At 45.1% G+C, this 143,761-nt stretch overlaps 4 protein-coding genes, 1 non-coding gene and 1 pseudogene across 7 annotated transcripts; 4 read left to right on the top strand and 2 right to left on the bottom strand.

The window, feature by feature from the left end:
• The first annotated feature begins 14,389 nt into the window (after positions 1 to 14,389).
• LOC119822074 lies at positions 14,390 to 14,520 on the top strand. The gene has a single exon (XR_005286680.1). It is a non-coding gene; the product is annotated as a small nucleolar RNA SNORA44 (small nucleolar RNA).
• A 6,776-nt stretch (positions 14,521 to 21,296) lies between these two features.
• On the top strand, positions 21,297 to 31,834 carry LOC119821758 (T-cell-interacting, activating receptor on myeloid cells protein 1-like). Its single transcript, XM_038340879.1, has 5 exons — positions 21,297 to 21,330; positions 23,669 to 23,704; positions 26,255 to 26,542; positions 27,040 to 27,336; positions 31,662 to 31,834. The coding sequence occupies exons 1-5, from the start codon at positions 21,297 to 21,299 to the stop codon at positions 31,832 to 31,834; spliced, it is 828 nt and encodes a 275-aa protein (XP_038196807.1).
• A 5,878-nt stretch (positions 31,835 to 37,712) lies between these two features.
• LOC119821757 (T-cell-interacting, activating receptor on myeloid cells protein 1) lies at positions 37,713 to 57,422 on the top strand. Its single transcript, XM_042055573.1, has 7 exons — positions 37,713 to 37,746; positions 43,929 to 43,964; positions 45,758 to 46,042; positions 47,464 to 47,516; positions 50,628 to 50,762; positions 54,765 to 54,859; positions 57,305 to 57,422. The coding sequence occupies exons 1-7, from the start codon at positions 37,713 to 37,715 to the stop codon at positions 57,420 to 57,422; spliced, it is 756 nt and encodes a 251-aa protein (XP_041911507.1).
• A 27,563-nt stretch (positions 57,423 to 84,985) lies between these two features.
• On the bottom strand, positions 84,986 to 98,194 carry Cacng6 (calcium voltage-gated channel auxiliary subunit gamma 6). 3 transcript variants are annotated; one of them, XM_038341107.1, is made up of 4 exons: positions 97,864 to 98,194; positions 92,471 to 92,545; positions 90,597 to 90,734; positions 84,986 to 85,224 (listed from the first exon to the last, which is right to left on the bottom strand). In XM_038341107.1, exons 1-4 carry the CDS (start codon positions 98,192 to 98,194, stop codon positions 84,986 to 84,988), a joined length of 783 nt encoding a protein of 260 aa, XP_038197035.1. The 3 variants fall into 3 exon arrangements, with proteins under 3 accessions (XP_038197035.1, XP_038197036.1, XP_038197037.1); XM_038341108.1 differs by lacking the exon at positions 90,597 to 90,734; XM_038341109.1 differs by lacking the exons at positions 90,597 to 90,734; positions 92,471 to 92,545.
• On the top strand, positions 89,304 to 89,475 carry LOC119822107 (annotated as a pseudogene).
• Positions 98,195 to 107,108: 8,914 nt separating the features above from the next.
• On the bottom strand, positions 107,109 to 130,805 carry Cacng8 (calcium voltage-gated channel auxiliary subunit gamma 8). The gene is made up of 4 exons (XM_038340392.1): positions 130,532 to 130,805; positions 111,458 to 111,541; positions 110,493 to 110,633; positions 107,109 to 107,869 (listed from the first exon to the last, which is right to left on the bottom strand). Exons 1-4 carry the CDS (start codon positions 130,707 to 130,709, stop codon positions 107,109 to 107,111), a joined length of 1,164 nt encoding a protein of 387 aa, XP_038196320.1. The 5' UTR covers positions 130,710 to 130,805.
• Between the last annotated feature and the right edge of the window lie 12,956 nt (positions 130,806 to 143,761).

Genomic DNA, 143,761 nt, shown 5'->3' with positions numbered 1-143,761 from the left:
GGAAGAACACACAAGAGACCTGGGTCATTCCAAAGGAGATCAACAGAATGCCGTTTATTCAAGCTTAGGAAAAATCCATATATACCTAGCTGCTGCACAATGGAATAGCCCCCAGGAAATTACCATGCCCAAGGTGGAGTAAACAAGGCCCTATAGCTAACCACCAGGCGAGGCAGAGGGAGCACAGGAACGAACAGGATGTTTTAGCTGGCTGACCAGAAACTTTCCTCAAGATGAAATCCAGGAGCAGGGGTAGACCCATGGGCCTTACAGAGATCTTTTGTCCTTCTTTCTCTGTTATGTTCTCTTGTTCCCTCCCCACCCTCCTATCCCTATCCTGTCATGGGCCCTCTTCTACATCCATGATATGTGTGTATGTTTGTGTTGTTATGCCAAATTACTGGGCCCCAAATGTATTTACAGGGCCCAATTTCCAATGCAACTTACATGAGGGTCTTTAATATACAAGCCCAAGTTTGGAACTCCCCTTTCCAGCGCCCCAGCATAGTGGGTAAGGAGAGCATGGCAGCAAGCCCAGGGAGGAGAGAACTTTTAGAGGGGAAAAAAAGTCCTATCGTCTTGGAATTGGGTAAGTTTCTGAAACCCCTGGTCAGTTTGGGGGTGCAAAAACCCTAACAAAGACCTATAAATTACTGACAAGGTATCTTCAAGGACAGGATGCTTCTCAGAAACATGTGGACCTTGCTATATTTTATGGCCCTGCTCCTTAATTGGTGATTTCTTAGAGTATGCGTTCAAATTCCACTATTGCAGCACATTTTTGGATCTGAGATCAGTCCCCTCTCATTACATGGCTTAAGAGGAAAGCCCTATTTTAAAATGGAGTTTGCAAAGTCAGGACCTCACAGTGTGTGTGTGTGTGTGTGTGTGTGTGTGTGTGTGTGTGTGTGTGTATGTATTAGTAACTCGCTAGTATCACAAGATACAACAAAAGCAACATAAGAAAGGAAGGTTATTTTGGCGCACAGTTTGAGGATCTAGTCATAGTGGGAAGTTATATTGTAATGGTTTATGGCAGCTGGTTATGTTGCATGCATAGCCAGAATGGTAAATGTTAGTGCTCAGGACCAGGCAATGGTATGATATTGCCCACAGTTAAGGTGGGTTTTTCCACCTCAATTTACCTAATCTAGATAATCCAATCCCTCACAGGCATCATCAAAGACTTTTTGCCAAGGTCATTCTAGATCCTTTCAAGTTAACAGTATTAGTAATATACATTTATGTATAAATAGTTCTATAAATATAGTGATATATAAAACTCTGTGTGTGTGTGTGTAAAACTCTGTGTGTGTGTGTGTGTGTGGTGTGTGTGTGTGTGTGTGTGTGTGTGTGTGTGTGTGTGTGTTTATGTGTGTTTTCCAGGGATGTAGCTCTGGTTGCCAGGCTTACCTACCTAGCAAGTGACTTTACTTACACCTGAGCCATATTGCCAGCACTAAATAATCCTTATGTTCTTGGTTTGGTGCCTGCCACCTAGTACATGTTAGACATACATATTGGGCAGTGACTATCCACATCTGGCTCATTTTCTTCCTTTCTGGGTAGACATGCTTTTATAAACCAGTGGCTCTTAACCAGGATTGGTCATGGTTTCAACGTTGCTGGCTCCATCCAAGGAAGATGTGCTGGTGACATCTAGAGAACAAAGGCCAGTACTGCTACTGGCTGCCCTAGAATGCAGTTAGATTCCACAGTGCAGAGTTACCTGGACCCAGATATCAATATCAACTGTTGAGGATGAGGCTTCATTGTATAAGTATTCAAGTGTATCCACCCTTACCAACCAGACGTCTACAGCTGTATAGGTTTATTTATGAATTGTCTATTACATTCCATTGGTCTTTGAGTTGTGTGTGCATGTGCACACGTACACACACACACATACGGTCTCTATTTGAGTTGCGCACGCACACACACACACACACACCACAGCACATCTGTGGAGGTCAGAGGATAACTTTAACGAATAAGTTTATTCTTTCTACCATATGAATCCCAAGGATTGAACTCAGATCATCAGACTCAGCAGCAAGCGCCTTTATTCATTGAGTCATCTCTCTGGCCTTGCTATAAGTTAGCAGATGTAATGATTCTTCTGGTAGAATCTTTAGGTTCTTCTAAGTAATACAATAGATCTTGCCCTGGAGAGTTTCAAAAAGAGCACTCACCCTAGACATAAGTTTAGCCACTGAGAGCCGTGTTGCTGCCCTCTTCTGATTTCCATTAACACTGCATGAATGGTATGTAGCTAGAAGAACTGACTGGCAGGTGGGAAGAGACTGAACTCATGGTATTACACAGTTTGCAGCATGTATTATCGTGTTACAGCATCCTTTGGAAATGGACATGCAGGTTGATACTGTTGGCAATGGCAAACGTGTTCTCAGGAAAGGGATGGGCTGTTAGTGAGCAGGAAACATACCAGAGTCCAGTGTGGGAAGCAGAGACATGCCTGGATAAGTGAAGTCAGAGTATGAGCCCAGCAGTGGATGCTTGGGATCGGGAGGGGTGGTCGGGGAGCTCCGGGCAGTCACTGTGATCATGAGTTGTTCTCTTGCAGGGCTATGTGTTGGGCATACAGATATAAGTGCAGCGGGTAAGTATCTCTTCAATCAAGCCCTGCCCCCCTGATCCTTCATCCCAAGTGTTGAAATGGCTTCATCCCCTGTTTTAAATGGTTTCCAGGGAGAAGGATAATATGTTATATGCAAATCTGAGTTATATTTTCTTTCAGAGCCCTTACTCAAGCCCATCCTCAGTGTTTGGCCCAGCTCTGTGGTTCCCAACAAGAGCAATGTGACACTGGAATGCATGAATTTTGTAGAAGATACAGTGTGTGATATTATAAGGGAAGGTACTGATTTGGATCCCAGGACACCACTTAGGTTAGCAAAAAGGGCATTTAAATCCCATTTAATTATGGAATTTCTTCATAGTTATAAATTCTATCTCATTGAATTGGAGCAGAGTGATGCTGGACACTACATTTGCGAATGTTTTAGAAGTGATATTCCTGATGTGCTGTTGCTGTACAGTAATGCAATTCTAATACTGGTCACAGGTGAGCAGGGGCTTCTCAGCATGTATCCATCTATCAAAGGGAGAAAGGGAGGGAGAAAAGACTGATCATCTTAAGGGCAGTTTAGGAGAGGACGGAGTGATAGTGACAGAAAGGAATGCTGTCATTTATTGTTTACATTTTATATGGGTGTGTTGTACATGTGTGTATGCATGTTACATATCTATAGGCACATATGGGTGTGGATATGTGTGTGTGCGTATGTGTGCACGCATATGGAATCTAGAGGTCATCAATTGTTCTTTCACTGTATTCAGCAAAGTAGACCCTTGCAGTCAAACCGTAGTTCACTGATCTAGTACCTTTTGGTAGGCAGCTTGCTCCAGGACATGTCCTGCCTTGGCTTTCAGAAGCTGCAGTTATGGGCAGGCTACTCCCCCACAAATGACGTGGCTTATTGTGTGATCTAGACTGGTTGTTACGCCTGGGTAACTAAAGACTTAAGATTGTAGGAAGGAATCAAAAAGGAGAATTTACACAACCTCAAACAGCTAGTGGAGGCTTTATTTAATGCCAGAGAGGTGCTGTCTCTACTTCTTACCATGCCATGATCAGGACATAGGATCCAGCACCACAAAGATGAAAATCCAAGAGAACATAGATAATAGGCTTTAAGCTGAGGTTTTGGTAGCCAGGGATAGAGAAGTGGGGAAGTAGGGTTTCTTAGGACAGCTCTGTGAGTGTGGTGATCCACCTGTAACTCCAGGCTCAGAAGAGAGACAGGGGATCTCCAGGGCAGGTTGGCTAATGAGAGTAACTATATTCAGGAGCTATGATTTATTTGGTTTGTGAGGTTCCCCTCGGCGAATAAGGTGGAAGAGCAATTGAGAATGAGAACATCACTCTACAGATTCCATATGCATCTTCAACCTTAATACCTTAGTTTTACCGGAGAGTTGAAAGAAGCGGGGGAGGGGAGAATCTCCATTTTTCAACAGGGTTTGATCTGGCTCATATCTTTGATCCCCAATACTGAGGAAGTAGAGACAGTGGATCTCTGTGAGTACTAGGCCAGCCAGGTCTAGTGAGTTCCAGGACTGCCAGAGATGCACAGTGAGATCAGATACACAGAGGCAGAGATCAGGCATCATGAGAACAAGGGTGGGAGTGTAAGCCAGGCCTTCCTCACCATGATCACAGGATTCTTCTCTCTCAGGACATTTACCTAAACCTTCCCTCCAAGCTCACCAACCGAAGAGACACGTGGCAGCAGGAGAGAACGTGACTCTGCAGTGTCGGAAGCCACATAACATGACTGAGTACAAAATGCTCCTGCTTCTGAAGGAAGGAGTTTCATCACCTGTACAGGTTCAGAGATCAGAAAGCAACAGAGCAGACTTTTCACTTCATGATGTGACCCTTGAGGACACAGGAAACTACAGCTGCGTCTACCACCAGATAGGAGCCCCTTTCTGGGCCTCACACCCTAGTGATCTCCTTGAAATCTTGGTGTTAGGTAAGTTTTAAATGTTTTCCTTAAAATTACTTTCATAATTCCTGTAGTGAGAAAGGATGTTGTTTAGGGGCTGGAATTAAACGCACTTACTGTTCTTGCAGAGAACCAGAGTTCTGTTCTCAGTACTCACTGCATGCAGTTCACAACCGCCTGTGACTCCAGCTCCCCATGGGATCTGAAAAGTCTGCTCTGTTCCTTTCTTAAACAATGAGCCATTTCTCTAGCACCCTGTCTTGTTGTCATGGTTGTTACCATTGTTGTTACCACCCACTAAGTCTAATTAGTGATTTCCCTATGTACAGGGGTGTTGTGCCATCCAGTAGATCATGGGAAACTTACAATGGTCACATCCTTAAAAAAGATTGGCATCCCCCACTCTTGGCAAATATTAACCACCAATAACTGCTCAATAAGAGGTGGGGCCTAGAGATCTTCTACACACCTATGCCAAGATTGGTGGTGATGGTGGTGATGATGGTGGTGGTGGCAGCAGCAGAAGTGGTGGTGATGGTGATAGTGATGGTGGTGATGGTGGTGGTGATGGTGATGGTGGTAGTGATGGTGATTGTGGTGGCGATGGTGGTGGTGGCGGCAGCAGTGGTGGTGATAGTGGTGATGATGGTGGTGATGGCGATGGTAGTGGCAGTGGCGGCAGCAGCAGTGGTGGCGATGGTGATGGCGGCGGCAGTGGCGGCAGCAGCAGTGGTGGCGATGGTGATGGCGGTGGCGGTGGCATGGATGCCACTCTTACTCTCAGCACTCTCATCAGCTCTGCATGTCACCAGTGAAAGGTGCCCACTGCAAAAAGAAACTTCTTGGTCAAAGTTACATTATAATCTCTTCAATGATTTCTACTTCCCTTGTATTATATGTACATGGGTTTTTGCATGCATGTATGTTTGTATATGACGTGCATGCCTAGTGCCTGCAGAGGCCAGAAGGGGATATTACATCCACTAAAGCAAGAATTACATGTGGTTGTTAGCCATCATGTGAGCACTCGGCAGTCAGTGAATTTAACTCCTGAGCCAGCTTACCAGTCCATCTTTATTATTTCTAATGCTCTTCCTCTTTCACTTTTTGGGTTAAAGCTGAGTCTTTGAAACTTGACTCGTCTTATTTCTGGTGGCATTCATCTAATCCTCCATCATACCTTAGAAATATCTATCGTAATCTAAAGTACCAACCAGCCATTACTAGGAGGGTTACCTTGTTCATAGAGATTTCAGGGGACTCCTAGGCATATTGGAGGAATTTCTATAATCAGTAAGAAGGTGGACTCATACTCAGCTTTTAGGAATTCCTCCAGGGTTCTGCATAGCTTTTTCTATCCCTGGAGTGCATGTCATAACCCAGACCCTGAAATCAAGGCTCTAACAGAAGTGGTAAAAATAAGTAAAATTTGGGGATAGAATGGTGTGAGAATGGAAGGAGTCGTGGGATTTCAGTAAACTAGGAAGCAATGAAGTATTAGGACTGGAAGCAGAGAAGCAGCAGAGCAGAGTCTCAGGGGGCAAAGAAGTGCCGAATTGGCCTAAACCCAGAGGCTAGGAGTTGTGGGAGTATGCAAACCCTGAATATGTGAACCTGGGGACTGTGTTCAGCTGGAATCTCTGGGGTGCACCTCAGAACCAAGGATAGTAATGAGGTGGCTGTCAGCAGGCACTTGTACACCATTCGTGACTGTTTTGCAGATCTGAATGTTGGCTACACAGAGTTGGTAAGTGACTCAACCACACCCATCCTAGGCTCTTTCATCACACATGTTCTCTGTTCCTTTCTGGGAGCAGGTGGATGTGCCCGATCCAGAGAGATTTTTGTTTCCTCCAGATTTCCTTCCCAAACCCAGCCTCAGTGCTTGGCCAAACTCAGTGACTCCAGAGAACAGCAGCGTGACACTGCAATGTGTGAGTCCCATGCCGGACATACAACTCGTTCTCAGAAAGGGAGATAGCATATTGGATTCCAGGCCTCCACATCATATGACAGAGGGGACAGCTGAGTTCCGTCTGACTAACCTTCATCTGAGGCATGCTGGATATTATACCTGTGAATACTATAGAAAGGAATCGCCCAATAAAAGTTCACCTTCCAGTGATGTCCTCTTATTATTGGTCACAGGTAAATAGAACCTGTCACCACGGGAATATAGGTAGGGACAAAAGGGGAATCACAGGGGCTGGTGAAATAGCTCAGTTGGTAGAAGCTTGCTCTCATGTCTGCCAACCTAAGTTTGACCCCAGAGACACACATGGTGGAAGGAGAGACATCTGCATGTTGTCCTTCGGCCTTCACACTCACTCATGTCCTGGCATGTGCCCTGTCCAATAAGTAAATAAAAATATAATAGAAAAGAACTGCACCTCCAGAGCAGTTAAAGAGGACATGAGGTAACGAGGACAAACTTGAATCCCTCATCTTTCCTCAGATCTGTAGGAGTGGGAAAAAAAAAAATCTTATCTTCGACACCGGTCACATACAGGAATGGCCCCATCAACAGAAAGTCAAGGGAGGGAAAGGGCTTATGGAGCCCTACTCTTTATGAGTAAACTACCGGCTATGGGTAGACTCTGGGAGAAAGGGACCACTGTTTTTAATTTTGTACCCTCTGCTGAGCCCACTGGGCTCCAACAGGTATTTTCAAACTAGTGATCACACAAATGGCACCGGTTAGTCTGAGGGGGTCCCCAGACAAAATGAATAGAAATAAATTACAGACAAATTCATGGGGATGAGGAAGGTGTTAAGGAGGTGGGTTGAAAATGGCCAGTATGCCCTGTGCACATGTGTGAAATTATCTACAAACAAATTTAATTACTGAAAATATGTCTGACGGGGTCAGGATAGACTGTGGGAAAAGTTTTAGCATCATGTGGACCCTTGCAGGACAGAAAGGATGAATGGAGGACCCTGGACTTGACTCTTCCCCTTGGATCTTGTTTCTCTTACAGGATACCTGCCTAAGCCTTCCCTCCGTGTCCAGCACTTGGGTGAGGTGACAGGAGAGAAGGTGAAGCTACAATGTCAGAAGCCACACAATTTCACTCAGTATAAAATGTTTGCTCTGCTAAAGGAGGGAACTTCATCCCCCATACAGCTTCTAAATTCAGAAAAAGACACGGTGGAATTCACCCTTGAGGATGTGACAGTCCATGATGCAGTAAGGTACAGCTGTATGTACCTGCAGGCAGAAGCCCCTTTCAGGGCCTCACATAAAAGTGATCATCTTGATATCTCAGTGGCAAGTAAGGATTTTATGATATTAGGGGTGTTTTTCTTCTAATAAGACATAGCTTACTCCATAATTTTGTTGCTTTGTCACTTGAACTCTTTCTTCTCTCTTTTAAAACAGACCTATTTTGTTTTTGAAAATTGTGTGTATGTGTGTATCTGCGCATGGGTATACACACACGAGTGCTGTGCACACAGAGGTCGGAAGGGGGCATTGTTTCCCCTGGAGCTGCAGTTACAGGTGATTGTTAGTTGTCTGATGTGGATGCTGGGAACTGAAATCAGTTATTTCCCAATACCTATGTATTTAAATATCTTCTTCTAATAATTTCAGTTTCAGTTCTTTGATCAAATCAAAAACAGCAAAGTCTTTGATTCTCTTGAAGTTGATTTTGTGTGGTGTGAGATAGAGGGATCTAGTTTCATTCTGTGGGTGGGAGTCCAAGGCTCCCAGCTCTTGGTGAGAAGACCAACTTTTCTTCAATGTGAACTTTTGGCATCTTTGTCAAAAAAGTGTCTACAGTCACGTGAGTTTCCCTTTGAGTTGTATATTGTGTTCCACTGATTTACATGCCTGTTTGGTGTTGTTGCCATACTACAATAGTCCCTCTTGAGAGCAGCTGACAATCACGATGTTGCTGGGGCTCAAATGCCGGGTGAAGCTCCGCTATACTCTAATCCCATGTGGCATGATGTGGTCTGAGGAGAGATGCTGTTCTTCTTTGGATTTCTGGGTTCTGTGTTCTCTTTCGTCTTTGTTTTGCTTATAAATCTAAGCATTAAAGTATCAAAGGGGAAGGGGGAAAAAGAAGCAGTTGAAAGTAAAAATATGTGATAAAGAAGCCTAGTGCTGGTGGCACACCTTTTTTTTTTTTTTAGTAATGTTTATTTTATAAATGTGGGTGCCCTTGTATTTGAGGCATGGATGTTCAGAATTGAGACTTCATCTTGATGGATTTTTACAGTGATAAATATGAAATATCCTTCATCTCTTAATAATTTTAGGTTGATGCCTATTTTGTTCTTTTTTTTTTTTTTTTTTTTTTGGTTTTTTCGAGACAGGGTTTCTCTGTGGCTTTGGAGCCTGTCCTGGAACTAGCTCTTGTAGACCAGGCTGGTCTCGAACTCACAGAGATCCGCCTGCCTCTGCCTCCCGAGTGCTGGGATTAAAGGCGTGCGCCACCACCGCCCGGCGCCTATTTTGTTCTATATTGGGATAGCTATACCAGCTTTTCTCTTAGGTCCATTTGATTAGAAAATCTTTTCCCAACCCTTTACTCTGAGGCAATATCTGTCTTTGAAGTTGAGGTGTGTTTCCCGTATGCAGCAGAAGTATGGATCCTGTTTCCATATCCATTCTATAACCCTATGTCTTTTTATAGGTGAATTGAGACTGTTGATATTAAGATATTAATGATCAGTGGTTGTTAGTACCTGTTATTTTTGGTTTTCGTAGTGGTGGTGGTAGAGTATATATGTTTCCCTTCTGATTTGTTTATGTGGGATTAACTATTGCCTGTGTTTTTGTGGGTTGAGCTAGTTTCCTTGAGTTGGAGTTTTTCTTCTAGTACTTTCTGAAGGGCTGGATTTGTGGATAGGTATTGTTTAAATCTGGTTTTGATATGGAATATCTTGTTTTCTCTGCCTATGGTTATTGAAAGCTTTGCTGGGCATAGTAATCTGGGCTGGAATCCATGGTCTCTTAATGTCTGCAGATCATCTATTCAGGACCTTCTAGTTTTCAGAGTTTCCATTGAGAAGTCAGGTGTAATTCTGATAAGTTCACCTTTATATATATTACTTGGCCTTTTCCCTTCTTTCTTTATTCTGTATGTTTAGTGTTTTGATTATTATGTGGCAAGGGGACATTTTTGGCCCAGTCTATTTAGTGTTCTATAAGCTTCTTGTATTTTCATAGGCATGTCCTTCTTTAATTTGTTAAAGTTTTCTTCTGTAATTTTGTTGAATATACTTTCTATGACTTTAAACTGGACTTCTTCTCCTTCTTCTATCCATATATTATTTAAATCACTGCTTGACCCATTATCTCTAGCTTCTTATTGGCTAACTCTTACATCTTAACCCATCTCCGTTAATCTGTGTATCACCATGTGGCTGTGGCTTACTGGCTAAAGTTCTGCCATCTGTCTCCAGTGGGGCTACATGGCTTCTTCTTGACTCTTCTTTCTTTCTCCCAGCATTCAGTTTAGTTTTCCCTACCTACCTAAGTTCTGCCCTCTCAACAGGCCAAGGTAGTTTCTTTATTCATCAATGGTATTCATAACATACAGAGGGGAATCCCACACCATGTTTGGTCTTTTCATGGTGTCCCAGATTTTTCTGGATATTTTGTGTTAAGAGTTGGTTGAATTTAAATTTTTCTTTGAATGATGAATCTATTTTCTCTCTTGTATATTTGACATCTGAGATTCTCTCTTCCATCTCTTGTATCCTGATGGTTATGCTTGCATCTGTAGCTCCTAATCATTTATTCAGATTTTCCATGTATAGAATTCCTTCAGTTTGTATTTTCTTTATTGCCTCTATTTCAGATTTTAAATCTAAAACCATTTCCTTCACCTGTTTAATTGGTTTTTTTCTTGGCTTTCTTTGCTTTCTTTAAGGGACTTGTTGATTTCTTCCAATTTTTTGTTTGACTTTTCCTCCATTTCTTTAATAGAATTTTTCATTTACTCTTTAAAGGCCTCTATCATCTTCATAAAGTTATTTTTAAGGTTGTTTTCTTATGCCTCATCTGCGTTGGGATGTTCAGGTCTGGCAGTAGTTTCTGGTGGTGCCACATTGCTCTTTATGTTGTTGAATGTGTTCTTACACTGCCATCTGCCTATTACTTCTTCCATTAGGTAAAGGTGAGGTCTGTATTTCAGGGCACCCCTCTTCCTCCATTTGGTGCAAGTGGGGTCTGTGGCTTAAATAATCTCTCCTCCTCAGGTGCATATAGTCCATGCCTCTAATGGATGCTGGTATGACTCTGACACTCCCCCAGGTGTAAGAAGGACCAAGGCTCTGGTGGTTGTAGATGTTATGGGGGGTGGTTAGGGAATTGGGGAGGCTGGTGAGTGAGGGTAGGTCATGGGATGTGCCTCCGGGGACTATGGCCTAGAGAGTAGAACCCACCAGCCAGTGGGGGCCAAGTCTCTGGTGTTTGCAGATGCTGTGGGGGTGCTGGAGTATGGTATCCGAGGTATTCCCAGGTATCTGGGGCCCTGGTGGATGGGTGGGGCAAGGAATGTGCCTCCAGGGACTATGGCCTAGAGAATAGGTCCCTCCAACCTGTGAGTCAGATAATCAACTCTCCAGGTGGGGTCAGTACTCTGAGACACCATCTTATACCAGGCAGAATGGCTAATATAAAAAAAAACAGTAATGACAGCTTATGCTGGAGAGGATACAGAGTAAGGAAAACACTCCTCCATTGCTGGTGGGAGTGCAAATTTGTACAGCCACTCTGGAAATGAATATAGTGGTTTCTCAAAAAATTGGAAATCAATCTACCTCAAGACCCAGCAACACCACTCTTGGGCATATACCCAAAGAATGCACGCTCATAACACAAGAACATTTACTTAACTATGCTCTTAGCAACATTATTCGTAATAGGCAGAACCTGGAAACAATATAGAAACCCCTCAACCGAAAAATGGATAAAGAAAATGTGGTACGTTTACACAATGGAGTACTACTCGGCAGCAAAAAGAAAAAAGAAAAAAGAAAGAAAATCACATCTTGAAATTTGCAGGCAAACGGATAGAACAAAAAAAAAAAAAAAACCTAAGTGACGTAACCCAGACCCAGAAATACAAACATAGTATGTACTCACTCATAATTGGATATTAGATGTAAAACAAAGGATAATCAGCCTATAGTTCATGACCCTAGAGAAGCTAGGTGACAAGGAGGACCCTAAGAGAGACATACATGGATCTCCCTGGGACGGGAAAATAGCCAAGAAAATTGGGAGTGTTGGAGGGGGACAAGGGAAGGGAGAAGAACATGAGGAACAGGATGGCTGAGACAGGGAAAGGACAGAGAGGGAGAGCAAAGGAAGAGATGTCTTGATAGAGAGAGCCACTATGGGGCTAGCAAGAAACCTGGCACTAGAGAAATTCCCAGGAATCCACAAGGATGACCCCAGCTAAGACTCTAAGCAATAGTGAAGAAGATAGCTGAACTGGCCTTCTACTGTACTCGGATTGATGACTACTTTAATTGTCATCATAGAACCTTCATCCAGCAACTGATGGAAGCAGATGCAGAGATCCACAGCTAAGCACTGGGCCAAGCATCCAGAGTCCAGTCGAATAGAGGGAGGAGCAGTAATATGAACAAAGGGGTTAAGATCACAATGGGTAAACCCACAGAAACAGCTGACCTAAGCTAGTGGGGGCTCACTGACCCTGGACTGACAGCTGGGGAACCTGCATAGAACCAAACTATGAATGTTGGTGGCAGTTATATGGCTTGGGCAGTCTGTAGGACCACTGACAGTGGGACTAGGACTTATCCTTAGTGTTTGAACAGACTATTTGGAAGCCATTCTTTCTGAAGGGATACCTTGCTCAACCTTGATATAGTGGGGAGGGCCTTGTCCCACCTCAAAGTTTTGTGCCAGACTTTGTTGATTCCCCATGGAAAGCCTTACCCTCTCTGAAGAGTGGATGGTGGGTGGGGTGGTGGCTGGGTGGGAGGGGGGGATGAGGGAATAGGAAGAGGGGAGGGAGTGGGAATTGAGATTGGTATGTAAAATAAAAGCAGCTAAGCAGGAAATAGAGCAAGGCTAAGAGCAAGCTGGAATGCAGTGTTTCTTTTTTTGTTTTAAAGACTTATTTATTTTCTCTGTATGAGTGTTTTATTCATATAATATCTACACACCATATTTCCACTAGGTACTCAGGTAATATGAAGAGGGTGTCAGAGTCCCGGTCATTGGAACTGTGGATGGTTGTGAGTTGCATGTGGGTGCTGAGAAACTAACCCAGGTCCTCTAGAAGTGTAGTCAATGCTTTTAACCATTGAGCCATTTCTTATAGTGGCATTTCAATTGTAATTTAATAAATAAAGACTGCCTGAAGATCTGAGAGTAAAACAGTCCCATTGGTCAGCCTTACAGGCCAGGTTATGGTAACACACACCTTTAATCCCAGTAGCCACACTAGTTGCAATAGAAATAGGGTAGTGCATGCCTTTAATTCCAGCAAAGAAAGATATATAAGACAGTGGGGACTTAGCTCTCAGATATAGTCTCTTCTGAGATTCCTGGAAACAGGATTGCCATTTCAGACTGAGGCTGAGGTAAGAGCCAGTGGCTGACTGTTTTTCAGGTTGAACCCAGATTTCTCTCTCTGAGTTTTTATTAATCATGCTTCAATTTCTCCAGCTATTCTCCACAATTTCTACTTTCAGTCCCTTGACAATGGAGGGTAACCTGTATGATGAAATAAACACTTTCCTCCACAAAGTTGCTTTTGTTTGAAATATATTTAACATGTCAACAAAAAATACAAAGTAGAAGATACAGAATGAATATACAGAAAATAAGATTTTTAAAAAATGTCAATTCATTATAACTCTCTTTAAAACCTGCATTGTATGTTCAGGGGTTAAAATTGCAAAGAATGGACAGCTTCCCACCAGCCAATGTCTGAGTGGATTGAAGAAAGTCAGATCTGGTGGATCCTTTTAGGGAGAAAGAATGCTCCTTACAAACAGTGTTAATCATCTTCTCTCTTTCAGTTTCCCTAAGGGCCTTATCACAATGTAACACCAAGATTAATCTCATCAGGCTGGGAATGTCTGCCATGTTTATGGTGCTTATGGCAGTCTTCCTGGCTGAAGCCTGGTACAGCCAGAGGGTGTCACCAAGCAGACCCAGGTAAAAATAACTGAGGTTTTTCCCTATTTCATGACCGTTGGGTAGTTATGAGTTGTGCAACCTTAAATTAACGGAGCTATAACAGAGAAATAAAAAATGGCCAGGTGTCATGGTGAATGCCGTTAATCCCAGCCTTCAGGGTCAGAGACAAGTGGATCTCTGAGTTCCAGATCAGCATGGTCTACATAGAGAGTTACAGACCAGTCAAGGCTACATTGTGAGACCTTGTCATCAAAACCAAAAACAAATAACACATAATAAAAACAATAGAAAAAGAAATAACAAATGATTTTATGTTTAGTTTCTGTTAATTATACATTAATCAATTTGGGAAAAAGAACAAAATAATTAGTTTTATATTAAGCAGTTGCACTAATAATTAAATGCTTAGCACAAAGGAGCTAATAAACTTACTTATGAAAAGTTTACCTTTTTATAGAAAATTTCCATTATCTATTGAAGTTTCCACATTGTAGTTTCTATCACTGTGGGGAACTATCTGAACATCGGGATTAGTGTAGAGAATTCTCATAATCTTCCACAGTGGCACTGATGTCATTTTATGTGCAGTAGATTTTTTTTACCATGTTGCATTGTCCGGTTTACTTAGACATAAGCATATTTAACATATCTAGATTAGTAAGCAGTACAATATCTATTCCCATTAAATGTCTGCTGAGGCCTCAAATTTGTGAAAAAGAAAATTCCCCATGGAGAGATGGCTCAGTGGTTAAGAGAGTCCTGCTTTTCTCTAACTGCATGCCAGAGTAACTGGAGAGACTTTGACTACCCAGGCCAGCACAGTGCCTACAGCTGCCACTCGACTTTCCTATACATGTAAAAATAAATAAATAAAAATTAATTAATTAATTAATTAAAAAATTAAAAAAGAGAGAGAGAGTCCTGCTTTGCTTTTTGAGAAGAGATGAGTTTAGTTTCCAGAGTCAGCAAAGGCTAGTTCACAACCACATGTGACATCAGCCCTAAGAGACCTAATGCAGTCCCCCACCCAACATGCACATACCTGCTCCACCCACACACATTTTTTAAAACATGAAACCTATCTTATTTAAAAGCACCTTCTACTGGCTGGAAAGATGGCTCAGTGGTCAAGAGCACTGACTGCTCTTCCCAAGGTCCTGAGTTCAATTCTCAGCAACCACATGGTGGCTCACAACATCTGTAGTGAGGTATGGTGCCCTCTTTTGGCCTGCAAAAGCACATGCAGGCAGAATACTGTATATATAATAAATAATTTTTTTAAAGCACCTTCTACCTATTACAGCTTTCAGTCACCTCAAGTTTGGAGTGATGGGAAGTGGGGAAGGGGACACCCAGAGTAGAGCCCATGTTTTCAGACCATACATAGTTAATAATTTTGGAGCAGTTGATGTGACTTAGTAGCTAAAGGCGCTTGTTGCTGAGCCTGACAATTTGAGTTTTAGAATCCACATAGTAGAAGGAGAGAGCCAAGTCCCACAAGTTATCCCCTAACCTCCCCACACCTAATGTGGCACCCACATGTGGCCACACACATACACACACACACATGCACATGAAACAAATAAAATATAACAAAATAATTAATGTTTCTCAACTAAATTCAGGTCTAATCTTCTTTCTCCACAGTCCCTGAAGGACCTCAGGTCCACCATGAATCCTTGGTCAAGGTGGACAAGCAGCTCTTCAGGTTTCTATGAAGGCTGCACTGACAAGTCTCTGAGAGTTATCCAGGGATGGGATGGCAACTCTGTCTCTTCATCCCTTTCACGGCACAGAGGACAGAACTTGGCACAGGTGCACATTGGATACTTTGTTGATTTACAATTATTACACTGAAACTACAATCCTAGTTCTCCTTATGGATAGGGCACGCTGCCTAGAACATGGATCTGTTTCTGTGTACAAGATTATGTCAGTACATGATCTATAAGGCTTTATTCTTCATTTCTTTAGATGTGTTTTGTTCACCTTCTCAGGTATCCTTGGCTCTGTGTATGTAGTATGCAAATTATGTACATGTACCTTTATGGCATATGCATTACATGTATCTTATATACAATAAATTTTAATGCTTCTGATAAGTTATTGGGTTGTTTTGTGTATGTGCACATGTGTGTGCTTGTGCATGCATGTGTGCATGTGGAGGCCAGTATTATGTGTCTTTCCTTTATCACTACATCATGTTTTAAAAGATTTTTTTAATTTATTTATTGTGTGACATATGTGCAGATGCCCACTGCGACCATAGAGTATCATCAGATCCCCTGGAGTTAGAATTACAGGCAGCTGTGAGCTCTCTGATAATGGGTCCTGGAAACTGAACCTGGGTCTTCTGGAAAAGCAATAAGTACTCTCACCCACTAAGCCATATCTCTCTTACTCTCCATCCCTCCATCCTGGTTTTGAGGTAGGGTCTCTCACTGAATCTGGAGTTCACTGATTTGCCTAGACAAAGCCCCAGAGATCTTCCTGTCTCCTTCTTCCCAGTAGGCGATTACTGGGACATGTTGGTAGATCTGACTTCTTACGTGAGTACTAGGGATAACAACTCAGGTCCTCACCACAGTCAAAGGAGAGAGAACTCAAATTGAAGATTTCCACTGGGTTCCTCCACTTCAAACTCTAGGAATCCAGCAGAAGAGGGAGGAGGAATTGTGGGATCCAGAGGGGTCATGAACACCATGACAGTATGCCCTGCAGAATCAACGGAGCAGGGCTCACAAAGACCAAAGCAACAATCTCTGAGTCTGCATGGATCTGTGCTAAGTCCTCTGCATATGTGTTATGGTTGTTGTCTTGGTGTTTTGGGGAGAATCCTGACAGGGGAAGTCGGGGTGTTGCTGGCTGTTATCTGCTCTTAGGACCCTTTTTCTCCTACTGGGTTGCCTTGCCCAAGGTTTGTGTCTACTCTTATTGGATGTTGTGTCTCTGGGAGGCCTGCTATTTTCTGAAGGAAGATGGGGAGTGGAGTGGTTCTGCAGCAGATGAGACGGGGGTGGGGGGGTGGGAAGCAGTGATTGGAATGTCCTCCATGAGAGAAGAATAAAATTAAAATTAAAAAATTAAGGTCCTCATACTTAAATAGTAAATATTTTACTGGCTCTGCCATATTCTTAGCCCCCTTTTAGCTATTTTATTTACTTTTTTTTTTACTTTGAGTTATAGGTAAATCAGAGGGCTTTAAACAGAAAGCCATATGTAGGGACTGGAGAGATGGTTTATTTCTTTGAGCAATGTTGTTCTTTCATAGGACCCAGGTTTTGTTTCCAGTATACAAACGCTGGCTCTGAACCATTTATAACTTCAGTTCCAAGAGATCTAACAACATCTCTGATATCCACAGGTACCAGGCATACACATGATGTACAGACATACATGTAGGAACTCCCTGTCCATGCCAGACATTATAAGTAGCTTGATCTTGTGCAGGTCGCCATAGGTGCTGTAAGTCTATGCATACATGGAACAGCCCAGAAGGCAGCACTTGACAGGTCTCCTTCCATCCACAGGCACTGCATTTACGTCTTCTCTGCCCCTCCTCCTTGATGTTGCCTGTGTCCCATCTTGATCTCCAGTTCTGGCACTGTCATGCATCTACAGTCCTCACAGTCAAATACTCCTGGACATGATACTGTTACTTGCTTACCTTAAGGATGAAGAACCCCAGGCCTCAAGCTGAAGAAGCCCATGGAGTGACTTAAGTATGCTCAATGGAACACCAGAGCTATGAGTGAGAACACTCTCATCACACCAACCAGTCTCACGACACATAAGTCTGCTCAGTTCTGAAGTAGAGGAAGAGCTCAAGCCTGAAGGAAGGCATCAGATGATGAAACAGAGATGGCACAGAAGCCACACTGGGGTTCCCTTTCTTGAAATCTCCAATGAAGATGCATTTCCTTCTTGCAAAAAAAAAAAATATTTATTGGGCTAGAGAGATGGCTCAGAGGTTAATAGCACTGGCTATTTTCCGGAGATCCTGAGTTCAAGTCCCAGCAACCAGGTGGTAGCTCACACCATCTATAATGAGATTTGGTGCCCTCTTCTGGTGTGCAGGCATACATGCAGGTAGAACACTATATATAATAAATCAAAAAGTCATAAAAATTTAGAAAAATTATTTACTTACCTACTTGCATTTTCTTTTATTTTTACTTATCTTTTAAAGAAAGATTTTTATTTTTAAGTATGTGTTGTACAGGGCTAGTCTTTGAGCTGAACAGCTGCTATCTTTATGAGTTCAACAAAAAAAATCACATCTGGACTTGGTGACTGTTGACTTCTGCCATAGAAAGGGAGGTCAGAGGATCATGTCACTCTCGCTTGATCATGCAGCCATTCCCGAAACTAGTTTTTATGCAATTCTGTCTTAATTGCATGTGACTTTAGCGGGGTCTAGGAGTATATAGGTTATGAGACATTATTGAGGAGCCCAATCTCTGCAGCTATCAAGGAGTCATCACCATGCTGGGTGAAAACCTCATCGTGTGGCTGCTTTAAAGTTACCCATGTTCCTGTCCGTACCTCCTCACCCATTGCTCTGTAAACTTAACAAACACATTGGCTCCCCATGATCAGTGGTTCTCAACCTTCCTCATTCTGAGACCCTTTAATACAGTCTTTCATGTCATGGTTACTCCCAACCACAAAGTTATTTTTGTTTCTACTTCACACCTGTAATTTCGCTACTTTTGCGACTGTTATTTAATATCCGATATGTGAGATATCTGACCTGTGACCCACTAACGGTGTCTGGAACTACACGTTGAGAACCACTGCCTTAGCGTGAACTGTGATGGAACAGTACTTCAGTAAGTCGTTGAGTGCTGAAGACGAGAGGTACATATTGTTTACATCTTTCCCAGAGAAGGAATTTTAGCAACAATCTGTATGTGTATGCGACTGTGTGTAGGTACGTGCGCGAGTGTAGGTGTGCACAGCTGCTAGAAAAGGGTAGCACATCCCCTAGACCTGGAGTTTAAGATTTTAAGCCACTCTAGGTATGTGCTAGGAACTGGATTCAGCTCCTCTCCGAGAGCCTTGGGTGCCTTTAATGGCTAAGTAAAAATTATGGGATTACTACCATGGTCATATTATGCTGGGAAGTAAACCTAGGGCATTGTGCTTTCTAGGCAAGCACTCTACCTTCTAAGCACTCTACAGTCACACCCTAAATTTTTTTAATTAGTGGTATCATTTACAAAGTACAACACACAAATCTTAGGATACACTTTAGGGACCTCATAGCTCTCTAGCTAGCTTGCCATGTTTGTCAGTTGGCTTTTTGTTCCTATAATAAATGCTCAAGATAAATCAACTTTTGTTTTCAAATTCATGTTTTTTTGAGATTTCAGTCTGATGTAACCCCGCCGGCAGGGTCAGCTATTCAGGGTCCTCTGAAGGGGCGCTAACCTGCAAGACATGGGCTGAAGAAGAGGAATGGAGACCAAGCAAGATTCTATTGTCAAGGTCTCCGTTTATTGGGGTGAAAGTTACAGCTTATAAACCCTTGAATGGGGTGGTGGTAGGGGTAGGCAGGAACTCTGCCGGGGTAACTGAAGGTCATCAGCCAGCACCTGGTGTAAGCCGAAGCACGTGATTCATTAACATTGGAGTAAGGGGTGGGTTCCCTTAACAGATGTGATCCATTAGCATTGGAGTAAGGGGTGGGTTCCGTTAACGGATAGCTCTCAAGATAGTGGGATGAGGGGTGGGTTCTCTGTAAACATCCTTAGGGCAATGACCTCTGCTATCCCTGTAAGAACGATGGTCCCTGACAAATCTATCCTTAGGAAAATGGTCCCTGACAGTCTGATTGGTTGGTATCACTCTCTGGGGTCTCTGTTGGGACAGCTTATCACTTCAGAAATAGGCTGTGAAGAAATGTTACTTTCCTTGTGGGTGGGAGGGGAGGAAACAGAGAAGGAAACAGAGGAGCTAGGCTATTACCGTCTTCTTCAAGAACACACTCCCGGAGAGTCAAGATCTTCAAATGACCGTACGTTTTAATGCTCCTGACCTCTTCAGCAGGAAATGGCACCTCCATATGTAAACTGTGACACTGTATGATATATGTCTATCTGTCCAGCTAGCCAGCAGCCAGCCATCCATTCTATCTATCGTCTAGCTAGCTAGCTAACTAACACCTATCTATTACATCCAGATATCTATATATCTATCATCTCTCATGCCTAGTATCTAGTTGGGAGTTCTCTTTCTCCCAACTTGGTGAACAAATTGTATAGGTAAAAACTAAACAATTTTCAGTACTTCTAAAAGTTACCTTGTCACTCTCTCCACTAAGTTTCTACTTCCTCTTAGATAATTCATTCTGGATTTTTCCATGACGGCATTGTTCCTGTTGTTGACCTTTGTACAGCTAGAGTTGTACCACATGCATTCTTTATGTTCAGATCCTTTCTACTCCGTGTTGCTTCAGAGACTTCACGATCGTACATATATGTTGTTCTTTTTGAAGCCTGAGATCATTCTATTATACAGTTATATTATGATTTGTTTATCATTCTCTTGGGCTCCTTCAAGTTTAATCTTTTTTGGATAATACTACCAAGATCATTCCTTTTCTGGATTGTTTTTGGGATGGTAATTGAGATGAGACTCAGTGCCTCATGCATTCCAGACAAGCACTATACTCTGACCCATAGCCCGAATCTTGCCATGAGCATCTTCAGGTGTTCAGAGGCTTCCTTGATTGAAAAACTTTCCCCAGCACCCAGGAGATGGAAACAGGGGGATAAAATGTTCAAGGTCATCTCCACCAACACAGTAAGGTTGGGGCAGGCCTGGACTGCTTATTGAGACCCAATCTCAAAACAACAACAAAAATTAAACTAAACAAAATTCTTACACAAAAACCAAAATCAAATAAAAATATAATCTTTATGACTAATACTCATGTACTTGAGCTGAAAAAAATTTCTGGGCCTGTGGCTATGACTCAGTTGGTAGGGTGTTTGTCTAGCAAACACAAAGACTTGGGTTCAATTCCCAGCACCACCTAAGCCATATGTTCACATGTTCATAATCCCAGAGTTCGGGAGGTAAAAATAGAAGGATCTGAAGTTCAAGATCACCTGCGGTTACGTGGTGATTTGAGGCTTGTGGGCTATTTCCAGATCCTGTCTTAAATGTGAAGCAAAATAAAATATATAAAAAGAAAGAATCTGTCTGTGTTCTGTGAACCTTCTTAAGTAACGAGAGGCTTAGTCACCTCTATTATGAAAGGTGTATTGGCCAACTTTTAGTGACCACCATATCTGCCTCTAAATTTACATAAATCTCAGCACTGACATGCTTACAGTATCTCAGCAGGAACCTGGCAAGCTCAGTGTTAGGCATTTTGGAAGTTAAGTAAGAACTGAAAGTTAACTGAGCCAGAAGTGGATAAGTGAGTTAAGTCTCTGAAGAGTTTATAGGAACATGTTGCAATGGATGCCATCTACGCATTTCCTGAAAGTGGATGTGGGAGGAAGGAACTGAGCAGCGGGTTCAAAACCAGTCCTGCCTACTCACCGAGGTTGGAGAGACTGCTCTACCCTGGTCCTATTCTTCTGCTGATAGTAGACCTTTGGAGCAGCTGCTGAGCCACCATGATCCCTAGGCTTCTTTCCCTTCTCTGCCTCCGTAAGTTGTTCTGGGTTGTCCACTCCATCTCCAGGAAATCATAAAAGTGGTGAGATGCTTTTGATGGGGATTGAAGCTAGATCTCATACCAGATCAGTGTCCTGAATGAATGCATAGAATGAATCAGGAATCTCATTGTACTTGTTAGGACAAAACCAATGCTCAAATGTAGTAGAACTAGATGGGGGAATTAGGAGCTGGGGATGTAGGTGTGTTGGCAGAGTGCTTGCTCACCTAGTGAGTGTGAAGCCCTGGGTTCCAGCCTCAGTACTATAAACTAATGGTGGTGACACAAATCTGTCATCCCAGTACATGGAAGGTGGAGAGAGGCAGATCTTATGTTGAAGGACATTTTCAGCTAAGTAGGGACTTCAAGCCCAATCTGGACTGCTTGAGACGACCCCCCCACACACACACACACAGTAGACAGAACATAGATATAATGGAGAGGAACCAAAACTGACAAGTTCTATCTGCTGTTGCTAGCCAAGGTTGAGTCAGCAGCAACTATTTCCTTTCTGTAATGCCAGCTTGTTATGACTGAGACACATCTGAGTCCAACCTCAGAAAGACCTTCTTGTTTATTATATTTAAATTATTTTGAGTTAGGCTTTTACTATGCAACCCTGTATGACCTGAAACTCAGTACCTAGACTAGACTAGCCTTGAACTCAGAGATCCTCCTCTCTACACTCTCAAATGGTGTGATTACAGGTTGTGCAACCTTGCTTAGGTCTTTTTGATGTAATAATAACTACAATAGGTGATAAATAGTATTAAATTACTTCTAGATAGCACACACCTGTAATCCCAGCTCTGTAGAAGTGGAGGCAGGAGAGTAAAAAATTCAAAGCCATCCACTTACATAGTGAATTTGAGTCTGTCTGGGTTATATAAGACACTATGTAAAAATAATAATAAACAGATATGGTGGGACATCTTTAATCCCAGTACTGAGAGCAGGAGACAGCTAGGTGTTTGATCTATAGAGTAAGGTCAAGGACAGTCAGGATACACAGAGAAATCCTGTCTCTAAGCACCAAAAAGAAAAAAAACAGTCATGAGCACAGGTCCCACAACTTCTTCCATTGAGCTCAGAGTGTCTTTCTCTAACTCATGATATTTTCCTTTTTCCTTTAATTTATTGTGTGTGTGCATGTGTGTGTGCATGTGTGTGTGCACATGTACACGCACATGTGCACATGTGCACATATATACGACCTATTTAGTCCATTTACCTTTAATCACATAGATATGTGTCCATGACTGACCACGTGGCACTGAACAACCTCTGTGGGAGCTCATTCCTGGAGGGGACTGATTCTCCTCTCAGCATCCATTCTCCATCTATAGCTCTTCATATAGGGGTCAAACCATGTGGAGGTGTGATGGGTTTAATTATAGATACATTTTTATCACATTGATTTATTTGTGTACATTGTAAATAAGTTGTGTGCTTGTAGGTGTGTTTGCATGACCTCATCTATGTGTGAGGTTGTGCATGAATGTGTGGAGGCAAGAGGTCAACCTCACACGTTATCTTCACTGGTTATTCATGTTGTTTTGTGAGACAAGGTCTCTTTTTGGTCTGAGGCTCACCAGCTTAGCTAGGCTGGCTAGCCACTGAGCTCAAAGGATCCTCCTGCCTCCACCTTCCCAGCACTGGGGTTACAAACACACACTACCACAGTGATCTTTTTCACATGGGTGTTCGGCATCAAACTTGCTTATATGGAGAGATTTACTGACTGAACCATCTCCTGAACCTCCCTCCACAGGGTCTTTTTTTCCTCTGTTTTGAGATAGGATCTCTCTGTGCAATCCTGGCTGTCCTTGAACTCACTATGTAGACCAAGATGGACTCAAACTCATTGAGGTCCTCCTGCTTCTGACTCCTGAGTGCTGTAATTAAAGGCATGCACCACCATGCCCAGCTTCCTCCTCAGGTCCTTGATACCATTAGGAGTAGGCTAACTTCTTATCTCCCCAGTGTCCTAAAGGCTGGTGCCCTTTCCCTGGAGGAGAGGTGATGACCCAATGTGACCCATGTCCCAGTAGGATGATGACTGTATGAAGCTTGGGGATATGAATAAGAATTGGAAGGGTTTGTGAGGACTTGTTGAACTAAGATGTAACCCTTGGAGTGAGATCAACAAAGTGATAATGACCAAAGTCAGATACAAGTTGAAGCTACAACACAGATGAGGGATCATGCAACTCCTCAAAGGGAGACACCAGTGGTAAGATGACAGTGCTCTCAGAGTGCCTCTCTGGACCAGGGAGGGTGACTAGGTGACTCCAGGTAGGAACTTGTGCCTCATGTTTAATTCTTTCCTAGGGCTGTGTGTTGGGCAAACAGACACTCCTGACAATGGTAAGTGGGTCTTCAGACAAACTCTCCTTGATTTTTCTCCCCAAATACCCTGTTTTTCCTTCTCCTTTTCAATCTTGTGTGTGTCCATGTGCATACGCAAGTACACGTGTGTGTGTGTGTGTGTGTGTGTGTGTGCGTGCGCGCACGCACATTCATGTAGAAGTCAGAGGTCAACAACTGTAGTGTTTTCCTCTGCCTGGGGGACCAGCCACAGCAGTACAGGGCTCAAAAGAAATCCATGGAGTCTGAGTACCATGATATTTTTATCTGAGAGGTAAGGGAAAAGACCACACACACACATACACACACACACACACACACACACACACACACACACACTCCTGATGATTTCCTTTTTATTCTATCACTGTATTCTCTTCTTATATAAGTTGACAAAGTCTTTCGGGCAATATAGGAATTACAGCGTGGTTACATTCTATTTTTCAAGTGAATGATTATAATGAATAATGGTAAAAACAAGTTTTTCATCTATTTTGTGATTTTAAAAAAAGCATCCCAAGAACTCACATACATTTATAAGTAACTTGTTACAGATTAACAGTGTGAGCAAGCAGGGGATGTTTTCTCGCCATCTTTTACTGGCAGGCTGTGTATTGTGGTTACAAAGAGAGAATCAATCACTTCATTATTTATCTTGAAAGGCATCACAAACCTAAACTGTTATACATGAAAAACAATCAGTCAGCTCTACTTTAAGTCCTTAGGTTGCATACCTACTCATTAACAGTTTCTTATGTCAGGGGATTGAGGGCAAAAGTGGGTACAAGAAATTAATCATCACCTGTGATCATCAGTCAGTCCTAGCAAAGAAAATATGTCAGTGAGTAACAACTGGGTGCTCCATAGTTTTGACCCTAACCTAATGAATCTGTAACTCAGCTATGTGCCCTTGTGAACTTTAGGTTGTTTTTTGATGTGGGAGATTTGAAATAACCAAAAATAGTCCTTTTAGAATAAATCAGTTTTAATAAAAGGAGAAAGAAGGACACTTACAAAGCCAAGGCTCCAACGAAGCAGAGGGTGACGCAGGGAAAAAAACAGGGCGTCTCTCTGCCACCCGGTTCTTTTTAAAGGTACCCTTCTCCCCTGGGGCAGCCACGCCCCTGAACGCAGGGATTGGGCCAGCTGCCCCAACAGTTTTTTAGGGTTTTCCAGCACATCTGACTTAACTTGAGCTTATTTTAAGGCTTTGTTTCAGCTATGATGCACACTGAAAACTGTGAATGCATCTTTCAACAGTAAGATAAAAAGAGTTCGATCCAGCTGGGCCCTTGGAACGCTATTGTTTTCCTTAATCATTAACCTGAACTATAAGCTATGCAGCTCTTTAGGTAAAACTCATAGGCCCTAGCTGTATAACACTCTCCTGCATTTGTTTTTAATCACCAAAACTTTATTTAATCTAACATTATCATTATCAACTAAATTTTATTAACACAAAATTTTATTAACACAAAATCATCTCCATAATAATCCACAGGTAAAAATTCCCAGTAGAACAGGATGTTTCCATGAGATAAATGCACTACACTACAGGCAGTGGGACCTCCCCACAGCCACTGACACCATGCTAGACACCAGAGAAAGATGACAGTGGCAAACACATAAAGGCACAGCAGAAGAAAAAGATATTCTGGAGACTGTTCTCGGGGCCTTGTCTGTCTGAGATTCACCCATCAGGGATTTACCTTCTCGTGGACTGACACCTCAGACTTTAACTACCACCTGCTGTACCTCTGACATGGTCACAGGCAAGTGTATTTTCCCAGGAGTCCACACCCTTTTTATTTTATTTCATTTTATTATGAAATTATATTATTATATAATATATTATATATGAAATCATATTATTATCTCTTTTTCTTTGAGGCAAGTTCTTTCATTGGGCCTGGAGCATGCCAATTAGGGTAGACTAGATGACCAGGAAGCCCTAGGGGCCCATCTGTCTCCACTTCCCCAGCAATGGGACTGCAAGTATACACTACCAAAACCTGACTTCTATGCAGAGGCCAGGATTCCAACTCAGGTACTCATGCTTGGATAACAAGCACTTTACTAATAGAACTACCTCCGCAGTACTTTCTTGTAGACAGAAGTTTCTGTCCTGCCTATTTTCACAGCTATTCAGCCCCAAATAAACATACAGAGGCTTATATTAATTATAAACTGTTTGGCCTATTAGTTCAGGCATATTATTAACTAGCTCTTACAATTTAAATTCTTGTACATTTTTAGCCTCACTTTCATCAGTGAGGCATTCTCATCTTGCTTCCTCTGTATCTGGTGGTGACTGCATTTCTGCCTTCCTCGTCCCAGAATTCTCCTCATCTGGTTGCCCCGCCTATACTTCCTGCCTGCCTGACTATAGGCCAATCAGCGTTTTATTAAACCAATGTGAATGACAAACCTTTACAGTGTACAAGAGCTGTATCCCACAGTACTCTCTCCTTCACTACAAAAAAGAGGAGGGAGGAGCTCTGGGAGCAGGTAAGTATGTCTGATGCAGCCCTGGGCTCTGTTTGCTTCCAGGGCCCCCTCCCAAGACCAGCCTCAGCGCTTGGCCCAGTTCAGTGCTTCCCACCAAGAGCAGTGTGACAATGCAATGTAGGAGCCCCACCCCAAGTGAATTCTTCATCCTCAAAAAGGAAGGGCTTGTTTTTGATTCTAAGAAGACAAATTATTTGACAGAGATGACTGAGTTTCATATCCCTGAGCTACAACAGAATGATGGAGGACACTACACCTGTGAATCCCATAGCAAATGGTCCAATGGCATATCATCACAGCCCAGTGATGCCCTTCTCCTATTGGTCACAGGTGAGGAGGGCTTCTCTCAGGGAGATATATGGTATCTTCAGAGAGAGGTGGAGTGAGGGACTGGAAGAAGGGAGGAAGAAGAGGGGCTGGATCTCCAGAACAAGGGATAAAGGAGCAGGAATGTGGCTCCACCTAGGCTTTGTGAGAGAGGAAAATCTCTGTCCTGGAGCCACAGTGCACAGCGAAAGGATGAGGCTCATGAGCTTGCTGCCACAGGAAAAAGAATTAAAAAGCAAAAACCAAACAAACAAAAACCTTATCAGGCTGTGGTACACACATTTTTTTTAACCCCAGCACCAGAGAGGCAGAGGCACGTGGATCTCTGTAAGTTTGAAGCCAGCCTGGTCTACAGAGCAAGTTCCAGAACAACAAGGGCTGCACAGAGAAACCCTGTCTCAAAAAACCAAAAAGAATAACACCAACAATAACAAAAAAATAAGAATGTGCATGAGGTCAACGGTTTCATCCCTTGAGCTCAGAGCCTCTTTCTTGTCCAGGATACTTGCCTAAACCTTCCCTCCAAGCCTACCATTGGGGCACAGTGACTGCGGGAAGCAAGGTGACATTGCAGTGTCAGAAGGCAGGCAATGTGCTTGGACCCATAAGCTTTGCCTTGCTGAAGGAGGGATGCTCATCTCCTGTGCAGATGAGGAGCTCAGTGGGAACGGTGCTAGACTTCTCTCTTCAGAATGTGACAGCCAGAGACTCGGGGAAATACAGTTGTGTGTACTACCAGCCAAAGGCTCGCTATCGGGCCTCAGCCCCCAGCAATCCCCTTGAGATCTCCGTGACAGGTAAGGTTTGCTATTATTTTTGAACACTTGTGTCTGTCTGTGTGATGTGGGAGGGAGTAGTTAGGATATGTGTTTTATTTAGTTATGCAAATATTTATATTTTTGTTGATTTTTATTATTATTGTTTTGAGACAGAGTCTTACTATATAGCCCAACTGGCCTTGTAACTTACTGTGTAGACCAGGCTAGCCTCAAATTAACAGAGATCTGCCTGCCTTTGTCTCTGCACTGCTACTCTGGCTTCTTGTTATTTTAATTAGTCTTTTGGGTCATTATAAAGTTAATCTTAATGGGGTATAGAATCACTAAAAAAAAAAATCTCTGGGCTTGTCCATGAAGGATTGTCTAGACAAGGTTAACTAAGGTAGGAAGACTCATCCAAAATGCAGCTGGTGCCATCAATGGACTTCGATCCCAGACTACAGTGAACAGAGCCCCAGTCTCTCTCTCTCTCTCTCTCTCTCTCTCTCTCTCTCTCTCTCTCTCTCTCTCTCTCTCTCTCTCTCTCTCTCTGTTTTCTGACTGCGGATGTTCTTGCTGTCATGCCTTCCCCACGATGATCCACAGCAACCTCACACAGTGAGTCAGAACAAACCCTTCCTTTGGTTGCTTCACTGATACAGTTAGCACACAAAATAATGAGTTTAATCAGGTGACGGTACACAAGTAACAAGGACATTTATTCTTACTCCCTCGCACACTCCTTTGCCATGCCCTGTCCCCTGCCTGCCCCCAAACTGTGCTCTTCTCTTCTCCTGGTTAGTTTCAATGTCTGCTTTGTTGTTCAATGCATTCTATTATGTATTCTTTATTCTCCCCTAATTCTTGTTCTCACTTCTCATGATCCCCTGCATAGTTTAGAGACCCCTATACATGAATACACACATTCATGCACGTATACATATAATTTTTAACCTATTTTTTACATTTGAAAGAAAACATATGTTTATCTTTCTGAATCTGGTTTATTTAACATAATGATCTCCAGTAGACTCTATGACTTTGTTTTTCTTCATGGCTGTATAAAATTCTGTTAAGTACACATATCACATTTGCTCCCTTCTTCTGATGATGAATGCCTAGGCTTGCTTAGTTTCCTTGCTATTATGAATAAGGTAGCAGTAAATATGAATGAACAGGCATCTCTGTGATATGTTGACTTAGAGTCCTTTAGGTATGTACCGAGGGGTGATACAGCTGGATTGTATGGTAGTCTTCTTTTTAAATTTTTGGAGAAACCTCCGCACTGATTTCTATGGAGGTTGCACAGGTTTTCATACTCCCAGCAGTGTTGAGCCTGCCTCTCTCCCAACGTCAGCACCACCTTTTGTTGTTACTTGTTCAGCCATTTGGATTGTGATAAGATAGAATCTCGTGGCAGCTTCAATTAGCATTTGCCTGATGGCTAAGACTATTGAACATCTTTTTAAACTGTTTAAAAGTCATTTGTGCTTCTGGCTCTGAGAACTGTCTATTCAGTACCTTTACTCATACATTATTTGGATGACTTTTATTGTTTAATTTTCAGAGTTCTTTATATATTCTATGTAATTATTCTCTGTTTGATACACAAGATTTTTCTCCATTCTTCATGATGTCTACTTTTTAATTTATTTTTCCATTCAAAATTTTACACTTCCTCCCCTCCTCCCATTCCCCTCCTGCTCCCCCACTCCCCCTCCTCCCTCCCCCTTCCTCCTTAAGAGAGGGCAGGGTACCCTGCCCTGTGGGAAGTCCAAGGCCCTCCCCCTCCATCCAGGCCTAGGAAGGTGTGCATCCAAATAGACTAGGGTCCCAAAAAGCCAGCACATGCAGTAGAAACATGTCCCAGTGCTATTATTGATGGCTTCTCACTCTGCCCCCACTGTAGAGTGTTTCCTTTGTCATACAGAAGCCTTTTAATTTTATGCAATCCCCTTTGTTAGCTCTCTGGATTGTTTCCCGTGCTATCAAAGAGTTATTTTGGCAAGTCCTTGTCTATGTCTTTATCTCCAGTGCTTTCCTTCTAGTGCTGTTAAAGTTTCTGGTCTAAGGTCTTTGGTCTATTTAGAATTGACCTTTGTGCAGGGTGAGAGATGTGCATCTACTTTCATTCTTCAACAACTAGACATCAGTATTCTCGCATTATTTGCTAAAGAGGATATATTTTCTGCAATTTGTTTTCATTGTTTTTGAGACAAGGACTCACTCACTTTGTAGCCCAGGGTGCCATGAAACCCACGGAGATCTGCCTAGTCCCAGAGCACTGGAACTAAAAGTGTGCATCACCATGCCTGGCTTCAATGTATGTTTTATACTACATCATCAGAATTAGGTGAATCACACCACATGAGCTGATTCCTGGTCATCCATTCTATTTGACTGGTCTACTTGTCTGGATTTACATTAGTGCCATTCTGCTTTTGTGGGTTTGCTGTTGTTCCTATCACTCTGTTAGATAGATAGATAGGTGATAGATAGATAGATAGATAGATAGATAGATAGATAGATAGATAGATAGATAGATAGTATCATGATGCTCTCAACATGACTTTTCTGCTAAGGATTATTTTTGCTATTTGATGTCTTATGTGCTTCCATATGTATTTCAGCATTGTTTCTTCTAGTACTGTAAAGAATATTGTTGAGATTTTGATAAAGATTACATCAAATCTGTGAATTGCTTTTGGTAATACAGCCCTTCTACAATATTAATTTTGACAATCCATGAGCATAGGAGGTCATTCCATGTTCTAGCGTCTTCTTCAGTTTCTTCAGTGTGTTGACATTTCACTGTGGAGATATTTGAACTCCTATACGTATTCATGTAGATATAGTTAAATATTTATAAGTGGGTTTTCTCCTTGATGTAGTTCCATTACTGTCTGAAGTTTTCAAAAACTATCCAAAGTTTTCTGTCATGGTGTTGCTCCTTTTGCCTTTGCGATTTCCAAAAGAGAGTGATCACTGTTAGGTGTGAAGGTCTGTGTAGTCAGTAATGACAGGTGAAGAGTGATGCTTATGTGGTGGTGAAGTTGCCTGTCTTTCCCTGTGGGTCTTGCCTGCAGGTAACCTTGCTACTGGTGTTTTAGTTATGAAGCTGCACTCTTTGAGATGAACTGATCTGTGTGTGGTATCTTTAAAAACAGATCAATGCCCAGCATCACATCAACTCCTCCTCCTCTTTCTCTTTATCCTTCTCTCCTCCTTCTGCTTTTGCTGTGTGTCTCTGTGTGTGTGTGTGTGTGTGTATGTGTGTGTGTGTTCATGTGTTTAAGTATACTCACATGCCAAGATGCATGTGTGGATGTCAGAAGACAGCATTGGCCACTATCAGACAGGGTTTCTTGCAAGTTCACTGCTACACATACCAGGCTAGCTTGCCATCAAACTTCTGTAGGTTCTCCTGCTGTCTTACTACAGTACATAAGGGTTTTAGATATGTACTACTGTATCCAGCTTTATGTGGGTTCTGGGGTTCAGGCACTTTACCCACTTAGCTGTTTCCCTCGCTCCTTACCATTCAATAGCTCCTCTTAAATGAAGGTAGAGATAGACAGTAAAACAGCCTTTCCTCTGATAGGTTCAAATTTTCTGAAAGTCACTGCCTATGTGGAATTTTCTGGTCCAAGGAGGCTTGCTGGCCTGCTACTGATTTCTGTGTTCTGTAGATCTATGTGTCTCTCCTTTGATCTATGCATTGTATCAACAATTAACCCCTAGTACATTAAGGAAGATAGAGAAATGGAAGAGAGCAGAGGTAGAAATAAGATAAAGCCAAAAAAGGAAAAGAGCTAATGTAAATGGAGGTTGCTATCCTGCCCACCATTTCCCTAAGAACCACTCTGAGGCTTAATATTAGTTATAATTGTTTGGCCTATTCGCTCAGGCTTATTATTAAGGCTCTTACAACTTAAATTAACCCCTTTTCATTATTCTATGTTTTATCATGAGGCTCGTCGCTTATTGCTTCACATCTTGCTTCCCCACCAGCTGCTAGGATGTCCTCTGAGTCCGCCTTCTTTCTCCTACTATCTCTGTTTGCATTTCCTGTCTAGCTATATTCTTCTCTGCCACAGGCCAAAGCAGCTTCTTTATTAACTGGTGGCAATAAAACATATTCACAGCATACAGAGGGACATCCCCACATTAAGCTAAGGCAGAGTAAACACAAAGAAGATAAAGGAATACCCATTTCAACTTAAATTTTAAAACCTATTTAGAGTTAAGTCTTTATAGAACAGAGTCCATTATGCAAGTGGACATATGGGAGTCAGATTAGTTTAATCTGTCTGTGAAGGCGGGATGCCCTCTGTGGCCAGTCATGATCATCTTCTCCCTTTCAGAGTTACCAGATTCCATGACAGAAGGCTACACACCCCCAGAATCCTTGACAGAAGGCTATGTCATGAGTAACCTCATTCGACTTGGACTGGCTGCTGTAATTGTGCTAATAATGGGAGGCTTCCTGGTTGAAGCCTGGCATAGCCAGAGGCTGTCTCCAAATAGACCCTGGTAAAATAATTGAACATTCCTTTTTTAAATGGTCTCTTATGTAATTATGAGGGTTTTCTTCATCCTGGGTTGATACAGGTATAATTGACAGATACAAGTTGAATTGTATTTACTATGCACAAAGCAATATATTGGCATATTTAATACTAAAACGTAATGTGTATGTGTGTTTTGCCTGAATGTATGTCTGTGTAGCAGATGTATGTTTGTATCATGTGCATGTCTGATGCCTGAAGAGGCCAGAAGAAAGTATTGAAATCCTTGGAATTGAAGTTCCAAAGCACAAATGGTTGTGAGCAACCAAATGGGTCCTGGAAATTGAACCAAGATCAAGCAAGAGCACCCAGTACTTTTAACTACTGAGCCATCCTTCCAGCCCCAACATATTTAATTTTCATTTGTCAATTATACTCTAATCACCCTAGGAAAAAAGTAAGTAATCAATTATGTACTGAATAAGAAGTTTCGCCAGTCATGAAATGGCCTCCACAAAGCAGCTATCAAATCTGCCCACCAGTTTGGACCTACATTTGTGGCAATTTTTAATTATCCAATTCAGCCATGTTACTTAAAGTAACTATGCCCTATACTAAATCAATATAGGTTTATCTAAAAGCCAGGTCCCCCACAGTGGTGTCTCAGGTTTCTCCACACAGGCACACAGAAAAATTCCTTTCACCAAAGGGTAGGAATAATAAGAAGGGGCTACAGAGATGACTCAAATGTTAAGAGCACTTGTTGCTCTTACAGTGGACAGAGTTTTGTTCCAGAGTACCCAGTGTCCTCTTCTGACTCTGAAAGCACCTGGCACACAAATAGTGCACATGGTATACATGCAGGCAAAAACTCATACACATAAAATAAAGTGACAAATATCAAATAATGAAAAAAGTGGTCTTGGGGTGTAGCTCAGTGGATGGAGGGCTTGCCCGTCATTTACTCTTTAGAAGTTATTTTATGTTTATGGGCATTTTGCCTGCATTTTTATCTGTGCACCATGTGCATGAAGTGTCCAAGGAGCTGAGAAGAGGACCACAGATCCCTAGAACTGGAGTTAAAGATGTCAGTCATGAAGTCATGAGTACTTGGTACTCAGCTCTGCATAAACAGTTTATAATTTATGGTGTACACCTGTAATCCCAGAATTTGGGATTCAGGAGTTCAAAGTCATCCTTGGCTACAGAGCAAGTTTGATGACAGCTTGACTATGAGACTCTGTCTCTCCCTTCAAATGAAGCGTTTAGGAAGGACATTTGAACTTCTCCAGATGGGAAGGGTGGGAAATGGGTGTGGGTGGGAATCTCCCAAATTTAGCGATTGTCTTCCTCTCAATTAACCTCTGACTTTCTTTACCCACAGGCCCCACAATGCCCCAGGAGAATAATGAATCCTTGGTGAAATTGGACAAAATTATCCTTGTGAATTTCTGTGCAACCGTGATGCCAGCTTTTGTGGGAATCACCCCAGCACAGGATGACGGCTGCCTCATTTTGACTCTTCACATAGAATAGAGGCCGTGCTTGATTACAGATGTAATGAGTCTTTCTCTGTTCCACCTGCCAGCCCCCAAGTAACCACACAGAGACTTATTAATTATGAAAACTTGGCCTTTAGCTTAGGCTTGTTCCTAGATAGTTCTTATAACTTAAATTAACCCATATTTTTAAATCTATGTTCTTTTACTTGTCTCTGATTGGTTACCTTTACTCTGTACTGCCCATTCTGCTTCTTTCACATCTGACTGGAGACCCGCCTTATACTTTCCCTGAGACCTCTCTGTTCCCAGAAGTCCTGCCTAACCTCTTCCCGCCTAGCTGTTGGCCATTCAGCTCTTTATTAAACCAATCACAGTGACACATTTTCACACAGTGTAAAGGAATATTCCACAGCATACAGATGCTTACCTGACACATTAGTATTTATATAGAAACAAACGTGTGTGTGTGTGTGTGTGTGTGTGTGTGTGTGTGTATTTTCTTCCTTTCTTTCTTTCTAACACTTTCTTTTTCCTTTTGGTGTTTTTGAGACAGGATGTTTCTACTATGTAGCCGTAACTGTCCTAGACCAGGCTAGCCTTGAACTCACAGACATCCATCTAATTCTTCTTCCCAATGATGAGATTAAATGGGATGTGTCACCATACACAGCCCCAGTTTGCATTTTCTTTAATCTCAGCACTTAGGCAGATCTCTGAGCTTGAGGTCAACCTGATCTACAGAGTGATTCTAGAACATCCAAAGCTATATACATAGAAACCCTGTCTCAAAAAACAAAACAAGAATATACATGTTAAGTATCTTCTGTGGCACTGCTGGTTATCTGGAATATATGTTATATATTTACCTCGATATACATCATATTTATTATGTGTTTCTTACATATATTTTTATATTCTTTTTTTAAAGATTTATTAATTTTCATGTATATGAGTGTTTTGATGGTTGTAAGCCAGCATATGAGTGCTGGAAAATGGAACAAGATTTTTCTAGCAGTAGTAAGTGCTCCTAGCTGTTGAGCCACTGCTCTAGTCCCCAAATATATTCTCAATGAACACTTTGTCTGTTCTTTTTAAAATTATCAATGGCAAGTACTAGTTTGTAATAAAGCGTTGTTATGACTGTTTGGTTCAGGCATGTAATGAACTTTGGTCAGATTCACCCCTCTGTTACTCTTTCTCATCCCCAATCTGCCTTCCTCTGTTCACCTTCCACATCTTTAATGGTGTGAGTGTGAAATATAACCCCACGGGCTCATGTGCCCAGACAACATGGCTGTGTAAGTGGGTCACAGACGGTAGACCTTGAGGTTTATAGTTGTATGATGGTTGCTTTTCATTGTCAACCTGACACAATCTAAATCACCTGGGACATCTTAATGAGGAACTGTCTACATTAAATTGGCCTGTGGTCATATCTGTGGGGATTTTCTTAATTGGGTTTAATTATGGTGGGAAGACCTGCTCTGACTTTGGATGGCACCACTTCTTGGGTCACCCAATTTTTTTTATTTTTATTTTTCCATTCAAAAATTTCCACTTCCTCCACTCCTCCCATTCCCCTTCCACTCCCCCACTCACTCTCCTCCCTCCCCCTCCAGTCTTAAGAGAGGGTAGGATACCCTGCCCCGTGAGAAGTCCAAGGACCTCCCCCCTCCATCCAAGCTTAGAAAGGTGTGTATCCAAATAGACCAGGGTCCCAAAAAGCCAGTACATGCAGTAGAAACAAGTCCCAGTGCTTCTCAGTCAGCCCCCATTGTCAGCCACATTCAGAGAGTCCAGTTTGATCACATGCTCATTCAGTTCCAGTCCAGCTGAATTTGGTGAGCTCCCATTATCAGGCATACTGTCTCAGTGGGTGGGCCAACCCCTCGTGGTCCTGACTTCCTTGCTCATCTTCTCCCTCCTTCTGCTCTTCAACTGGACCTTGGGAGCTCAGTCCAGTGTTCTGATGTGGGTCTCTATCTCCATCCATCACCGGATGAAGGTTCTATGGTGACATTCAAGATATTCATCAGTGTGGGCCACCCAATTTTCCAAGAGCGAAAGAGCTGAGTATTAACATATATGCATTAATTCATTACTTACTGCTCTTGACCATGGAAGCGATATGACTAGCTGCTTCAAGTTTCTGTTGCCTTAATGTCCCTTTAATGCTGGACTTTAACCTGAAATTGTGAGTCAAATAAAGCCTATCAAATTGCATTTGGGTTGTTTCATTTCTGTTTTGAAATTGGGTCTCACCATGTAGCCCTGGCTGTGCTGGAACTTGCTATGTAGACTAAATTCACCTTAAATTGTAGATCCACCTGCTTCCACCTAGGGCATGCTGGGGATAAAGATGTACACCACCAGTCCTGGTCTTTGTTGGAGTGTTTTATCATAGCCTTAAGGGAAATGAAATTTGTGACAGCCTGCTTCTTGCTCCACCCCAAGCTCCCTGAGCGATGAGAAAAGCCTCCAGCAAATGCTCCCCCTACACAACCTCCACCAGGCCATGATGGACTGAAACTGTGAACACAAAACAATGTCTCCCTTGAGTTGTTTCTGTCAGGTGTTTTCTCACAGCAATTAGGAAGGTAAGGAATATGGCATCTGATGGAGGACTCTCATTGATTAATAAAGAAACTGCCTTGGCTTTTGATAGGGCAGGATTTAGATAGGTGGAGTAGACAGAACAGAATGCTGGGAAGAAGGGAAGTTAGACAATTGCCATGCTTCTCCTCTCTGGGACAGTCGCCATGAAGCCAGCCACCAGGTCAGACATGCTGAATCCTTCCCTGTAAGACACCACCTCATGGTGCTACACAGATTACTAAATATGGGTTAAAGCAAGATATGAGAATTAGCCAATAAGAGGCTGAAACTAATGGGCCAGGTAGTGTTTAAATGAATACAATTTGTGTGTTGTTATTTCGGGGCATAAGCTAGCCAGGTGGCCTGGAGCCGGGCAGGATGAAAAGCAGGCCTGCTCACCTCATCACTACAGGCATCACTAACTGTCCCTCATTTGTGGCATTTTTCTTCCTTGATCCTCTGCATGAAAGAATGAATGTGGCACTGGCTTGGTGGGCCTGGCATATTTTACTTAATGTGACTGGGTCCAATTTTAGTAGGGTTGTTTCTGGTGAAAGCAAAGGGAGGACTGTTGGTGAGGGTAGAGGACTGGAGAAGATAGGAGAGGGCTGAGACAGAGGAAAGGGATGAAGAAGAACAAAAGCCCTGGGGTCAGAGAGATGGCTCAGCAGTTAAGAGCACTGGCTGCTCTTCTAGAGGTCCTGAGTTCAATTCCCTGGAACCACACTGTGGCTCACAACCATAGTGGGATCTGATGCCCTCTTCTGGTCTATAAGCATAGAGCACTCATATACATTAAATAAATAGATAGATAGATAGATAGATAGATAGATAGATAGATAGATAAATGATATATATATGCATGAAAATGTCTATGAAATGCACCACTTTGTATGTAAACCTAAAATAAATAATATTTTAATATTTTATTTTTACTTTTTAATTTTATGTATGTATGTGTGTCTGTGTGTGAGCAGGCACTCGAGGGCAGATGTGTCAGTTCTCCCTGCAGCTGGAGGTACAGGCAGTTGTGAGCCACCTGACATGGGTGCTGGGATTCAAACTGAGGTCCTCTGGAAGAGAGGCATGCTCTCTTAGCCGCTGATCCATCTGCCCAGCCCTGAAAACAAATGATTTTGAAAGAAAGACATGAGATTAAGAGGGAGCTTGATGGAGGAGCTGGGGAGACTTGAGAAGGTATAGGCAAGATACACTGTACTCATTCATGAAAATTTCAAAGAAAGAATAACTTCAGAAGGACATAAAATAATTTGCCTAAAGATACTATAGTTACAGAATAAATAGACTAAATAACCAGAGAAGAATGATAACCAAAATGTAAAACTTAAAAAAAAAAAAACAAAGTTAAAAAAAAGGCAGACGGGTAGGATGGTGGGAAGGGTATAAAGATAGGAGGGGCCTAGTTTGAAAGGAGAGGGCTGGCAGGAGTAGCAAAGGGGTGAATATGAACAGAGGACACTATATGCAAGCATTAAATTGTCAAAAATGAGCAAATTAAAATGTAAAGCATCTTAGGTAAAATTTCAGTTGAGAAGGGCAGGTCCCAGGGTGGGCAGAGCTGCACCCAGGCTGACAGAGATGTCATCATCCAAGGCTTCTTGCTTCCTGTGTCTGTTCAGGAAGGAAACTGTGCAAACAGCTATGAAAGCAACCCAAGCATCAGGGCAAAACTTCAGCCTGCAGGTTCTAGGGACAAAGTAGGGCCAGGAGAGAACTGTGGTCTCCTCCTGCCCTGTCAATCCTTCCTGAGAACTGAACACCGGACCTTGGCTTAGGGAGAAGGAGAGCTATGGACATAGATTTCATATACCTGCTTTGCCTGGGTGAGTCTCCAGGGCTGTGACAAGTGCTTGCTTGGGTGAGAAAAACTCACAGCAGGATCAAGGTGGTGACTATGGAAATGTCTATGTGTGGGTGTGAGAGACTTGGTATGGGGGGGGGGGGGTCTCAAGGACATCTGTACCAGTGCCACACCTAAAGACACTGATTACTGCAAAAAGTTCAAGCTCCATAAGAGTCTCTGCATTTCCTTCCAGGCACCCACAACTTTGCCTGGTCATACCACCAGATTAGAAAGGGGTTGAGATGCAGGATGCTGAATGCAGAGCTGTGGGTAAGATGCAGATTTTTCCAACCATTCCCATCCTGGGGCTGATTTTAATAACATGGGTTTGAACCTACCCACATGTAGATGTCTCAGTACATGAAGAGGAAGATGGTGCTGCTGGCTTGGTTGCATCATCCAGCAGCTCCCATTTAAGAGGCCTTTTGTTCCTCCCTGGTGCAAGAGTAGGGTCAAGAGGTGTGGACATGGCAATCAGAAGGCCACATCTGCCCTGTTCCTTCTTATTTTACTGCTCGCTATCTTCCCTCCAGGTCAGTGCTTCTTTCTGTGTCTTCTCTTCAGAGGGTCTCCAGCCACAGACCAGGGTGAACAGCTCCTCTGGGAAATGTCCTGATACAGCCCGAGTTGCTTTATTGGGGCAGCTGTACCTAAGTGCCACCAACTTGTTGGTTTAGAACAATGAAAAAATAAACTTCTTGATTACATGAGCTGTGGAAATCAAGGTGTAGACAACACTGGTTCCTTTGGAAGGAGAAAAGGGAGAGCTTATTCCATTCCTCTCTTTGTAGCTTCTGGTAGCAGTTGGCAATGTGCTTGGGGGCACCATTCATTGTTGCTATTGTTTGACATTTTTTAAATTATTTTAAATTATGTATTTAAAGATGGGGGCCTTAGTCAGGGTTTATATTGCTGTGAAGAGACACTGTGACCATGGCAACTCTTATAAAGGAAAACATTTAGTTGGGGCTGGCTTATATGTTCAGAGATTTAGTTCATTATCCTCATGGCGGGAAGCATGACAGCAAACCATCAGCTGGGGAGGGGGGAGGTAGCTGAGAGTTCTACATCTGAAGTGGTAGGCAGTAGGGAGAGAGAGAGAGAGAGAGAGAGAGAGAGAGAGAGAGAGAGAGAGACTGGGCCTGGCTTGAGCATTTGAAACCTCAAAGCCTATACCCACTGAAATACTTCTTTCCACAAGACCCACTTACTCCAACATGGCCAAATGTCCTAATCCTTTCATATAATTCCACTTCCTATGAACCTCTAGGGGCCATTTTCATCCAAACCACCACACAGGGTTTCACTAGGGAGCCAGAGCTGGCCTGGAACCTACAGAGGTCCACCTGCCTCTACCTCCTGAGTACTGGAATAAAAGGCATACACCACCATAGAGTGCTCCCTTCTGAACTCCCATTAGGCACAGACCACACCCAAACACCAATATCCAACACAAAGAGATCTAATATTAAGCAAGACACAGAAACAGGGTGGCTGAATCTTAATCAGACAGAAACAGCAGCAAGTGGCTCTGCAGGAGTGGGTTTTAAGGAGAAAAAAAAAAGTAGAATTCTAGCTAGGGATTCTAGTGGTAAGCCTTGACAGTCAGTTTTGGGGATAAGGAAATGGCCAAATAAGGGACACCAAAGAAGGGGGAAGAACAGGGGGCCTCTCAGTACCATGTTTGCCAAGTTTGGAGCATTGGAGCCCTTCACTGACTAGAGTTTAATCACTGGATGTCCATGCCACAGTGGAGGAGAACCAAATCCTTCAAGCTGATCTCCACACACATGCCGTGGTACACAGGCACTCACAAGTTCTTACAAGAGCACATACATAGCATGTACACACAATAGTAACTCACTAAATAAAAAACAAAGTGAATACAAACGCTTACATGGGTTTCAGTATCAGGAGCTCGCCACAAGTAGGAGAAAGTCACAGCTGACGAACGGCAGCAATGGGAGGAACGTCACTGATGGCAACTGTGGGTCTGGCCTCTGGGCTGAGCTTGATGCTGCCAGGCCATTTTTCCTTTGCTCTGTTGTCATATAACTGCATGTGTTGAGGGTCTGAAAGCAGGGCCCTGGGCAGCTATGGTGCTACAGAAAGCTCATTCACTGTGGTGGCTTCAAGGAGAATAACCACACAGGCTCATACATTGGAATACTTGGTCTCTAGGTGGTGAGACTATTTGGGAAGGATTAAGAGATGTGGCCTTGTTGGAGCAGATGAACTGGAGTTACAGACAGGAGCCACCATGTGGGTGCTGGGAATAGAAACCTGGTTCTCTGGAAGGGCAGTCAGCAGTCTTAACACGTGTATCTCTCCACCCCATATATATTTTATATAAATATTTATTCTTTGAAAAAATTATACACATATACTATACATTGTAATCATTTATTCCCACTCTCTTCTTTAACTCCCTCCAGGATTTCCCAGAACATCTCCCTCCCAAATCTTTCTTCCTTCTTTCCTTCCTTCTTCCTTTCTTTTTCATTACTTCTTTCTTTTCTTCCTTTTCTTCTTCCTTCCTTCTTTCTTTCCTCCCTCCCTCCCTCCCTTTCTTAACTCATTGATTTTAATTAGTGTTGACCATATGCCTATAGGTATGAGGTCACCCAATGGGACACAGGCGACCTACCTGTGGTTACACCCCTAAAGCAAAGTGGCTCTCCTTCCCTCAACAGCAATTAGCTAAGGGAGGAACCTCAGAGCCCCCACCACTCAATGCTGGAAACCCCTCTCCCCAGCCCCCAAACAGGGTTTCTCTGAGTGGCCCTGGCTATCCCAAGAACTCCTTCTGTAGACCAGGCTGGTCTCAAACTCAGAGACCCACTAGCCTCTCTCCTAAGTGCTAGAATTAAAGGTATGCACCGGCTTGATCCTGTGCAGCTGGCTGCTGTGGCTTCATATAAATCTCCATGAGAGAGGGAAAATTACCCAAGGTACATTGATTTTTAAACAGTTACTGAGGTAAAAGTCACAGAACATAAAACCAATGACTTGATAGTACACAGCAAGGACAGTTGGTATATTCACAGTATTGTGCAGCCACCACCTCTATCTAGTTCCAAGATACTGTCACCACCCCCACAGAAACACTATGCTCATTAAGCTCCCCACACCTCCTGCTCCTGGCATCTACTAATGAGCTTTCTGTCTCTCTGGATTTGCATATTCTGGATAAGGTATGGAACAGAACAACACAATGTGTAATTCTTGGTCCCTCACTTTTAGTTAGTATGTTTTTCATTCTGTTCTCCTTCCTCCACCTCCCAAGTCGTCATCCTGCCTCTATCTCCAAGGGCAAAAACTACAGGAAAGTAAATTAATGCCCACTCTACATGGAGCTAGAGATAGAAGCCACTGTTCTATGCATGCCAGGCAAGCACTCTGCCAGTTGAGCTAGATCCCAGCTGTAGACAGAGTCTCTCTGTGTCTGGGCAGTCAGTTCTGTCCCACCAGTTGACTCCCAAATAACCACACAGAGACTTAATATTAATTATAAATGCTCGGCCAATAGCTTAGGCTTATTTTCAACTAGCTCTTATAACTTAAATTAACCCATTTCTATTCATCTATATGCTGCTCCAAGGCTCATTTACCTTATGTACGCACTTTCCATCCTGCTCAATTTGCATCTCATGGAGTCTCCTCAAGACTCCTCAGACTCCACCCTCCTTCTTCCCAGTATTTTGTCTGCTCCAAAAATCCTGCCTACCTATTGGCCAGTCAGCTTTTTATTAACAATGAGAACAACACATTTCACAGTGTACAGAAGGATTATTCCATAGCACCTGATCCTGAATTTAAAAGCAAGAATTAAGAAAACACTTACCTCCTGGCAGTGGTGGTGCACACCTTTAATCCCAGCACTCTGGAGACAGAGGCATATAGATCTCTATGAGTTTGAGGACAACTTGGTCTACAAAACAAGTTCCAGGACAAACTTTGTCTCAAAAAAAAACAATAATGATGGAGAAGAAGAAGGAGGAGGAGGAGAAGGAGGAGGAGGAGAAGGAGGAGGAGAGGAGGGAAGGAAGGAGGTAAAAGGTGAGGCATGATTTCTTGTCTTCCGTCACGTCTGCCTCTTCCCCTCTCCTCCTCTCATCGCGTTCCTCCTTCCTCCTCCTACTCCTCTCCTCAGAAGAGAGAAAAGAAGACCTTAGTCAATGGGCATTCTAATGGCTACCACCACCTCTTGCCCAACCTCAAGCTCTCTCCTAGTTAGCTCTAATTGTCAATTTGACAACACCCTAGACATGGCGTAGGATTATCTGAGAGGAAAAACCCTCCACTAAGGAATTGCCTAGATCAAACTGGTATGTCTATGGGGGATTATCTTAATTCTTGGTCACTAATTTATGCAGGAGTGCCCAGCCTCCTGCATAAATATCTCTGTGGAATATTACTTTAAACTGTGTGAATATATGTTGCCATGATTGGATTGATAAAGAAGCTGACTGGCCAGTAGTTGGACAGAATACCATTAGGTGGGAATACCAGACTAAGGACATTGGGAAGAAGAAAGACAAAGTCAGAAGAGTTGCCAGCCAGACACAGGAAACAGAAGAAAGAGAGACCAAGGTAAAAGAGAGGTAATGACACGTGGCAGAATGTAGATTAGTAGAAGTGAGTTAATTTAAGTTGTAAGAGTTAGCTAGTAACAAACCTGAACTATTGGCCAAGCATTTGTAATTAATATTAAGTCTCTGTGCATTTATTTTGGAGCCAGCAGTCCCAAAAACCACTCAACCTACATAGCCCACTGTTGGTGGCACCATCGCTAGACAGGTGGGCCTGGGCTGTATAAAAGCCTCAGCTAAATATGAGTCAGGTGAGTGAACCAACAAGCAGTCCCTCCATGGTTCCTGCCTCCCAGTTTCTGCCCTGATTTTCCTCAATAATGGGCTGTTGCTTTGATGTGGAAACTAAATAAACCCTCTCCTCCCCAGGTTGCTTTTGATCAGTGTTTTTATCACAGCAACAGAATGAAAGTAGAACAGATGAGAACTCAAACAAATGTATATCGCTCCAGATAGGACACTGATGACAGACCAAAGAAATGATTCTGATACTGGTTGTCTCATGGTCTCAGACTTGACCGGGTGTCTCCAAGTTTATGTGTGTGTATGTGTTTGTTCAAATAACTGAAAACATACACAAATGGTAAAATAGCAAGGGTCTTTATTCAGAATCAAAGAAAAATCACAAGTCAGATAGACTACAAAATCATAACAGGCTACCTGACCTAGAGGGCTCAAGAGCCCTTGATCACTGTCTGGGGCTTCCTTTTGTGAGTCTAGGAAGAGGGACTGGTTGCTAGAGGCAGGATGCAGGCGCCTTTTGGATTTGATTGATAGGCTTAGATATGTAAGCCTTTGTTTGTTGTACATATCTTTACCTAAGATGCATCTGATCATAATCATGCATAGGTATAATACAGTAAAGAGCGATTTTCCCTAAATGCTTACTCAAAGGATATATTTTGACTTACCACTTAAGCACCTCAAACTTCTTCAGCCTGTATTGAGCCATTTCATTTAGTTTCAGAATGTTTTTGGTCACAAAAAAAGGAGTCACCCAACAGTTCTTAGGGAGGAATGACATAATTCATTATTTGGACCCTGGCATATGCATGAAGCAGGGGTCCCAGGTTGATATGTGCATTCTGAGGAAGATAGTGTATATATTGCTCTAGCCAAGTGGCATCCTAGGTTACTCAGTTAGCCCTACACTTACTTGCCTACCTTGATTCTACCCAAGTCTATCTTGGTAAACCAGTGAGTTGTGCCAGGAATATAAGGGATTACTATAGGAGCTGGGCTTACACAGTCAACCACATCAGGAAAAAAGCGCGCCCCAGGATAAGTCACAACTGATAAAAGCAGCTCCCCTGGAACTGCCCACAAATTGTGCACACTGGAGAGCCTTTTCTTTCCAGCAATGGTGACTGCCTTTATAACCTGGAAGTGGGCCCTTGTGAATATCCTGAGCTGGGAAAGCTTCATGAGCCTTGCAGGTTTCGTTCACTCCATGAGCCTTGTGTATTTCATCTACTCCCACTTTTTTTTATATACTCCCCTCTCAGCCAGGAGGTAGTGTTTCAAGTCAGAGGATGTAGTCTCTCTCTCACCGACGTTTCTCTTCTTCCAGGGCTGTGCTTGTGCTATGGAGATGAGGAAGAGAATGGTGAGTTTCCACACAACCTCTATGTGTTCCCTGCTCCACTCTCCGTGACCCTCTCCCTTTGTAGTAGCTGCAAATGTTCCAGATCTGAGGAGAATGGGTTCCCCAATTTCAGTGCTGCACCTCTGAAGAGAAAAGTATCCTGACAGTCAGGAGTCAGGGAATACCCCAAAGTCACCCCACACAACAAACCTCACACAAGAGATTTACTGGGTCAGACAGAAGAGAGTGATCGCCTCTGCCAGGATGAGAAGCAGCGAAGAACTAAGCAGCAGACAGGCATTCTATGTAGGGTTTCTTAGAGGGGGTAGCATTTTTCAGGGTGGGAATCCATGGGGTTTCAAGTCCTGAGCTTAAGGCGAGATCAGGAATTGGTGTTTTTCCACACTCAAGGTTAGTTGGTCCCCAAGTTCAGAAATTGGTGGGTTTTCAAGATCAAGGATTGGTTGGTTTTTGAGCTCAGAGATTGGTGGGTTTCTGAAACCCCAAAGTGAGCTTGGGCTTTTTGCCTTACAGTAGCTACTTTTTCTGTTGCTGTGATAAATCCTGATAAAGCAACTTAAGGGAGAAAATGATTTGTTTGTCTTACTGTTTGAGGTTGCAGCCCCTACTGGTGGGGAGGTCACAGCAACCTGAGCTTGAGGCAACTGGTTACATTGCATCCATATTCAAGAAGAAAAGAGTGGGCAGGATAAGATGGCTCAGTAAATAAAGGCAGGTGCTGCCAAGATTAACAATGTGGAAGCCCACATAGTAGAGGAAGAAAATCAGCTCCCAGAAGTTGTCCTCTGACATCCACATCCACATTGTGGCACACACGCACTTCACACACACACACACACACGCTCTCTCTCTCTCTCTCTCTCTCTCTCTCTCTCTCTCTCTCTCTCTCTCTCTCTCTCTCAATAAAATTTTATTTTAAAACTTTTTAAAGAATATTTTATGTATATGAGTGTTTTCACCCATTTGTGTGAATATACCATTGTGTGCAGTACCCAAAGAAGCCAGAAGAGGTCACTGGATACCCCTGGAACTGGAGTTAGAGGCAACTGTAAACTGTTGTGTACGTTCTGAAATCCAGCCTGGGTCCTCTGCAAAAACAGAGCTAGTGCTCTTAACCATGACCCGTCTCTCCAGTCCTAAACTTAGATAAAAATATTTTAATTATGTGTATGTATGTGTGTTTGTGTACATAAATTCTGTGCCTTTGGAAGTCAGGGATGTCAGATGCTCTGGAGCTAACTAGAGTCACAGCTGGTTGAGAGACACTTAACATGGGTCCCCTGGAATGCTCTTAGTCACAGGCCATCCCTCCAGCCTTAAGAAAGGATATTTAAGAACAAGAGAGCAATGAACCCTTATGCTCAGTTCACTTTCTCCTTTTAAAAAAAAAATCCTTGCATTTACTTATGTATATGGGTTTGTGGGACATGAACATGTCACAGCATGTATATGGGGGTCAGTTTTCTCCTTTACCAGTGTGGGTCTCAGAAACCAAACTCGGGCTCTCAGGCTTGGCAGTGAGACTTTTAGCAGCTGAGTCCTCCTGCTAGCCCTCTCCATTTTATACAATGCAGGACCACAGTCTAAGAAATGGTGCCACCCATAGTGGATGGGTCTTTCCATGTCAGACTATCAAGATAGCCTCTCACAAGCATGGGCAAAAAGCCTGTCTCCCAGGTGATCAAAGACTTCATTAAGTTATAATTGACATTAACCATCACACCTTTAATCCTTAAAATTCTAGGAGAGGTTTAACCGTGATGGAGAGTCAATTAACTCTGAATTCTTTCCAGAGGAACTTCCCAGGCCTTCCATCAGTGCCTGGCCCAGCTCTGTGGTCAGATGCAAAAGTAACGTCACTCTCCGATGCTGGACTCATTTCCAGAACGTTACAGTTACTCTGGGAAAGTTGCACAACTCTGGGTACCAGCAGGAGCTAAGATCAGTGGCAAAGGAGGCTGAGTTCCACCTCACTCACGTGCAGCCTGAAGATGCTGGGGGCTATTTCTGTGCTTACAAGACAGCAGCCTCCCAAAGGTGGTCAGCACGGAGTCAGCACCTACAGCTGGTGGTCACAGGTGAGCCGAGCAGCCTCAGACCTTCTCCTCATATGTTTTGAAATTACACTTTTTTATTTATTGTGCGTGCATGTGTGTACACATACGTGCCCCAGCCTATGTGAGGAGGTCAGGGGACAAGTTGTGACACTTGCTTATCTCCTTCCACTGTGTGGGTCTGGGGATCAAACTCAAGTCATTACACTTAATAGCAAACAACTTTACCCATCGAGCCAATCCTCAAACTCTGTGTGCGTGTGTGTGTGTGTGTGTGTGTGTGTGTGTGTGTGTGTGTGTGTGTATGATATATGTGTATGTGTGGGTGCAAGGTTACATGGCACACATGTGGAGATCAGAGGACAACCTTGGATGATGGTCTTCCTCCTGCCTTGTTTGAGGCAGAGTCTCCTTTTGCATTGTTGCTATGTACTCCATGCTAGCTGGCCTGAGAACTTTCAGGGGTCCTTCTGTCTCCACCTCCTACTTCACTGAGGGAGTGCTGGGACTACCAGTACTACCAGACGCACCAATCCAGTTTTACATGGGCTCTGGGTATCTGAACTCAGGTCTCTAATACTTGTTCCTTTACCCACTAAGTCATTTTCCTAGCCTTGCTTCTTGAGTTTTAAAATAATAATGCTATAATAATTATAAGTATAATTAGCTATAATTATATTTTATAATTGTATATTTAACTGTATTTATAACTTCATTTTTTTTAGTTTTCTAACAGTTGTTATAATAATTAATAAATAGATGTAAGTGATTATATTTATAACTAATGACAATGACAAGGTTGGCCTTGGCCCAGGCTGTCCTTTAACTCATTATATAGTTAAGGATGGCCTTGAACTCCTGATGCTCTTGTCTTACCCTCCTAAGTGCTGTCATTATATATGTCCACCATGACTTGCTTTGCTTTTTCAGTCAAATTTGTATTATTATGCAACTCTTACACAAAGTGATAGGTTTAATGACATTTTCCTTCAAGTATATCATTGCTTGGCATTATTGACCCCTCGCTAAGTTCCCCTCCCACTCACCCGCTTCCCAAATGGTCAGATCAGTTCCTTTGTGGACATGTTCCTTCTTTTCTAATGGGTCTCGGCTGGAGACTCCAGGAAGCAATAAAGCCACAAGACCTCAGAGGGGACTGGAGATGTGGAGCTGAGTGCAGGGGATGAGGTTCTGGCCAGGGATTTCAAATAGGCCTCAATGATGTAATCAGAGATGAAAACCTCAGAAGAGTGAATTAGTAGAAAATCTGATGTAATGTAAAGTCAGTAGATCAGTAGAAGATGAATGAATACACAACAAACCAGAAGTCACAGCTTGGAAGCAACAACTTATCACTGGGGTTTTAGAGCTAAATATGAGTATACGGAGTTCTAATGACTGTGAATTAAAATCTATTAGGGCTATAATGTGTAATTGATTTCAAGGCAGTGAGCACATGATTGGAGCATCTGTGATCACAATACTCAGGAAGAGGACAGTCAGAAATGAAATCCTAAAAAGAAAATCATAGATAGTGAGTGATCATGCTTAGTAGTCTATAGCTATATAGAAAATAACCACAAATTTGGAAGTTAAAAGCATCCATTTTTTTAGACATGGTCTAATGTAGAGCAGGCTGGCCTTGAACTCCTAACGTAGTCAAGGACAACCTTGATCTTCTAATCCTTTCACCTCTCCAACCCAAGGACTAAGATCGCAGGCATGAACCACCTCACCCAGTTTCCATGGTACCAGGGGATCTAACCCAACTAAATAATAAATCAACCAACTGAACTACATCCTTAGCCCCATTAAATATCCATTTATTTGTCTTACAGTTTGAATGGGTCAGGAGGCAAATAGGTTTTGTTGAGTTTTCTGCTTTGGGTCTCGCAAGGCTACAAGCAAGTTTTCAGGGCTGCATTTTCTTCTGGAAGCTGGATTGGGGTAAAATCTCCTCTTTTGCACTGGTTTAAGTGAGGTTCTTAGATAATAGCATACTGTCGTGGGGATGACACTCTGTTGTGTTTGCATATTTGTTGGTTAGAAGCTAGGCCTAAGTATCTGCATTCAAGGCCAGAGGAGTTGATAGGAATGTGAATACTAAAAGAAGGTTAGCCTCATGAAGCTACTTGGCAGCTGTCCATCACAGTTGTAAGGGGATGAGACATACCCAATCACACTGACATCTGAAGATGAGCCTTTATGGGTATAGAACAGGAAAAGACAATATCAGAAAGCATGTTTCTGGAATGGAGGAATGAAGTAGAAAGGAGAACAGAGAACGAGGGAGAGTACAAGAGGAGGGGGGTAAGAGTACCTACACCTCGGGTCCTGTCCTAGCTTCATTTCTATTGTTGGGATAAAACATATGACCAAAACAAAACAACAGCTTAGCGAAGAAAGAGTTTGCTAAAATTCCAGGTTTCAGCCCATTCTTCAAGGAAATCAAGGCAGGAACTTGAGGCAGCTAGTCATGTTCACAGCCAAGAACTCACAATTCCACAGTCAAGAGCAGAGAGAGAATGAATGCACCCAAGCCTACTGCTCAGCTCATTTTCTCTACACTTATATATACAATACAGGACCCAAACATAAGGAATGGCACCACCCACTTTAGGCTGTATCATTCCTTACCTGTAAATATAATCAAATCCATCCTCCACCCATTGCCCACAGGCCAACATGATCTAGACCGTACCACAATACTCTCTTCACAGGCCATTCTAAATTGTGTCAAAGCGACGATTCGAACTAACCATCACAGGTGTTTAAACTGACCATGGATTTTGTTAAACAGAATAAGACTCCACTGACAGCATTGCAGTGGGAGAACAAAGTCATTTATTTATATGTTGTAAGGGTTTCAGGATTTTGGAAAGTGGGTTAGAATGATGTAAAATGATGTTAGTTACTACATGTAGTGCTTTGAAGGAAAATGGCCCCCAACAGGAGTGGCTCTGGTAGCAAGTGTGGCCTTTTTTGAGGAAGTTTGTCCCTGTGAACTCTGGCTTTGAGGTCTCTTTTGCTCAAGCTTCCCTCAGTGTGACAGTCAGCTTCCAGCTGTCTACAAGATGTAACATTCTCAGCTCCAGCTTGCCTGTCACCATGCTCCCCTTCATGATGATAAAGCACTAACCCTCTGAAACTGTAAGCAAGCCCCCTCAATTAAATGTTTTCCCTTACAAGACTTACCATGGTCATGGTGTCTCTTCACAGCAATAAAAACTCTAAACTAAAGCTGGGCAGTGGTAGTGCATGCCTTAATCCCAACACTCGGAGGCAGAGGCAGGTGGATTTCTGAGTTTGAGGCAGCCTAGTCTACAAAGTGAGTTCCAGGACAGCCAAGGCTACACAGAGAAACCCTGTCTCGAAAAACATACAAACGGAAAAAAAAAAAACAAAACCTTAAGTGAAGACACTGTGTTTTAGATAGTGAAATGTTTTCTCTTTAAAAAAAAAAAACACTTAATTGACAAAGATTGTACTCAAGGTGCATAATAATCATTGCGTAATGATTATTACAAATTGAATACATTCCTCAACACCCACACTGTACATCAGAGTCCCACAAATTGATAGATGAAAATTTCCCATATTTTCATTAAGTACATTCTGGAGAATGATCTATGGTAGCTATATTTTCTATTTTGAATGAATGAGCTTATTAAGTAATAAATAGTGAGAGGGAGGTGATAAAGGAAGAGGGAGAGAGAGAGAATAAATTACCAACTTGGGTACTCAATATTGTGGTGATGCCTGCTTTTAGTCATCACACAGAAGGCAGGTGCATCTCTGTGAGTTCCAGCCCAGCAAGGGATACATGGTGAGACCCTGTCTCAAAAAAAAATGGATGAGAGCTGGAAGATGGCTCAGTGGTTAAGAACACCAACTGCTCTTTCAGAGGTCCTAAGTTCAATTCCCAGAACCCACATGGTGTCAAAACCATCTATAGTGGTATCTGATGCCCTCTTCTGGGTGTACATGCAATAGAACACTCATACATCAAATAAATATGTCTTTAAATTTAAAAGAATGGACACCAAAATATCCAACAAGGAGCCTTGACTATTTATATCTTGAATGACCAGAAAGCTAAGAGGTTGGGTGAGAAGATAGGACTGGATTATATCCTTCTAACTCCCCTCACCCCATGGCCCTGCTTGAGCAGGGCTAGACCTCTTATTCAAAAGGTGCCACAGCCACCCAAGACAGTGCCACCAGTTTGATAACTGGGTTTTCTGGCTCCAGGCTCTTATTTTTAGTTTCAGGCAGGATTTCACACGCACTTGAGGCTAGCCTGAAACTTACTGTATCACCAAGGCTGGGCTTTAACTCAAGATCCTCCCACCTCTGGCTGGAGTCCTGCGATTCTCAGAGTGTGCCACCATACACTGTGTCTGGAGCCTCTTAACCGCTCAGATAAACTGTTTGGGGAAGCAAACTGATTCTGTGACTCTTTCTTGGTAAACGATCAAATTTATGGGTGAGATGCTCACATGGAATTTTTCCTGTGTGTGAGGCTCTGTCCAGCCCTCCCCAGCTCTTCCGACACGTACTCTCAGGGGTATCGCATGATACAGCTGCCATTTCTGTCTCTGATGTACAGATGGAGTGGGAGGAAGTGGAGGAAATTTCCCCCGACCATCAAACAGCAAACTCATCATCCTTACCACCTTCAGCTGCCTCTGCATCTCTCTCCTCTTTGTCTCCATCTACTTTATCTACAGATGCACTCAGCAAGGTGAGTTAAAAAGAGTTATCTATCCACGCATGGGAGAGAGAGAGGCAAGAGAATGATTCTGATAAGATGTGGGCGAGGGGCACATGCCTTTAATCTCAGCACTCGGGAGGCAGAGGCAGGTGACTCTCTGTAAACTCAAGGCCATCCCGGTCTACACAATCATTTCCAGGTCAGCCAGAGCTACATAGTGACATCCTGCTGTTCACACATACACACACACACACACACACACACACACACATGCACACATACAAACACACACACATGTAGATGTGTAAACATAGACATATATGTAAATTCTTCTTCCTGGTATGTTTTATAGGTTCACCACATGAAGAGCCTCCCAAGAGGTAAATGAATGCACAGTCTTTGGCAAGCTTCATGCCCCACTTCCTTCCCACTCCATTCTTCTAAGACACCATTTAAATATCACCAATTGGTACCCACCCCCAGCCTATTTCTCCCTCACCTCCTTCTCCCTCAAGTCTTCATATCCTATACTTCCATTTTCCATTCATATTCCCTCACCCATCTCCCCCTCCCCCATCCCACTCTCTCAGAACCAGCCATTCTAATTTTCCAAGGCAGGAGGAGGCTATAGGTAAGTGATAAGATACCAGAAAAAATCATGGTTTTTTTTTAACAAACAAAGGGATAAGCCCTTTTATATACTGTTGGTGGGGGTGTGAATTAGTGCATCCAGTAGTGGAATTGTAGCAGGAACTAGTACAGTGTATAGGTTCCTCAAAAACACTAATAACAGAACAAGCAAACGATCCAGCTACAGCTCTCCTGGGAATTTGCCTACAGGAAAGTCCCCCACACCCCCATATTAACCGTTCAGCCCTAAGTTTCAGTTTCTTCCGTGGGTTTATTCCTCCCAGCCTGGCCTGACACCAAGAAAGAGATTCATAAAAAAAATGCACCCTGGGGGCTGGAGATATGTCTTTGCCTTTAAGAGCAGGTACTGCTCTTACAGAAGACCTGGGTTCCATTCCCAACACCCACATGATGGCTGCCAGCTGTAACTTCAGTTCCAGAGGATCCAATGCTTTCTTCTGGCTTCCAAGGACTCCTGCATATACACACTCAGGAACACACACACACAACACGAATTTATATATATATATATATCATGCCTTTAGTCCCAGCGCTCGAGAGGCAGAGGCGAGGTAGGTGGATCTCTAAGTTCAAGGACAGTCTGGTCTACACAAAGAAACCCTGTCTCCAGAAACAAACAAACAAAATGTACCCTGATTTCAACTGCAACCTGGGTATTTGGAGCCTTTCTAAAAGCCCCACAGGTAGAGGGAGGAGTGTGGCCTTAAATGGGTAAGCTACCCCTGAGTTTATTGGGTGTATGCTATCAGTTAGACACCCCAGTCTGATTATTTAAATGCATCATTGTAAGGTTTCTCTAGCATGGACTTCTTTGTTTCAGTGACACTGAGAGTGATCACGTGTGTAAATATGAACATGAAGCCAGCTGTGCTGAGTGACACCTGGAATCCAACACTCAGGAGGCTGAAACAGAAGACTGTGAATTTGAGGTCAACCTGAGCTGCATACAGAGAGCATATCTCAACATACACACATAGAGAAACACACAGGAATGCACACAGACAGACAAACACACAGACATACACAGAGACAGACACACATATATGCACACACAAACATACAGACACACGCAAGTGACACACAGACACTCAGAGGCACACACACACACACACACACTTTCCTTCCAATGTTCTGTCACTCGACTTTGCAAGGCATTGTTTTAATATAGGAAGAAATGGAAATGTGAACATTTGGATCCTCTATATAAATATTCTTAGCTCATGAGAAGCTTTTGAATAATTTTCTCTTTTTATGATTTTTTTTTGGTGTTTGGGGTTTTTATCGTTGTTGTTTGTTTGTTGAAACAGGTTCTCACTATGTATCCCTGGCTGGCCTGGAATTTGCTATGTGGATTAGGCTGGCCTTGAACTCACAAAGATCCACCTGCCTCTGCCGGCTAAATACTGTGATTAAATGTGTGTGCCATCATGCTTGGCCCATTTTAAAATTTTGTATTTCAAAATAATTTATTCAATGAAAAATAAAAAATATGAATGGAAACGCATTGCCTGATATTGTCTAGACAGCGACATTTTGCTTTCTTCTTCTTCTTCTTCTTCTTATCTCTTATCTTTTCCTGTTCTTCTATCTCTTCTTCTTACTTTCTTCTTCTTCTCTCTTTCTTCCCTTCCTCCTTCCTCCTCCTCCTCCTCCTTCCTCCTCCTCCTCCTCCTCCTCCGCCTCCTCCTCCTCCTCCCTCCTCCTCCTCCTACGCTCCTCTTCCTCTCTTCATGCTTCTTCTTCTTCTTCTTCTTCTTCTTCTTCTTCTTCTTCTTCTACCTTTCTTTTTGTTTTAAGTTTTTTGTGGTATTAATTCTTAAATGCAGGACTTAACCAACATTAGGCAAGTACCTTCTGACTGAGATATATTCCCTACCCATATCTCTACCTTTAGTTTGTTTTCCCCTCTCTCGCCGTCACCAGAGGCAAACACTATGTAATGCTTTTTTGTTTGTTTGAGACAGGGTCTTAGGTAGCCCAGGCTAACCTCAAACTAAGCTGAGGATAACCATGAACTCCTGATCTTCCTACCTCCATCTCCCAAGTGCTAGTATTAGAGGCTGTGCCACCATGCCTAGCTTCATTCCTGTGTGCTTTTTCCACACTTTTATTAAATAGACATTCACTAGTAGTCAATATATGGTAAAACTTATGCTACCAAACATAATAAATACATACAATATCATGGTGTTTTTTAGCCCTTGCAATACTTGGTGCATATGAAAGCTTTTAAGATGTTTTTAAAATTATTATTACACTTCTTTCATGTGTGTGAGTGAGCACACACATGTGGGGATCAGAGCATAACCTGTGGAAGTTCGTCCTTTTCTTCCACCATGTGGATCCCAGGGATCAAACTTAATAGTCAGGCTTGTCAGCAAGCATCTTTACCCACTGAGCCATCTCTTAGACCCATTTGAAATTGGTTTTTATTGTTGTTTTCAAGACCAAGGACTACTCCATGTAGCCCTGACAATTCTAGAACTCTCTCTCTCTCTCTGTGTGTAGGCCAGGCTGGCCTCAAGCTCAGAGATCTCCCTGCCCTACCTCCTGAGTGCTGGGATTAAAGTTGTGTGCCACCACACCTGCCTTGAATTGCTTTAACCTAAGATGTAGGTTCCAATTTGGGTCTGAGTAGAGAAGGGGCTAATGTTTCTAGATGTTAATTGATATTTTATGTATACCCTCTTTGACAATTAGCTTAGTTTAGTCTCTTGGACTGAAGTGACAAAAGGAAAAATCCAAGTAAGAAAACCTTGGAAGAAAGGAAGGAAGGAAGGAAAGAAGGAAGGAAGGAAGGAAGGAAGGTCGGTTGGTTATGTAAGCAAGCTGAAGAAAACGCAGAGCTGTAGAGACATCCTCAGATGCCTGCATCCACATAATGAAAACCACTTCAGCTTCCCTTCCTTTGCCTCTCATCTCCATTTCTATTTCTGTGTTATTATTATTCAGACCAGCTGTTCCTATGAGTCTAAGACTGATAATGACAATTCCAGGCTTACAGACTCACAGACTTTTAGCCAAGGAGAAAAGGGAGGGCTTGGGGGATCTTATTTAGTGGATCTGTTAGGGGAAAAAAATCATAGACTCCCTTCAGAAGAGGCTAGAAAACTAACTCATAGAAGTGTTGAATATGGGAGTTTTAAAAAAATTGAACATTTGCTCTCAGTTAGTACCCAAAGTCTTGGGTTCCATCTCCAGTACATAAACAGACCTGTTATCCCAGCGCTCAGAAAGTGGAGGAAGGAGGATCCGGAAGTTTAAGGCCATCTTTGGCTTCATAGTGAGTTCCAAGCCAGCTGGGACACATAGCACTGTATTACAAATGGAGAGAGGAGAGAGCAATAGCTCATCAGTTAAGAGTGCACATCCCTCTTGCAGAGGACATGGATTTGGTTCTCACCACCTACACTGACTGGGTCCAGCTCCAGAGGATATGATGCTCTCTTCCAGCCTCTTTGGGCAAATGAACTTAGGTGTGCATACCCACACAAAGATACACATGCATACACACAACAATAATTTTTGAATAAAGCATAAAACAAGCATTTATTGCCTGCTTTTTTCAATCTATAAGCCAAGACAAGCAATAGTTATGAGGAAAATTTTTGTTATGTAATTACAGTAATGAATCCATAAAGAGGACACTCTCCAAATCCTATCTGTGACCAGGAAAAGACCACATCATCAAGAATAATAACTGTCAGCCTGTCTTTGCGCCTACCTTTCCAGAAATATCAAGGTGGGATTTTGGGAGGCCATGATGACTGGTCAAAGGTTACAGTCTATCATGGTCTGGCAGCTTTTTCCAAACCTCAAGGACATGGGGACTCCCTTCTCCCCAGCAGAACTTCCTGCCCTTATCTGGAGACTGTTCCTGAGCCTGGAGCACTGACCTTATCTGAAAGCAGTCCCTAAGCCTGGAAGCCTGATTTATCTCTAGGGTGACCCTTGCCACAGTTCCCTGCTAGAGGCCTCCTCTACTGAACATATGGTGACTAAGGCTTGTACTAGGAGCTTTGCTATGGGACCCTGATGTCACATAAGAAGGCTTATGACAGAAGCGTGCCACTTAAAGTAAATTAAAGTTTGTTGCCAGGCTTTCCAATCCTATATATTCCATATACTGTGGAATAAAGTTGAACAGATTTACCAAAGTCATCCCTGGAGGGCTTTCTCCATCATACCTACAGCTGTCTGAACCTCGTTCCCCACTTCTGCTCCATCCTCCTCATGGACCAATACACCAGCAATTCCCAAGGAAGAAGCAGAACCACAGTGGAATCAGAGGCTTGTGAACATCCAGAGGAAAGGTGGAAGGAATATGAGACAGTCATTTTTCTCATTTCTACAGTGATGAACAAAAGACCCAAAGTATTCACAATCAAAACTATTTATATTTCTAAAGTCATAAGGCTCAGATATAAATCCCAGATCTGTTAAGTCCTAGACCCTCAGAAGGCAGACCTTTTTTCTTCTTTCTGAAAAGGAGCAAGCAATGGTGATTTCGGTTTTATGGATATAAGAGTTTAGAATCCATAACTGATACGTAAATAAGCATAGCTGGCTATGTTCAAATAAAGCTTTATTTATAAACACAAATGGAGGGCCGTAGTTAGTCAACTCTCGTTCTAGACCAATGCATTGTGTAAATCTGTAAAAATTACCAGGATAAGAATTGGAGAGACAACTCTATGTTCTAGTGTATCAAGGAAGATTTTTTAAAAAAAACAAAAACAAAAACCTTGGATGGGATTGTCTCTGAGGACCTTCTCATCTCTGACAAACTGAGACTCTGGGACTATATATCATATAGTAGGCGCAGTATGTCCTGTAGGAGGGCTAAATCCCACAATGTTTTGGAAGGATACTGAACATGCTCAGAACTTGGTTGAATTCCTGGTTTCTCCTCTACTGCCCGAGTCATCACCACTCTAAACACAGTGATGGACGCCAAATGAACGTGCTGTACTATTCAGAGGCCCACATAGACAGCTACACATAACCCACAGACAAGCCTACATTCTTATTGAAAGCCACCAACATGTCAGAACCACAGACCAAAACTTACACAGAGTCACGCAAGCATGAAGACATGGGAGGGACATGCAGGTATACACAAAGGCTGATGACACGCACATAGCTTACAGCCTGTATTACCAAACTCAAAGGTTCTAAAGTCAAGGGTCAGGATTTTTTTCTAAGTCTGAGTAGTTAGGCTATAAGCCCTAGATCATGACCCCCTCCATGCATATTCCTGATTAAAGTCCAGGGCATGAGAGGTCAGGAGAGAATGTTTCATTTCATCCAGTCTGCTGTAACAAAGCACCATAGACTGAAAGACTTATAAATAACAAATGTTCACATTCTGGAGGCTGAAGTCTGAGATGCATGTAGGACAGCTCTATTGTCTGCTGAGGGCCCAACTGCATCATAAATGGCTAAATGGCCTCTTTGTGTTGCTTTTTTTTTTTTTTACCTCAAGTCTCCATCTAGACAAGCTATAGATAGGTATAGCCCTGACTGTCCTTGAACTCACTCTGTAGAACAGGCTGACCTCAAACTTAGAGATACACCTGCCTCTGCCTCCTGAGTACTGGGATTAAGGTTAGGGTTAGGTGTGCACCACCGCCGCTCAATTTGTGTTGCTGCCTTTTTAAGGTGAGTGGGGCAGGGCCTATGAGATATCTTATCTAGTAAAGGTGCTTGCTGCCAAGCCTAATGAGTTGAGTTATATCATCAGGACCCACATGGCGAAAGGAGACAGCTGACTTCCACTAGTTGTCCTCCAACCTTTAGATGTACACACACACACACACACACACACACACACACACAAATAAAAATAATTTAAAAATTGAAGCCAACCAATGGGACTAAAGAAATGGTTCAGCAATTAAGAGCACTTGTTGCTCTTGCAGACAGAAGACCAATGCTTGGGTTCCAGTACCTACATCTGATGGCTCACAACTACCTGTAACTCCAGTTCCATGGGCAGAGACTGATGGTTCATTTACCAGTCACCCTCACGCGAAATGACACAGAAACATTATTAATTACAATACTGCTTGGCCAACAGCTTAGGCATATTTCTAGCTAACTCTTACATCTTGAATTAACCAATTTTTATTAATCTGTGTATCACCATGAGGCCATGGCCTACCAGTAAGTTTCCTGAAGGTGTCTTTCTCCTTTGGCAGCTATGTGGAGTCTCCCTGACTCTGCCTACTCTCTCTATATATCTCTTCCAGCCTGGCTATATTCTTCCCTGTCACCACAGCAGCTTTATTCATTAGCCAATAAAAGCAACACATATACAGAAGGACATCCCACATCGCAGCTCCAGGGTTCTGATGCCTTCTTCTGCACCTTCATGCCTCCCCATGCATCTACACTCATTTGTACATATTCACTCACAGATACACACACACACACACACACACACACACTCACTCACACACAGACACAAGATCTGACTCTATAGCTGAGGCTGGCCTGAAATTCTTGGTGACCCTCTTGCCCCTGCTTCCCGAGAGCTGGGACTCCAGACAAGAGCTGCCACACCTGGCTTCACACCTGTGTGTTTGCATGGTGAAGGGGATAGCAAATCTCTGGGGTCTTTTATAAGGGCACTGGTCCCATTACCTCCAAGAGGCCCCATCTTTTAACACCGTCATGTTGCAAATTACAATTGCTGTGATAAAGCATCATGACCAAAACCAACTTGGGGGAAAGGGTGTGTTTCCTCTTACGTTTCCATGTCACAGGTCCATCCCTGAGGGAAGTCAGGCCAGGATTCCAGGCAGGAACCTGGAGGCAGAATCTGAAACAGGGCTCATGGAGGAATGCTAGGTACTGACTTGCTTCTGCTGGCTTGCTCAGCATGCTTTCCTATAGAATCCAGGACCCCCAGCTCAGGGGTGGCACCAAACCACATCAACCGTTCAAGGAAATGCCCCACAAACATGCTCACAGGCCAGTCTGATAGAGACAACTCCTCATTGAGGTTCCCCTTCCCAGGTGACTCAAGCTTGCAGCAAGCCAACAAAACACACACATCTGGGCTGTGTACACGGTCGGCCCATGCAGAAGTTTTAGGATTATGGCTCTTAAGGGAACCTCTGCCACCCGTCCTGGCCCCTCTTCTTGCAACACAGCCTCCCTGTGACATAGTGGCTAAGTCTCATCAGGAGCAGCTGATGGAGGAGGAGCATCTGCAGCTCCTCTCTTGCGCACAGTCACGCTCTTTAAAACTTGGGAGCCCTCAGGACCATCTGTCCCTGCCATGTGGAGGAAGCTGGTCTTTAACAAGAAATAAGAATGATGATTCAAAACATCCAGAAACCGGGGGTGAGTGGCAATGCCTTAGGCTTCATTTTCTTGATTCTAATTGCTTCCAAACTCAGCATCCCTCTGCTCTCCCTCAGTCTATCATTTTCCCTCCCTCCCTCCCTCCCCTTCTCTCTCCCCCCCATATATGTGTGGGTGGGTAGGTGGCTGGCTACACATATGGGTAAGGGTGCAGACACATGCAGAGGACAGAAGGGAACCTTGGGTGTTATTTCTCGGGGTCATCACCTTGTTTTTTGAGACAAGGTAAAGCTCTCACTTAGCCTGGAACTTGTTGAATAGGCTAAGATGGCTGGTGAACAAGCCTGGGGATCTTCCTGGCTTCACTCTGCAACACTGGGACTAGAAGCACATTCCACCATGTCTAGTTTTGTTTTGTTTTGTTTCCTGAGTTCAATGGAAAACAATCAGGTCCTGGGGTTGGAGAGATGGCTCAGTGATTAAGAGTACTTGTTGCTCTTACAGAAGACCCAAGTTCAATTCCCAGCATCGACATGGTGGTTCCCAACCATTAGTAAATTCAATGACAGAATTACCCAGGGTCCTCTTCTGACCTGCAACACCAAGAATACACATGGGTAAAACATTCTTACATATATAATATTTTTTTTTACTTTTTTGGTTTTTCGAGACAGGGTTTCTCTGTGTAACAGCCCTAACTGTCCTGGAACTCACTCTGTAGATCAAGTTGGCCTTGAACTCACAGAGATCTGCCTACCTCCGCCTACCAAGTGCTGGGATTAAAGGTATGTGTCACCATTGCCCAGCTATTTTTAAAAATTTTAAAGACCCCCCAAAATGTCAGGTCCTCACGCTTGTTACTGACTGAGCTACCTTGCCCAGTCTGGTCTATCATTCCTGACTGAAACAAAAAGACAAAGAAAAGCCCTTGTATGTCCATGTTTATTGTAATACAATTGCAATAGCCAGAGCATGGAATCCGTCCATCTGTCCATCATCAGGGAATGGATAAAGATGGATAAAGAAAATCTGGCATACACACATGGGAAAGCTTTATTCAGTTACAAAAGAAAAAATGGAATCTACCATTTTCGGGAAAATGGATGAACTGCGATCACCATGCTACTTGAAATAAGACAGACAAGTTTCATGTATTTTCCCTCATATCAAGGAGTAAGAGGAGGACATGAAGTTCAAGGAACTTTATACTAGAGATATAAAAACAAGGTCACTGATGTTTGCTGGCTTCTAGCTTGCTGAGAAAGTGCAAGCCCTGAGGTAGAGGAGAGACCCTGCCTCAGAGTAGTAGGTGGTGCTCCACTCCACTTTCCTTTCTTCTGCTGTGACAAAAAAAAAAAAAGCAATTTAGGGGAAGAAAGGATTTATTTGGCTTTGGCTTGCACTTCTGGGTCATAATCCATTGCAAAAATTCAAGGCAAGAATCCGAAGTCAAGCCTGCTTGCTTTCACCCAACCAAGGAACTCACTCAGTAGCCAAAGAAACTGCAGAAACTGCCGAGGATACTGCTTGCTGGATCACTGACAGACCTGCTTTTACTCTGCTGGTTTTCTTATACAGCACAAGCTCACCTTGCCTAGGGATGGTGCCACCCACAGGGTGCTGGGCACAGAAATGCCTACAGGCCAATACGATATAAGCAATTCCTCAATTGAGATGCTCTTTTCAGACGATGCTGGTCCGTGTCAAGCTGACAATTAAAATTAACTGGGACAGGTAGAGGGAGGGTGACAAAGGAAGATGTTCGATACTCTACTCTGACCTTTGCACAGACACACAGGCGCATTCACCTGCACGTGAGCGTGCGCGCACGCACGCGCGCACACACACACACACACGCAACCATGCATGCACACATGCACATGCACATACAAATAAATCTATCATATATATAAAGCGTTAGTAAAAAAGAGAAAGCATGCAAGGCCACAGTGGGAAGGCTGCCATCTGCCAGCCAAGAACAGAAGTTTTTCTTATTTTATTGTTCTTGAACAACAACAACAAAAATTCCTCCTTGGAGAACTACTGACATTTGATCTCCAACTTCCAGCCTCCAGACTGTGAGAAAAAATGAATTTGCCCTGTTTTGTTTTGTCATCTGGCCTATCCCTGAGGGATGTGCTGGGGAAGAAGCTGAGAATTATTGTGGGACTAAAACCCTTTGGTCTACAGTGTTGGAGAGAAGGTTGGGCTGATAATTTCCTTTCCCACTGTGAACAGGAGATCTCCAACAGGGGTGCTGTGAGTGGTGAGGCCAGCTGCCCCTGACTTCATAGGCCTGGTCTGTGTGTGGGGGGGTCTCAATATGTGGGAGTCTGTGCTTCGGAGTGAAGGATTTCTCAGGACACACAGTAGTTGTAACTGCCTGCATAAACTCACACACACACACACTAGAGAGAGAGAGAGAGAGAGAGAGAGAGAGAGAGAGAGAGAGAGAGAGAAGAGAGAGATGAGAGAAGAGAGAGAGAGAGAGAGAGAGAGAGATGATGAGGAGAGAGAGAATGAGAGGACGGAGCGGAGAGAGAGAGAGAGGGAGAGAGAGAGAGAGAGAGAGAGAGAGAGAGAGAGAGAGAGAGAGAGAGAGAGAGAATACACAATTACATAAAAGTAGGAGGGGATGGTTTGGAAGAAAGGTGTATAGGAATGGACGTGAGATAAGAAAGCTTAAAGGGGGTGAATTTGTTCATAATACATTGCATACATTGAGGTGAGGTGGTCACCTTGGCTGTGAGCACAGGGGTGGTAAAGATGTGGGCACGCCAAACAACACATCATCCAGTCAGTAAATGGGCCAATGGAAGGAACAAGCAGTTCTCAAATGAAGAAAAACAAAGAGCCAATAAATATACGAAAAAGCGTTCTTCATCCTTAGTCATCAGGGAAATGCAAATTAAAGCTACATCGAGATTCCATTTCACCCCACTCAACATGGCTATCATCCAGGAAATCAAAGACAAAATGGGAGAGAGAATGAAATGAAACGGACCCTTTATTCATCGCTTTTTGGAGTCTAAGCTGATGCAGCCACTATGGAAACCAGGATGGAAGTGTCTCAGAAAATAATAAAAACAACAGAGCTAGCGTAAGATCCAGCTGTACCCCCCTCTGGGCAAGCATACAAAGGCAGTAAGTCAGCACAGGGACACCTGCACGCCTGTGCATATTGCAGCATTGTTCACAAGAGCCAAAGTTCAAAACCAATGATGTAAATCAACCAAGGGATGGACAAAGAAAATGTGGTACAAATGTACAAGAGAAGAGAATAAGAGACTTCAGAATACTTAGTCCTAAGTGAGAAATCTATATGGCTCCCCCTCCTCACAGAGCTCAGAGATCATGGAGGAAGAGAGGTTGGAACCAGGCACAGGAGTGCACACCTTTGAGCCCAGCATTTGGGAAGCAGAGGCAGGTAAATTTGAAACCAGCCTGGCTTACGTAGTAAATTCCAAGATGGACAGGAATGGCTATGTAGAGAGACCCCATCCAAAAAACGAAACAAACAGGAGTGTAGACAGAGTATAAGAGTCTGATGTGATCAATTGCAACGAAACAGTTTTGCGGACACAGTAGGGCAGTTAGCAGCACATGGGAACTCAGAAGTCACAGTAGCATGCCCAAGACCTGTGAGAGCTCAAATCATCCCAGCATGGACAGGGGAGGTAGGCTCAAGGGCCCACACCCTAGCTGAGGAGCTATTGATAGCTGCTCAGAGAGGGAGAACCCATTTTCTTTAAAGGTGTAGTCCCTGGTGGGTTGATCACCAATCATGGGATGGTCCGAGCATTTAGCCAGCAATAAACTTCAAATGGACAAAAAAAAAAAAAAAAGAGGAAATGAAACTGAGAAGAGAAGGTGGTGGATCTGGGAGGATTAAGGAGGATGGTAAATATGATCAAAACACATTCCATAATTTCTCAATGAATTAATTCAATGCCATTTTATTTATTTGTTATCTATACTGTGTTCTGCCTAGACACCAGAAGAGGGCACCAATGTTGTGAGCCACCACATGGTTGCTGGGAACTGAACTCAGGACCTCTGGAAGAGCAGCCAGTGTTCTCAACCTCTGAGCCATCTCTCACCCTAAAATACCATTTTAAAGGGCTGAAGGATGGCTCAGCGGTTAAGAACTATTGCTGCTCCTCCAGATGACCTAAGTTAGGTTGCCAGAACCTGTGTTGGAGGGTCCACAAGCACCTGCACTGCCAGCTCCAGGCATGTGATATACTCTTGTGCACATACCCACTTATGGTCAGGCATGATGAAAAATAAAGATTTTTTAAAATACCATTTCAAAAAGCAATCAATACATCAGAGAGTTTTATTCAGCCATACAGAAAAGCATAGAATTTTGTCATTTCCAGGGTGAAGAAACAGAGGAACCTGGAGATGAACCAAACTCAGAAAGAAAGTGCCTCAGGCTTTTCCTCTTTAGCAGAGTCTAGATGTCTGTACACACAACATAGAAAGGGGAAGGAGAAAGGAGAGCAATTGGCTAGAGGAGGACAGGAGAGAGACGGGCAGAGGGTGACTATGAGAGAACTGCAGGTATAGACATGTACGAAACGGCACATGGAGGGCTGGGCTGGAGCCCAGCTGATAAAATGCTTGCCTTGCACTCAGGAAACCCATGATGCAGTCAGTCCCCGGCACCGTAATTGGATATAGTGATGTTTTAATGATGCCATGCATCTTAGTCACAAGACAGAGAGAAACAGGATTGGACTAGAAGCTTCTTCCCTGCTGGTTAGGCCTCATAGTGCCCGAAAGTGCTGTGCAGATTGCCGGGGCATGGCTGCCATCAACAGCATTTCTTAGCTGTGGACCCTGTGTCAACACTACATGTAGTGATGTTTTGTTTGTGTTTTAACAAATAAAACTTGCCTGGAGATCAGTGCGCAGGGCTAAGCCACTAGAGGCCAGGCAGTGGTGGCACACACCTTTGATTCCAGGACTTGGGAGACAGAGGCAGATGGATCTCTGTTAGTTCAAGGACACCCTGGGCTACATAAGATTGAATCTGTCTAGAAGAGTTCACACAAAGGTGATCCCAGCACTAGGGAGATGGAGACAGGAGTGATCTGGCTTGGCAGAGAGAGGACTATAAGGTGGGAGGAGACAGGAACTCAGTGCAGTCTGAGGTTGTAGTCTAGGCGGTTGGTCTAAGGATGCGGTCTGAACATTGGTAGAGGTAAGAACTCTCTAGTGATTGGCCGCTCTGCTTCTCTGATCTCTCAGCTTTTACCCCCTCATAGCTGACTCTGTGTTTTTATTATTAAGGACAATTATAATTTGTGCTCCACTTACCAGACAGTCAAGCACTATGTGCCCACTGGGGCAGCGTGGCGAGTCTGCTATAGGGGTAACTAATTGCTTTCTGATTGAACTGGAGGCCTGATTCATTGTAGGAATTCAAATCTGGTACTATAAACAGTCAAAAATCAGTTCTTTTGTGTGTGTCTGTCTGGAAGATACTGTTTCTTTAGCGTTATCTACCACCTTCGGCTTTTGCGGTCTTTCCTCTCCCTCTTCCAAATAAATCCCTGAGCCTTGAGGGGAGAGATTTGAGGAAGGCATCCCACTTAGGAGTAATTGTTCCAAGGTCTCTTATCTCAATATTGGTGTGGGATAATTGTTTGTAATCTGTCAATCATGTTTTAAATAAACACTGATTGGTCAGGCAGGAAGTATAGGCGGGAAAACCAGAAAGGAAGTAAAAATGATGCAATGAGAGCAGGAGAATTCTGGGAAGGAGGAAGTTGATTCCTCCCACTCCTGCAGGATGTGATCTGCCCCACTGAAGAAGGTACTGAGCCTCATGGCTAACATAGTTCAGAAAAATGGGTTAATCAAGATGTGAGAGTTATCCAGTGAGAGGCTAGAACTAATGGGCCAATCAGCTATGTGTGATTTTCTTTGGAGCTAAACAGTGTGGGGTACCAGGTGGGGCAGAAACCCCAACATGCAGGCCCCCTCATGTTATACAATACCACCCAGCTACAAACCTTTTTTTCTTCCTACAATGGTAACCGGCCTGTAATATATACTGGCACAAATATTACAGAAGTAACCAACCACTGCTTCATCTATTTAAGGCCCACTCCATGAGATGGAAACCATGCCTGATGCTGCTGGCTGTTATTGCAGAGGATCCAGGCTTGGTTTCTAGCACCGACACTGGGGACTCACAATGGCCTGTAATTCCAGGTTCAGGGGATCTGACACCTCTTCTGGCCTCTGTGCGTATAGATACACTCAGGCACACACACACACACACACACACACACACTAAAATAAACTAACTAAATAAATAAATCTTTGCTACATATATCTTTTTAAGTCAATAAAGCCATGGACACGATTATTTCATCAGCTTTCTGCATTATACACTTCCCTCGGGTCTAAGTCTTTTTTGTTTAGTTGGTTTTGTTTTTGTTTTTTGTTTTTGTTTTTCGAGACAGGGTTTCACTGTAGTTTTAGAGCCTGTCCTGGAACTAGCTCTTGTAGACTCGAACTCACAGAGATCCGCCTGCCTCTGCCTCCCAAGTGCTGGGATCAAAGGCATGCGCCACCACCACCGGGCTATTTTTGGTTTTTTGAGACAGTTTTTGTCTGGATGGCCCTGGATGTCCTGGAACTCTTTATGTACAGTGGGTTGGTGTCAAACTCTGTCTGCTTCTGCCTCCCAAGTGCTGGTGCTAAAGGCATAGACCACCCTGCCCGGCACCTAAATCTTTGCCTGTGTCTTTGGGAGCCATAGGAAGTGAGTCTAACGACCTTCATAGTCATCTTAGGTCATAAAAACTTCCAGTCCTTTTTTTTTTATATTAGTCGGATGCAAGAAGAAAGGAAAATGGTGTCAGTTTAGTAATTGAAATTCTTTGGCAGGCTGCCTGCAGCTGCCGAGTTAGAACACTCAGCTATTTCTTTATTCCCCACCTGGACCTTCTATTCCTCTCCTGCTCTCTCACAAAGATGCAAGCCTGTATTCTGCACCTCCTGTACTGGGGATGCATCTCCTCCTGTCAGTCAGCTAAGGACACCTGAAACCTCAAGGGCTCCTTCTGTAGATTTCCAGGTTCTCTCTGCAGTTCCACAAAATACCTCCAGGTGGCGCTCGTGCAAAAGTCATTTCTCTCCCTGTTCTGTGTCTCTCTGTCCATTCCCTTACTCCCTGTACTCCCCGAACCCCATATCCCTAAACTGACATCAGACTCTCTATGGAGTTGAGGATGGTCTTGAACTTCTGATCCTCCTGCTTCCTCCATTTCCTGAGCGACAGAATTACAGACCTGTGCTTTCACGCTCAGTTTATGTGGTGCTGGCCTTGTGTACACTACAAGCACGTGGATGAGTTACCTCCCAGCCCTCCCCTTTCCTCCTTTTCTTATTCCTCCTCCTCCTCTTCCTCTTCTTCCTGTTTGTGTTCTCCCCTCCCCCTCCTATTCCTGACTCAACCTCTCAAATAGCTAGGGTTACAGGCTTGCACCACCAATGCCAGAGCATTGCCCACTGTTAAAGCCACTTTACCAGAGGCTTTTGTGGGTACTGACTTCCTATACCAAGTCATCTAACCGAGCTTCTGGTTTTGGCTGTATTCCAAAACCAGAAAATTTCCAGTCCAGCTGGCTCAGCATGGTAAGGAAATCCCCTGCCACTTCACTGGATGGTGAGGACAGTGAGCTATTCACCCCTCCTCCACACCCCTGCTGCCTGTGACGCTTACCTCCCTGTGACCTCCCCTTGTGGCTCACTCAAGAGCCTTTGGGGGTTGGGGGAAATAGGGTGAGGGTGGCCTTACTGCAGACCATGGATGAGTCAGCCAGATCGTTCTGATAAACCACTTTTCAAATTTGCTTTTTTTTTTTTAACCCCACTCACGGAACAGGGGCAAACAAGTCATTTTTTTGTAGGTTGGCCTTTGAACACCTCACCAAAAACAAAATCAAGAAAGTGTGAGGTTACACCTGGCCAACTAAGCTTGTGAGCTAATCATAAACCGAGAACTGTGGTGTGAGCTTACAGACACTTGAAGGAGGCAGAAGAAAAACAACGGAAAGGGTTCTGTGCCCTTCACAAAGGACCATTTCCCTATCCCCTGGTGGTTTAAGCCACACCCACTGTCGGGTGTGTTTTACTCTTTCTCTGAGCCCCTCTTTCAGTTTACTGTGGGGCCTAAATCTGTGTGTAAAATTCCCTTTTAGTAAACTTCAGGGTTGTTTCTTAAGTAAATGAGTGATTTAAACCAAGCATGGTGCCGTATGCTGTATTTCCAGTCTTCTGGAGGTTGAGACTGGAGTTCAAGGCTGGTCTAGCCAAACCTTTCAGTCCCAAGTCCAACTGAAAAAAGACCTTGTTTTGAAAAACAAGGTAGAAAGGGTGAGACGGTTCAGAGGATAAAGGTACCTACTGTTAAGCCGAGCAGTACAGCATGAGTTCGATTCCCAGGACCATTGTGATGGGCAGAGAGAATGGCCACCCACAAGCTGTCCTTTGTCCTCCCTCCATAAGTGCACTGTGGAATGCACAAGAAAAAGAATATTCATATACACAATAAATAATTAAATGAGATGGGTGGTTCCCAAAGATACCTCTGGCCCTGCTGTGCACTTGCAAACATCCCAGCATATACTATATTTAAAGTCATCAGAGTAAGAGAGATGTTTACCTCCTCACCTGACTGGAGGCCAGAATGTGGGTCATCATCAGAGGATTGACTGAGGAGCTACGTGACCTCCAGAAATCAGCGGAGGATTGACTGAGGAGATATATGACCTTCTGAAATCAACGGAGTCAATCGAATCATCAGAGGATTGACTGAGGAGCTATGTGACATCCTGAAATCAGCGGAGTCAATAGAATGCTTGCACTCACTCCTCCCTCGCCCTGGAATTATCCATAATTTTGTTCTCAGTCCAGCATATGCACAAAACCGGAAACCAAATCTCTAAGCTACTTTTTACTCAGTTAGTGGGTTAGCACCTTAAAGATTGCCTTCCACACCTTCTTTAACTAGCAGTTTTAACAGGGCAGGGGAAACAAAGTCATTCCAAAATTCCATCTCATCCCTTTGGCCAAGTGGTCAATCTTATCTTGTTAACTCGGAGCAAACAGAGACAGGGGAAACCAGTCTTCCCTTTTGGGGTTCTTTGTCTCATTAATAAAAGAATTTAGGAGGCTGGGTAGTGGTGGTGCACACCTTTAATCCCAGTAGAAGCAGGAGAATTCCTCAGTTCGAGGCCAGTCTGGTCTACAGAGCAAGTTCCAGGATGGCCAGAGTTACACGGAGAAGCCCTGTCTTGGGGGTGGGGGAGGGATTTAAGAAATGACTCACTTGGAAGCATAAGGACAATTTCATTACAGATTAAGAAAAACCTCAGGCAGATAAAATGAAAACTTCAGTAACCAATGCCTGGAGAGTGGAGGGGAGGAGGGAAGGGATCTGCCATTTAATCCAGTTATGGAGGTCAGAGGGGTTGCAGGCAGGCAAGCAGTCTTGTGGGGAGGGGGGAGGGCAGGGGAGGCTTTAGAGAAAGAGCAAGAAAACTGAAATGTTGAGGAAAACCCAAAGTATTAAGAAAAACATGCTTAGAAAACAGATTTTTTAAAAAAAAAACTAATTTATAATCTAGAGAATAATTCAGAAAACACAAGACAAAGCAAAACAAGAACAAAGAGAACAAAACAAAGCAGGCAAACTTAAGAGTCTTCTGGGCTGCATCACATGAGAGGGTTATTCTGGGAAGGAAAAGTACATCTTTAAAGGACTAATTATTCTTCCCATCACTTTGGCATGGCTTAAGATGAACCCACCTTCCTAAGTGCTTGAACCAGCCCAATTGAGATGCTAGGTGGTGGCACCACCTCTCTCTCTCTCTCTCTCTCTCTCTCTCTCTCTCTCTCTCTCTCTCTCCCTCTCTCTGTGTGTGTGTGTGTGTGTGTGTGTGTCCCTCCCTCTCTCTCTCTCTCTGTGTGTCCCTCCCTCCCTCCCTCCCCCCCTCTCTCTATCTGTGTGTGTGTCTCCCCGTCCCTCTCTCCCCCTCCCTCCCTCCCTCCCGCAGATTTCTTCCCACAGAATGAAGTACACATGTTTTCTTGAACCACAGAGCATGCAGTGTCTGTCACCGTGACCTTGTGACCTTAGCCATACCAACGGCAGCCTCCCCCTCTGTCCCCCAACTTTGATTCACAAGCCCCTGAGAGTTTGCCTGTGAGTCTCTAATAGGCTACCTAGGTTCTGGGATTCATCACTTCTCCTTGTGAGGTTGCTAGACACAGACAATCGAAGAGGCTACCAGAGCCCCGCTCCCACTTCCTTCCTTGCTGCCTGCTGGTACTCTGAGAAAGCCTCTCTCCTGGCTTCTCTGAAATCTATAAGAAGCAACACCCTTAACTGTGGCTCTTCAGCCTAAACTCTTCCTCAGAGGCATCACCCCCAGTCTGTTGTCTGTCTGCCCAGACATATTAATAACTTAATGTGCTTCTTAATCAAAAAGACAACCCATCTCAGTTTCTCCCACACCTCAAACTCAAGACTATGCAGGGCCCAGACTCAGCCCCCAACTCCAACTTCTTAGAATACCCACTCTACTCTCTGCTTCCATGGGTTTGACTTTTTTAGATTCTCCATTTGGGTGACATCATGCGGTGTTTCCTTTTCTGTGCCTGCTTCATTTCCCAGAACATAACATCCTCCAGGGAGCATCTGTGTTGTCGAAGTGACAGGGTTTCCTTCTTTTTTAAAGCTGAATTATAGTTCACTGTACAACATAGTGACTATAGTTATCATAACAACAACAACATATTGTACCCTTGAAAACCACCACAGCACTTGGGCAAGAGAATGCACATCTGGAGTCCCAGAACTTGGGAGGAGGAGGCCAGGGAATCATAAGTTCAAGATTACCCTGGGGGGCTGGAGAGATGGATCAGTGGTTAAACATGCATACTCCTCTTGCAGAGGACCCAAGTTCGGTTCCCAGCACCTGTATCAAGGGAGTCCAGTTACTAACTCTAGCTCCAGAGAATCACACATATTCAAATACATATTTTTTTAAAAAACCAAGGAACTTAATGAGATCCAGTCTCTCTCTCTCTCTCTCTCTCTCTCTCTCTCTCTCTCTCTCTCTCTCTCTCTCTCTCTTCACACACACACACACACACACACACACACACACATATATATATATGTTGTTGTTTTGGTTTTTTGTTTGTTTTTGTTTTGTTTTGTTTTTCTTTCCAAGACAGGGTTTCTCTCTGTAACAGCTTTGGCTGTCCTGGAACTTGCTTTGTAGACCAAGCTGGCCTACTGGCCTCAACTCACAGAGATCCACCTGCCTCTTCCTCCCGAGTGTTGGGATTAAAGGCGCATACCACCACTCCTGGCCCTTAAAATATAATTTCTAAAAGGAGATTTCTTTTTATCCTCTATGTATGAGTATTTTGTCTGGGTGTACGTAAGTGCAACAATGACCACAGTGCCCATAGAAGCCAGGATGGGGGTGGGATCCCTTAGAACTAGAGTTACAGGTAGCTGTGAGCTATGTCTGTTCGGGGAACTGCACCTGGGTCCTCTGCAAGAACGGCAAGTGCTCTTAACCACTGAGCCATCTCTCCAGGCCCCAGTGTAAACCAGTGTGGCAGAGCACCTGTTTAGCAAGTATGAGCTCAGCCTTGGAATCACCCCAGCCCAGCGCCTCACCAATGAGTGAAGAAGCTTCTAGATGATTCTAGGTAATTCCAGCACCTGGGGGTCCAGACACTGCCAAGCAGGCAGATGCCTTCCACTGTGTGTTCTGTTCAAATCCCTGGCCCACAGAATCTGTATTAATATAAAGGACAGTCGTTGGGGAGAGGGTGATTGTGTATAAGTCCATAAAAGACCAGAAGAGAGTTTCTGAATCAAAAAGAAGCAACCTTAGAAGGGAGGAAGTGGTGGAGGCCATGACTCCACGCTGCAAGCTCCTGCTATAGGTCTGAGTCGTCGCTACCTATCCTGCCGCTAGGTGGCGCCAGTGATCGTTTCCAGCCAAAGCGGAATAGGGAGGCAGCCCTTGCTCTCTGAGCCAACATTTGCGAGGGCCTGTGAACTAGTATGGAAACCGCATGATTATTATTTCCTTAGAGAAATCCAGCTTCGTGTTGCATCTCTCCGTACCAGTACTAGCTCTCTGAACCGCAAGCCTCGTTCCCACACACAGAAGGACCAGGAAACATGGCGGCGCTCTCTCCTGTAGCAGCTCTGAGCCTGCAGCCTGGAGAGGGAAATTGTGAGATTCTTATTCTACTCTGCTCCTGTGTTTTGTGAAACAGGTTATCTGGTCTTATCCTTTGGGAAATGGCACATAGCTACACAGGGAGACCTTCAACTCGTCTCAAAATTTAAAAAGTTTTTTAAAAAATTACAATAAACCAGGCATGGTGGCTTACTCCTTTAATCCCAGCACTCAGGAGGCCGAGGCAGGTAGATCTCCAGGTTCGAGGCCAATCTTGTCTACAGAGCGAGTTCCAGGACAGTCAGAGGTACACAAAGAAGCCTGTCTCGGAAAACCTAATTAATTAAATAAGTTTAAACTTGAAATGTTGAAAACTGGGTGTGGTGGCGGTGCACACCTGTAATCCCAGAGCAGGCAAGGTGGAAACAGGAGAATCAGAAGTCCAAGGTCACGCCAGCAGCATGGCTCAGCTGGCAAAGGCACCTGCCATCATCCTCTCCTTGTTTTGGGCCCACAATATTAAACTGATTTTTTTTGAAGCATTACTAATTTTTTTCTTTTTCTTTTCTTTTCTTTCCTTTTCTTTTTTTTTTTTTTTTTTTTTTTTTTTTTTGGTTTTTTTCAAGACAGGGTTTCTCTGTAACTTTGGAGCCTCCCCTGGAACTAGCTCTTGTAGACCAGGCTGGCTTTGAACTCACAGAGATCCACCCGCCTTTGCCTCCTGAGTGCTGGGATTAAAAGCATGCACCACCACTGCCCAGCACATTACTAATTGTTTAAAAAATCGTTTTAAAATCTTTTGTTAATCATTCTTTCTTTCCTTATTTCTTCTTCCCTCCTTTCCTTTCTTTCTTTGTACATAATTTCTGGTGGCCCAGACTAGCCTCAAACTCATTATGTAGCCAAGGATTACCTTAAACTTTTTTATTTTTAATTTTTTATTAGATTTTATTTATTGGAGGCAAAGGGCAAGTGTCACAGTACTTGTGTGGAAGTCAGAGAACACCTTGCAGGAGTCAGGTCTCTCCTGCCACCATGTGGGTCATGGTGGTCTAACTGGCTGAGCCATCTTGCTTACCCAACCTAGAACTTCTGGCCTCCTACCTCAGCTTCTCAAGTTCCAGGACCACAGATATGAACCACCACATCTTACTTTTCTTTCTTTCTATCATCTATCTATCTATCTATCTATCTATCTATCTATCTATCTATCTATCACCTATCTCTATCTATTACTTTGAGACAGTGAATCAAGGTCTTGCTATGTAGCTCTGGCCTGAAATCCACCATGTAGACCAGGCTGGCCCAATGCAATCCTCCCTCCTCTGTCCCTGCGTAGCAGGATTATGGGTGTGCACTCCACACCCAGTTTCAATCGATTGATCTTTAACTGACAAATAACTATATGTATTTATGGTATATAACTTGACATTCTGAAACACTTGACATTTGAGGAATGACTAAATCAAGCTGATGAATGTGGAAAACCTCACCTCTCCGTCATTTTCTTGCGGGGAGAACACTTCAAATCTGCTCTTCTCGATTTCTGAAAGTACAATGTGTTGCTCTCCATGGTAGCCAATGTCATGCTCTTAAAGTTATTCCCCACTGGGCTTTCCTCCATGTGAGTCATTGACTGACTCAGTGGAAGCTCATGCTTCAAATTCTAACCCAAAATAGGCCCACCACATGATTCAGCACTTCAGAGTCTGAGTGAAGACCCAAAATAAGCGACATCAGGATTCAAACAGATATTTTAAACTTTAATTGAATTTATTGGTGTGTGCATTCATTTGGGTGCACTCTCGCTGTGGCATCTGAGTAGATATATGGTCAGAGGACAATTCACAGGAATCAGATATCTTCTGGAATTGAACTCAGGTCATCAGGCTTGACAGCAAGTGACTTAGTCCACTGAGTCATCTTGCCAGTCCTCAAACAGATATTAATATGTCTATGTTTGTAGCATGATTATTTACAATAACCAAGAGGTTAAAATAACCCAGGTGTCTGTATGCAGATGAGTAGTTGAACAAAATGTGGCCTATGTGGCTGGGGATGTGGTTCAGTGAGTGTAGCGCTAGCCTAGCGTGTTTAGCGCCCTGCCTCCAATCCCTAGCACTGCATCCACCAGACATCGTGGCACTTGCGTGTAATCCTGTCATATAGGAGACGGCATCATGAGGATTAAGAGTATAGCTGCATTTGAAGACAGCCTCAAAGATGCAAGACCATGTCTAGAACAAAAAACAATAACAAAAAAAGATGTGGAGAAGTTATGGGTGCTTATAAGTATTGAAAATTTTACAGCATATGTATAAAATGGTGGTGGTGCACACCTTTAATCCCCGCATTTGGGAGGCAGGCAGGTAGATCTCTGTGAGTTAAAGGCCAAGGTAAGCAAGGTCCAGAACAGGCAGGGCTGCACAGAGAAACCCTGTCTCAAACCCCCACTATCACTGCCCCCAAAAAGAAAAATGAAATTATACAGCAAACTTATATAAAAAACTTTTAAAAATTACCCCCCTTGTGTGTGCATGTGTGTGTGCATACGTGCATACATTTGTGTATGTAGAGGCCTAAGACAGATATCAGGAGTTCCCTCTGTTTCTCTCCACTTTATTTATTGAGGCAGAGTCTCTCAAATGAATCCAGAGCTCACTGGTATAAGCTAGTCCAATGACCAGCTTGCTCCAGAAGTCACCTGTCTTTGCCTCACCAGTAATGGAATTACAGGATGCACCATGACCATCCAACATTTTCTAGCTGCTGGGGTTTTAAACTCCAGAGCTCATGCGTGCACCATGAGTGCTACCTCCTCAGATCCTGCATACAGCTTTTTAAAAATGGGTGCTGGGCATTAAACTCGGGTTCTTTATTCTTGTGTGGCAGGCACTTGATCCTTTGTTCTATCTCAGGTCCATGCTTCCATCTTTAAGTGAAAATGGAAATTCGGTGTGCCCTCAAAACACTGAAAAGAGGACCAGTGGTATGACTTAGTGATTCAAGGCATTTACGGGCAAGCCTGACAGCCACCAAGGTCACCCAAGACCCACGTGGTGGAAGGAGAGAACCAACTCTCATAGCACGTGCATGCACACACACATCCACACACTAAATAAACAGAGTGTAATAATAGTTTTATGTGTATATATTTTTATGTTTGTGGATGTTTTGCCTGTGTGAGCCACTGTGTAAGTCCTGGGAATGGAACATTGGTCCTCTGCATGAGCAGTCAGTGCTCTTAACCACTGAGCTCCCTTTCCAGCCCTCAAATCTAATAACCACAATTTTTAAAACACTGGTGAGGGAGGCCAGCACCCTCCTCTGTCCCCATATCCTGTGGTTTCTCGCACCTCACATTTCAGTACCGCTTATTTTCTCCTGCACTCAAAGTGAGTAACGATGAATCATGTCTGGACTATGCTAGCCCCTTCCTCCTACACCTGCACACATAAAGAACACTGTGCAACAATGTGAAGGCAAGAGGAGAGGCCAGGTGGGTCCTCCGACTTCTCAGTGTCCCCTGGACCTGGCTCCAAATCTTTTCTTTTCATTTTTGGTTTTTAGAGACAGGGTTTCTCTGTGTAGCATTGGCTGTCCTGGAACTCACTCTTAGACCAGGCTGGCCTTGAACTCACAGAAATCTGCCTGCCTCTGCCTCCCAAGTGCTAGTATTAAAGGTGTGTTCCACTACACCCAGCTCCAATCCTGAATCTTTTCACTCTACATCCATCTTCTCTTGCTGTGAATGTCTAGTATTAGAGCAGCAGATGCAGGGAGCCTTTCAAAATCGAAAAACCAGACTTCACATGAAGCTACAAGATGTCCACTTAAATCTGCATTTTCAGAAAATATCTGGGAGGTAGCTCAGCTAGTGGAATGCTCACCTAGCATCCACAAAGTTCTGGGTTCAATCCTCAGCACCATGTAAATTTTGTATGGTGTGGAAGCTTCTAATCCCAGCATTCTGGAGGCAGGAATGGGAAAATCAGGAGTTCAAGGTCATCCTCAGCCTTGTAAAATGAATTAAAGGCCAGCCTAGACTACATGAGACTATCTCACAAACAACTAACTGGGCCATTGGGGGATGCTCAGTGGGAAGAGACACTTATCACCAACCCCAATGACCTGAATACAATTCTCAAAACACACCTGGTTTTGGGAAAGAGCTGATTCCCATAAATTGTCCTCTGACCTTATATATTTGTCATGGTACCTGTGCACCAACCCCAAACACAAAATAAATAAAAGCAATTAAATAAATAAAATGTAAATTAAAAATTTCAGAACAGCAAATACATTTGTATATTGATGTGTGTATTTTTAGAATAAGAAAGGGGGAGGGAGGAGAGAAGAAGGAAGGGGAGGGAAACAGAAAAAGGGTTGGTGGAAGCTGTGTTTGGGGGATTTGGGGAGCAAGAATGAGGAGTTCTCAGGAGCTGAAGATCTGGGCAGTCCTTATTCCCTCTTATCACTTCTCTGGGTTCAGCCCCATACAGGGAATTGGTACTGTGAGCCCTAATCCCTCTGTTACCAGGCAACCCACTTCTACTGCTCAAGCCCCTTACTCCCATTTGAAACCCTGGACCTCTGTCCAATCTTGGTCAAAGTCAGAGTCCTCAAAGGGTAAAATGAAGAGAGGAAGCATAACTTGAAAACAGGCACTTTGTTAGCTGTGTGCAGCTCTGTGGACTATAGCGCCATCAAAAGGGAATATTTAGCTCTTTCTTCCTTCCTTCCTTCCTTCCTTCCTTTCTTTCTTTCTTTCTTCCTTCTTTTCTTTCTTTCTTTCTTTCTTTCTTTCTTTCTTTCCTTCTTTATTGAGACAGGGTTTCTCTATGTATCCCTGAATGTACTGGAACTCACTCTGCAGACCAGGCTGGCCTTGAACTCATAAAGATCTGCTTGCCTTTACCTCTGGAGTGCTGGGATTAAAGGCACGTGCTACCACCACCTGGCAAGGTAATATTTATTAAGGATATATCATATGAGAACCTTTTTTAAAAAAAAAATTTACTTACAGGGCTAGAGAGATGGCTCAGAAGTTAAGAGCACTGACTGTTCTGCCAGAGGTCCTGAGTTCAAATCCCAGCAACCACATGGTGGCTCACAGCCATCTATAATGAGATCTGGCGACCTCCTCTAGCATTCAGACATACATGCAGGTGGGGTACTATGTACATAATAAATAAAGCTTAAAGAAGAGTTAATGTTTTGATCCTTGGGAAAATAAGTACTCATAAAAAGTTAATAAATTTCTTTTTAAAAAAAAACTTTACTTACTAACCCTGCCAACAACTTAAAACATAGATATTATTGTCCAGCTTTAAGAATGATTGGACATAGAAGAGGAAACTGAGACACAGAGTCAACAACTTGTCCAAAATCGCACAGCTAGGAAGTGAGGAAGGGGCTCTGACACGGGGTCAGGGAAGTTCCTCTTTTTTCTTCAGTGCGGTCTCTACTGCTTCTCCTTTTTGCTTCAGCAAGGCCTCTGCTTCTCAAATGCTAGACTTCCCTTTTCAAATTGCCCTGATGAAGAAGCACAGGCCCAGGTGTGAGTTTGCGTATCACAGAGACATCTCACAAGCCCTTAGATTCAGACCCGCAAGCATTAACAAGGGCATTGGGGACCAAGACACAGATCACAGGACTGAAAGGATGCTCTCTCCCCAAACCACCTGCGTGCATACTCCGGGGAACAAAGAACACAGGTGCCAGCGCAAGAGCACTTCCGTGAATGGCTTGGTGGGTAAAGAGCTTGCTACACAGTCCCCAGAACCCACATAAAAACAGTGGTAGGCAATGTCAGGCAGAGTAGTATGTGCTTTTATCTCAGAAAGCTGGAGAGGCATAGACAGATGGGTCCCCAGGGGCCACCTTGCCAAACTGGCAAATTCCAGGTAAAGGAAAGAGATCCAATCCTGGTGGGTGGTAGCCCACACCATTAATCCCAGCACTGAGGAAGCAGAGGCAGGCTGATCTCTATGAGTTCAAGGTCAGCCTGGTCTACAAAGCAAGTTGCAGGACAGCCAGGGCTAAACAAAGAAAGCCTGTCTCAAAAAACAAAAACAAGAAACAAACAAAAGCAAGGTGGGAGCCAGGGAGATGGCTCAATGATTAAAGTGCTAGCCACCAAGGCTGATGACCTGAGTTCAATTCCTGGAATCCGTGGAAAAGCTGGATATGGTAGCATGCATTAGTAATCCCAGCCCTCCTACTGTGAGAAAAGGTAGGAACTGGAGTGAAGGATGATTGTGAGCCACTATGTGGATGCTGGGAATCGAACTGGAGTCCTCTGCAAGAGCAACAAGTACCCTAAACCACGGAGCCAAGGCTCCAGCCCCTCCTTCATTATTTCAAAAGCATCTGTACTAAGCAATCTGAAACGCTGAGTTTTTAACCAGTGATAGTCATGCAAGTTAATGCAGAGATACATTGTTGTCAATCACAACCACCTGAGATAATACAAGGTAGCACTAGGTGTGCTGGTTAGCTGTTTCAAGTTCTTATTGTATGTGTATGGCTGTTTGCCAGTGTGTATGTCTGTGCACCATGTGCATGCAGTATCCATGGAGGCTAGAAGAAGACATTGAGTCCCCTGGACCATGGTGGTTGTCAGCCACCATGTGGGTGCTGGAAGCAAACCCCAGTTCTCTGGGTGAGCAACTAGAGCTTTTAACCACTAACTCTCCAGTCTCCAAGCTTTTTATTGTCAACTTGACATAACCCTAGTGTCACTAAGGAAGAGAAAACCTCATGAAAGAATTGCCTTAATCAGATTGGCCTGTGGCCATGTCTTCAAGAAAATGTCTCCATTGTAGACTGACATGAGAGGGTTCAGCCCACTCTGGTCCCAGGCTAGGTAAGGAGGAAGCAAGAGCCAGTGAGTGATTCAGTAAGCTGCATGTCTCTGTGATTCCATTCCAGGTTCCTCCCTTGAGTTCCTTTCCTGACTTCCTTCAGTGATGGACTGGGATTTACAAGGGAAGTTGAAATAAACCCTCTCCTCCCCAAGCTCGTTTTGGTCGTGATGTTTACCCCAGCAATAGAAAAGCAAACTAGAACGAAAGGATACATTGTTGACAACTATAGTTCTACAAATGACTGCTTGGTCACAGTGTTCCACAAAGGGATTCCTTTGCCTTGGGGGGGGGGGGGTCTTAGGTTTCATTGCTATGAAGAGACAGCATACAACAGCAACTCTTATAAATGAAAACATATAATTGGGACTGGCTTACAGTTCATAGATCTCATCTGTTATCATCATGGTGGGGAAACATGGAAGCATGCAGACAGACATAGAGCTGGAGAAGGAGTTGAGAGTTCTGCATCTTGGTCCACAGGCATTAGGAAAAAGACTGAGACACGCTGAGAGCTCAAAACCTACTCCCTAGTGACAGACTTCCTCTGACCAAGCCAGATCTACTCCACAAGGCCACACCTCTTTGTAGTGCTACTCTCTGTGGACCTATTTTTATTCAGATCACCGCAGGGGGGCTCACCTGGTTTCATCTCTGAGAAATCCAGGTGCCCTCCTTCCCCTCCCATCACTGACCACCTGGGCCAGAGACCTATGCTGTGTATCCAGGTTCTGTCCATTAGGTCTTGAATAGTTCCTAAAGACCACATGTCAAAGGCTGAGTTGTCAACCTGTGGTGCTACTGGGAGAGAGTGGAACCTTTAGGAGGCAAAACCTAGAGGAAGAAAGTGAAATCACTGGGGCATGTCCTTTACAGGGATATTCAGACCCACCTGCTTGTTTCCTGGCTGCCATGGTGTGAGGTCTCCTCTACCACTGCAACAAACCCTGTCACAGGGCAGGCGGACCATGGGCTGAAACTTGAAATTATGAGCCGAAGTAAATCTGTCCAAGTTTTATAAGGGTTTCATTTCTTCTTCCTCCTCTGTCTGTCTGTCTATGTAGCAAACATCTATCTAACATCTATGATCTATCTATCATTAATCTATCTATCTATCTCACATATATCTATCTAACATCTATGCATCTATGAACCATCTATCATTAATCTACATATATATATGTATATATATATTCTATCTATTTTTATGGTGCTGAGGCTGGAACCCAATGTCTTCTGTAAGCTAGGTAAGCACTCTACCACTGAGCCATGCTCCTAGTCCCTCACTGGTGAATCCTAGGCAAACACCCTCCTGCTGAGTCACACACACCCTCCTCCTAGTGTATTCTAATATGCACGCTAAGCTGCATATTTCCTGAGACAAGGTCTTGCTGTGCAGCTTGGAAGGCCCTCTTGCCTCAACCTCCCACGTTCAGAGATGACAGGCGTCCACCACCACACTTGCTTTAAGTTGACCATCTGTTGTTACCAACTATCTCCTCACAGCAACAAAAGCTGCCTACATCAGGGGAGCTGTGGTTGGGGAGGCTTGGAGGAAGGTCGCAGGCTCCTTTGGTTGTCAGAGCTCAGCGCAGTCCCTTCCTTGTCTTGACCCCAGGTAGGAAGGAAGATTTGGGGGCCTGGGGAGATGGTGCAGTGGGTAAGAATACTTGCTGTCTCGGCATCCATTTAAAAGCTGCAGATGGCTGTAAGTGTAAAAGAAAAATATTAGCTCAGGACCCTCAAGGCAAAGTTCTCAGCACTTACCCCAGAGGGACAGAGGACAGGGATAAGGGACAAAGACAGGAGATAGAGGACAAGGGGAAGAGAAGAAAGGAAATGGGGCAAGGGTTTTTGTCCCAGAGGGACAAAGGACTGTTTCTTTATAGGAGACAGACATAGCACATAGGAAAATAGCAGTTTATAAAGCTACAAGAAAACCCTCGTGCTAGGATGAAGTGTCTAACTTTAATTGGGCATGTTAATTGGGTGAGCTAAAGGAGCTTTTGATTGCTAGATTTCAATACATTGATAGCTGGGCCTTGTAGTCAGACTCAGGAGGAGGAAGTGGCCAAACAAGGGAATGGATCTTGGGGCTAGCCTCAGGAATGTAATCTAGTGGTTTTTAGCAAGACAGAGGGAAAGGCAGAGAGGGGCAAGGCCTGCCCAAGTCACATGCTCAAGTGGGCAATGTCTTTTCAGGATGCTCACCCTAGCGTTGGGGAGCAGAGAGAGGCAGGCAAATTTTGGGTGCTTGCTGGCCAACCAGTCTAGCTGAAACAGTAAGCTTGCAGACTAGCGGGAGACCTTGTCTTACAGGAAATAAGGTAGAAGGTGAGAAGACACCGGATGTCATCTCTGGCTCAGGCATTCGCTCTAGGTGGAGATTCCATCAGGCAGAACCATTTCCCTAACCCAGAGCCCCTTCCAGCCTGTTTTAAGCCCCATGGTTACACAGCACTCTGGGATTGCCTGAGCTGGCGAGGCACAAAATCAAAGATAAAGAGAAGTGGTTGGTGATCTTTCTTAGCACTTATCTCAGCTTATAATTACACGGCCATTAGCATGATGATGGGATTAATATCTGTTTCCATGGGCAGACTGTCAGCTCCTCAGGGGTCGGTCTTCACTGCCTACTGCATGCCAGCCACGAAGTGCCGCTTGATAAACAATAATAACTGCAAAGACAGATGCAGCTATGATCTGGTGCCAGGAGGCCTCCAAGCAGCTTTGCAGGGATTATTACCGCATTTACTCCTTGGAATGGCCGGGGGAAGCCAGTGTTGTGCTGAGCCGGTGAGCATTCCTCAAGATGGTGAAATGAAGGCGCATGGGAGGCAGGTTCCTTCAGCAATGTGGAGGAGCTACACCTTAAAACAGACTTGTACTTTCATTTGTTTGTTGCTTGTTTGTTTGTTTTGTTTTTGTTTTTCGAGACAGGGTTTCTCTGTGGCTTTGAAGCCTATCCTGGAACTAGCTCTTATAGACCAGGCTGGCCTCAAACTCACAGAGATCCGCCTGCCTCTGCCTCCCAAGTGCTAGAATTAAAGGCGTGCACCACCACCGCCCGGCCTGGACTTTGACTTTCTCTTCTTTTTAAGGCTTTTGTTTGGCTGGTTGGTTTTTATCTTTGGTTGCTTTAGAGATAGGATCTCATTATATATAACCTTGGCTGATCTAAAATTATTTAAACCAGGCTGGTGCCAAACGCACAGAGATCCACTTGCCTCTGCCTCCCAAGTGCTGAGATTAAAGTATGCATCACTATATCTGGCCTCCTTTTATGGGCTGGAGAGATGGTTCAGCAGTTAAGAGCACGGACTGCTCTTCCAAAGTTCCCAAGTTCAATTCCCAGCAACCACATGATGGCTCACAACCATCTGTAATGAGATTTGGTGTCCTCTTCTGGCCTGCAGACAGAACATTGCATACATAAAAAATAAACCTTACAGGCGGGCGGTGGTGGTACACGCCTTTAATCCCAGCACTCCGGAGTTAGAGTCATAAATAGCCCTGGATACCCTGGAACTCACAGAGATCTGCCTGCCTCTGCCTCCTGAGTGCTGAGATTAAAGGTGCATGTCACCACAATCAGTATGCCTGAGTTCTGAACTTATTCCGGCTTCTCTTATAATTCTATGCTTTGTAGTGAATAGGTGCGTGGTGCGAAAGGCCTGAGTTGCAATTATACCTTCGCGTAGCAGCTGTATAGCTCTAAGACAGGCCACACTTAAGTTCTCTGACGGGTTGTGTTTCTATTGAGACATCAACAGCAGTGTAGCAGGCTTGTGTCACATAATAAAACCCTTGGACCAGTGTCTGGCACACAGTGGTATGTGAGCAGAGAAAGATAGCTCTTCATCAGAGATGAAGGAGCTTTTCTTGCTGAGAGACTCCAGGTCTGACACAAGGTCCTCGTTTCCTGGTGGCTTGAAGGACGTTTTGGAAGAGGGAGCAAGCAGAGAGAGGTTTAAGGGCTGGAGGACGGAGGGGAGCAAACGCTGGGCTCTGGACCTGCACTTGTAAACTCACAGCAGCCGCAGTCACCTGCACAAGATCAAGGCAGAAAGATCACTCAATGTTCCAGCAGGAAGCACTCGAATTGGACTTGGTAGGTTACAAGCGAGAGATGGGGGAGATATGAAAGCATATGCTTTTGTGTTGGGGTGCCTTGTGGGAATAGGAGGAGACAATTGGAGCTAGATCTGACTGAGGTGCAATGCTCATATATATTGAAATTTTAGAGAATAACAGATACTTTTATTAACAAACAAGGAAAGAAAAAAATTCTTACGTCTCCATGTCTCCTCTATGTCCCCAACAAGATGCAGTTGCCATTCATGAATCTCATAGTGCCCAAACTCTACCCACCATTGCTCAAAGATGCCTGCATATAGTATGTGCATGCACTTGTGGGGGGGGGGCATGTGTGTGTGCTTGTGTGCAGACCAGATAGTTTTTGAGCCCCTCATGTGTGGTTCATGAGGAGGCTAGACTACCTGAAGAGCAAGACCTGCCTCCCTAGCACTGGAGTTACAGACCTGGGCTGCCATAGCAAGGTGTGCACATGGGTTCTGATTTTCATACTTGCATGACAAAGGCTTTACTGAGCCACTTCCTTGGCCTCTACTTGCACATTTTATTTGTGTGTGTGTGCACATGTCATGGTACACATGTGGAGGTCAGAGGGCATATCTGTGTGCCTATGTGCGCATGTCATGATGCACACGTGGAAGTGAGAGGACAACTTTCTGAAGCTGGTCCTCTCCTTCCACCACATGGGTCTTGGGGATCGAACTCAGGTCCTCAGCCTTGGCAGCAAGTGCCTTCATCCTCCAACAAGAGCAGTCTTGTTGGCCCCTCCTCCCCATCTTTCTCAGTTTCTATCCTAGAAGTACCCACATTCTTGGGTGCCAAAGTCTGGATTCACCTGCTGGGGATGTTGTCACAAATCATTGCCAGGTGCTTGGACAACAAACCTGTCGCCTTATGGTTCTGGATGTTTTAAGTATAAAATATAGGTTGAGCATCCTGCTTCCTTCCTTCGGAGGCTTGAAGGCAGGGATCCACCAAGGGGCTTCCTCTTCAGTGTACAGATGGCTGTCTTCTTCCTGGATCCCTCCATGTTTCCTGCTCTCTGTGAAGTTCCATCTCTGTGTCCCCATCCCCCCTTTTCACAAGTTGGGTTGAATTAGAGCCGAGCCTCGAGACCTTGTTTTATTGTGATTATGTCTGTAAAGACCTGCTCTCCAGAAGCATACCTATGACCCTGGCACTGAGGCAGAAGAATCACGGTAAGTTTGCATCCAGCTTTGGCTATACAGTGAGTTTTAGACAAGCCAGGAGTTCAAAGCAAGATCCTGCCTCAGAAGCCGGGCGGTGGTGGCGCACTCCTTTAATCCCAGCGCTTGGGAGGCAGAGGCAGGCAAATCTCTGTGAGTTCGAGACCAGCCTGGTCTACAAGAGCTAGCTCCAGGACAGGCTCTAAAGCTGCAGAGAAACCCTGTCTCGAAAAACCAAAAAATAAAAAAGAAGATCCTGCCTCAGAGCAAACAAACAACAAACACATCATCAGGGGTGGACACGGTAGTGCTTGCCTGACACCCTAGTACTCAGGAGACAGAGGCAAGAATATTGAGAATTTGAGGCCAGCCTGGCCTACATAGTGAGACTGTGCCTCAAATTTTAAAAAATAAAATAAAATAGAAAGGGGGCTACTTGGGAATAGGTAGGGGAGTGGGGGTGGGGCAGATGATGATGTGGTCAAATATATTTGTACAGAATGTCATAGGAGGGGGAGGGGTTGAAGAGATGTCTCAGCTGTTAAAAGGAACTTGTTGCTCTTGCAGAAGACACAGGTTTGACTCCCATCCCATGGTGGTTCATGACCATCTGTACTTACATTTCCAGGAGTTCTAATTCCCTCTTCTGACCTCTGATGGCGCCAAGCACACACAAGGTGCACAGACACACAGGCAAAATACTCACACATAAAACAAAAATCAATAAATCTAAAAAAAGTCATATGAAAACCAACATTTTTGCACTATGAATATACATGCACACACACGCGCGCGCACACACACACACACACACACACACACACACACACACACACACGTGCATATACATGAAACTATAACCAAACAAAGTTGTACTGAGAGTCCCTAGCACATGCACTTTCGGGAAGGACAAGATTCAAACTGTAGCCATGTCTGCATTCTGAACTGTTTTCTTCTCCCAGTTCTCATCTGCATGTGTAGGCATGTGAACTACTGTCTCCAGGACAGACAGTCGCATGTGGCCAATGAATGAAGAAAACAGGGGTTCCTTGTCCCACCCTAGAATGCATGAGCTCCACACAGACAGGCTCCAAACCAAAGCTGTCACATCTTCAAACCTTTAATCCCAAATCAGATCACAGTAAAGTCAGGCCCGGCCCAGGCTCTTCTCTTCCCCACCAGGCCGGCGGAGGACGTCTCTCCCTCAAGTGAATCAACACAGACTCAGACAAGGAAGCCCCCCCGCCAATCCTTTTGAGACCCCTGCCCTCCCACCAGCTTATAGCTGTCTCCCCAACCTTCCTGGAAGGTTCCCCAGGAAGCCCGTGTTTGCCCATAGCCTCTTCTCATCCTGCCCCAAGCAACCCAAATTCAGCTACCAAGAAAAGGTGTGTGTGTGTGTGTCTGTGTGTGTGTCTGTGCACACACACGTGCACATGTGCGTGCGTGCATGCATGCACACGTGCATTGAGAGAGGGTCAGAGTTCAGCATCAGGCATCTTCCTCCATGGCTTTCAACTTATTTTTTGAGACAGGGTCTCTCACTGAACCTGGAGCTAATTCATTGGCCAGGCTATCTGGCCACTAAGCCCCATGTTTCCCCCAGTCTCTACCTTCCCAACCCCGGGGATTACAGACATGTACCACTGATTTGGCTTTTAAAGTGTGTTCTGGAAGCCCAAACCCAAGTCCTCATGACTTGCTCAGCAAGTACTTTACCTACTGAGCAATCTCTCCTGCACCCCCAAAAGTGTTATTTACAGAGAGAAAATGAGGGGCCAAGACGTTTTGTAAAATGGACCCCCAGAGTGGGAAGAACAGTCTCTCTAAAAGAGAGATGGAAAGTCTTGAGGAGAAAGCTGGAAACTGAGGCAGGCTTGGCAGATGCCTGCAGAAAGCAGGCCAGGGCTCTAGGTGGTTGGGTCACCCCGCTTGGGGCACAGTGACCGCCAAGGCCAGGAAGGCAGGGAGAGCAGCAGGAAACAGACTCCCCCCAGCAGCAGAATCAGGCCAGCACCCACACCACATCCCAGGGACCAGGAATACTCATAGGTCAGGCGTGGAGCTGGGGGAGCGTCAAGGCTGGCTCCTTGAAGCAGGGCTCTAATGGAATGCCGGAATACCTCCAGGCTGACCAAGAGCAGCAGGCCTGTGAGGGGAGAACAAAGAGAGATTTGGGCTGGAGAAATGGCTCAGTGGTTAAGACCACTGACTGGTCTTCCAGAGGACCTGGGTTCAATTCCCAGCACCCACACGGTAGTTCACAACAGTTTGTAACTCCAAGATCTGACATCCTTACATAGACAAACATGTAGGCAAAACAACAATGTACAAAAATAAATGAGTAAGTAAATGAATGAATGAATAAAAAGTAGAGAGTGAAATTCTTAGCTCTGGGACTCCAGTTCGGGTTTGAGACTGTCACCCCTCCTTTATTCCTTTATCAACCAAGGATCCTCTTATGTTTTCCTTTGGTCATTCAACGGTCATATTCATTCCACCAATGGGGGACAGGAAGCAAGCATTACATCTGTGCTTAACATGGAGACATTTTTTCCTCTCTCTCCCTCTGTGTGTGTGTATACGTGTGCGCACACGCGTGCATGTGTGCGTGCCTACCCATGTGTGTATATGTGAAGGCCAGAGGTCAATGCAATGTGTCTTTCTCAATTACTTTCCACTTTATTTTTGAGGCATTAAGGTTGAACCCTGGGCCTTGTACTTGCTAGGCAAGTGCTCGTCCACAGAGTTACACCTCCAGCTCCCACTTCACATTAAAAACACTTTTAAATTACATTTTGTTGAGTGTATGTGTGCTCCATGACACATGTGTGGAGGTCAGAGAACAACTTGTGCAAATCAATTCTCTCCTTCCACCATGTGGGACTTGGGGAGTGAACTTGGGGCATCAGACTTATTTCAAATCCCTATGCCTGCTGAGCCATCCTGCAGGTCCTACACCTTATTTTTTGAGACAGGGCCTCTCATTGGCCCAGTGTTCATAGTTTGGCTAGACTCACTGGCCAGCAAGCCCTCCTGTCTCTGCCACTCTGTTGGGATTATAGATTTATAAAGAACAGAGTATAAAAGATGTCTTGCTTTTAACGGGTTCTAGAGATTAAACACAGGTTGCCGTGCTTGCAGCAGAGAGAACTTTATTGACTGAGCCATTGCCCTAGCCTCCCATTTCTTCATTTTGAGACAAGGTCTCCTATAGCCCTAGCTGCCCTGGAAGTCATTATATATACCAGGCTGGCTTTGAAGATCCAGAGATTCTCCTTTATCTGTTTAAATAGTGGGATTACAGCATTTTCCACTATGCCTGGCTTAATCACTTTTATTTGGGTTAGGAGGTAGAGGTTGAGACAGGATCTCTCTATGTAGTTCTAGCTGTCCAGAGCTTACTTTGTAGACCAACTTGGCTTGGACCTCACAGAATCCTCCTGCCTCTGCCTCCCAAGTTCTGGAATTAAAGGCATGTGCCAGCACACCTGGCAAACAATTTCTGTAGATGGGTATTTTACCTGCATTTTTGTCTGAGTGCTGTGTGCACAAAATGCCCACAGAAGTATCAGATCACCTGGGACTGGAGTTACTGATGGTTGTGAGGAATTGAACCTGGATCCTCTGGAAAAACTGCCCGTGTTCTTAACAACTGATCCATCACTCCAATTGAAATCATTATCATTTTTAAAGGAATTATTTGCTTCTTAGTTTGAGACAGAATCTTGCTATGTAACTCAGGCTGTTCTCTAACTCACAATTCTCTTGCCTTAGTCTCCTGAGTGTTAGGATTATAGGTATTTACCACAATACCTAGCTAGCTCTTTTTATAGGATTTTTCTCCAATCCTTAGGCATTCTTGTCAAACAAAGAACACAAATTAGGTACTACTGGCTAGGGGCTGCTATATTGCACCTTCAGAAACAAATACAGGAGGAAGAAGAGGATTTCAGAGAGTGATATGCGGTAGGGAGAAAAAAATTAAAGGTGTATTTTTGCATGTCTGAATGTGTGTGCAGGTGTGCATGCCTCTCTCTCTGTGTGTGTGTGTGTGTGTGTGTGTGTGTGTGTGTGTGAACTATGTGAGTACAATATCCACAGAGCACAGAAGAGAGGAGCAGATCCTCTGGAATTGGAGTTACATGCAGCTATGATCTGCCCAACATGAATGCAGGAAACCAAACTTGGATCCTGGAGAAGAACACCAATTGCTCTTAACCAATGAGCCATCTTTCCAGCACCTCCAAATATTTAAAGTAGGGAGAGGAAGGAATGATTTGTGTGCTTATTCCTAGTACTCAGGATTACCACAAAGTCAAGGCTGGCCTGGGCTACATAATACATTCCAGGCTAGTAATTAATACATGAAAACAAATGCTGGCAAGAATGTTCACTGTTGAGGTGAGTTTAAAATGTAGCTGCTGTGGAAATCAGTATTCCTGAGTGATATAAAAAAGCAGGCTGAGTAAGCCAAAAGTAGCAAGCCAGTAAACAGTATTCTTCCATGACCTCTGCTTCAGTTCCTGTCTCCTGCCCTGCTTTGGCTCCTGCTCTGACTTTCCTTAGTGATGAACTATTACTTGGAAGCATAAGATGAAATAAACCTTTTTTTCTAACCAAGTTGCTTTTGATGATGGTGTTTAATCACAGCTATAGAAACCAGGAGGTGGTGGCACATGCCTTAAATCCCAGCATTCAGGAGGCAGGAAGGAAGGAAGGAAGGAAGGAAGGAAGGAAGGAAGGAAGGAAGGAAGGAAGGAAGGAAGGAAGGAAGCTTACCTAGGATAGCATCTATCACTACCACCATCATTATCACCATTATCACTAATAATGCAATGACACCACCACTGTCACAACCACCACATAAACACTAATATCTAGCACCATCATCTCTAGAGTCACAACCACTATCATCACTCTCATCACCACAACCTATTGCCACCATGATCTCTATCCCTACCCTAACCCCATCGTAATCACCATTACTATCATCACTTTTACTGTCATCACCACCATCTCTATCACCAGCTCATCATTTGCAGTGCAGTGAAAGAGGCCAAGAAAGCTTAGCATCAAACCTTGCCTCTGGGTGACTACCTGTGCAAGACTGGTCCATCAACAATCAGTTACGGAAATGGAGATACATTCCTCAGTGGTGTTGTAGCCACTGGTAAGTTGACTTTGGTGAAGCAAATTACCTTCTACCCATGCAGGCAACCCTAATTAAATGCAGTGGGGCACCAAAAAACAAAGCCATGAAAGTTGAAGGAGAACTTGTAAAGAAGGGAGTTGACAGGAGAGGGACTAGGGGGAATGCATGGGGTGGGACAAGGGGGAATGCATGGGGTGGGACAAGAGGGAATGCATGGGGTGGGACAAGGGAGAATGCATGGAGTGGGACAAGAAGGAATGCATGGGGTGGGACAAGGGGGAATGCATGGGGTGGGACAAGAAGGAATGCATGGGGTGGGACAAGGGGGAATGCATGGGGTGGGACAAGGGGGAATGCATGGGGTGGGGATGTGAAAAAAGCGTCACATGTCATATACATGCATTTGCGTATGCATGAATGTAAAACTGTGAGCAAATTTAAAAGGGAAAGGTCCCACCTCTGCCATTAGGGGCTGTGTGTCTATGAGAGGTCACTTGACTTTTCTGAACTTCAGTGCTCTTATCAACAAAATAAAGACTAATAGCCTTTGGGGCTGGAGAGATGGCTTGATGATTCAGAGCACTTGCTGCTCATGCAATGGACCCAGGTTGGGTTCCCAGCATTCACACGGCAGCTCACTATCATCTGTAACTCCACCTCAGGCACCATGCACACATATGGTGAACAGACATGCATGAAGTCAAGCTTTCATACATATTAAATAAATATGTAAATAAATAAGTAAAAAATAGGGACTGGAGAGATGGCTCAGCAGTTAAGAGCACTGGCTGCTCTTCCAGAGGACCTGGGTTCAATTCCCAGCACCCACATGGCAGCTCACAACTGTAACTCCAGTTCCAGGGGATCTGACATCCTCACATAAAGCAAAGCTAAATAAAGCACTAAAATTTTTTAAGTAAATAAATAAATCATAGCAATCGTTAGCTAATCCACTCAATGTAAAGCTTTGAGGTAGATGTCCACCAAACTGAAGTCCTTGTTATTACTGAGGTATACATTTCACAAGATGTGGCATTTTTTTCTGAATCTTCACCTACAAAAATATAACACACATCGTTTCTAGGCGTTTTGGCCAAAATCATGTGTAGCATCTGTTCTTATCCAATTAATATATGGTGTGTCCTCTATATTAAATGATTTTTGGAGTTAGGAGTTGGAGTAGAAGCTTACTCTATCCACTCCACTCATCGACCTGGTATTCACTCCAGGAATAGTGAAAAAAAAAAGAATATAGCACATAAGGCTGGAGAGATGGCTTAGTGGTTAAGAGCACTAGCTGATCTTCCAAAGGATCTGAATTCAATTCCCATTACCAACATGGTGGTTCATAACTATCTATAATGGAATTCGGTTACCTCTTCTGGTATTCATGAAGACAGAGCACCCATACACATTAAATAAATACATCTTTAAAAAAAATACGATACAGTCCCTGCAGACTCAAAGTTCAAAACCCAAAGACTGTTTGGAAACCTTCTTAATGGCTTAAGACTCTCTCATCTTCTAACCTACTTAGCTCCTGAGCTTCTTTGACCACTCAGCATGCAATACTGCTCACAGACCTGCCTCTTCCTCCAAGTACACAACAATGTTGGAGATTCCAAGTCAAATCTAAAAGAGTGGTTGGAGAGCATTCAATTGTCATGCAACAACAGGATTTAGAAAGTTCTTGGATTTTAGATTTTACATAAGCTCACTCCAACTCCTGGCAAGCAACAGTGCCTGAAGATTTACCCCTCCCTTTGGTACCAGTCATTGGAGACCCCATGTCCAAACCCAAAATAGTATTATTTAGAGAGATTCCACCCTTCTGCTGACAACAGAATTTGGAATTCTTCCATCTTTGAGCCTACTACAGCCCTTGAACAGACCCCTCCTCTGCTACCAGCATGGAGCAGTGAGTAGAGATCTCATTCTCAGTGTATAGAGATTCTTGGCACTCCCAGCTCCAAATGTAAAACAGCATTTAAATCTAAATAAACCTTGCCAGTAAGAGTCCTTGGAATTCTTCCATCTTTGAGTCTACTAGAGCTGTTGGGTTTCTCTTTACTCCCTACATGCAGTTGGACTTGGAGATTCTACTTCCCAGCATGCAACATTGTTTGGAGTGCTCAGCACTCAAATGTGAGTGGAGATGCTAATTTCCAGCATGCAACAGTTGGTAGAGATCCAACCACCCAGCATGCAACGGCGTGTAGAGATCACCTCCAGCATGCAACTGGATACAGTTTCCACCTTGCAGCATGCAGCAGCATGTGGAATCCCACCTCCCAGCATGCAGCAGTGTGTAGAGACCTCACTTCCTAGCATGCAATGTCCTTAGCCTCCACACACTCAGCCCTCACCTGAGAGGCCAAAGCAGACAGCTCCCAAGCGGAGCAGGAACTCTGCACCTTTGCTGAGTACCATGATGACACAGAGGCAGCCCAAGGCCATGGCTGTCAGGCTCAGTACAGCTATCACAGCAGCTGCCAGGTTTACTTCTGCAAGAAGGGGCCAAGGAAGAGGCAGAGAACATGGGAACAGGAGCATGGACAGCACTCCTTCACAAGAACCACAACCAGAGGGACGGAGGACGTCAAAGTCCTCCTGAGAGTGTGTTATTTACACTGTTGAAGGAAGGGAGACTCGGATAGGTCCTTTAGTTACTTGGCTCGGGTTATAGAGCAAAAGGGGAACAAGTCCAGGTCAGGGATACTGGAATGACAATCTGCAACTTGTCCTTTGGTCATCACTGGGTCAACAGATAAGGAAGTGTAGGGAACAGGGTGTAGGAGACAGTGGTAAAGACGATTCATTATCCTGTAATCACACAGGTTGTAATTTTCCCCAACTACCCCCAGCTGGGGAATTCTGGTAAAGTCATACACTGCCCTCAGTCTTCAGCTCTGGAAATCAGGATCAGAAGTCACAAGAAGTGCTCAGTGTACTGCTCGGCATGTGGAAGATGGTCCAGACCAGTGCACCAGGTTATTTTACCGTCTCAGAGGTGCACAGGGATTTGACTCAGGTCACACGAGGAAAGAATGGAGAAGGTAAGGGCCTACTGTGCACCAGGTCTCAGAAGAGTTTTGCTGCATTAAATTCTCATTTTAAAAAACAAGCGAACAGCGAGAGACATGAAACGATCCCAGTTCCTCTATGAAGACACTGGGGCATTGCAGCGATGTTCAAGAAGCTGGATTTAGGGTAGAAAGGACAAAGTTCTCAGAGTCTTTTTTTTTTTTTTTTTTTTTTTTTTTTGGTTTTTCGAGACAGGGTTTCTCTGTGGCTTTGGAGCCTGTCCTGGAACTAGCTCTTGTAGACCAGGCTGGCCTCGAACTCACAGAGATCCGCCTGCCTCTGCCTCCCGAGTGCTGGGATTAAAGGCGTGCGCCACCACCGCCCGGCTTCAGAGTCTTATTGTTTGCTTTAATGGTAGCTGCCAGAGACACATTCAATTTTAAATTCACTGAAGTTAAAATTAAAAATTCATTTCCCCATTACACCAGCCACCTTCTGAGCACTTGGCACTCCCATGGGGCTCGAAACCATTATATGGACCAAAGAACACATGCAACATTTTCATTTTTCACATACAATTCTATAGATTCAGATTTTTGGGGGGGGGGGGGATTGGGATCATACCCCTGCCCTTTTGTGGGAATGGATAGTAATACTCTCAACCATTTCTGAATTGTTTTCTCACTTGGATGATGAAGCTAAAGTTCCAAACTGTAGGGTAATAGTAAGAACTAGAGTTAGTGCTAACAAACCTTGAGTGTTGAGTTTAGCATGTACAGTGCCCTTAAAATGCTTATAATGTTCAATACAGAAAGGAAGTATAATTTGTCCAAGCCACACGGTAGAGGCAGAGTCGGTGATCAGAATGCTGGACACAAGGTCTGGTGATCACTACCCCCACTCTTTTTTATTGTTGTTGTTTTTTTTGAGACACGGTTTCTCAGTATAACAGTACTGGCTGTCCTGGAACTTGATCTGTAGACCAGGATAGCCTCCAATTCACAGAGATTTGCCTGCCTCTGCCTTCCAAGTGCTGGAATTAAAGGTGTGTCCCACCACTGCCTGACTATTGTCCCCACATTTAACCCACGATCACCCTCGAAATATGGGACAGTACCAAATCTAAGCCCATCCCGAGCACCAGGCTGTCACTCACTCCTTCAGAGCTGTCATCCTACCCTCACCTCTCCCTTGTTGCAATATGAGATGTCCTCACCTTTCATGGTGGTTCGCTGGAAGATGTGTGCATTCTCCCCTGTGGTGAAGAATTTGAAGTAGGTGCAGTTTGCTTCTGTGGGGTTCAGGAAAGAAAAAGAGGAGGTGATGACATGAAGTTCTGCATAAGCTCAAGGCTGGACACTGCCCAGACACTTACAGGGAGCTAAATATAGAATATTAGTATGACTGACCCACAGCAGAGAAAAATCAGACTGGCAAGATTGTGCAGCGTATAAAGGTGCTTGTGCTAAGCCTGAGGACCTGAGTTCAATTCTTGGAATCCACATGGTAGAAGGAGAGAGCTGACTCTGCACACACACATACACACACACACACACACACACACACACACACGGTTGGGGAAGCAGAATAAATAAATAAATGCAGCACGATGGACAACAGCACTGAGATGTAAATATCACTTGCCGCATCACTGATGTCTGGGGAATGTGTTGTTAACCCCAAAACCTATGGTCTAAGCCTTTGGCACAGTGAGCCATTCACCTCTCTGGACTCTGAGATTCTTCCTCTTTAAATGAGTTGACAATCTCTCCTCCAGGCTCCTTCATGTGAGTCTGAGGAGCAAGTGGATTGGAAATGAGCTTTCATTTCATTCAACAAAGGACACCAAGATGCAGGTACCGGGAGGTTAAGGGACTCGGAAAAGAGTCCTCTCTCCTATGTTGCATACACAAAGAGCTCCTGCCGATTAGCAAGGGGGAAGAGAAGTTACCCCATTGAAACACGGGCAAAGGATATGAATAGTGATTCACAGGAGGGCAAATCTGGAGAGTTCACAAGTACATGAAGAGAGACTGCTGCAGCGGGAGGCAGAGAAATGCGACTTTAACCAGCAGGGAGGAAGCACTTCAGATCAATTAGTTGGGCAAATATTGAAAGGGCAGTGTGAAGCATTGGGGGGAGAAGGGGAAGCAGCTGGGAGGGTAAACCGACACTAGTCTGTATGTGAAGGACTCTGACATACTTAAAGCATGAAGTGCAGGTGTACAGCAGGCAATAACCGTTCAGTCAGTAATAGGCCAGGCGTGTGACTAAGGGACAATGAGTATGTCACCTCGCAGCTGGAGAGATGGCTCAGTGATTAAGAACATATCCCATCCCTGCTGAGGACCCGAGTGAGGGTCCTGGTACCTTCATCAGGCAGCTTAAAACAGCACCTCCAGCACCGGAGATCCAATGCCCTTTTCTGGACTCGGTGGACCTTTCTGAGCCTTCACACACAGGTACACATTGTCCCCCACATATACGCATAATTTAAAAGTAAAAGTAAACTAAGTCATGATTTTGTCACATAGAAGCCATCCTAATCTACATGAGTACATGCTTTGGTGTTCTCCAACATGAATCGGCTTAAACGTGCATTTCTCAGAATACATCTCTGCTACTAAGTGACACGTGTTTATATGTCTTTGCCCTATAACACGATAATTTCACTTCTGGATATTCCAAGAAGGAAAAAATACCACATGTGGGAATATAGATATGATTGTTCTCTGTGGCATCGTTTACTAAAATGGAGTAGGAGATAATCTAGTGTCCATCTCTCAGGCGATAGATAATTGAGATAGATGCTCTCGTGGACATCTTTATAACAGAATCATGATGAACTAAGAAAACATAAAGCAGGTGAGAGAGATTTGGAAATCAGTATTGAGTAAGAAAAATTGCATTGAAAACAATACAAAACCACATAATACAATTTCTTCAAACCAAAACACACACACACACACACACACACACACACACACACACACATATATATATATATATATTCAAATTCTACATTTTTTTCCAAGTCAAAACATGTGTGTATGGATGCAATGCCAAACACATTAGAGAACTGAATTAAGAAAGAATTTTTTTTTGTGATGGGTCTCCCTGTGTAGACCTGGCTATCCTGGAATTTGCTATATAGACAGAAAGATCTTCCAGCCTCTGCTTCCCAAGCGCTGGGACTAAAGATATGTACCACCCTGCACAACTTGGGAAATAAATTTTAAAATAGGCAGATGTAGTGTCAGACTGGCCTATGTGAGACTTTGCCTCTAAAAAGAAAAAAATTTTAAGACATAGCATGAGGGTCTTCTGAAAGCAGACAATAATTTTTGTGTAAACATTTTATGTAAATATATGTAAAATTCACCCAATGCTGTTATTAATTTAACTATGAGAAAGCTTAAACTTAAAAAACAGAATGTTCTAACATGCTAAGACAGGGTATCCTAAGCTGACCTTAAACCTGCTGTGAAGCAAAAGATGGCTTTGAACTTCTGACCCTGCTGCCTCCACCTCCCAAATGCTAGGACTACAGGCATATGGCACCATGCCTGGTTTATGTGATGCTGGGGATGAAACTCAGGGCTTCGTGCATGTTAGGCGTTAAACAGTACGCCAATTAAATTACACCCTGGCTCCTAAAATGCATCCTACACTCCGACCTACTCTTATTCTACATATGAGGAAACTGAGGCACAGAACAGATGGGAGTGTGCAGAATCACAAGGGGTTGAGAACTTTGAAAAGGGAGTCAGACAGTTTGGAGAAATGGAAATGGAACTTTACCAATTGAGTGGGGAGAGATGAAGGGACAAGGGGGTAAATCCACGTCAAGTGAGAGTAGGGGGCACGCCAGATATCAGTTTGGGAAAGTGGGGTTGCAGTTTTTAGGCAAAGGGCACTTCTTGTGAAAGGAAGATGCTCTTTGTGGACACTGGTAGAGGATACATTCTAGACCCATGAGAGAGTAGAGTTCCTTCTGGGACTGGGTGTGGTATCTGGCATCCCATTTGGCTGCTGATAACAGGACTTTGTGTCCGTGTCCCACAGAGGACAGGGCAAACTCACTTAGGAAGCAACAGAGTGAGTCACTCTCTGATATGATACCTAAGGGACATGTAATGCTTTCTTTTAATTTTCAAATGAAGTTATTTCTTTGAGACAGTGGAATCTAAGAGAGGTCCTCTGATGAACAGAATTATGGTATTTTGGGAATGGCCTTGTAAGAAAGGTGAAGTCCTCTTGTTTTGTTTTGTTTTATTTTGTTTTTGGCACATGGTGTTATGTAGCCTAGGCTGACCTACAACTCACTATGTAGCCAAGCTGGCTTTGAATTCCTGGTCTTCCTGCTTCTGCCTACTCAGTACTGGTGTGTGTTGCCATGCTCAGTGGTGAAGTCCTTTCTGACAAGCAGAGGAAACAGCAAGAGGTGTGAAGGACCTCATCATACACGGTGAAGTGGCAGCGGGCAATCTTTTCTCCCAAAGAATGAGGGTCTCTGAGACCTTAAGTTCTAGTTACAGCAACAAAACATAACTCTTAGGAACAGAGACATCTGAAAGTCAAACCACGTAGAACTAGTCTCAGGCATAGACTGAACACTAAGAGTTCTTGCTTCTTATTTTTCTCCCCTGTAGAACAAGTATGGTGAAACTCATCAGTGAGCTATGTTCCAGTCTCTTACTGGGAGATTCTAGACAGGTGCTCTACCATTAAGTCACACTCCCAGCTCCTTCATGGGAGATTCTAAGCAGGTATTCTATCTCTGAGCCACACACCCAGCCCCTCACTGGGGGCTCTACCACTGAGACATGCCTCCAGTCCTCTTTTCTCTTTTTAAGAGAGGATCTCACAAAGTTGCTCAGGCTGACTTTCAACTCCATCTGTATCCCAGGCTGCCCTCGAGCTCTCATTCCTCCTGAGTACCTATGACTACAGAATTGCACCACCAGGCCCAGCTAGCATCCCATATTCTTTTTCATTATCCCATTCTGCAAAGGTTTGGGGTCATCTTGACTGAGGTCCCAAGCAGTGAGAAGCACAAGAATTAAAATAGCTGATCAGGACAGACAGGTAGTTCAAGCCACAAACAGTGGCTTTCCACTTCAAAGGCTTAGAACATTATATTTTGGGTTCCATACCACATCTGTAAAAGTAGCGGTTGAAAAATGAAAGGAAATCCAACCAGAGCCCAGAAGGGGTGAAAAGTATTCCATCAGGGGTCCTGAGACTATTGGGTACACACTGGAGAGCAGCACCGCAGAGATCTCATCAAACAAGTGATATCCAAAGTGGTTTTTAATGAGTATCAAATACTGTTCTTGAGTTAAAAGAGGTAAAATAAACACCTATCTAGTTCCCAGGGTGGTATAGAATGTCCCACTTGTCTAAGAAAAGGGCATAGTGTGTTCTGTTAGAGAGTGAGAGGTACAGGATAGCCCTCTGGCACAGCTGAAGCAAAGGAACGACCATGTGGGGAAACGAAGAGTGTGGGTGCCTATAGAGCAAGGGAGAAGGATGGGAAGGTCCGTTCTGACGACATAGAGGTGAGAGAGGCTGGCAATAAACGTTTCTCAAGAGAGACAATGTGCACCCAGAATTGTGAGAGGTACCGGGTAAGAATTTCATTTGATTGTATCCACAAACAGGGAATCGGCACAGATTTTTTTGACTTCCGGGTGGGCGTAGGGTGGTCTGTCTCCACAGAGCCTCACAGAGTGGGAATGTGGGATGTCTCCAGGCTTCTAGTTAAGGGCACAGGCTGTCTGTGGGTGCATGGCTGTCTGATGGGGAATGCAGGCAGTTCTAGGGGATACGGGTTGGCGGGGGTGGTTACAGGCTGTTCTGAGGGTACCAGCTGGGTCTGAAGGCACAGGCTGTCTCTAGGGGTACAGGCTGGTCTGGGGCACAGGCCATAGCTAGAAGACAAACTTTAAGAAACAAGTTTCTTCAGCTCACTGAGCTAATGCGAGCTCACTGACTCCAGACTGACAGCAGGGGAGGGGGGTTTAGAGGGGAAGGGGGAAAGCAGCATAGGACCAAACTAGTTTCTCTGAATGTGGGGACGCTGGCAGTGGGACCAGAATTTATCCCTACTGCTTGAACTGCCTTTTTGGAGCCCATTCTCTTTGGTGAAGGGATGCTTTGCTCAGACTAGATATAGCTAAGAGGGTCTTGGTCCTACCTCAAAGCTATACGAGACTTTGTTGATTCTTCATAGGAAGCCTTACCCTCTCTGAGGAGTGGATGGGGAGTAGGGTGGAGAGGAAGGTGGATGGAGAGAGCGGGAGGAGGGGAGGGAGTGGGAACTAGAATTTGTATGTAAAATGAGAAAAGAATGATTTTTTTAAAAAATAAATTAAATTTTTATATAAAAGGAACAAATTACTTTAGGGGATATGTTGCTTGGGGACATGGGCTAGGTCTGCACTTCTCTCCCCACACCCCCTTTCTCTCCAGTTTCTGTGAGCACAGGTTGATCTAGTCACAAATTCTCAGAAATAAGACTTTTTTTTCTCCTGGAACAAAGTTTTCCCAGACATAAGCTTCTTTCTCCCTGACTGTGGGACACAGGCTCAGTACACAGCCTCTCACCTCCTGGCAGCTCAGCCGGGCCACAGGTCTCCCTGCTCACGGGCACGTCCGCCTGCCACAGTCGCTTGATGCACACCTTCCACAGCCCCATATGGGCAGCCTCACAGACGGCGCTGCCGTTGGTCTTGTATGTATTAAATTCCACCCAGAACTCGGTGCCCACCGACAGCACAGCCAGGGTGGCACCCACGGTAGCCAACAGCAACACTAGCTTGATCTTGCCCTCGAGCTCCGGAGTCAAGCCAAGATTCTGCTGTCCCTGGGCACGACGCCGTCCCACAGCTGCTCGACGGCGGTCCTCCTCTTGCATGAAGAAGTTAGACCACATCATCATGATGATGGGAGCGGGCAGAGCTCAGGCGAGCTTTGAGGAGTCAGACAGACCTGTGCAGGGGGCCCTGAGGAGCAGGGAGCAGGGCCTGGGCCTGGGCTTTTCAAGGAAGTGGGGTGCTCAGCATCAACTAGATTGGGAATAAACAAAAGCTGAATCCCGAATGCAAGAGGAGGCCTCTGCCTCTCAGGAGAGGAAAAATAAACAAAAACAAACAAGCAAACAAGCTATATTCTTGGCCTAAGCATACCTGGTGGGTTTAAACAGACACCACCAGGGCTTGTGCACATGAATTTGGCACAGGAGAGGCCTAGAGGAAAAGCCAGGCTCCTCTGAGGTTCACCTACCCTGGGGAGCTCCGGGCGGGGGCGGGGGGGGGGGGGGGAGACCTGCCCAGTCTCTGCAGGCTGCCGATGGGGTCTCCAGTAAGCCTCAGAATTTTCTCAGACAGAGAAGCTGAGGTGTTTCGTGTGTTTGAGAGAGATAGTCTAGAGTTCTTCGGGCTCAGAGTTTGTAAAGGGGGGAATCACAACACCTTTAGATTATACAAGAGGTAGAACTGTGGTTCCCCAGGGAAGGCTAGAAAACCCTCCAAGTCTCAGAGAGGCAAGGAGTATCCTCCAATATTCACAACAGATCCGGGTAAACTCTTCTGGAATTCCAGAAAAAGGGGATGGGTGAGTCAGAAACTACACAGAAAAGAGCCCAGGTCTCAACGGTGGCTGAGAATCTATGTGGTGTCCTGTAAAAGAGTCTGGGGGGCTCTCTGAGGGCCCAGGAGAAAGACCTGGGGTCCCGACAGGGCTCAGATCAAGGCACTGTGGTCCACACCGTGGCTCAGAAAATCAGAGCAAAGTACCCTGCAGGCACTGGACCTGGGAAGGGACACAGTGAGTCCGTCTAGTCACTCGGCTCCCCCTCCCCCTGGCTCCCAGGGCCGGCCCGGCCGGGATCGCTCCAGTCTCAGCTCGGGGTCCCGCGTTCCCCTCGGTCTTCCCACCCGGGTCTCCCGGGTACGGGCCCCTAGCGCTCTCCTGCCTCCACGCTGCGCGCTGCGCCGGCCCCAGCTCCGCGATGCCTCCGAAGCGTCCGGCTTTGCTCGCCTCCGCCCGCTCGGCCCTCCGGACCCGCTGTGCTCGCTCCCGGCCTCGCCCCATCCGCCCACCCCCACACCCCACCGGCTATTTCGGGCTCGACCCGTAAATAACACCCGCACCTGTCGCGGGTGCCTGTTGCCATAGGGATCCCGGGTATTTTAAGGGGACAAGGGGCGGGGGAGAAAGGCCTCTAGGAAGGAGGGGCTGGGGGCCGGGTCTTCAACAAGCAGAACCTAGGGAATTTTGTTTCCCCAAGGGTCCGGAGGCGGGCTGCAAAGTCCAAACTCCAAAATCTGGAGGCAAAGAGCCAGTGAAGGACTGAGAACTTGTATTTCTGTCCTGAGCAGGCTGGGCTGGAAACTCGCTAGCTGAATTGCAGGGTTCTAAGAGACAGAGGCTAGGGAGAAGGATTGAAGGTGGGGGTGGAGTGGACCCCTGAGTCTGAGGGAGAAGGACTTGAGTATGGGCTTCTGGGTTTGAAGGGGAAGGGCTTGGTTCGGACTCCTGAGTCTGAGGAGGAGGACTGGAACCTGGACTCTTGAGGGAGGAGGCTGGGGCCTGCACTCCTGGGCCTGAGAAAGGAGACTGGACCTGGACTCCTAGGTCTGAAGGAAGAGGCTGGGGCCAGGAGTCCTGGATCTGAGGGAGGAGGGCTGGGGCCTGACCCTTGAGTCTGGACTGGGGAATGGGAGGGTGACAAGAGTGGAGAGGGGGACTCCAGGGTCTGAGGAAGAAGGGTAGGACCTGTATCTCTAGCGGAGTTGACTGAATTTGCTGAAGGTCTGGAAGAGGTCATCGTGGCCAAAATCCTGGGTATCGATGGATATAATCAGTTGCAGTGTTGAGGCCTCAGTCCCCCAGAAGGAAGAAAAGGCAGAGCTCAGGGAATGGGGCGGTTTGGACGCACGAAGCAGAACAGCTATCCTCATTGGATTTATTAGACTGAGTGCCCCTGGGGGACCTTCCATGCAGTTTCAGCTCCCTCGGGGCAGACACCTAGATGGGGACAGCCGTGTTGCATGGCAGCAGGGCCTGATTCTTAACCCCTCACTCCCTCTCAGCCCTTCTATGGACCACCCAGGCGGGACTCACCTTTTACCAACTCCTTCCTTTCCCAGGTGCCGTCACCAGGTCCCTGGAACACCCATGCCACCTCTGATGGCCCTGCTCTGGACTGTATCATTGGAGGTGATTGTGTGTCTGACTGTCGCCTTAGACTGGCCCAACCTGTCACGGTCCTCTCCATCTCAAGGTCAGATATACAAGAAGCTGTAGACACTCCAATGGGTAATATGAATGGATGAAGGATGGGTGAATGAATGGCCTGGTGGAATGAGATGGCATATACACAGCTCCCTGTCCAGACGAGGAAAGATGGGACTTGTCTCTTTTCTACCTGCCTTAGCTCCCATTCCTTGACAAGGTGGACACAGCTCTGAAATGACAGGGCCTGGCATCCCCAAGTCCGCAGAAAACATTCCTGAGTGCTGAGTGCATTTTCATTTCTGAATGAATGAAGGAGACTTCACTGGATCTCTCAGGGCTGGATGGCCTCCCAGCCCCACAATGTCAGCAGCAGGAGCTGGAAAGCGGACAGAACAGCCTCATTCGGGAAGTTCTCCCAAGCCTTTCTTCCCTGCCTGCTACTGAACTGGTCTCCACCCCCAACTTCTCCCGGGCCGTGGGTCTCTCCATCTTTCTCAGGCCCATCTGCTTTAATAGCTCTAGAAATTCGGGGTGTATTTTCTTTTTTTCTGTACATTTTCCTTCTCTCTCCCCCTCGTTTTGTTTGTTTGTGTTTTTCAAGACAGGGTTTCACTGTTTTGCTGTTCTGGAACTCACTCTGTAGACCGGGCTGGCCTTCAACTCACAGAGATCCGCCTACCTTTGCCTTCTGAGTGCTGGGATTAAAGGTGTGCTCCACTGCCACCTGGCCTCCTCTATTTTTAAATTTTAAAAGACTGTTACATTTGGGGTGGTATAGGGGTATGTATGCTATGGTGGGGGGCAAAGAGAAACTTGCAGGGGTCAGGTCTTTCCTTCTAGATTGTGGGTCCAGGACGAGGATTAAACTCAGGTGGTCAGACTTGCCCTGCTATCCCATCCTGGTGGCCCTCTTTAAAATATGTTATTGTTCTAAAAAAAATGTCTGCATCAGAAGTTCATGCAGGCTTTGGACTGCGTCATTCCCTTGCCTCAGCCTCTTTAGTGCTGGGATTATTGGTGTGAACCACTACACCTAGCTCTGTATCGTTTTCATACCAAAATAATAATTGCTTGGATTTCATTTTCCTCTTCTTCCCTCGCGTCCCCATCCCCTTCAATGCTGGATCGAGGCTTTTTTCTCTGAAATCAGGCAAAAGTCACCTCTTATTGAGCTCGTCACCACTGTCCCCATCACAAACCTTCTAGTCTTCCATGTCTTTTTCCAGCTCTCAGCAGCACTGGGCACAGATGGCTGACTTCTTGCTTCATAAAATATTATGTACTTTCCACCATTCTTTCCCTTCCATCTTGTGTGGTAGGGACTGAACCTAGGACAAGTGCTCTAGCCGTGAGCTACACCCCAGCCCCTCACTGTGGTGGTCTAGGCAAGTGCTCTACCACTGAGCCATGCCCCAAACCTCACTGGGGGATTCTATGCAGGGGCTCTACCAATTGAGTCCCATACCCCAACATCACTAACTTTGCCCTCTGTGAGGGTCTGCCTTTCTCCTTTCCCCCAGATCACTCACTCTCTCTCTCTCTCTCTCTCTCTCTCTCTCTCTCTCTCTCTCTCTCTCTCTCTCTCTCTCTCTCTCTCTCTCTCTCTCTCTGAGATGCCTTAGATGTTCCCAAGTTTCTAGAGTAGAGTCATAACTCTATCTAATTACCCCTCACAGTTATCCCATTCTCTGGCATTAAATTTCTCCTGGATGCTGACGTTACTAAAACTTGTATTTGCAGCCCTGACCTCTTCACCACTCTCATAACCAACTGGCTACCTGATACCCTGACTTGGATTTCCAGAGGCATCACCAACTGAGCACATCCAAAAGATTGCTCCCACCTAAAATCTGTCCAGTATACAATGGCTCAACTTCAACTCAGATTCCTTTCTTCTTTTAACCTTAGCTGCTTGATGGCCCCTGCCCACAGACCTAGTTCACCACCCCTGTACACAGAATCTGTAAGATTCCATGCCCCTAATGCTTACTTCCCCTTTTGACTTTTTTGTTGTTTCAGATACAGGCTCCCATGTAGCTCAAGCTGGTCTTGAGCTCTTGATGCCCCTGCCTCTATCTCCCAAACACTAGGTGCTGGAGCCCAGGCATGCACTACCCCCACCTAGTCCTCTTTTTGACAGTGAAATCATTCCCAGCCCACTGACAGGATTCTGTTATTGTCTTGTTTAAATGAAACCATGACCCCAGCATGCCTGTGCTTAAAGCTCTCCAGGTGTTTCCCATCAAAGCTGGAACAGAATATGGAATTTTTTTTTTTTTTTGGTCCAGGGCTACAAGGACCAAATTTTTTTGTTCCCGATGCTTTGGAATTTGTGTGCAAGTTGCTCATCCTTGTTCACACTCATCATCTCAAACAATTTATTTTGAATGGCTTTGCCCTGTCATAACAGTTACCATATCCTCTGTAGCTTTTGTAGTCAGTTGAGTCTCAATGTGCGTTCACAATTGCTACTTCAACTTCTGGAGGGCTGGGGTTTGTAAATGTGCACCAGTGCAGCCAGCTCTGGCTTTTCTTCCTTTTTTTTTCTTTTTTATAAAGCATCTCCATGCATCCCAAGTTAGCTTCAAATTCCTCATGTAGCCAAAAATGACCTTGAACTTCTGATTCTCCTGCCTCCATCTTCCAACTGCTGGATTTAACCTGTGCACGCACCACCACGCAGTTTATACAGTGTTGGGGTTTGAACTCAGCACCTGTGAATTCTAAACATGTTTGCCCACCATCTGATCCACACCCCAAGCCTCCTGCTCTGTCTTCATTTATGAACCTTAGAGAGGTCACTAGGAGAGGTTCCAAAACAGCAGACCCTTGTCTACTTGTCACTTGCTACAGTTTGAATGTGAATTATCCTACAAGGGGTATTAAGAGTTCAGTTATAAATTATTAGGCTTTGGGGAAGTGATTGGATCCTGAAGTCTCAATCAATGGGTTAATCCCTTCATTGGTTCATATGGTGGCTTTATCTGAAGGTAGAAGTGAAAGTAGAGGGTGGGATGAGCTGAAGGAAGTTAGTTGGTTGGCCTTGGGAGGCTATCTAGTCTCCAACTCCTCACTGGGGGATTCTAGGCAGGGGATCTACACTGAGCCCCAGGGGCTCAACCACTGAACTATACCATCAGCCCTCTCTTTCCTATTTGTTTAGAAACAATCTCACCAAGCCAGTCTTGAACTCAGTAAGTTAAGCAGGTGCTCCTCCTTCCTCAGTTTCCTGTGGTCTGTACCACCAGGGCTAGCATACAAATTATTTCTCTTTTTCTAATTTTATGTGTATTTGTGCACATGTCCCATGTGCGTGAGAGAGAAAGGAGAGGAGAGACTGTGCACACACTTGTATGAGGAGGTATAGCCATGGAGATCAGAAGAAGGTGTTAGATTCCCTGGGCCTGGAGTTATCAGTCACTTGATGTGGGTGCCGGGGTCTGAACTCAGGTCCCCTGATAGAGCTGTAAGCATTTTTTTCTTTTTGGTTTTCGAGACAGAGTTTCTCTGTAGCTTTGCTGTAAGCATTCTTAACCACGGATCCACCTCTTCAGCCCAATTATTTCTCTAATGTTAAAATAGAAGCTATGCAGGGTATGGTAGCACACCCTTAATCCCAGTACTCAGGAGGTAGAGGCAGGCCACTGTGGGTTCCAGGCCAGTCTGACCTATATAGTCAAATAAAACAAATTTCTTCAAAGACAAGAAATTGCCCATTCCTCTATGCCTCACGAACTTCTTACCTGCCTTGCCTCTGTGAGGTTTCGGTTTTCTGTTCCTGTTTTGTGTCTCTGCGACTTCTTATCTTTGGCTGCCAAGCTTTTACTAGTCATTCCCGTTTCTCCCTCCCCTCTCAGGATCACCTTCTTTGTCTTTGCCTTTCGTCTTGACCTCTTCTGCCCTCCATCCCTCCTCACCCACCCTTATTTCACTTTCTCCTGCCCATTCCCTTCCCCTCTTCGCTCTGGGCTTGACTTTTGGACTACAGATCCCATCATGCCTCAGAACAGTTATGGCCTCCACATTTGTCTCTTTCACGTCACCTCTCACTATGCCTAGTCTCTCATCCTCCCTACACTAGCCCCCTCCCCCACCCCTGCTCCTAGTGCCACTAAAATTTATATTCCTCTCCCCATTCCCTAGCATCTCTTCCTGACTGCCCTCGCAGATCTGCGCCCAGGTCCTACTCAGCCTCCCCACCTTCTAATTCCATCTGAGCTCCAGAAGCAAATTTCTCTCTCCCTTATTTAAAAACCATGTTCAACACAGGCTGGCCTCGGTCTCACTATACAGCTGAGGATGCCCTTAACTTCTGATCCTCCAGGTTACACCTCCCAAATGCAGGGATTACTAGCACAGTTTACCACACCTAGTTTATATGATACTGAGGATGGAGCCCAGGACCTTGTGAATGTTCAGCAAGTGCTCTCCCAACTCAGCTACACTCCCAGCTCTTTGCATTTTTCTGGAGTCAGCTTCTTAGCCTGGAGCAACCTTAGATTTACATTCTTCCTGCCTCAGTCTCAGTCTCACCAGTACTAAAATGACAGGTACGTGCCACTCATGAAGGCCCCCCCAAAGCACAAATCTCATACCTCATCCCTATGCTTTTTTTCCTCAGTCTACCCCTCCTGTTCTCCCACACTAAGTACAGGGCTGATATGCAGCCCTCAGGGATTATTTACTGAGCAAATGAAACCAGTAAGAACCACTCCACTCTCTGCCTGCTGAGTGACTGCCAGGTCCCTCAGCCTGGAACTCTGGAGCTCCGGATCTGGGTTGTAGATCCTCCACTACTGCTTTTCAGTTGGACTTCAGCAGGCTAGAGTCACTGACCTTCTCCCACCCTCACCTCTCGCACATCATGCTGTTTTGTTTCCATCTCCATCAGCACACACCAGACACCTACTGGTCCTTTAAGTCCAGACATCACCTACTCTAGGATGTTCCATCCCTCCTGCACATATTTGACAGTGGGTCACTCTGTCCTGTGTTCTCAGGTGACCATTATGACCCTAATGTGACACCCACTGCCCTGTCTGTATTGCACATTTTTGACACTGAAAGCAGAGCAGCGATCTGTCACCTCCCAAATCCCAACTCACACAGCACTGAATGCTAATAGATACTTAAGTTAGTAGGACAATGACTGAATGGATGAATGGAAAATGGCCCCAACCTTCTGAGTCTCCTAAACACCAGACACCACTTCTGAGATCCAGCATTTGTGCAGAGTATTCTTCCTCCCACAAGGGGCCTCTGCCTCTTAACTTTTACCTCCGAGTTCCTGTCTTTGTGCCCTATTCCTGCTCAAAGCCACTTTGTGGCCCTTTTGTTGACTTTATAATACACATAGAAGTACTGGACCAGTTTCTCTCAACCATAGCTAGGCTCACTAGACTTCCAGTACACCCTGGAAGCTGCTTCCTGTCCCAGGACTTTGGTATGTTAAATTTTCTGCCTGGGTCACTTCACCTCAGGTCTGACTAGCTGGTACCATTCTTTGTCAGTATAATTGGCTGTGCTCCCCCAGCCTCCCGCGACCCATCTGAGTTAATCTCCCTACCTTGGAGCACTCTGCAGCATTTCATATTAACCCTCACCCCACCCCATCCCCGGTGTGCCTTTCTTAAAACACAAAAGTCTCACAGTCCAGGCTGGCCTCGATCTCAGCATACAGCCCAGGATGACCTTGAACACCTTCCATTTCCCAAGGGTTGGAATTACAGGAGCGCACCACTACACCTCGTTTATGCAACACTGGAGATGTAACCCACTGCTTGCGTTAGGAAAACACAGCCCCAACGGGCCTCTACATTTCTAAGTGTCATTTACTGGGTAGGTACATGATTCTGTGATTTATGACCGTCTCATGTACAAGATGCAAACTCTCTGAGGATGCCAGGGACCCTATTTTACCTCGAGTACAATGCCTAGCGGTTACGCAAACACATAAAATTTCCAGAAATGGATGAATGGATGCGCCTGCGTTTATGTCCCCTCCTCCCTAGCACCGACTTCTGTACCCATTACCTGGTACACAGTAGGTGCTTAATAAGCCCTTGTCAAAAGATGAATGAAAAAGTGAGCTAAATGTCAGCGCACCCCTCCCTTGGCCTTTGCCTTCTGCGGGCCTGTCTCTTTATACAGAACATGTGTATATATAGTTGTAGATGTAACTCTATATTCATGTGTTATGAGCCCCTCTCCAGGAGTTGGGCTGGGCTGGGCTGGGAGTCCCTCCCTTCCCTCCCCCCGCCCCGCCCCCACATGCACACAGCAAAACATTTAAAAAGAAAACATCTCAAAACTGCAAAAAACACCATGGCCCTCCCTCCCTCCCTTGAAATTCCCCCCACACAAAAATAAAACACAGCGCTCCCACGCCTGAGCCCCTTTTCCTGTCCCGTCCCCCTCCCCAAGGGTCCCTGCTTCAGAGCGACGGGGAAGAGGGTGTGGAGGGGCGCGGGGAGGGACTGGAAGGCCCAGCGGTGTCCAGCGCGCTCTCGGGGATAGAGCTGGGGGGCACCCCGATCCGGCGGCCTCGTTGCACGCGCGCCCGCGCACGCGCCCCGGACGCGCCCCCCGGCTCCCCACGAAGGCGAGCACCACTACACGGGCGTGGTTTTCCTGTTGAGCGTGTTGGTGTTGGACGCGGCGGCCTCTTTGGACAGGGTCCCAGGCGCGGGTGCTGCAGGAGCGGGAGGCGCGGGCGCGGGCGCAGCGGGCGGTCCGGTGACCGTGACCGTGACGCCGGACGCCGCCTCCTTGGGGAAGGCGTTGTGCAGCGTGAGGAAGCCCGCTGTGCCCCCGCGGTCCCGCTCGGCGCCCGCCCCGCCTCCCCCCGTGCCTCCGGCCGCCCCGCCGTAAGCGCCCACGCCGCCGCCGCTGCCGCCGGCCCCGGCGCCCGCCAGCCCCGTAGCCACGCTGCCCTTAGACGGGTCGCGACTGAGCGTGTACATGGAGATGTCCGTGGAGGCGAAGCCCGGACCCCCGGGGCCGCCGGGAGACGCGTCCCGCGACGGCGATGCCTCGCTGGAGCCTCGGGAGCTGGAGCGGGAGCGGCGGCGGTAGCGGAAGCGGTAACTGGGCAGACGGAGGATGGCCGAGGGGCCGCTCCCGCCACTGCCGCCCGCGCCGCCGCCGGCCTTGAGCAGGTCCGAGCGAGATTGGCAGTGCGCCTCGCGGCTGCGCTCGATATAAATGTTGACGGCCAGCACGCCGATCACCTCGGCCAGGATGAAGGACAGCCCGCCGAAGTAGAAGGACCAGCCGTACGAGTAGTGGTTTTTCTTCTCCTCGTCCCTCTTGGGGCCCGGCTCGCCCGCGTTTGCAGATATGTACACGATCACCCCGATGATGTTGCTCAGGCCTAGATAGAGACGGTCATGTGGAAGCCTAGAGGACCCGCAGTCCTCTGGTCGACTTAATCCCCTGGAGTCTCAACCGGGGCCTGCACTAGGCTAGGCTCCACCCCAGGAATATAAATCCTGAGACCCACTGAGCTAAAAACTACTCCAGGAGTCTAGGCCCGGCTGCCACTGGTTAAATCCACTCTCGGTTAAACTCGTATGTCCTGCCCACCTGGTCTAAGCTCCACCCTATTGGCCTAAACCCACTCAGGAGTCTAAACCCACCACCCCACTGATCTAAGCATTACACCCAAGAGTCTAAGATTCACCTCTATCGGACTGAATTCCACCGAGCAGTCTTAAATCCTGAGCCCATTAAGCTAAATTTCACCCGTGTTCTCACTGGACTAAACTCTACTCCTGCAGTCTTAGCCCAGCTCGCTAAACTCCACCCAAGAACTTAAGCCCCGCCCTTGCTGGGCTAAATTCCACCCTAAGAGTCTAAGCCCCACTGCCATCTGTATGAATTTCATCCCCCAAGTAGTTTGAGTGTCACCCCAAAGGGCTAACACCTATTCAAGAATCTAAACCCACCAGAGGAATGCAAGTTCTGTTCCCATTGGCCTAAGTCATCTTCCGGAATCTAAGTCCCATCCTCATTGGTCTAAACCCCGAGATCTAGCCTCTGCCCTCCGAGTTAGAGCCACCACCACCTCCATCCCCCACCCCCCACCCCCCACCCCCGCCAATCTTGGACCCATCCATACCTGGCCCTGGCCCTGGCCCCTTCTCTGGTCATCAGTTCCATATGCCTTACCTATATAGGTCTAAATTGCACCCCTATGTGGTCAAGGCCTTGACCCCAGGAGGACTCAGACCTTACCTTGGAGAGTCCGAACAATGGCTGAGAATGGCCCATCCCTGTTCTAATGATCTTGATTCCTCCCACAGTTTAGGTTAATCACTCCCAGGTAGTTCAGGTTCTGCCCCTTCTTATCTAGCCTCCATGGATCTAAATCCCCCCCCACACACACACACACATCTAGGCCCAACACTGAATGGTCTCAAATCTACCCTTGGTAAGGTAGTCCCAGATGCAATTTGCAGATCCTGTCCAAAGTATAAACCCGATTTTCCCCCAGGTCCCTCCTTCTGTTCCTTTTTTGTTGCTAATGGCATAATTCCACTTTAAATCTCTAAGATCTGCCCATTGATGGCTTAACCCTCCCTGCACTATATAGAGTACTGGCTTTACCAGCCTTAACTGCACCCTAATTAGAATAAATCTTCCCACTCCAGGTCCAACCTCCAGTTTTCTAAACCCCAAGCCCTGTAGATGTAGGTCAGTATTTCCACCTTGTCACACACCTCTCTCATACCTAACCAGACCCTCCCTGTGCAGGTCTAGACCACTGCTCTCCATAACACATACTAGGCTAGTTAAATGTCTTAAACTCTCTTGTAGGTGCAAGCCCCACGTTCATGTTCAATCTAATCTCCACGCTGTGCGTGTGTGTGTGTGTGTGTGTGTGTGTGTGTGTGTGTCTGGGGGCAGGTATCTATACCCTGTTACCCATTGGTCTAAACCATCCTGGGGAATCTAAAGCAAGCCCTGCTTTCATCGACCTAAACTACATCCCTGTGTAGAAGGGGCCTTTTCGGCATTCTACCCTACTTTCCAGTCCTAATAGTACCCTTAATGAGCAGGTCTGAGCTCTGTTCTTAAGGCTCATTATCCTGGTGTCTGCTACCCTAGGGCAGTTTTATTTTGGGTTGGGGGGAGTCTTTATTTTGAGATTATTCACAGAGCCTAAGCAGTCCTCAAACTCTTCATGATCCTCCTGGACTACAGGCAGGCATCACATCTAGGAGGGTGGGACCCAGGCCTTTGTACACGCTATTGCCCAGTCACATGCACTATCCAAGGCCCTAGCTCTTGTGGTAACCAACTTCACATCCTGCCTTCCGTCTACCTTCTTGCATAACCTATCTCCTTTTGAATTTTCCAGTAAATAGCCTTTTTACTCAAACGGGCAAAGCCTGATCTTCGCATATTCAGTTTCATTTTCCTGGGCCTAGAGCAGTGGTTCTCGACCTTCCAAATGCTGTGACACCCCACCCCCACCCCCAGGCAAAGCAATTATTTTTGTTGCTACTTCATAACTGTAATTTTGCTACTGTTATGAATCGTAATGTAATTATCTATATGCAGTATATCTGATATACGACCTCTCAAAGGGGTCGCGACCCACTGAGAACCACTGGCTTAGAGGGTTTTTCTTAAAACCAGCCCCTTTTAGTATCCACTCAGGTCAATTTCTTCCCCTTCTGCTCCAGTCCCAACTCCCTGTCGTTAGACTCCTGGTGTCTCAGGTCCCCTCCTCCAACCCAGACGCCCCCTTCAGTTCTCTAGGACAGCTAGGGAAACTCCGCTCCTTGCCTCCCACTTTACTCACAGACACCAGTCTGTGCAGGCACAAACTAAACCTAAACCTACCTTACCGAGCATGGGAGGAGCCTAGGAAAACTCCAGTCCCCAGGGGGCGCTTGGAGCAGGCTGGATTTGCAGTCGCATGAGCCCATGCACACGCAGACACCCACGCGTCCGTGGGTGGCCCTCCGCCCCTTCTCTCTGCCTCTCACCTGCTGCCACGAACAGGATCCCCGCGCCCAGGATGATGTTTCTTTTGGATTTGTAGACGCGGGAGGCAGCTACGCACACGCCCCCGAGCAGCAGCAGGATGGCGCTCAAAATCGGGAAGATGCTGGAGGCCCGGACCACTCCTGAGCGAAGGAAAGAAAAGAGAAGGAACGAGAGGAGAGCGCGTGGGCTGTCAGGCGGGCCACTGAGCCCCAGGCCCACCGCACCTCCTGCCTGCTTCCCTCTTTGCTTAGCTAAATTTAGTTCGCTAATTCTGCCTCTCTGGTTCTTTTCTTTTTCATCTCATTTTCCCTCCTGATTTTAAAGTTTCTTTCTTTGTTTTTCCACCCCACCTCCCATCCTTATTCTCTGCACCTTTATTACGTTTCTCTCTCCCACTGCTTTTCTTTCTCCTTGTCTTCATCCCTCTCTTGTTTGTATCTCCATATTTCATCCCTCGCTCCCTCCCTGGGTGTACATCCTATCCTTTATCTTCTTATTTTTCTTTCTACCTTTCCACTCGTGCTTTCCCTCTCGTTCCTAAAACCCTGGACAATCAGATTCTGTTATTTCTGAGCCTGGTTAAAGCAGCCAATCATAATAAAGACTTTGCCACGATCTCAGGATAACAGCCCAATCGCAGTGCATGCTTCCCCAGGAGAGTAGTCAGTCCAGGCGGCAGATTGCAGGCCCAGCTCAGCAGCCAATCTACAACCTTTTACTATACAAAGTTGTCCGGCCATAGACATCCAACCGACCAATCATCACCCTGGATTCCCCGCTGGGCCTGCCCCTCTGGCCCGGGTGCTCAAGAGCTGGACCTGATGGCCTGGGAAGGGAAACTAATCTAGGAGTGAGGTTCAAGCTCCTCCCAGTCCCGTCCCCCGCCCGCCTCCTTCCAAGAACTCACATAGTCCTTCCTCATCCCACCCGGATCCTCGACCCCACCTCCACCCCGCCCACGTACGGAGCAGGTACTCCGCGCTGTCATGGTCGTAATCCGTGTCCTCCGGAAAGTGGTTGATCTTCACGCAGACACCTCTTTTCAACCCTGGAGAGGGGATGGGGACGGTGGGGTTGTCAGACTTAGGGACCGACAACCCCTGTGTTCTGAGAAGACCCTCCCCTACTCAGATGCACACCCCCAGCCCCCAATTTCTATTCCCGCTCTCTCTGGGTTGTTGATTAAGAGGTAGGAATCCTAGTCCACAACTGGTGTCGGGGCAAACTTTGCACCCATCAGATCTGTTTCCCACCTGTATTAAGAATGTTTTTTAAAGGAAGAAAAGGGGGCGGGGCAGGGAGAGGAAAGGGCAGGTGTGGTGGCCTGTAATCCCAACACAACGCCAGAAGTAGAAACAGGAAGACAGGAGCTTCGTGGTCACTCCTGGCTACACATAGAGTTCGGAGGCCAGCCTGGGATGCTTGAGATCCTGCCAGAGAAGAGAGGGGAGGAGAGAGAAGACAGGAGGAAAGGGGAGGGAGAAAGACAATACCTCAGAGGCTGACATCCTTCCAAGTATCCACTACTAGAGACCTTTGCTCTCAATTTAGGTGGCTTCCCATTTTCCCTCCAAGAAGTCAGTGTTGTCGCCATGTCGAGGCACCCTTGTACCCTAAGCTTGTTGAAAAGGCTGAAAATGCATGGAAAAAGCAAGACTCCGAAAACACTGCATGCAGTTCCTGAGAACCAAGAGATCATCCTGCAGCTTCATCCCACCCTCTCTCTGACCCTCACCCTCCCACCCACGAGAACCTATTTCAGTCTGTGGGAGCAGGTTGTTTTACTGCCTGTGATATATAGCCTGTGAACACAAATTGCATAAATACATTCATTCTTAAACCCAAGCTCCCTCCAACTTGCTGGTTTTTGCAGATGTAATAATTACTCTGCAGATATAGTTTAGGAGTACACACATGCACTCACGTGTGCACACACAAGTTGGGCCTTCTAGGGCTAACAGTTCCCTAGGCCGTCCCTTGTAGTACATGAATCAGGTAGACTTTTTGATATTCTTTATCTTCTGCAAGCTGGGAGTTCCTAAAGGTGGGGGAGGGGCAACTAAAATTTGACTTCTTGTATTCCTACCATTGAAAGGCATAGAGCCTGGCTCCCAGGATGCCTCAAGGAAGGGATGGATGGATGGACGGAATAATGAATGATCATAAAGACAGCAGAAAGAGGTTGGAACAGGTGAGGCAAAGGAACGCAGGGGAAGAAATGGGAATAAAGGGGGAAATGGAGGGATGGAGTCTGAGGCAGTGAGTAATGCTGTGAAGAGCCAATGGTTAGGTGCTTCCTGTGCTGGACAAGTCACTTGATGTGCACTGAAAGAGCTTTAGGGGCCGGAGAAGTGACTCGGTGGGTAAAAGCACTTACTGGGCAAACATGAGTACCTGAGTTCAAATCTCCAGCACCACTTTAAAAAATCAGACATGGTTGCATGTGTCCATTGCTTCAGTGCTGGTGCAAGGGATCAGACACAGGAGGATTGCTGGGATTTGCTGCCTGCCGATCTAGCTTCACATTCAGTGAGAGATCTCATATGAAGGAAGTAAAGCAGAAAGCGAATACAGCAGGACATCTGATGTCCTCTTCTGGCTTCTGCATGCATGTGCGTGCACATGTGCACACACACACACACACTGCACATGCATACACCACACACACACACACACACACACTGCACATGCATACACCACACACACAAGCATAGGAGCTTGCAAGGTGGGCAACCTGAGTTTGATCCCTGAGAACCACATCACAAATAGAGAGGACATGTCTGTGCACCCCCCATTAATTAATTTAATTGTAATGGAAAAAAAGAGATAAGGTTTGTATTATGTTCAGACCAAATGTTTGATGCTAAGAATCCCACTTTGGATGCTGGAGAGATGTTACAGTGGTTAAGAGCACTTGCTGCTCTTCCAGAGGTCCTAAATTCAATTCCCAGCAACCACAACTTACATGCAGGCAGAACACTGTGTACATAATAAATAAATAAATAAATAAATAAATAAATAAATAAATAAATAAATCTTTTTGAGTGAGAGAGAGAGAGAGCGCACTTGCTTCTGTTGCAGAGGACCAAGGTTGAGTTCCCAAAATTCTCATTCAGGTGTGTATTCAGGCACACCTGGCCCACCCCTTGGAGACTTGACAGAGTACTTCTCCCCTGTGTGCATGCTCAGTATGCAGGCAGAAGCCCCTTCCTTTAAAAGGTGGAATTGCTTTCTCTCTCTTCCCTTCTCTCCAGCCCATACCCCTATATGCCCCCCCCCTCTCTCTTCCTGAATACTAACACATATTCCATCTACAACCTTCCCTAACTTCAGTCCTGAAGGATCCAATGCCCTTTTCTGATTTCTATAAGCATACATACAGTGCACATATATACAGCAAGGCAGAACATGCATATACAGAATAATCAATCTTTTCTAAATCCTACTGTTTTCTGTTAGACTATATCACCTTTATTCTGTTACCTTGTTAACATCTGTACTTACTGTTTCTATGCCTTCACATATCAAGATTCAAAGAATAAGACCTAATTCATTGTGTTGATGTGAAAATAGGATCCAGATAAACATAACTGAATGTTCTGTTGATCTGTTGTAACCTGTGCTGGTCAGTTTCGTGTCAATTTGGCACAAACTAAAGTCATTTGGGAAGAGGGAACCTTAATTGAGAAAATATTCCCACCAGATTTGCCTGTGGGAAAGCCTGTAGTGCATTTTCTTGACTAATGATTGGTATGAGAAAGCCTAGATCACCATAATTGGTGCCAACTCTAGGCTTGTTGTCCTGGGTGCTATAAGAAAACAGGCTGACTGGGCAGTGATCGCTCACACCTTTAATCCTAGCACTTGGGAGGCAGAGACAAGTGGATCTCTGTGAGTTAGAGGCCAGCCTGGTCTACAGAATGAGTTCCAGGATAGGCTCCAAATCTATAGAAAAACCCTGTCTTGAAAATCTGAAAGAAAGAGAGGGGGGAGGGAGGGAGGAAGGGAGGGAGGGAAGGAGGAGGCTGAAGCTGGAGTGGTGGTGCACACCTTTAATCCAAGCACTCAGGAGGCAGAAGCAGGTGGATCTCTGTGAGTTCAAGGCCAGCCTGGTCTACAGAGTGAGTTCCAGGACAGTCAGAGCTACACAGAGAGACCTTGTCTTGAAAAACAAAAAACAAAAAAAGAAGAGAGAGAGAGAGAGAGAGAGAGAGAGAGAGAGAGGGAGGGAGGGAGGGAGGGAGGGAGGGAGGGAGGGAGGGAGGGAGGGAGGGAGGAAGGGAGGGAGGGAAGGAGGAGGCTGAAGCTGGAGTGGTGGTGCACACCTTTAATCCAAGCACTCAGGAGGCAGAAGCAGGTGGATCTCTGTGAGTTCAAGGCCAGCCTGGTCTACAGAGTGAGTTCCAGGACAGTCAGAGCTACACAGAGAGACCTTGTCTTGAAAAACAAAAAACAAAAAAAGAAGAGAGAGAGAGAGAGAGAGAGAGAGAGAGAGAGAGAGAGGGAGGGAGGGAGGGAGGGAGGGAGGGAGGGAGGGATGGAGGGAGGGAGGGAGGAAGGAAGGAAAAGAAAATAGAAAACAGGCTGAGCAAGTTCTGAGGAGCAAGCCAATAAGTACCTCTCTTCCATGATCTGTTTCAGTTCCTGCCTCCAGGTTCCTGCCTTGAATTCCTGCCCTGACTTCCCTTCATGATGGCCTGTAAACTGTAAGATGAAATTAACTTTTTCCTCTCCATGTTGCTTTTTGTCATGATGTTTTATCACAGCAATAGAAACCATAGATAGTACCCATTGTTCAGATGAGGAACATAAAGCAGAGAAAGGCTCAGCAATTCAGCACTGATGGATGAAGGAAACAGAACTCACACCAAAGTGTTCACACATGCACCATTGGAGTGCCAGCATCGGCCTGTCCATTAATGTGATTCCAGAATCTCAAACACTGTCTCACCCATAGTAAATCCTTAATAAATACTTGTGATAACGGCTGGGTATATAGTCCCAAATGATAGAGTGCTTGCCTGATACACACAAAGCCAGAGGCTCTACCCCTAGCACAGCATAAAATGGATGCTGTGATGCATGCCTGTATTCCTAGCACCAGGACAGAGAAAGGCAGGAAACTCAGAAGTTCAAAGTTGTCCTTAGTTCTATAGCAAGTCAGAGATTGGCCTGTGCTACAACACAGGAAAAGAAAAGAAAAGAAAAGAAAAGAAAAGAAAAGAAAAGGGAAAAAAATCTTGTAATGAAAGAATGAGTGAATGGCCAAGATGCAAATAAAATGGTGTTGGGGAGCCAGCAAGCAGGCTTGATGGATAAGGGCCTTGTTGCCAACCTGATGATCTGAGTTCCATCCCCAACATTCACATGATGGAAGGGGAGAATCAACTCTCCAAAGTTATCCTCTAAACCCCAGATGTTCATTATGGTGCACATTCTCAAAAGTGAGCACACATGCATGTGTGAGCACATACACACATACACACACACATACACAGAGAGAGAGACTAAATAAATAAATATATGTAATTCAAAAAATTAAAAGATGTCAGAGACCAGAAAGACAGCTCAGCAGTTAGAGCATGTCGTATTTTTGCAGAAAACCTGAGTTCTGTCACAGAGCACCCACATCTCATAGTTCACAACTACCTGTAACTCCAGTTCCAGGGGAATCTGATGCCCTCGTCTGGCCTCAATGAGCACTGCACTCACATGCACATACACAGACACACATAAGTTTAAAAAAATATATTCAAAGCTGTGTGTGGTGGTGGTGGTGCGCCTTTAATCCCAGCACTTAAGAGGCAGAGGCAGTCAGATATCTGTGAGCTCAAGGCCAGCCTGGTCTACAGAGAGTTCCAGGACAGCCAGGATGGTTATGCAGAGAAACTCTATCTCAATAAATAAAAACAAGCAAACAAACAAAAGCCCCATATATTCACTGTCACTAATCCTTAGGGAAACACAGTGACAACTATAATGAGATACTTTCTTCTTCTTCTTCTTCTTTTGGTTTTTGGTTTGATGAAGAAGGGTCTCACTGTGTAGCAAGGCTGGCCTCAAACTCATCATCTTCTCTCCTCAGCCTCCCGAATGCTGAGATGGTAAGTGTGCAGTACCATGCTCAGCCCAAGATGCAATGTTGTATCCACTGGGACTACAGAGGGCAGAAAATCAGATAACAAGTGTTGACAAAAGTGGGAGAAATGGGAAAGTCATGTGCACCACTGGCAGGAACAAAGGGTAATACAGCCACTGGGGGATGCAGTATGGTGTGGAGGGTCCTCAAAAAGTTAAAGACAGGCCGGGCGGTGGTGGCGCACGCCTTTAATCCCAGCACTCGGGAGGCAGAGGCAGGCGGATCTCTGTGAGTTCGAGACCAGCCTGGTCTACAAGAGCTAGCTCCAGGACAGGCTCCAAAGCCACAGAGAAACCCTGTCTCGAAAAACCAAAAAAAAAAAAAAAAAAAAAAAGTTAAAGACAGGTGATTGGAGAGAGGGCTCAGTGGTTAAGAGCACAGTGACCTGAGTTCAGTTCCCAGCTCCAACATGGCAGTTCACAACTGCCTCTAACTCTAGTTCCAGTGGAGCTGATGCCCTCTTCTGAATGCTGAGAGCACAAGGCAGGCATATGGTACACAATCATTTATGCTGACAAAACACCCATGTACATAAAATGAAATAAATAAACCTATTTTTTTAAGTTAAAAATCACAATGTTACACGACCCAGCAACTCTACTTCTGGGCTTCAACCTGAAGGAATTGCAAACAGCAATGTGAAGGAGAAGTAATCGCTCATGTTCTTAGCAACATTCAAGGTAGCCAAAAAGTGGGAACAAAAACATGGTGGCTTGTCATCCCAGAACCTATATGGTGGATGCAGGAGGATGAGGAGTCCAAGGTCATCCTAGGCTATATATTGAGTGAAGGCCAGTCTCAGCTACATAGTACCTTGTTAAAAAGTGAGAAGAATCCAAATTCTCTTCTAAGTTGAATGCACAAGACAAAGCAAATGTAATGTATACAATGGAGTATTATTGAACCCTTTAAAAGGAATTATACTGATGATGTAGCTTAGCGCTACATCTCTAGTGTTGGCCCAACACACCAGAGGACCTGGGTTTGATTCCCCAGAACCTCCTTAAACAGGATGATGACATATCAGTCTCTCATCCCAACAGAAGCATCATGAGTTCAAGCTCATCTCAGCCAGCTCCTGACTTACCTGAGCTACCCAAGACTGTTTTCAAAACCACTACAAGCCAGGCATGGTGGTGAATGTCTTCCTAGTACTCAGGAGGCAGAGGCAGGAGGATCTCTATAAATTGAGGCAATCCTGATCTACATGTGAGTTCCAGGACAGCCAGGGTATGTAGAGAGACCCTGTGTCAAAAAACAAAATAAAGGAAAAACCTCAAATACTCAACAACAATAAAAATCAAAACAATCACCACAAGAGTAAATTTCAATCTAAAAGTGGAATTGTGACAGGAATGAAACTGTCACTGAACTTTGAGGTCATGATGCTATGTGAATTAAGCCAGGCACATGGACAAAACATGTATGATTTGTCTGTTAAGATGGCTCGGGGTGCCAGCCTCCAAGCCTTAGGATCTGAGTTTAATCCCTGGGACCCATATGGTCGAAGGAGAAAAACGACTCCCAAAAGTTGTCCTCCTGCTTCTTCCTCCTGCATTGGTACAGGCATACTCACCCACCCACACATATACACACATACATGGACACTAAGAATAAATTTAAAGCCAGGCAGTGGTGGTGCATGCCTTTAATCCCAGCACTTGGGAGGCAGAGGATCTCTGAGTTCAAGGCCAGCCTAGTCTATAGAATGAGTTCCAGAAAAGCCAGGACTATACAGAGAAACCTTGTCTCAATAAACCAAAAGTAAGAAGAAAAAAAGGAATAAATTTAAAATGTAATTTAAAAAACCTTACAAGTGGCACCTGGAGAAATCAAACTCACAAATACAGAAAGCAGAATAGTGGTGACCACGGTGAGGAGAGAGGGAATGGAGAATGGTTTGGTGGATAGTGTTTCACTTTTTGCAAGATTCTCAGGTGATGTGGAGATTAGTTATAGAACACCATGAATGCACTCAGCATTGCTGATATGTATGCTTAACAGTGAGTTCGGTGGTACTAGCGATGTAACTCAGCCTGGCGAACCAAAGGACCCAGGTTCGATTCCCCAGGAATCAGGGAGCTGAGGCATTTTGAGATCATCCACAGCCTCAATCTGCTCGTGACCCACCTGGCTGTGTGAGACCTTGTCACGAAACGACATAAAACAAAACCAAGCAACACAGTAACGGAAAACAAGATCACTGCTCCCTCGGAATGGAAAGAATGGCTCAGAGGGTGAAAACACATGTTGTGCAAACCTGACAGCCTCATCTGATCCCCAGAACCCATGCAAAAAGCCATACGGAGTGGCACACACTTGTAATCCCCACACTATGATGAGATAGGAGACAGAAACAAGGAAACTGCCCCGAAGTTCACTGGCCAGCTAGCTGAGACTATGCACCATGGCAGAAACAAGGAAGACCCTGTATCCGCGTAGCTGGGAAGAATCAGTTCCTCAAAGTTGTTCTCTGCCCTCCACACATGCACCATGACATTACTCCAGTATGGAATAAAGCAAGAACATGCACACATACACAAATAAATAAGCAAACGTTTGTGTGACAGGGTCTCAACTCTGTAGCCCTGGTTTTCCTGGAACCCAGTGTGGAGATTAGGCAAGTCCTGAACTCACAGAGATCTGCCAGCTTCTGCCTCCTGGGTGCTGGGATTAAAGGCATGGACCACTTCATTCTTAAGTAAATATTTTTGAAATTAGTAAGATGTTGAATAAACTTATAGCATGCATATTTTGCCACTATTTAGAAAGAAGGAATAAAGATTTTCTGATCTGAATGTAATTCTCTTTCTCTCTCTCTGTCTCTCTGTCTCTGTCTCTGTTTCTCTCTGTATGTGTGTGTGGTGTGCATGCATGTGTGTGAAGGTCAGCAGTCAACATTGGGTGTCTTCCTCAATCACTCACCACCTTATTCTTTGAAGCAGAGACTCTTCCTGCACCAGAAACTCAGCAATTGAGCTAGGCTGTCTGGCCAACAGACCTCTGGACCCTCCTATCTCTGCCTCCCTGATGCTGGGATTATAGTGCTATGGTCATGGGTGCCAGGGATCTGAACCCAGTCCTAGTGCTTGTATAACAAACACTTAAACAATTGAGCCATCTCCCCAGACCATAAATGGTAAATTCTCTCCCATTGCAATGTGATGGAATAAAATGATGGTCTCAGGTTCCCACCTCAAAATGGTAGGAGTCACATAAGACTGGTCACTAAACCGCACTAAAGGCTGGGCACATATAGTTCAGTTGGCAGAGAACAAAGTCCTAGGTTCCATGTGCAGCACTATGTGTGCTAATAAACCAAGTGTGTTAATACACACCAGCACTCAAGAAGTGCAGACAAACAATCAAGAGTTCAGCCCATCCTCTGCTACATACCAAGTTCAAGGCCAGCCTGGAATATTGTAATGTTACTAATTATCAACTGGACACCAAGAAAGAAAGCCTCTGGGCATAGCTGTAAGGGGATGTCTAGATTAAGGTTAGCCTCCAAGTATGTCTGGGGTTGGAGAGATGTCTCAGAAGTTAAGAGCACTAGCTGCTCTTCCAGAGATTCTTAGTTCAATTCCCAGCAACCATATGGGAACAGATCTGGTACCCTCTTCTGGTCTTCAGGCAGAACATTATATACATAATAAATTATAAATTAATAATAATAATAATAACACCAAAATTGGTTTGGGGTTTTTTGTTTTTATTTTGGTTTTGGTTTCTCAAGACAGGGTTTCACTGTTTAGTTCTGGCTGTCCTAGAACTGTCTTTGTTGACCAGGCTGGCCTCAAACTCACAGAAATCCACCTGTCTCTGCCTCTGGAGTGCTGGGACTAAAGGCATGCACCACCACTGCCTGGCAAATAAATAAGTCTTTTAAAAAAGAGTTTATTTGTGAGGAATTTCTGAGTTAAACTGATGTAGGAAGACTTATCTAATTGTGGATGGGACCACTCCCTGAGCAAGAGATTCTGGACTACATAAAGTGGAGAAGGTAGGACAGCGAGATGACTTGGCAGGTAAAGGTACCGTCTGTCAAGCCTGATGACCTGCTTTTGATATCAGGAATCCATGTGGTGGATGGAGAGAACTGATTCTGACCACAAGTTATCCTCTGACATCCGCACATGCTCCCTGCTGTAAACTCCCCTCTACCCAAACCTAAATAAATAGGCAGGCAGGCAGAAATATGTAATTAAAGAGAAGAGTGTGAGCTGAGCACTAGCGTGCATGCGTTAAACATCGCTCTCTGCTTCTGACTTTGGCTGTCATGTGATTAGCTGCTTCGAGTTCTTGCTGCCCTGACTCCCTGCCCCCACAATGATGATGGACTGAAGCCCGTAAATGAGGCAAATGCACACCCCTTAAGTTGATTTTGTTGAGTATTTTGTAACATTAAATGGAAAGCAAAGTGAATAGACACTTGAGACTGCCTCAAAACAGGTGAGGGGGTGGAGAGGGAGTGAACAAGACAGCTTGGTCTAAAGACACTTACCACCAAGCCTGTTGATCTGAATTTGATACCCAGGTCTCCCATGGTAGGAGAGAAATGGCTCCTACAAGTTGTCCTGACACTCACACTCGTGCAAACACCCACAAAAACAAGTAAGTAAGATAAAGACTAAAGAATCTAACACACTGTAACAGTACCCTCTCGGCTAACCATGTGCCCGCCACTGCTGAGCATTTGACATTAACTTGCTCAATACTCAGTACAACCCTCTAGAGTATACAGTGACAGGACCCCTACTTTACAAACCAGGAAACTGAGGCACAGAGTGCTGAGGAAGCTGCCTACCCCACACAGATGCACACAGAAGGAGAGGGTTCAGCCACAGCCAGGTTTTGGAGGTCACAGAGCTCGGGCTCTGAGCCAGCTTCTCTGGACTCCCGTCCCAGAGCTGCAGAGTCCCAGCAGCGCAGCTCTTAGGAAACAGAACGCCCCTGAATCTCAGTCTCCACGGAGAAACGAAGACGAGGCTGTGGCTCTGTAGGGTTCTGGGGAGGTTTCGGAGACGTGAAACATAGATCCTGTGATGGTTACAGACCAATTTCCAGGCTCTGAGACCAGTAGGCTAAGAACTTGTACTCTTTGTTTGTTGTTGTTGTTGTTGTTGTTATTTTTCGAGACAGGGTTTCTCTACATAGCCCTGGTTGTCCTGGAACTAGCTCTGCGGACCAGACTACAGAACTCACAGAGACCAGTCTGCCTCTCTGCCTTCCGGGTGCTGGGATTAAAGGCGTGCGCATCACCACCCGGTGATTTATTTTATTTTTAATTGGGTATTGGCAGGTATGTGAACATGAGTACTGGTGCCCCTGAAAGCCAGAAGCGGGTGTCAGATCCCTTCTGCGCTGTAGTTACGGTCAGTCATGAGCCACCTGACAAGGATCCTGGGACCTGAACTCTGCTCTCCTGGAAGAGCAGCAAGTGCTTTTAACCGTTGAGTCGTCTTTCCACCCCTGGGCTAGACAGGAGCTTTTTATGTACAGGGATGGCCCTGAGTCTCTACAACTCTTTCCCCAAGCCCAGGATCTGCCTAATATACAAGGATGTGATGGTTAAGTGGCAGCAGATAGCCGTGGACAGGACACGTGAAAACCAGGTCCAGCACACAGCGTCCTTCACATGCCTCACACTGTGGGTGCCCAGCCTGAGTCACTTTCCCTTCTCAGGCCTCCAGCTTGCTGCTCTGACAAACAGGAGCCATAATAATACCTTCCCTGTGGCACAATTGCAAAGACTCAATGAGATAATAAGGCAGGCAAACTGCTGAACGCAGGCGTTTGCGGAGTCTGCAGCAATAAATGGGGCCGTGGGTCCAGACTGTTGAATCCCCAGGGAGGAGCTGCAGGCGTAGCTGAGAGTTCTCAGAAAGGGGCTGGAACACAACTAACTGTCCAGTGTGGGTAGCACCACCCCGATACAGCAGCAGACACAGGCTATGAGGGGGACACCCACTGGATCTTCCTAATAAGAGGAAGTGAGAGGAGCAAGGAGGGGGAGGAGTAAGGTTCACATTGATTATATGTGATATTTTGGTCACATTTGCTTAAATATTAAGTTCACCTGTTTTTGGATTTAACTGCTGGTAAAAAACAAGTGAAATACCAAGGGGCCCCACTGGTAGATCCTAGGCAAGCACCCTACCACAAGCCCCACTCCGAACCTCTAACTGGAAGAGTCTAGGCAGCCACTCTGCCACTGAAGTGCACCACCAGGCCTCTGGCTAATAAAGTCTAGGCAAGAGCTCTGCCACAGGCCCACCTTACCCCAATAAGCCAATCCCTTGGTGGATTCTAAGCAGGTATTTTACTACTGAACCTTGCCCTGGAGTCCTGGGGGTGGGGTGGGGGAGGAGGTCTAGGCCAGTGCTCTGCACTGAGGCACATCCCCAGACCCTCAATGGAGGATTCGAGGCAAGAAAGTCCTCTACCACTGAGCCAGCCCTTACCTGTTCGTTCTTATTTGTTTTAATGTATCTATTAGAAAAAGAAATTATATATAGTATTTATATTATATTTCTGTTGAGCAGTGCTGAGTGCTTAGGGAGGAAAGATTCTGGACTTAAACCCTTGAGATACTAATAAGAAGAAAACAGTAATAAGTAGACCAGTATATGCAGCACCTGCTAGCTTACTAAGTGCTTTACTTTTACCAATGCAGACTTTCCCAATCTTGTGAATAAGATATTATATATGGGGGGCTGGAGAGATGGCTCAGTGGTTAAGAGCACTGTCCGTTCTTCCAGAGGTCCTGAGTTCAATTCCCAGCAACCACATGGTGGTGGCTCACAACCATCTATAATAGGGTCTGACTCCCTCTTCTGGCCTGCAGGTATACACGCAGAACACTTATACATAAAATATAAATTAAAAAAAATTTAAAAGGACATTATCATGATCCTCCTTTTGCAAAAATGGAAATGAAATTGGGAAAGTTAAAATATGCAGACAGTCCATGGCCACACTGCTCTCAGTGGCAGACAAAAAGCAAGCCCCTCTGTCTTGTTTTAGGGTTTATGTCTCAAGGCAAAATTCTATACCATTTCAGATACCACAAAGGAAGATGAGACTGAGTCCCAGAAGTGCCAGACCCACTGAAGGTTCACCTTCTGCACACCCGAATACCCAGTGGGCTGGAAGTTGGTAGTTCCGTTGCTTTGTTCCGGACCTAAATCTTAATCCAGTTGCTACAGTGTGTTAACTGTGTGACTCTAGGCAAGACACTGTACATCTCTGAGCCAATGCTTTCTCTTGCCTGGGGAGGGGGCAATAACAGTAGCTCTTTGGGTTATTTGAGCACCACATGAGTGGCAGCTAAAGTAACAGTCAAGTGAGCCTTCACGGAGCCTAACTCCGTGACATACTAACCTCCTTTGGCTTACAGCACACCCATCAGGTTTAACCCAACATCTGAACCTTCCTCATGTCTCCAGTGAAGCACTTCTCCAGCTACCTCATACATTAACCCTTTGTGAGAGTTAGTTTTATTTGCCAGCTGGACCTGAGAGTCACAACAAGGGATTGTTTAGTTCAGGGTGGCCTCTGGGCATGTCTTTGGAGGAATGGCTTGTTTGCTTTAATTGAGGTGGCAAGATGTGCCCACTGTGGATGGTCCCATTCCCTGGACTTGGGGGTCCTGGATTGTATGAGAGAAAACTGAGCACTAGTATGCAAACAAGCACCATGCATGCATGCATTTCTATCAGCTCTTGACCGTGGATGCAATGTGTCAAACTATTTGAAGTGCTCGCCTTGATTGCCCCCCAACAATCCACTGTAACCTGGTCCAAGTGTGGGAGAGCAGACCCTGAGGGCATGAAAGCAGAACTGGCCCTGCCTCTTGCTCATCACTGCAAGAGGACACTTAGCCAGGGGCAATGTTGGAGAGTTCACCCTGGTGGTGAGGATGGGGGAGAGCTGGCAGACTGGCTAACCCTGCAACTACCCAGGCCCAGAACCAGGGTTATGAGTTGGTCCACCCCAACATCCACCCCATCCATGATCTGTGGGAGCACGTGGAGGGGCTGGTCCTGCATACCCAAAGCTACACAATCTCCACAACACACAGGATATCCCAGAGAAGTCCCAGTGAGAGTCCAGCATAGATAGTGTAGCAAAAGCTAGAGACCTCCAACCAGACCAGTGACTCTTTAAAATGAACATTTGCAAGTAAAGATACATGGACTAAAGGGTTTACTGTGTCACACACAGCTCCCATGATGAGATTTTTCCTTCTGTTCATTTTTTCTTTTCTCTTTTCTTTTTTTCTTCATAAATTTTATTTTATTTGTGTGGAGGGGGTTGCAGGGGCAGAGGGTGAATACGAAGGAATGGGGAAATGAATGGGATCGAAATGCACGATGTGAAAGACACAAAGAATAAATAAAAAGAGCGGAGCGGTAGTGGCGCACACCTTTAATTCTAGCACTTGGGAGGCAGAGACAGCTGGATCTCTGTGAGTTCAAAGCTAGCCTGGTCTACAGAGCTAGTTCCAGGATGGCTAGTTAAACAGAAAAATCCTGTCTCAAAAAACCAAAATAAATAGATAATAAAGTTTTTTTTTTAAGATGAAAAAAAAATCCCTTTCTCCTTTAAGTTATTTTTTGGCAGAATATTTATCATAACAACAGAAATGAAATTAGAACACATTTTGACTGTCTTTTTTTAAACTTTTTTTTTTCCTTTTGAGACAAGGTCTTGCTATGTAGCCCAGGCCCATCTGGAGCATGGATCCTGCCTTGGAGATCTTGCCTCCAGAATGCTAGGATTGTAGGAGTGGGCCACCATGCCTGGCTTCAAATGTTTTTTGTTTGATTTTTCTTATGCATGTTTAAATGTCATTCTATGGTATGCTACTTTCTTTCAGAAAGAGCCTCTTGCTAGAGGCTAGGTTGACCAGCAAGCCCCAGAAAAGCATTTGTTGCCATGTCTGACTTTTGGTGTTTTGTCATGGGTGTCGGGTCCCTAGAAATTGGAGCTACAGACAGTTGTGAGCTGCTATGCGGGTGTTGGGAATTGAACCCAGGTCATCTGAAAGAGTAGTCAGTGCTCTTAACCACTGAGCCATCTCTTCAGCCCCCCTATCTAGTTCTTTATGTAAGTTCTGGGAATTGAATTGCAAAGAAAGCACTTTATGGACTTAGTTATTTGTTGGTTTCTTCCTTTTCTCTTCAGTGACTCTGGTCCACACACACACTGATGCTCATCACATAGACATCTGCAGCCAGGCTGCTGACTCCAGTCTCCCAGACCACATCTCTAACAGGTCAGAACAAGAGGAGGAAAGGACAACAAGCAGACCAGCCCTAACTGAGAATGGTTTCTTCACTTTGTAAAGGATGGAAAAGTATCAAGAAGACTGATTTCCTCGTATCTGAAATGGCATAAAATTCAGTCAGATCTTTTGATACAAACCTTTTATTACATCTACTTGGGAGGCTGAGGCAGAAGGGTTGCAAGTTCAAGGCAAGCCTGGGAAAGTCAGTGAAACTGTATAAAAATAAAAAGAAAGCTGAGGGTACAGATAAGGGATCGAATGCCTTCCTAGCATACATGCGGCCCTGGATTCAATCTATTAGGGGGAAAAGCCTAGGTGTGCTGGTTCATACCTGTGATCCCAGTACTGAGGCTACTTGCTGAGGCAGGAGAACTGCTGTGAACTAAAGGCTAGCCTGAGCTGCATCGCATGATCTTGTTGCAAAAGCAAAAACTTTAAGCTAGGGCCGGGCGGTGGTGGCGCACGTCTTTAATCCCAGCACTTGAAAGGCAGGCAGGTGGATCTCTGTGAGTTCAAAGCCAGCTTGGTCTACAAGAGCTAGTTCCAGGACAGGCTCCAAAAACTACAGAGAAACCCTGTCTCAAAAAAACAAAAAACAAACAAAAAAAAAAAAAACCAAAACTTTAAGCTAGGTATGGGGACTCGTGCTATATAATCCCAGTCACTTAAGAGACAGAGACATGGGGATTTTGTATGGGTTGATGAAATGGCTCACTGGGTAAAGGTGCTTTCTGTCAAATCTGATGACCTGAGGTCCACCCTGGAACTCGCATAGTAGGAAGAGAATAGAAAATTAGCCGCTGTGAGTTATCTGCTGAGTTCAACCAATGTGACCATGGCAGGCATGTGTGTGCACCCCTCCACAATAATAAGTAAGTATAATACAATACAAATAAAATTAAAAGAGACCTACAGACTTCCTATTGAAAAACAAAGTCCAACCTTGGCTACATAGCAAGTTAGAAGTCAGCCTAAGCTACGTGAGATCCTATTTCAAAAACCCAAACCAAACCGCACAGAAAGAAGAGAGGGGTGGGGGAAGGAGAAGAAGAAAAGAAGGAAGGAGAGAAAGAGGAAAGAAGGGAGTGAAAGGAAGAGCAAAGCAGAGGGCAGGAAATTCAAATGCTGATGTCCACAAAGGATACTCAGCTAGATGGCGGCCACACTCGGGTGTAGAATGGATGTTTTCACTAGAAGTGGCAACACTGACCGTGTGCTCCACAAAGCCAGAAATAATTACCGCTCTGCCTGCTGTTAGCCCTTCAGAGAATGCTGCTTCTCCCATCACTGGCATTATTTCTTAGCAAGCATTTTAAAGCTGACACTTTAGTTTTTAGGGATAAACTGAGCCCGTGATATCCCTCCTTAATAATGAGAGAAATAAGAGAAAATAAAGGAATTTAAACAAAATGTCTTGCTCTTCCTTCTCATGAACAGATCCCCCATTGTCAAGTGGCTCTGACCAAAACTTCCTCATCACGTGGGATTTCTCACCTGAGGTGATTTCTTTTTAATCCCCCAGGGGAAGGTAGATAATGTATGGAGACAATTTACAATTTTGGTTGTCACAACTGTTGGGGGTGGGCGGGACTAGACAGGGAATAGGGAAGCAGATCAACATCCTACGATGCTCAGCTCAGCCCCCGCCACACAGAATTCTCAGTCCCAAAAAGTCACCGGGGCGGAGGTTCAGAAGCCCTGCCTCCAAGACCCGTCTCTCCATCTCAGATCCCACAGTTGCTCCGTCAGCAATGCCTTCCCACGGGGAACTTTGGAATATAGTATGAATTCAAACCACGGCTCCCACATTCTCCATTTCCACCCTCCCCTGAGCCATTTCTCAACATAGCAGCAAGAGCCATCCTGCTAGAACTTAAGCCAACTCCCGTGGCTTCTCTACTCCAGAGAATCCAATGGCTCCCATCTCTGGGCAAAAGCTGGATCTTCTGTGGGATACAGATGAGCCTGTGACGTCAAGAGCTTATTATCTCTCTGACCATACATTGCTCCCTCCCTACTGTCTCAGCCACACTGGCCTCCCGCTGGCAGCCAACACAGATTCATGATCACCTCAGAGCCTTTGCAGCCACTATTTCCACAGCCCATACATCCATGCGTCTCCAACCTCACTTCTTCAGACCGCCAGCCAATGTCAACTGCTGTAGGAAACGTCTCCCATCCTTCTGGATTATCTCACATGCATAACCCTGATATGGCCCCTCTCTCCATTTCTGCTTTCTCTCTATTATTCCCATACATCTTTCTCCTTTCAGAACAGAAGATATTTAAAGTCAGAGATTTGTATGTGTTTTTGTACCTTATTGCTTTTGATTCAAGAAGGAGAACCTGAGGATCATGGAGAGAGCTGACTGACAACCTACATTCAATTCCATGAACTTACATGGTGGAAGGAGAGAAATGACCCCCACAAGCTCTCCTCTGATTTCTACCAACACATCAAGACACACATTCAAACCATACTGACACACATACAAAATTAAAAGGCACAGGATCTGCTACACAGTTTAAAGTCAATAAAAAAGGTGGATGGATAAGCATACAAATAAATGAGTGAGTGAATGAATGAATGAATGACATACGTTTCAAAGAGGGTTCCGGTGCAAACTCCCATATATGGCTCTGTACTTCAGCCCTGGTGAGGCCGAAGAGTGGACCTTAGTGACATGTCCCGTAGGGTGGGGGTATCAGAGAAGAGGAGAGACATGGGATGACAGTGAGCAGAGGTGATTATGACATCTGATTGACTCCATAACCAGATCTAAAGTGTCTGCTACTCAAATGGGGCCAGTAGGGGTCAGTTCTGAACACCAGATCTTCTGTGATAGCTTGCTGGAAGCCAGAGGTCAGATCTTTAGGGAGCAGTCTCCCTGCTTTGAAACGCTGGTGACTGAGTTTGGTTTTCAGTATAAAATATTCCATGGACTCATCTTCAAAGCCCACCCATTCTTCACTTGAGGTGAGTGATTTGACGAGACAGAGGAGTCAGTGCAATAGAAAAAAAAAAAAAGACAGACAAAAAAATAAAAGTGTAAAAACTTCAGCTATTGGTGGTAAGGGAGGAACTTCGAGGTTGCTGGTCCACTCCTCACTGCCACAGATGAGGGTGAGAAGGCTCAGAAAGGTGGAAGGACAGGGGTCACATGGTAAAGCACCCAGAGTCTTGCTTCACAGCCTCTATATGCATGACAGATATACAGGAAATTTGCATGAACGAATTACTAACATGGAGGATGGGTTAGAGAAGGAGCTGAAGAGAAAGATAGCAGGTGTCCTGAACAAGAAGGGTCCGGCAGGAAGAAAGGTTTGAGCCTGAAAGCAGCACCCAAGACTAGAAAATACTTGGAGGGAGAGTGGAGAAACAAGAGGTCAGAGAAGAGGAAGCATCCCAGAAGTCTGCTAGGAAAGCATGAGGCCGTGGAGATGAAGCAGAACTGTCCAAATAAGAACTAGAAAGACCAGGATGTGAGCTTGAGGGAAGTTCTGATAGGGAAAGGAGCTAAGCACTGCAGTTGAGGAGAAGCAGGCCTCCAGCAGGGAGAGAGAGCAAGAGCGACCAGAGGAGGTAAGAAGGTATAGCTTTGTTTCAATTCTGGGAGCCAACAGAGCCAACAGGAGAGGAGAGATGTGAGGAAGGGACGAGAATGGGCAGGGCAGGTGAGATGGCCTGTGTGTGAAGCTGCTTGCTGTCAAGTGGAACAGCCTGGACCCACACAGTGGAGGAGATTATCAACTCCTTCAAGTTGCCTTTGCTTTCCACATTCACACTGGAACTAGCATTCACTAGATAGATAGATAGATAGATAGATAGATAGATAGATAGATAGATAGATAGATAGATAGATAGATGGATACATAGCTAGGTAGATAAATAGATAGATAGATACATCGCTAGATAGATACATAGATGGATAGATAGATAGATAGATAGATAGATAGATAGATAGATAGATAGATAGATAGATGATAGATAGACAGACAGACGGAGAGACAGATAGAGATACATAGATACATAGACAGACAGAAAGACAGATAGACAGACAGGATAAAAAAATTTAAGGGGACCAAAGAAATGGCTCAGCAGTGAAGAGTACTCCCTGCTCTCCCAAAATACCAGAATCCGGGTCCCAGCACCCATATGGCACAGCTTACAACGTTTTAATAACTAACTCCAGGGGATCAGAGGCTCTGTTCAAGCTTGCATGGGTACTTGAACACATGCACGTGTGTAAAACACTGACACACACAAATACGTGTACGGTAACTCCACACGGGCTCACAACCATCTGTAATTCCAGTTCCAGAGGATCCAGCACCCTCTTTCCGAACCTCAAAGGTCACGGAGCATGCCCGTGGTACATAGTCGAACCTACAGGCGATGCATCCATCCACATCATCAAATAGAATAAGAGAAGCACAGAAGAAGGGATAGGAGGAAGGGCAGAGAAATGCGTGGAATCATAGAGGCTCTAGCAGGGAAGCACACCCCTGGAGACCTTGAGATGGAGACTTAGAACACATTAGCCGTCAATTTGCTGGAGGCACAGGCTTCAGTGGAGGTGGCCAGCCAGGGCCTTCCTGCACCCTACCTTCCAGGCAGCATATCCGCCAGAGGCCTGAGTGTGTAAGGCCCCCAGGGTCCTTCTTCTCCGAGGAGCCGCTGCCCCCACGGTGGGGTGGTCCATCATCACCTGCGGTGAGGTTGGTGGTGTTGCAGATGAGAGCTCGTGTGTAGAGCCAGTAGTCAGTGCTGATGGCGATGGTCATGAGTCCAAAGGCTGCAAATGCACCTACGGTGGTCAGCAGTACCTGAACGCCCTTTTCGCACCACAAACCCCTCTCTTCATTCCAACGTTTCAATGACTCCAGTTTGACCACAGGCAGCCGGGGGGCCGTGGGCCACCACCGGGGCAGCGGAGGTGGGGCCGTGCCGGCGGCTGGGGGGTCACAACACAGGCAGAAGCAGGGGGGCCTCAATGGGCCAGAGGGGATGGAGGCAGCGAGCAGGTGGCTGCGGAGGCGGAGGTCAGAGTGAAGCCATGGTCTCCAGCTGGTGGAGGCAAGAGAGAGAGTTAGTTCTGCTGAGATGGTCTCTTTTTGCTCAAAACTGCTCTCCTGTTAATTGCTAATTTCTTTTTCTAATTTTCTTTCTTTCTTTTTTTGTTTTTTTGTGTTTTTTGTTTTCTTTTCTGGTTTTTCGCGACAGGGTTTCTCTGTGTAGCTTTGTACCCTGTCCTAGAACTTGCTCTGTAGACCAGGTTGGCCTTGAACTCAGATTATCAGCCTGCCTGCCTCTGCCTCCCTGGGTGCTAGGATTAAAGGCTACCATCACCCAACCTTTCCTGCTAATTTCTACTGAAAAATTGTACTTCATCAGCCTTCATCAGCCCATATACTCAAAGGTCATGACCCAGCCCCCTTGATTCCTCTCCTGTGATCCCCACTGCCCTCGTACGAACCCAACTCTTGATTCAAACTCCACTGTTAGCTCCTCCTAAGGAGGTACCTGCCTCTCTCACTGCTTATTTCCCCTGACCCCCATTACCAGCTTTCCCACATACAGTAACATACACAAACACACACATACACGTATGCACACGCACACGCTGTAGGGCACTGCTGAGGAAAAGCCTGTTTATACTTCTCCAATTTTGCCTCTGGCATCTCTCCAATTTAGAAGCTACACTCTCAGGTGCAGATGTAACTGGTAGGTGCTGGCCAAACCCGCATAAATCCCACAATGTCAATGGGACATGGTGGCATATGCCTGTAATCCCAGCACTCAGGAGGTAGAGGCAGGAGGATCAGCTCAAGGACATCCTTGGCTACAATGCAAGTTGGAGGCCAGCCTGGGCTACTTGAGACCCCCATCTAAAGAAAAACAAACAAAATTTGACTATTAATTCCAGGGTTTGGTTTGGTTTTTCCCCTCCTTGACAGAATGCCTCCCTCCCTATTTTTGCTACCCAATGACACCTTATGTGTCTCCTGTAATTTCTTCTACTCAGAAAAAAATAAATTCCTCAATCTCTCCTTAGCTTAAAACAAGCCTTCACAAGTAACCCTCACTATTCATAGACGTACAGTATCTGCTCAGTGGCCCTAAGGCTTCCTCGGTTTCCTCTCTATAGGCCCTTGAGTCTCAGGACTGGCCTTACCACCTCGGATACATTTTAGAAGTACCAGAAGATTAAATAAAAATTCTGATACTGGACTCCTACCCAATAAATCCCAAGCTAATGGGTCTGAAATGTGGTCAAGCACCTAGGGTTTTTCAAAAACTCTCTGGAGCTTCCAGATCCCCTAGGTTTGGAAGACTATACCCCAGTCTCTACCACTCGACTCTCACAGCCCCTCCTGTCCCCTGTGGGTCGTTCATCCATCTCCCTTCCAACCCCAGAGGCCTGCTATGTTTTGGACTCAAAGAAAACGCCACCTCTGTGTTGCTTTCCAGTATTTGGAACCTTGTCTCCGTTCTCCCTACAACTCACACAAACTCATCTTTCCCGTTGCTTACTTCTCCATTAAGAAAAATTTGCTCTGTGAGCTTCACAAGGTTTCCTACTCACAGCCATTGCTTTCTCCAGACCCCAATTCCCTCCCATTCAGAAATGCTCTAATATCTAACCTGTCCTAAAATATAATCACCTTCCCCTGTTCTGCCCAGCATGCCTTGGTGTTTGCCTTCAGCAGAGACATCTCGCTACAGCTTCAGTAGTCTACCCTACAAGGGATCCCCCAATTCTAGATCTTCCCAGGTGACTCTGAACCCCACATTCTTAACAGACTAGAACTTGTCATCCCCAACTTGTGTTTTAACATCATAGAACCCTCTTCCCTTTTGCCTATTTCTTCCACACACCACAGCTTTCAGCACCTGTTTCACAGAGGAAAATCCCCTCCTCAGGCCCCACAGACTCTTCTGGAACATCCCAGTCCTTCCTCACAACAGTCTCACCTGTGCAGGAACTTAGCCCCCATCATCTCCAAAGAAGAAACACACACAAAAAAGAAAGCAAGCTATGAAACTACAACTCCCAGTTCCAGACAGTTTGCTCCCTGTCCATTCATTTCTCCCTTCTATGAGATCCCCACCGCTGTGCCTCTTCCTGGCTGTGTTGCCCTCACCTGTTTCAACCTCTTCCCCTGACTTCTTTCCCAAATCCCAGTGAAGAAGGAGTCTGGAAGCTCCGAGGATGAGAGGCACCAACTAGAAACCCCAGGTCCCAGTACAGGGTGACCTTGGCCTCCCAGTTTCCTCTCTAGCTCCACCGCCCCCACCAGCTGGCCCTGGACTGGGTCTGCTCCCAGGAGGGGCTGTAGAGAAAGGTTGTCTATGGGGGGGTCTCCATGGCAACGGGCCTAGTGCCCCACATGTGTGTTCCTGCCTACACACACACACACACACACACACACACACACACACACCACACACACACAGCCCCTTCCTGGGCCCATTCCCAGCTTTCCCATTTTTCCAGGTTTGTCCCTGACCCAGAGTTTCCCTCTTCCTGCCTCTGGACATGCCTGTGCCCCTCACCACTACCACAGCAGCCTCCTCCACTGTCTTAAGAAATTGCTGCTTCCTCGGACATGAGCTCTAACCCCAACATGTACCTTATTCCCAAGCCTCGTGGGCCCTACAACCGGGATAGGGGGAAAGGGGACTAGGAGGGACTTTCTCCATCCATAAAGATTTTAAGAGCTTTTCATTTTTGTCAGTTTGAGAGACAATCTGTTTGGCTTTGGGGACTCTTCATTGAGTCTATCTGCAACGGAGAAAGGAATAGGGGACCCCCCAATTATAAAGCTTCTGGATAAAAGAGGGGGGGTCACAGTCCTTCGTTTGAGAGACTAGGTGTTTTTCCTCCCAGAATTAGGGGGATTCATGGAACCTTAAATCTACACCCACCCACCTCCGATTAATAAAAAGATCTCTCACCTCAGTTAACGGTAGATCAACTCTCCGATGCACTGGGGAGGGACGTCCAGCCCCTGCTGCCAGTACACCCCCAGAAACACCTCTGGGCTCCCAATTCTTGCTGCTTCCCCCTCCCCCAGCAGCAAAGGACCCAGGCGTCCGACCTGGTTGAGGGGATGGAGATGAGGAGGCGTATGAAGAATGGGGGTGTAGAGTGAGGGGGAGGGGAGCTGGGGATAGCTTGTAGCTTGGGCCGTCAGGATGAGAGGGTCGGGCTTTAAAAAAAAGGTGAGGAGACAATTTGGTTCTCGTGTCGCTGGGTAAAGTGCGGAGCTGGAAGAGAGAAGGAGGGAGGAGAGAGGGAGGGGGAGGGGAGCTGCTGAAGGATGGGGGAGCCTCCGAGAGGAGAGGGATTTGGGGGGAAGGGAAGTGGTTGGGGAGCGGGTCTGAGTGGCAGGAGGAAGCTGAAGAAGAAGAGAGATAGATTCAGAGAGGGAGGGAGACAGAGAGATACAAGGAGAATCGGAAAGAGAGAGAGACCCAGAGACTGAGAACAGAGGTGGGGGAGGGAAGAATTTGGGGGAGGCAGTGACTGGTAGCAGAAGGAAGTTGAGGAGACACACACAGAGAGAAATATCCAGAGAGAGAAGGGGACAGAAGCAGGAAGAGATGCAAAGAGAGAAGAGCAAGAGATGAGGGAGAAATAGAAGGGTAGGGGGAGGCTGGGGGAGGGTGTGGGGAGAGTGAAGAAGAGGGGGTCGGGGTCTGGGCAATAGAAAGGAATAGGAGTAAGAGATAGTCCATCCAGAGAAGAGGGAGGAGAGACAGATGGGAAGAGAGAGACTGAGAGGATGGGAAGGAAAAGAAATAGAGGAAGGGGGTAAGAAAGAAATTGGGGATGGGGGCAAGGAAGAGAGTGAGGGAGAGACACAGAGAGAGACAGAGAGAGACAGCGAGACAGAGAGAAACAGAGACAGAGACTGATTATGGGAAAGGAGACCAGCTCAGATGCACTGAGGAAGGCCGAAATAGAGGGCACTTCTGCCCTCTCCCACCCGCACCCCCCATTCCCCTGATCCCTACCCCCACCCCCATTTCAAAGCCATCACCCCCACCCCCACTAGCCTCCATCTCTTCAGCATGGCTTGCCGCCGCCACCGCCTCTTCCTGTTGTCATAGCAACAGGATCCAGGCGCCCAGCCAAGGTTGGCAGCGGCGGCCGGAAATGAGGGGAGGGCCTTTTTAAAAAGACCCCAGGAATGCTCTCCCCTCTTTCTCCCAAAAAAAATCAAGGGAAAGATCAACTTCTCAGGGTCCTTTTTTTCTCTTTCCCCAAGTAACGGGGCCAAAGATTTCTTCTAAATGAACCATAATTCATTTACAAGCATAGCAAGCATTTTGAGTTTTACCAACAATTTTTTTTTCTTGGTACCCTCTCCTCCTACGGTAGTTTAACCCTGATGGAAAAGGAGGATGCCGTTCGGTTCCGATCGAGACCAGAATCAGTTTGAGGAGCAAAGAGGAGAAATAAAGGTATCCAGGACCAGGCTGGAAAGCTAGGCAACAGTTTTGAACATAGCTGTCACTTCTAGAACTAACCAGTGAGTATGGGTTGGGCCAATTTGAGGCAGAAAATTGATGATTATAACTTTGGTCTTGGTCTGAATTTCAGAGATGGCCCTTTGCTTCTGGGTGATCTTGGACCAAACATTTCCTGTCCTAAACTCAGCTATTCTAGGGACCAAAGTTATCTTCAGATAAAATGAGAACAACTTGAAAAGTCACTTTACACATTTCTTTTAAGAACAGTGCAAATTGAGCCAGATGTGGTGGTCACGTCTGGGGTCCCAGGGAGATAGAGACAGGAGGATCAGGAGTTCAAGGTTGTCCTTTGCAACACAGGGAGTTTGTGGTCAGCCTGAGCTACATGGTTGGGGTGAACCACAAAAATCTAGCCAAGGGTTGTCTCTGTCTTGGGCTAGGAAGCTTGTGGATTACTTTATCTCATCAAATTCTTATAAGATCGTTGCTAAGTGGGCAAGTTGAGACTCTGAGCTGTGAGGCCGTTCATTCAAAATCACCCAGGGGTTGAAGAAGACTCTGTGGAGAGAGACCAGCAACGGGTAAGTTTCAGAAACTTTTCTTTTAGTGTGTGAGTGTGTGTGTGTGTGTGTGTGTGTGTGTGTGTGTGTGTGTGGTGCGTGTGCCGTGGCATGCGTGTGAAGGTCAGGGGACAACTCACAAGGTTGACCCTCCCCTGATACGGCAGGGGTCCTGGAGGTGGAACTAAGGTGGTCCGGTTTGCATGGCAGATGCTTAGATGGGCCGAGCCATCTCGCTGACTCTGAGTCATTTAAACATACCTTTGCCAGGGCATCTCTCCATCTTGGGGACTCAGGGAGGACACCTATGTTTCTCTCTCCATCATTTACCTGATTTTGTATCTCTAGGTACCCAGTTTCTCCAAAAATTCCACTAGGTTTTCCTTTCTCTTCATTCTCCTGTTTCTATTTTGTTGTTTCTCTTCCGTTTTTTTGAGACAATGTCTCAGTTTGTAGGTCAGGCTGGCCTGGGACTCATCCTATAGCTCAAACTCAAGACAATCCTCCTGTCTCGGTTTTGACAAGTATGCATCAGGACACCAACTTTCCTTGGTATTGTTTTATCTCAGTTCATTTCATCCCCACCATGCCCCCTGAGGAACTGGAGTTTGGAAAAATCTAACACCTCTGGTTTAGAAGCAAATAAAAATAACCCCTAAGGGAAGGAAGGGACCTGGAATCCACTTGTCAGTTCTGGGTATATTTTTTCATCATCTTTTGCCAGGAAGAGGAATATAACAGACACAACAATGACAACCAATATAAATTGAACGTTTAATTTGCAGACTCAGTAACTTACAGGCATCGGCTCAATCTTTTAGAGAAACAATTCAGAGGTTAACCCCCATTCTGTTTTGTTTTATTATTTTTGTTGTGTATATGTATATGCATGCATTCATTTTTACATGTGTGTGCTTGTGCATGTGTGGTGTGTGTGTATGTGTGTGTGTGTGTGTGTGTGTAGAACAGAGGTCAGTGTTGGATACCTTCTTCAATTGCTCCTGTCATCCCATCATATTTTTTTGAGACAGGGTCTCTCACAGGCCTGGAGCTTGAGGATTCTGTTAGACTGGCTGGCCAGCAGATCTCAGGCATCTTCCTGTCTCCTCCCCTCTAGAACTGAAATTATAGGCATACTTTGCCACACTTGGATGTTTACGCAGGTGCTAGGAATCTGAACTCCGGTCATCATGCTTTTGCTGCAAGCTTTTCCCTGGCTGAGCCACCCCTACAGTTTCTAGTTATTTATGTGTTTTGTTTTATTTTTTAAAAGACAAGTTCTCATATATCCTAGACTGGCCAGAAATTCACTCTGCAGCCAAAGATGACCTCGAATTTCTAGTCTCTATCTCCTGAACTTTGAGATTTGGGGTGTGCAACAGCATACCTAGTTTTTAATTGCTCAATTCATTACATTTTATTTTCTGTGCGATTTTGGTGGTGAGAGGAATATGCATGGCATAGTATTTATGTGCACACCAGATGACAGCCAGTGGGCGTTGGTTCTCTCCACCAGTAAATCTCAGAAATTGAACTCAGATCATCAGGCCTGATTGCAAGCACCTGCTACCTGATAAGCCACACAGTCAGTCCTTATTTATCTATCTATCTATCTATCTATCTATCTATCTATCTATCTATCTATTTGAGAAAAGTTCTTATTATGTAGACCAGATAGGCTTCAAACTTACATCAGCCTTCCTTGCTCCGTCTCCCAAGTGCTGGGATTAAAGGTATGCATCACCATATCTAGCTTAGAGCTTAGCTCCCATCTTATAGAAGTAAAAACTGAAGGTAAGAAAGAGAAGCATCCTATAACTTGGGTGTGATGTCAGCTGACATCAAAGTTGGATATCAGATAATGAATAAAGCCAAAGTTTCCTAGCCTTGGTGTGAATGATAGCCAGATCAGGCACTGCTTCATTGTGGGGTGAATTTTACATTGTGGGAGGTTGAGCAGTAGCCCTTGCCAGCACTCACTAAAAGCTAGCATCAGTACCCTCTCTCTAGTTGTGACAACCAAAGCCTTCAAAACTGTCCCAAGACCCTTGAGAGACAAAAATCATCCACAGCTGAGATATACTAACATAAAATAATTAGCCACTGGGAGCTAATTGCCTACTTTATTTTTATTTTAAATTAAAATAAATTTCCTAAACAAATCAGTATTCCTAGTAACTATTTTTTACAGAAAAGAACCAAATAGTACATGAGGGATTTTAAGAAAAACAATTCAGCCAACTGTGTCCCAAATTCCATACCTTCTGGAAAAGGGCTGTTAGTGGGGTTTTATTGCTATTGTTGTTTTTTGCTTTAGAGGTCTATATTTTATTTTATACATATGAATGTCTGGCTTGCATCTATGTATTGCACCACATCTGTGCCTGGTACAGGAGAGGTCAGAAGAGGGAGTCTGACCTCCTGGAATTGGAGGTACAGATGGTTATGAGTCACCATGTGTGTGCCAGCAATTGAACTTGAGTTCTCTATAGGAGCAACAATCACTCCAAACCACTGAGCCATCTCTCTGTTTCCATCGTGTGTGTGTGTGTGTGTGTGTGTGTGTGTGCGCGCGCGCGCGCGCGCGCACGTGTATTCATGCGACATATGCTAGTACAAGTATGGACATCAAAAGAGTGTCGTCTATCACTCTCTATCTATTCCTTTGAGGCAGGGTCTGTCCCTGTACCAGGACATGGGGCTTTTCTCTGGAAGCAAACAAGCAAGCTTTAGAGGACTGCCCCCTCCAAGTTTTGGCCCATTTTGGAGTTGAAGTTACAGAAGTTTGCAAAACACCCAACTTGTGGAGTAGGAGCTGGGACTTGAACTATGATAGTCATGAATGTGTGGCGAGCGCTCTTACATACAGAGCCAGCTCTCTGACTTTGTAAATGTTTTAAATTATGTATTCTCTTGGGGCCTGGTGTGGTAGCACTCACCTTTCATCCCAGCGCTCAGGAAGCAGAAAGGATGTGTGTGAGGCTAGCCAAGAATACATAGTAAGACCCTGTCTCAAAGGGGGAAAAAAGTATTTCTTCTCTGATTTTCCTTGACATTTCTAAATAATGATTACCTTTGGATATGTCTACATGATGCATTATCTATTCTATTGTTTTTGTTTGTTTGTTTGTTTGATTCTCTGATAGATAATGGTTTTACTCACTTTTTTCTCCCTTCCTTCAGATATAATTTTTTTTTACATTGCTAGTTGTTTTCTATATGTTAAATGATACATAATCAGGACATTTACTATTCTGGTGACCAAAAAGAGCACTTATTTATTTATTTATTTATTTAAATTCATTTATGTGTTTACAGAAGCTGTCTTTTGTTTGTTCTGGTTTGTTTTTTAAAAAAAATGGTTTCACATGGCCTAAGTTTCCCTTGAACATTCTCTGTAGGCAAGGATAGCCTTGAACTTGTGATTCTCCTGCCTCTACCTCTCAAGTATTGATTACAGTGCACTACCATACCTGGTTTATACAGTGCTGTGGACTGAACTCATGATTTTGTGCACACACTATGCAAACACTCTCCCTACTGAGCCACATCCCCAGTCCCTATAGTGTCCTTTAAAAAGCACACTATCGGCCGGGCGGTGGTGGCGCACGCCTTTAATCCCAGCACTCGGGAGGCAGAGGCAGGCGGATCTCTGTGAGTTCGAGGCCAGCCTGGTCTACAAGAGCTAGTTCCAGGACAGGCTCTAAAAAAGCTGCAGAGAAACCCTGTCTCGAAAAACCAAAAAAAGAAAAAAAAAAGAAAAAAAAAAAAGAAAAAGCACACTATCAGGGCTAGAGAAATACGTTACCAGGTAGACACATTTGCCATGAAACCCTGATGACCTCAGTTCAACCCTCAGCACCCACATAAAAAGTCAGATGTGGCACATGGCTGGTATCTGTAATCTCAGCACTCCCATGGTGAAGCAGGAGAATTACTCAGAAGTTCATAGACCAGCTGGAATATACAACAAAAGAGACCCTGTCTTAACCACAAGGTGGATGGGCCATCAAAATGGCTCAGTTTGTAAATGCTTTTGCTGTACAAGGCTGACAAACTGAGTTCGAGCCCCAGGACCCACAGTAGAGGGAAAGAGACAGTTCAGAGCCACCCTTTCACACCTATATGCATACCCACATTCAGACACATTCACAAAAAGACTAATAAATTTATAAGGAAAAAATAGGAGGGAACCGACTCTCAAAAATGTGTTCTTTAACCTCCTAACCTCTACTTGCATGCTGTGGTACATATGTATCTGTATGTACACACAGACACACAGACACACACACACACACACACACACACACATGGCCTACTATAGAGAGAGCCATGGTACAGAGAATTTTGATTAACAGCAAGAGAACAAAGAACTTCTTCTGACTACAGGGCAGTGAATTCTGTACAGCCTTCAGGAGTATGGCAATCTCTTCCAGCCAGCCCAAGTTCCATGTAAGAACAAGCCAATCCATGGTTTCAGGTTTGAAAGACCCTGGTCACAGCACCATATATCTTGCTTGACCCTGATCTGCAGAAGCTACAGGATGATTGGTATGTGTCACTTGAAGCTATAGGCCTTCTGCTATTTTGACAAATGACGAATATGTCCCATAAAGCATCACACTGTGAAGGTCACACACGCTGCTCAGCCACTCTTGCTTTAGTACTGCCTTGAAGCCTTCTGTTCCAACAGTCAGGCCTTGTGTAGGTCCTATCTGGTCTCCTGTGTAGGTGCTCTGCTCCCTGCCCTGCTCTCCCATAGGCTCTGCCCCCAGCCCACACCACTAGCCTCTTGATGTCTTCTTACTTGATCCTGACTGTGCAGCATCATAGCTGGCCCTGTCCTTCTTCCTCTTAGACTCCTCCATGGCTCCCTGTGCATCCTCAAGAGAAAAGCCAGGCTCCTTAACTGAGTCTTCATGACAAAAACATTGGCCTCAAGGCAGGATATGCCCTCTGCTGCATCTTTATGATACAGTCGCTCTCCTACCCACCTCAGCCCACAAGACTTCTGTCCACTCTTTTTGATATTGTTTTATTTTTCAAGCAGTGGTTAATTAACTAATGGCATACATTGTGAGCACATGTCGTGTTACAAGTGTGGAGGTCAGAGGACAACTTTCAGGAGTCAGGGTTCTCCACTATGTGGGTTCCAAGGAGCAAACTCATATCGTCAGCATTGGTGATAAGTACCTCAACACACTAAGACTTCTCCATTGGCCTTCCATCACTTTTTAAAAATTATTCTTTTAAAATTATATTGAGGTGTGTATGGATATGGGGCATTTGCTGTTTCCTCTAAGTGTGGTTTCCTGCAGAAGCCAGAAGATGGCCTTGCATCTCCTGGAATTGGAGTTAAAGGAAATCTTGAACCAAACTCAGGAAGAGCAAAAGTGCTCTTAACTACTGAACTCTCTCTCTCTCTCGCCTCTTCCATCTACTCTTAAAAGATTCAACCTCAACTGGACATGGTGGCACATGCCTTTAATCTCAACACTCAGTAAGCAGAGACAAATGAATCTCTGAGTTCAAGGCCAATCTGGTCTACAGAACTAGTTCTGGGACAATCATGGCTTCACAGAGAAACTCTGTCTCAAAAAAAAAAAAACAAAACAAAACAAAAAACAAAAAAGATTCACCCTTATCCTTGCTGTGATGGTACACACCTTTAATCCCAAAAATTTGGGGGTTGAGGCATGTATGTGGCTGAGGAATATAAAATTAGCATTAGTTGAATAGCAAATTTCAAGTCAGTCTGGACCATATAGACCAGGTGTCTCCAAAACAAACAGGAGTTGGCAAAATTTCTCAGTGGTTAAGAGCACTTACTGCACTGGGCAGTGGTGGTGCATGCCTTTAATCCTAGCACTTGGGTGGCAGAGGCAGGTGGATTTCTGTGAGTTCAAGGCAGTCTGATCTACAGAGTGAGTTCCAGGACACCCAGGGCTACACAGAGAAACCCTGTCTCGAAAAACAAAAGAAGCAAACAAAATAACAGGACTGAAGATGGAGCTCAGTTGATTCGGGTGCTGTGTAGTACATATGTATATGTATGCACACACACACACACACACACACACACACACACAGCATGGATGAAGCCCTGGGTTCATTCACCAACGCTGCATCAAACAAGGTGTGGTCCTGACTGCCTGAAATCCCAGTAGTCTGGAGACAATCAGGAGGGTTCAAGAATTCAATGTCCTTCTTGACTACAAATGAGTTCAAGACCAGCCTGGGCTATATGAGTCCTTGTCTTAAGAACAAAATAAGGTCCAATGAGATAGCTTAGCAGGAGACTATTCTTACTGCCAAGCCTGAGAACCTAGGTTTATTCCCTAAGGATGCACACAGAGGAAGCAGAGAACTGACTTTCACAAATTGTCCTCTGACCTCCACAGGCATGCTGTGGCACGTGCATCCCCCCCCCAAAAAAAAACTTATGAATAAATAATATATCTTTTAATATAAAAAAGTTCACCTTCAATCCTCATTCTTCCAGGAAGCTTTCCCTGATTGCTTCCCTGTATCCTTGCTGTTTCCAATTTGCCCTGTGCTACCTCCACCAGCACCCAGGTATCCCACCTAGTGGTCGGTGTGTGGAATCTATCTTGCCTGCCAGCACAGGAGCTGACCGAAACAGGAATAGGTCTGACTCTCTTCGGCCCCACCCCCACAGCCAGTAGATGGGAGGTCTCTGTCCAGGGATACCGAATGGGTGGCTCAGTGAACGAATGAATGGAGTCTGAGAATGAGTGGGTCTGTTCTCTGCAGTTCCTACCCTGAAGCGTCAGCTCTATCCTCCCATCACCCGAAGAAGCCTCCGGTCCCTTGCATCCTCTCCCCAGGTGTTTGTCATCAGACACAGCTGGGGCCTTTGTATTTCTGGAGAGGAACAGAGAGTGGCTGCTCGGCTCTCCTTCCCATCACATCGGGGGAAAGATGATAATCAGCGCTTCTAGAATGTCCTCATTCAGGGTGAAGTGGAAATGTCCCAGCTCTGGGGAGTCAGGTGGTCTGTGTTTCATGTGCTGTTTTTCCGGGTCTCCCCCAAGGCATCCAGAGCCAGTGCCCCACCCTCTGTCCACTGGGTCTCTTAATCTGCACAAGGGAAAGGTTGCCTGAGCGAGCCCCCTCTGGAGGGGACATTTTACAAAAGAGATTCAAAACAGCACACCCAGAGAGTCTTGGAAGAGCTGTGACGATGTCCATGGTGCTCCTGAAATTATATACAGAATTTGTGAGTATGTGTATTCCCACAACACATTGGAGGTTTGTAGCTTTTAACTGATTCTCAAAGGGATCTCTAATGTCTGTATTAATAAAAAAAAAAAAGGCAGAGGCTGGGGTGTGGCTCGGTGGGTAGAGAGTGACTGTCCAGCATGGATGAAACCCTGACTTCCATCCCCAGCACAGCATAAGCCAGGCATAGAGGTACACTCTCCCCCATAATCCTAGTACTTGGTAAGTAAAAGCAAACGTGTTAGAAGTTCAAGGTCACCTTCCCAATGTGAAGTGAGTTTGGGGCCAGGTTAGGTTATGTGAGGCCTGTTTTCTTTTTAAAAAAGAAAATAGATAGACAGACAGACAGATAGATAGATGATAGGAGGTAGATACATAGATAGACAGATGAGAGAGAGAGAGAGAGAGAGAGAGAGAGAGAGAGAGAGAGAGAGAGAGAGAGAGGGAAAGTGTTAGTGTTGTTATTTGTTCTTTTATTCTTTTGGCTCTTTGCCTCTTTGGAGGGGCACCACCCAGCTCCCAAATAAGTCACACACGGAGCCTTAGTCTTACTT

Source organism: Arvicola amphibius, chromosome 8 (genome assembly GCF_903992535.2).
Source record: "Arvicola amphibius chromosome 8, mArvAmp1.2, whole genome shotgun sequence".
Lineage (NCBI taxonomy): Eukaryota > Metazoa > Chordata > Mammalia > Rodentia > Cricetidae > Arvicola > Arvicola amphibius.
This window is presented reverse-complemented; position numbering and strand designations above follow the sequence as displayed.

Excerpts from the sequence above, each read along its gene's own strand:
- LOC119821758 (XM_038340879.1), top strand. The coding sequence starts at position 21,297 with ATGATCCCTAGGCTTCTTTCCCTTCTCTGCCTCC. Across the intron at positions 23,705-26,254 it reads AACAGACACTCCTGACAATG|GGCCCCCTCCCAAGACCAGC; the intron begins GTAAGTGGGTCT and ends GTTTGCTTCCAG. Across the intron at positions 26,543-27,039 it reads CCTTCTCCTATTGGTCACAG|GATACTTGCCTAAACCTTCC; the intron begins GTGAGGAGGGCT and ends TTTCTTGTCCAG.
- LOC119821757 (XM_042055573.1), top strand. The coding sequence starts at position 37,713 with ATGGACATAGATTTCATATACCTGCTTTGCCTGG. Across the intron at positions 43,965-45,757 it reads TGGAGATGAGGAAGAGAATG|AGGAACTTCCCAGGCCTTCC; the intron begins GTGAGTTTCCAC and ends AATTCTTTCCAG. Across the intron at positions 46,043-47,463 it reads CCTACAGCTGGTGGTCACAG|GCAGTGAGCACATGATTGGA; the intron begins GTGAGCCGAGCA and ends ATTGATTTCAAG.
- Cacng6 (XM_038341107.1), bottom strand. The coding sequence starts at position 98,194 with ATGATGTGGTCTAACTTCTTCATGCAAGAGGAGGACCGCCGTCGAGCA. Across the intron at positions 90,735-92,470 it reads CCAGCGAACCACCATGAAAG|AAGTAAACCTGGCAGCTGCT; the intron begins GTGAGGACATCT and ends CCCTTCTTGCAG. Across the intron at positions 85,225-90,596 it reads TGTCTGCTTTGGCCTCTCAG|GCCTGCTGCTCTTGGTCAGC; the intron begins GTGAGGGCTGAG and ends CTCCCCTCACAG.
- Cacng8 (XM_038340392.1), bottom strand. The coding sequence starts at position 130,709 with ATGACCATCGCCATCAGCACTGACTACTGGCTCTACACACGAGCTCTC. Across the intron at positions 111,542-130,531 it reads GCGGATATGCTGCCTGGAAG|GGTTGAAAAGAGGTGTCTGC; the intron begins GTAGGGTGCAGG and ends TCCCCTCTCCAG. Across the intron at positions 107,870-110,492 it reads GATCCTGTTCGTGGCAGCAG|GCCTGAGCAACATCATCGGG; the intron begins GTGAGAGGCAGA and ends GTCTCTATCTAG.